Raw genomic sequence first — 138,616 nt, forward strand, 5'->3', positions numbered from 1 at the left:
AAAGAGCTAGCCTGGAAAGCTGTTGCTCAGCCTCATCTGCCCATGGCACTGCTCGCACAGAGGCACAGAGACTGGGGCTGCTTGCTTGTCTTGCCCCCTCAAATTTCAAACGTAGCTGAGGAGGTCCTTGCAGGAGGCCTCCGGCAGCCCTGCTCCGAAAATGCGAACGTCTGCAGATAGGTCGCAGCCAGAAAGAGCTAGCCTGGAAAGCTGGTTCTCAGCCTCATCTGCCCATGGCACTGCTCGCACAGAGGCACAGAGACTGGGGCTGCTTGCTTGTCTTGCCCCCTCAAACTTCAAACGTAGCTTTGGGGTTCCGTGCAGGGGGCCCCCAACAATCCTGTTCCCAAAATGTGAACGTCTGCAGATAGCTCGCAGGCAGAAAGAGCTAGCCTGGAAAGCTGTTGCTCAGCCTCATCTGCCCATGGCACTGCTCGCACAGAGGCACAGAGACTGGGGCTGCTTGCTTGTCTTGCCCCCTCAAACTTCAAACGTAGCTTAGGTGGTCCGTGCCGGGCGTCTCCGTCAGTCCTGCTCTAAAAATGCGAACGTCTACAGATAGCTCGCAGCCGGAAAGAGCTAGCCGGGAAAGATGTTGTTCAGCGTCATCTACGCATGGCACTGCTCGCACAGAGGCACAGAGACTGGGGCTGCTTGCTTGTCTTGCCCCCTCAAACTTCAAACGTAGATTAGGGGGTCTGTGCCGAGCGCCTACAGCAGCTTTGCTCCCAAAATGCGAACGTCTGCAGGTAGCTCGAAGCCAGAAAGAGCTAGGCTGGAAAGCTGTTGCTCAGCCTCATCTGCCCATGGCACTGCTCGCACAGAGGCACAGAGACTGGGGCTGCTTGCTTGTCTTGCCCCCTCAAACTTCAAACGTAGCTTTGGGGTTCCGTGCATCGGGCCTCCTGCAGAGCTTCTCCGAAAATGCGAACGTCTGCAGATAGCTCGCAGGCAGAAAGAGCTAGGCTGGAAAGCTGTTGCTCAGCCTCATCTGCCCATGGCACTGCTTGCACAGAGGCACAGAGACTGGGGCTGCTTGCTTGTCTTGCCCCCTCAAACTTCAAACGTAGCTTTGGGGTTCCGTGCATCGGGCCTCCTGCAGAGCTTCTCCGAAAATGCGAACGTCTGCAGATAGCTCGCAGGCAGAAAGAGCTAGGCTGGAAAGCTGTTGCTCAGCCTCATCTGCCCATGCACTGCTTGCACAGAGGCACAGAGACTGGGGCTGCTTGCTTTTCTTGCCCCTTCAAACTTCAAACGTATCTTTTGGGTTCAGTGGCGGGCATCTCCGGCAGCCCTGCTCTGAAAATGGGAACGTTTGCAGATAGCTCGCAGGCAGAAGGAGCTAGGCTGGAAAGCTGTTGCTCAGCCTCATCTGCCCATGGCACTGCTCGCACAGAGGCACAGAGACTGGGGCTGCTTGCTTGTCTTGCCCCCTCAAACTTCAAATGTATCTTAGGTGGTCCGTGCCGGGCGCCTCCTTCAGCCCTGCTTTCAGAATGCGAACGTTTGCAGATAGGTGGCAGCCAGAAGGGACAAGCCTGGAAAGCTGGTTCTCAGCTTCATCTGCCCATGGCACTGCTCGCACAGAGGCACAGAGACTGGGGCTGCTTGCTTGTCTTGCCCCCTGAAACTTCAAAAGTAGCTTTGGGGTTCCGTGCAGGGGGCCTCCAGCAGCCCAGCTCTGAAAATGCGAACGTCTGCAGATAGCTCGCAGCCAGAAAGAGCTAGCCTGGAAAGCTGTTGCTCAGCCTCATCTGCCCATGGCACTGCTCGCACAGAGGCACAGAGACTGGGGCTGCTTGCTTGTCTTGCCCCCTCAAATTTCAAACGTAGCTGAGGAGGTCCTTGCAGGAGGCCTCCGGCAGCCCTGCTCCGAAAATGCGAACGTCTGCAGATAGGTCGCAGCCAGAAAGAGCTAGCCTGGAAAGCTGTTGCTCAGCCTCATCTGCCCATGGCACTGCTCGCACAGAGGCACAGAGACTGGGGCTGCTTGCTTGTCTTGCCCCCTCAAACTTCAAACGTAGATTAGGGGGTCTGTACCGAGCGCCTACAGCAGCTTTGCTCCCAAAATGTGAACGTCTGCAGGTAGCTCGAAGCCAGAAAGAGCTAGCCTGGAAAGCTGTTGCTCAGCCTCATCTGCACATGGCACTGCTCGCACAGAGGCACAGAGACTGGGGCTGCTTGCTTGTCTTGCCTCCTCAAACTTCAAACGTATCTTTGGGGTTCCGTGCATCGGGCCTCCTGCAGAGCTTCTCCGAAAATGCGAACGTCTGCAGATAGCTCGCAGGCAGAAAGAGCTAGGCTGGAAAGCTGTTGCTCAGCCTCATCTGCCCATGGCACTGCTTGCACAGAGGCACACAGACTGGGGCTGCTTGCTTGTCTTGCCACCTCAAACTTCAAACGTATCTGAGGGGGTCCGTGCCGGGCGGCTCCAGCAGCCCTGCTCCGAAACTGCGAACGTCTGCAGGTAGCTCGCAGCCAGAAAGAGCTAGCCTGGAAAGCTGTTGCTCAGCCTCATCTGCCCATGGCACTGCTCGCACAGAGGCACAGAGACTGGGGCTGCTTGCTTGTGTTGCCACCTCAAACTTCAAATGTATCTTAGGTGGTCCGTGCAGTGCGCCTCCTTCAGCCCTGCTTTCAAAATGCGAACGTCTGCAGATAGCTCGCAGGCAGAAAGAGCTAGCCTGGAAAGCTGTTGCTCAGCCTCATCTGCCCATGGCACTGCTTGCACAGAGGCACAGAGACTGGGGCTGCTTGCTTGTCTTGCCCCCTCAAACTTCAAACGTAGCTGAGGGGGTCCGTGCAGGGGGCCTCCAACAGCCCTGCTCCGAAAATGCGAACGTCTGCAGATAGCTCGCAGGCAGAAAGAGCTAGCCTGGAAAGCTGTTGCTCAGCCTCATCTGCCCATGGCACTGCTCGCACAGCGGCACAGAGACTGGGGCTGCTTGCTTGTCTTGCCACCACAAATTTCAAACGTTGCTGTGGGTGTCCGTGCAGGGGGGCTCCAGTAGCTCTGCTCTGAAAATGGGAACGTTTGCAGATAGCTCGCAGCCAGAAAGAGCTAGCCTGGAAAGCTGTTGCTCAGCCTCATCTGCCCATGGCACTGCTCGCACAGAGGCAGAGAGACTGGGGCTGCTTGCTTGTCTTGCCACCTGAAACTTCAAACGTATCTTTGGGGGTCCCTGCCGGGCGACTCCAGCTGCCTTGCTCCGAAAATGTGAACATCTGCAGATAGCTCGCAGGCAGAAAGAGCTAGCCTGGAAAGCTGTTGCTCAGTCTCATCTACCCATGGCACTGCTTGCAGAGAGGCACAGAGACTGGGGCTGCTTGCTTGTCTTGCCCCCTGAAACTTCAAACTTATCTTTTGGGTTCAGTGGCGGGCGGGTCCGGCAGACCTGCTCCCAATATGCGAACGTCTGCAGATAGGTCGCAGCCAGAAAGAGCTAGCCTGGAAAGCTGTTGCTCAGTCTCATCTGCCCATGGCACTGCTCGCACAGAGGCACAGAGACTGGGGCTGCTTGCTTGTCTTGCCCCCTCAAACTTCAAACGTAGCTTAGGTGGTCTGTGACGGGTGCCTCCGGCAGCCCTGCTTTTAAAATACGAACTTCTACAGATAGCTCGCAGCCAGAAAGAGCTAGCCTGGAATGCTGTTGCTCAGCCTCATCTGCCCATGGCACTGCTCGCAGAGAGGCACAGAGACTGAGGCTGCTTTCTTGTGTTGCTCCCTCAAACTTCCAACGTAGCTTAGGTGGTCCGTGCCGGGCGTATCCCGCAGCCCTGCTCTGGAAATGCGAACGTCTGCAGATAGCTCGCAGGCAGAAAGAGCTAGCATGGAAAGCTGTTGCTCAGCCTCATCTGCCCATGGCACTGCTCACAGAGAGGAACAGAGAGTGGGGCTGCTTGCTTGTCTTGCTCCCTCAAACCTCAAACGTATCTTTGCGGGACCGTGCACGGGGCCTCCAACAGCCCTGCTCCGAAAATGTGAACGTCTACAGATAGATCGCAGGCAGAAAGAGCTAGCCTGGAAAGCTGTTGCTCAGCCTCATCTGCCCATGGCACTGCTCGCACAGAGGCACAGAGACTGGGGCTGCTTGCTTGTCTTGCCCCCTCAAACTTCAAATGTATCTTTGGGGGTCCGTGCCGGGCGCCTCCGGCAGCCCTGCTCCGAAAATGCGAACGTCTGCAGATAGCTCGCAGGCAGAAAGAGCTAGGCTGGAAAGCTGTTGCTCAGCCTCATCTGCCCATGGCACTGCTCGCACAGAGGCACAGAGACTGGGGCTGCTTGCTTGTCTTGCCCCCTCAAACTTCAAACGTAGCTTAGGTGGTCTGTGACAGGCGCCTCCATCAGCCCTGCTCTGGAAATGCGAACGTCTGCAGATAGCTCGCAGGCAGAAAGAGCTAGCCTGGAAAGCTGTTGCTCAGCCTCATCTGCCCATGGCACTGCTCGCACAGAGGCACAGAGACTGGGGCTGCTTGCTTGTCTTGCCACCTCAAACTTCAAACGTATCATAGGTGGTCCGTGCATCGGGCCTCCGGCAGCCCTGCTCCAAAAATGTGAACGTCTGCAGATAGCTCGCAGGCAGAAAGAGCTAGCCTGGAAAGCTGTTGCTCAGCCTCATCTGCCCATGGCACTGCTCGCACAGAGGCACAGAGACTGGGGCTGCTTGCTTGTCTTGCCACCTGAAACTTCAAACGTAGCATTCGGGGTCCGTGCATTGGGACTCCTGCAGCGCTTTTCTGAAAATGCGAACGTCTGCAGATCGCTCGCAGTCAGAAAGAGCTAGCCTGGAAAGCTGGTGCTCAGCCTCATCTGCCCATGGCACTGCTCGCACAGAGGCACAGAGACTGGGGCTGCTTGCTTGTTTTGCCCCCTCAAACTTCAAACGTAGCTTAGGTGGTCTTTGACGGGCGCCTCCGGCAGCCCTGCTTTCAAAATTCAAACTTCTGCAGATAGCTCGCAGGCAGAAAGAGCTAGCCTGGAAAGCTGTTGCTCAGCCTCATCTGCCCATGGCACTGCTCGCACAGAGGCACAGAGACTGAGGCTGCTTGCTTGTGTTGCTCCCTCAAACTTCAAACGTAGCTTAGGTGGTCCGTGCCGGGCGTATCCCGCAGCCCTGCTCTGGAAATGCGAACGTCTGCAGATAGCTCGCAGGCAGAATGAGCTAGCCTGGAAAGCTGGTGCTCAGCCTCATCTGCCCATGGCACTGCTCGCAGAGAGGAACAGAGACTGGGGCTGCTTGCTTGTCTTGCTCCCTCAAACCTCAAACGTATCTTTGCGGGACCGTGCACGGGGCCTCCAACAGCCCTGCTCCGAAAATGTGAACGTCTACAGATAGCTCGCAGGCAGAAAGAGCTAGCCTAGAAAGCTGTTGCTCAGCCTCATCTGCCCATGGCACTGCTCGCACAGAGGCACAGAGACTGGGGCTGCTTGCTTGTGTTGCCCCCTCAAACTTCAAACGTATCTTTGGGGGTCCGTGCCGTGCACCTCCGTCAGTCCTGCTCCGAAAATGCGAACGTCTGCAGATAGCTCGCAGCCAGAAAGAGCTAGCCTCGAAAGCTGTTGCTCAGCCTCATCTGCCCATGGCACTGCTCGCACAGAGGCACAGAGACTGGGGCTGCTTGCTTGTCTTGCCCCCTCAAACTTCAAACGTAGCTTTTGGTTTCCGTGGCGGGCGCCTCCTGCAGCGCTTCTCTGAAAACGTGAACATCTGCAGACAGCTCGCAGGCAGAAAGAGCTAGCCTGGAAAGCTGTTGCTCAGCCTCATCTGCCCATGGCAGTACTCGCACAGAAGCACAGAGACTGGGGCTGCTTGCTTGTCTTGCCCCCTCAAACTTCAAGCGTAGCTTAGGTGGTCTGTGACAGGCGCCTCCAACAGCCCTGCTCTGGAAATGCGAACGTCTGCAGATAGCTCGCAGGCAGAAAGAGCTAGCCTGGAAAGCTGTTGCTCAGCCTCATCTGCCCATGGCACTGCTCGCACAGAGGCACAGAGACTGGGGCTGCTTGCTTGTCTTGCCACCTCAAACTTCAAACGTATCATAGGTGGTCCGTGCATCGGGCGTCCGGCAGCCCTGCTCCAAAAATGTGAACGTCTGCAGATAGCTCGCAGGCAGAAAGAGCTAGCCTGGAAAGCTGTTGCTCAGCCTCATCTGCCCATGGCACTGCTCGCACAGAGGCACAGAGACTGGGGCTGCTTGCTTGTCTTGCCACCTGAAACTTCAAACGTAGCATTCGGGGTCCGTGCATCGGGACTCCTGCAGCGCTTTTCTGAAAATGCGAACGTCTGCAGATAGCTCGCAGCCAGAAAGAGCTAGCCTGGAAAGCTGGTGCTCAGCCTCATCTGCCCATGGCACTGCTCGCACAGAGGCACAGAGACTGGGGCTGCTTGCTTGTCTTGCCCCCTCAAACATCAAACGTAGCTTAGGTGGTCCTTGACGGGCGCCTCCGGCAGCCCTGCTTTCAAAATTCAAACTTCTGCAGATAGCACGCAGGCAGAAAGAGCTAGCCTGGAAAGCTGTTGCTCAGCCTCATCTGCCCATGGCACTGCTCGCACACAGGCACAGAGACTGAGGCTGCTTGCTTGTGTTGCTCCCTCAAACTTCAAATGTAGCTTAGGTGGTCCGTGCCGGGCGTATCCCGCAGCCCTGCTCTGGAAATGCGAACGTCTGCAGATAGCTCGCAGGCAGAATGAGCTAGCCTGGAAAGCTGGTGCTCAGCCTCATCTGCCCATGACACTGCTCGCAGAGAGGAACAGAGACTGGGGCTGCTTGCTTGTCTTGCTCCCTCAAACCTCAAACGTATCTTTGCGGGACCGTGCACGGGGCCTCCAACAGCCCTGCTCCGAAAATGTGAACGTCTACAGATAGCTCGCAGGCAGAAAGAGCTAGCCTAGAAAGCTGTTGCTCAGCCTCATCTGCCCATGGCACTGCTCGCAGAGAGGCACAGAGACTGGGGCTGCTTGCTTGTGTTGCCCCCTCAAACTTCAAACGTATCTTTGGGGGTCCGTGCCGTGCACCTCCGTCAGACCTGCTCCGAAAATGCGAACGTCTGCAGATAGCTCGCAGCCAGAAAGAGCTAGCCTGGAAAGCTGTTGCTCAGCCTCATCTGCCCATGGCACTGCTCGCAGAGAGGCACAGAGACTGGGGCTGCTTGCTTGTCTTGCCCCTTCAAACTTCAAACGTAGCTTAGGTGGTCCGTGCAGGGCGCCTCCAGCAGCCCTGCTCTGGAAATGCGAACGTCTGCAGATAGCTCGCAGCCAGAAAGAGCTAGCCTGGAAAGCTGGTGCTCAGCCTCATCTGCCCATGGCACTGCTCGCAGAGAGGAACAGAGACTGGGGCTGCTTGCTTGTCTTGCTCCCTCAAACCTCAAACGTATGTTTGCGGGACCGTGCACGGGGCCTCCAACAGCCCTGCTCCGAAAATGTGAACGTCTACAGATAGCTCGCAGGCAGAAAGAGCTAGCCTGGAAAGCTGTTGCTCAGCCTCATCTGCCCATGGCACTGCTCGCACAGAGGCACAGAGACTGGGGCTGCTTGCTTGTGTTGCCCCCTCAAACTTCAAACGTATCTTTGGGGGTCCGTGCCGTGCACCTCCGTCAGTCCTGCTCGCAAAATGCGAACGTCTGCAGATAGCTCGCAGGCAGAAAGAGGTAGCCTGGAAAGCTGTTGCTCAGCCTCATCTGCCCATGGCACTGCTCGCACAGAGGCACAGAGACTGGGGCTGCTTGCTTGTCTTGCTCCCTCAAACCTCAAACGTATCTTTGCGGACCGTGCAGGGGGCCTCCAACAGCCCTGCTCCAAAAATGTGAACGTCTACAGATAGCTCGCAGGCAGAAAGAGCTAGCCTGGAAAGCTGTTGCTCAGCCTCATCTGCCCATGGCACTGCTCGCAGAGAGGTACAGAGACTGGGGCTGCTTGCTTGTCTTGCCACCTCAAACTTCAAACGTATCATAGGTGGTCCGTGCATCGGGACTCCGGCAGCCCTGCTCCAAAAATGTGAACGTCTACAGATAGCTCGCAGGCAGAAAGAGCTAGCCTGGAAAGCTGTTGCTCAGCCTCATCTGCCCATGGCACTGCTCGCACAGAGGCACAGAGACTGGGGCTGCTTGCTTGTCTTGCCACCTGAAACTTCAAACGTAGCATTCAAGGTCCGTGCATCGGGACTCCTGCAGCGCTTTTCTGAAAATGCGAACGTCTGCAGATAGCTCGCAGCCAGAAAGAGCTAGCCTGGAAAGCTGGTGCTCAGCCTCATCTGCCCATGGCACTGCTCGCACAGAGGCACAGAGACTGGGGCTGCTTGCTTGTCTTACCCCCTCAATCTTCAAACGTATCTTAGGTGGTCTTTGACGGGCGCCTCCGGCAGCCCTGCTTTCAAAATGCGAACGTCTGCAGATAGCTCGCAGGCAGAAAGAGCTAGCCTGGAAAGCTGTTGCTCAGCCTCATCTGCCCATGGCACTGCTCACAGAGAGGCACAGAGACTGAGGCTGCTTGCTTGTGTTGCTCCCTCAAACGTCAAACGTATCTTAGGTGGTCCGTGCCGGGCGTATCCCACAGCCCTGCTCTGGAAATGCGAACGTCTGCAGATAGCTCGCAGGGAGAAAGAGCTAGCATGGAAAGCTGTTGCTCAGCCTCATCTGCCCATGGCACTGCTCGCAGAGAGGAACAGAGACTGGGGCTGCTTGCTTGTCTTGCTCCCTCAAACCTCAAACGTATCTTTGCGGGACCGTGCACGGGGCCTCCAACAGCCCTGCTCCGAAAATGTGAACGTCTACAGATAGCTCGCAGCCAGAAAGAGCTAGCCTGGAAAGCTGTTGCTCAGCCTCATCTGCCCATGGCACTGCTCGCACAGAGGCACAGAGACTGGGGCTGCTTGCTTGTCTTGCCCCCTCAAACTTCAAACGTATCTTTGGGGGTCCGTGCCGGGCGCCTCCGGCAGCCCTGCTCCGAAAATGCGAACGTCTGCAGATAGCTCGCAGGCAGAAAGAGCTAGCCTGGAAAGCTGTTGCTCAGCCTCATCTGCCCATGGCACTGCTCGCACAGAGGCACAGAGACTGGGGCTGCTTGCTTGTCTTGCCGCCTCAAACTTCAAACGTAGCTTAGGTGGTCCGTGCAGGGCGCCTCCAGAAGCCCTGCTCTGGAAATGCGAACGTCTGCAGATAGCTCGCAGCCAGAAAGAGCTAGCCTGGAAAGCTGGTGCTCAGCCTCATCTGCCCATGGCACTGCTCGCAGAGAGGAAGAGAGACTGGGGCTGCTTGCTTGTCTTGCTCCCTCAAACCTCAAACGTATCTTTGCGGGACCGTGCACGGGGCCTCCAACAGCCCTGCTCCGAAAATGTGAACGTCTACAGATAGCTCGCAGGCAGAAAGAGCTAGCCTGGAAAGCTGTTGCTCAGCCTCATCTGCCCATGGCACTGCTCGCACAGAGGCACAGAGACTGGGGCTGCTTGCTTGTGTTGCCCCCTCAAACTTCAAACGTATCTTTGGGGGTCCGTGCCGTGCACGTCCGTCAGTCCTGCTCCGAAAATGCAAACGTCTGCAGATAGCTCGCAGGCAGAAAGAGGTAGCCTGGAAAGCTGTTGCTCAGCCTCATCTGCCCATGGCACTGCTCGCACAGAGGCACAAAGACTGGGGCTGCTTGCTTGTCTTGCTCCCTCAAACCTCAAACGTATCTTTGCGGGACCGTGCACGGGGCCTCCAACAGCCCTGCTCCGAAAATGTGAACGTCTACAGATAGCTCGCAGGCAGAAAGAGCTAGCCTGGAAAGCTGTTGCTCAGCCTCATCTGCCCATGGCACTGCTCGCAGAGAGGTACAGAGACTGGGGCTGCTTGCTTGTCTTGCCACCTCAAACTTCAAACGTATCATAGGTGGTCCGTGCATCGGGCATCCGGCAGCCCTGCTCCAAAAATGTGAACGTGTACAGATAGCTCGCAGGCAGAAAGAGCTAGCCTGGAAAGCTGTTGCTCAGCCTCATCTGCCCATGGCACTGCTCGCACAGAGGCACAGAGACTGGGGCTGCTTGCTTGTCTTGCCACCTGAAACTTCAAACGTAGCATTCGGGGTCCGTGCATCGGGACTCCTGCAGCGCTTTTCTGAAAATGCGAACGTCTGCAGATAGCTCGCAGCCAGAAAGAGCTAGCCTGGAAAGCTGGTGCTCAGCCTCATCTGCCCATGGCACTGCTCACAGAGAGGCACAGAGACTGAGGCTGCTTGCTTGTGTTGCTCCCTCAAACTTCAAACGTATCTTAGGTGGTCCGTGCCGGGCGTATCCAGCAGCCCTGCTCTGGAAATGCGAACGTCTGCAGATAGCTCGCAGGGAGAAAGAGCTAGCCTGGAAAGCTGTTGCTCAGCCTCATCTGCCCATGGCACTGCTCGCAGAGAGGAACAGAGACTGGGGCTGCTTGCTTGTCTTACTCCCTCAAACCTCAAACGTATCTTTGCGGGACCGTGCACGGGGCCTCCAACAGCCCTGCTCCGAAAATGTGAACGTCTGCAGATAGGTGGCAGCCAGAAAGAGCTAGCCTGGAAAGCTGTTGCTCAGCCTCATCTGCCCATGGCACTGCTCGCACAGAGGCACAGAGACTGGGGCTGCTTGCTTGTCTTGCCCCCTCAAACTTCAAACGTATATTTGGGAGTCCGTGCCGGGCGCCTCCGGCAGCCCTGCTCCGAAAATGCGAACGTCTGCAGATAGCTCGCAGGCAGAAAGAGCTAGCCTGGAAAGCTGTTGCTCACCCTCATCTGCCCATGGCACTGCTCGCACAGAGGCACAGAGACTGGGGCTGCTTGCTTGTCTTGCCGCCTCAAACTTCAAACGTAGCTTAGGTGGTCCGTGCAGGGCGCCTCCAACAGCCCTGCTCCGAAAATGTGAACGTCTACAGATAGCTCGCAGGCAGAAAGAGCTAGCCTGGAAAGCTGTTGCTCAGCCTCATCTGCCCATGGCACTGCTCGCACAGAGGCACAGAGACTGGGGCTGCTTGCTTGTGTTGCCCTCTCAAACTTCCAACGTATCTTAGGTGGTCCGTGCCAGGCGCCTCCGGCAGCCCTGCTTTCAAAATGCGAACGTCTGCAGATAGCTCGCAGGCAGAAAGAGCTAGCCTGGAAAGCTGTTGCTCAGCCTCATCTGCCCATGGCACTGCTCGCAGAGAGGTACAGAGACTGGGGCTGCTTGCTTGTCTTGCCACCTCAAACTTCAAACGTATCATAGGTGGTCCGTGCATCAGGCCTTCGGCAGCCCTGCTCCAAAAATGTGAACGTCTGCAGATAGCTCGCAGGCAGAAAGAGCTAGCATGGAAAGCTGTTGCTCAGCCTCATCTGCCCATGGCACTGCTCGCAGAGAGGCACAGAGACTGGGGCTGCTTGCTTGTCTTGCCACCTGCAACTTCAAACGTAGCATTCGGGGTCCGTGCAGGGCGCCTCCAGCAGCCCTGCTCTGGAAATGCGAACGTCTGCAGATAGCTCGCAGGCAGAAAGAGCTAGCCTGGAAAGCTGTTGCTCAGCCTCATCTGCCCATGGCACTGCTCGCAGAGAGGCACAGAGACTGGGGCTGCTTGCTTGTCTTGGCCTCTCAAACCTCAAATGTATCTTTGCGGGACCGTGCACGGGGCCTCCAACAGCCCTGCTCCGAAAATGTGAACGTCTACAGATAGCTCGCAGGCAGAAAGAGCTAGCCTGGAAAGCTGTTGCTCAGCCTCATCTGCCCATGGCACTGCTCGCACAGAGGCACAGAGACTGGGGCTGCTTGCTTGTGTTGCCCTCTCAAACTTCAAACGTATCTTTGGGGTTCCGTGCCGGGCGCCTCCGGCAGCCCTGCTCCGAAAATGCGAACGTCTGCAGATAGCTCGCAGGCAGAAAGAGGTAGCCTGGAAAGCTGTTGCTCAGCCTCATCTGCCCATGGCACTGCTCGCACAGAGGCACAGAGACTGGGGCTGCTTGCTTGTCTTGCCCCCTCAAACTTCAAACGTAGCTTTTGGTTTCCGTGGCGGGCGCCTCCTGCAGCGCTTCTCTGAAAATGTGAACATCTGCAGACAGCTCGCAGGCAGAAAGAGCTAGCCTGGAAAGCTGTTGCTCAGCCTCATCTGCCCATGGCACTGCTCGCACAGAGGCACAGAGACTGGGGCTGCTTGCTTGTCTTGCCACCTTAAACTTCAAACGTAGCTATGGGGGTCCGTGCAGGGGGCCTCCGGCAGCCCTGCTCGCAAAATGCGAACGTCTGCAGATAGCTCGCAGCCAGAAGGAGCTAGCCTGGAAAGCTGTTGCTCAACCTCATCTGCCCATGGCAGTACTCGCACAGAGGCACAGAGACTGGGGCTGCTTGCTTGTCTTGCCCCCTCAAACTTCCAACGTATCTTAGGTGGTCCGTGCCAGGCGCCTCCGGCAGCCCTGCTTTCAAAATGCGAACGTCTGCAGATAGCTCGCAGGCAGAAAGAGCTAGCCTGGAAAGCTGTTGCTCAGCCTCATCTGCCCATGGCACTGCTCGCAGAGAGGTACAGAGACTGGGGCTGCTTGCTTGTCTTGCCACCTCAAACTTCAAACGTATCATAGGTGGTCCGTGCATCAGGCCTCCGGCAGCCCTGCTCCAAAAATGTGAACGTCTGCAGATAGCTCGCAGGCAGAAAGAGCTAGCCTGGAAAGCTGTTGCTCAGCCTCATCTGCCCATGGCACTGCTCGCACAGAGGCACAGAGACTGGGGCTGCTTGCTTGTCTTGCCCCCTCAAACTTCAAACGTATCTTAGGTGGTTCATGACGGGCGCCTCCGGCAGCCCTGCTTTCAAAATTCGAACTTCTGCAGATAGCTCGCAGCCAGAAAGAGCTAGGCTGGAAAGCTGTTGCTCAGCCTCATCTGCCCATGGCACTGCTCGCAGAGAGGCACAGAGACTGAGGCTGCTTTCTTGTCTTGCCACCTCAAACTTCAAACGTAGCTTGGGTGGTCCGTGCCGGGCGTATCCCGCAGCCCTGCTCTGGAAATGCGAACGTCTGCAGATAGCTCGCAGCCAGAAAGAGCTAGCCTGGAAAGCTGGTGCTCAGCCTCATCTGCCCATGGCACTGCTCGCAGAGAGGAACAGAGACTGGGGCTGCTTGCTTGTCTTGCTCCCTCAAACCTCAAACGTATCTTTGCGGGACCGTGCACGGGGCCTCCAACAGCCCTGCTCCGAAAATGTGAACGTCTACAGATAGCTGGCAGCCAGAAAGAGCTAGCCTGGAAAGCTGTTGCTCAGCCTCATCTGTCCATGGCACTGCTCGCACAGAGGCACAGAGACTGGGGCTGCTTGCTTGTCTTGCCCCCTCAAACTTCAAATGTATCTTTGGGGGTCCGTGCCGGGCGCCTCCGGCAGCCCTGCTCCGAAAATGAAAACCTCTGCAGATAGCTCGCAGGCAGAAAGAGGTAGCCTGGAAAGCTGTTGCTCAGCCTCATCTGCCCATGGCACTGCTCGCACAGAGGCACAGAGACTGGGGCTGCTTGCTTGTCTTGCCCCCTCAAACTTCAAACGTATCTTTTGGTTTCCGTGGCGGGCGCCTCCTGCAGCGCTTCTCTGAAAATGTGAACATCTGCAGACAGCTCGCAGGCAGAAAGAGCTAGCCTGGAAAGCTGTTGCTCAGCCTCATCTGCCCATGGCACTGCTCGCACAGAGGCACAGAGACTGGGGCTGCTTGCTTGTCTTGCCCCCTCAAACTTCAAACGTAGCTATGGGGGTCCGTGCAGGGGGCCTCCGGCAGCCCTGCTCGCAAAATGCGAACGTCTGCAGATAGCTCGCAGCCAGAAGGAGCTAGCCTGGAAAGCTGTTGCTCAACCTCATCTGCCCATGGCAGTACTCGCACAGAGGCACAGAGACTGGGGCTGCTTGCTTGTCTTGCCCCCTCAAACTTCCAACGTATCTTAGGTGGTCCGTGCCAGGCGCCTCCGGCAGCCCTGCTTTCAAAATGCGAACGTCTGCAGATAGCTCGCAGGCAGAAAGAGCTAGCCTGGAAAGCTGTTGCTCAGCCTCATCTGCCCATGGCACTGCTCGCAGAGAGGTACAGAGACTGGGGCTGCTTGCTTGTCTTGCCACCTCAAACTTCAAACGTATCATAGGTGGTCCGTGCATCAGGCCTCCGGCAGCCCTGCTCCAAAAATGTGAATGTCTGCACATAGCTCGCAGCCAGAAAGAGCTAGCCTGGAAAGCTGTTGCTCAGCCTCATCTGCCCATGGCACTGCTCGCACAGAGGCACAGAGACTGGGGCTGCTTGCTTGTCTTGCCACCTCAAACTTCCAACGTAGCATTCAGGGTCCGTGCATCGGGACTCCTGCAGCGCTTTTCTGAAAATGCGAACGTCTGCAGATAGCTCGCAGGCAGAAAGAGCTAGCCTGGAAAGCTGTTGCTCAGCCTCATCTGCCCATGGCACTGCTCGCACAGAGGCACAGAGACTGGGGCTGCTTGCTTGTCTTGCCCCCTCAAACTTCAAACGTATCTTAGGTGGTCCATGACGGGCGCCTCCGGCAGCCCTGCTTTCAAAATTCGAACTTCTGCAGATAGCTCTCAGGCAGAAAGAGCTAGCCTGGAAAGCTGTTGCTCAGCCTCATCTGCCCATGGCACTGCTCGCAGAGAGGCACAGAGACTGAGGCTGCTTGCTTGTGTTGCTCCCTCAAACTTCAAAAGTATCTGTGGTGGTCCGTGCCGGGCGTATCCCGCAGCCCTGCTCTGGAAATGCGAACGTCTGCAGATAGCTCGCAGCCAGAAAGAGCTAGCCTGGAAAGCTGGTGCTCAGCCTCATCTGCCCATGGCACTGCTCGCAGAGAGGAACAGAGACTGGGGCTGCTTGCTTGTCTTGCTCCCTCAAACCTCAAACGTATCTTTGCGGGACCGTGCACGGGGCCTCCAACAGCCCTGCTCCGAAAATGTGAACGTCTACAGATAGCTGGCAGCCAGAAAGAGCTAGCCTGGAAAGCTGTTGCTCAGCCTCATCTGCCCATGGCACTGCTCGCACAGAGGCACAGAGACTGGGGCTGCTTGCTTGTCTTGCCCCCTAAAACTTCAAATGTATCTTTGGGGGTCCGTGCCGGGCGCCTCCGGCAGCCCTGCTCCGAAAATGCAAACCTCTGCAGATAGCTCGCAGGCAGAAAGAGCTAGCCTGGAAAGCTGTTGCTCAGCCTCATCTGCCCATGGCACTGCTCGCACAGAGGCACAGAGACTGGGGCTGCTTGCTTGTCTTGACCCTCAAACTTGAAACGTATCTTAGGTGGTCCATGACGGGCGCCTCCGGCAGCCCTGCTTTCAAAATTCGAACTTCTGCAGATAGCTCGCAGCCAGAAAGAGCTAGCCTGGAAAGCTGTTGCTCAGCCTCATCTGCCCATGGCACTGCTCGCAGAGAGGCACAGAGACTGGGGCTGCTTGCTTGTGTTGCTCCCTCAAACTTCAAACGTATCTGTGGTGGTCCGTGCCGGGCGTATCCCTCAGCCCTGCACTGGAAATGCGAACGTCTGCAGATAGCTCGCAGCCAGAAAGAGCGAGCCTGGAAAGCTGTTGCTCAGCCTCATCTGCCCATGGCACTGCTCGCAGAGAGGTACAGAGACTGGGGCTGCTTGCTTGTCTTGCCACCTCAAACTTCAAACGTATCATAGGTGGTCCGTGCATCGGGCCTCCGGCAGCCCTGCTCCAAAAATGTGAACGTCTACAGATAGCTCGCAGGCAGAAAGAGCTAGCCTGGAAAGCTGTTGCTCAGCCTCATCTGCCCATGGCACTGCTCGCACAGAGGCACAGAGACTGGGGCTGCTTGCTTGTCTTGCCACCTGAAACTTCAAACGTAGCATTCGGGGTCCGTGCATCGGGACTCCTGCAGCGCTTTTCTGAAAATGCGAACGTCTGCAGATAGCTCGCAGCCAGAAAGAGCTAGCCTGGAAAGCTGGTGCTCAGCCTCATCTGCCCATGGCACTGCTCGCACAGAGGCACAGAGACTGGGGCTGCTTGCTTGTCTTACCCCCTCAAACTTCAAACGTACCTTAGGTGGTCTTTGACGGGCGCCTCCGGCAGCCCTGCTTTCAAAATGCGAACATCTGCAGATAGCTCGCAGGCAGAAAGAGCTAGCCTGGAAAGCTGTTGCTCAGCCTCATCTGCCCATGGCACTGCTCACAGAGAGGCACAGAGACTGAGGCTGCTTGCTTGTGTTGCCCCCTCAAACTTCAAACGTATCTTTGGGAGTCCGTGCCGGGCGCCTCCGGCAGCCCTGCTCCGAAAATGCGAACGTCTGCAGATAGCTCGCAGGCAGAAAGAGGTAGCCTGGAAAGCTGTTGCTCAGCCTCATCTGCCCATGGCACTGCTCGCACAGAGGCACAGAGACTGGGGCTGCTTGCTTGTCTTGCCCCCTCAAACTTCAAACGTAGCTTAGGTGGTCCGTGCAGGGCGCCTCCAGCAGCCCTGCTCTGGAAATGCGAACGTCTGCAGATAGCTCGCAGCCAGAAAGAGCTAGCCTGGAAAGCTGGTGCTCAGCCTCATCTGCCCATGGCACTGCTCGCAGAGAGGAACAGAGACTGGGGCTGCTTGCTTGTCTTGCTCCCTCAAACCTCAAACGTATCTTTGCGGGACCGTGCACGGGGCCTCCAGCAGCCCTGCTCCGAAAATGTGAACGTCTACAGATAGCTCGCAGGCAGAAAGAGCTAGCCTGGAAAGCTGTTGCTCAGCCTCATCTGCCCATGGCACTGCTCGCACAGAGGCACAGAGACTGGGGCTGCTTGCTTGTGTTGCCCCCTCAAACTTCCAACGTATCTTTGGGGGTCCGTGCCGTGCACGTCCGTCAGTCCTGCTGCGAAAATGCGAACGTCTGCAGATAGCTCGCAGGCAGAAAGAGCTAGCCTGGAAAGCTGTTGCTCAGCCTCATCTGCCCATGGCACTGCTCGCAGAGAGGCACATAGACTGGGGCTGCTTGCTTGTCTTGCCACCTCAAACTTCAAACGTATCATAGGTGGTCCGTGCATCGGGCATCCGGCAGCCCTGCTCCAAAAATGTGAACGTCTGCAGATAGCTCGCAGGCAGAAAGAGCTAGCCTGGAAAGCTGTTGCTCAGCCTCATCTGCCCATGGCACTGCTCGCACAGAGGCACAGAGACTGGGGCTGCTTGCTTGTCTTGCCACCTCAAACTTCCAACGTAGCATTCGGGGTCCGTGCATCGGGACTCCTGCAGCGCTTTTCTGAAAATGCGAACGTCTGCAGATAGCTCGCAGCCAGAAAGAGCTAGCCTGGAAAGCTGGTGCTCAGCCTCATCTGCCCATGGCACTGCTCGCAGAGAGGCACAGAGACTGGGGCTGCTTGCTTGTCTTACCCCCTCAAACTTCAAACGTACCTTAGGTGGTCTTTGACGGGCGCCTCCGGCAGCCCTGCTTTCAAAATGCGAACGTCTGCAGATAGCTCGCAGGCAGAAAGAGCTAGCCTGGAAAGCTGTTGCTCAGCCTCATCTGCCCATGGCACTGCTCGCACAGAGGCACAGAGACTGGGGCTGCTTGCTTGTCTTGCCGCCTCAAACTTCAAACGTAGCTTAGGTGGTCCGTGCAGGGCGCCTGCAGCAGCCCTGCTCTGGAAATGCGAACGTCTGCAGATAGCTCGCAGGCAGAAACAGCTAGCATGGAAAGCTGTTGCTCAGCCTCATCTGCCCATGGCACTGCTCGCACAGAGGCACAGAGACTGGGGCTGCTTGCTTGTCTTGGCCTCTCAAACCTCAAACGTATCTTTGCGGGACCGTGCACGGGGCCTCCAACAGCCCTGCTCCGAAATTGTGAACGTCTACAGATAGCTCGCAGGCAGAAAGAGCTAGCCTCGAAAGCTGTTGCTCAGCCTCATCTGCCCATGGCACTGCTCGCACAGAGGCACAGAGACTGGGGCTGCTTGCTTGTGTTGCCCTCTCAAACTTCCAACGTATCTTAGGTGGTCCGTGCCAGGCGCCTCCGGCAGCCCTGCTTTCAAAATGCGAACGTCTGCAGATAGCTCGCAGGCAGAAAGAGCTAGCCTGGAAAGCTGTTGCTCAGCCTCATCTGCCCATGGCACTGCTCGCAGAGAGGCACAGAGACTGGGGCTGCTTGCTTGTCTTGCCACCTCAAACTTCCAACGTAGCATTCGGGGTCCGTGCATCGGGACTCCTGCAGCGCTTTTCTGAAAATGCGAACGTCTGCAGATAGCTCGCAGGCAGAAAGAGCTAGCCTGGAAAGCTGTTGCTCAGCCTCATCTGCCCATGGCACTGCTCGCAGAGAGGCACAGAGACTGAGGCTGCTTGCTTGTCTTGCCCCCTCAAACTTGAAACGTATCTTAGGTGGTCCGTGCCGGGCGTATCCCGCAGCCCTGCTCTGGAAATGCGAACGTCTGCAGATAGCTCGCAGCCAGAAAGAGGTAGCCTGGAAAGCTGTTGCTCAGCCTCATCTGCCCATGGCACTGCTCGCACAGAGGCACAGAGACTGGGGCTGCTTGCTTGTCTTGCCCCCTCAAACTTCAAACGTATCTTTGGGAGTCCGTGCCGGGCGCCTCCGGCAGCCCTGCTTCGAAAATGCGAACGTCTGCAGATAGCTCGCAGGCAGAAAGAGCTAGCCTGGAAAGCTGTTGCTCAGCCTCATCTGCCCATGGCACTGCTCGCACAGAGGCACAGAGACTGGGGCTGCTTGCTTGTGTTGCCCCCTCAAACTTCAAACGTATCTTTGGGAGTCCGTGCCGGGCGCCTCCGGCAGCCCTGCTCTGGAAATGCGAACGTCTGCAGATAGCTCACAGGCAGAAAGAGCTAGCATGGAAAGCTGTTGCTCAGCCTCATCTGCCCATGGCACTGCTCGCAGAGAGGCACAGAGACTGGGGCTGCTTGCTTGTCTTGCCACCTCAAACTTCCAACGTAGCTTAGGTGGTCCGTGCAGGGCGCCTCCAGCAGCCCTGCTCTGGAAATGCGAACGTCTGCAGATAGCTCGCAGGCAGAAAGAGCTAGCCTGGAAAGCTGTTGCTCAGCCTCATCTGCCCATGGCACTGCTCGCAGAGAGGCACAGAGACTGGGGCTGCTTGCTTGTCTTGGCCTCTCAAACCTCAAACGTATCTTTGCGGGACCGTGCACGGGGCCTCCAACAGCCCTGCTCCGAAAATGTGAACGTCTACAGATAGCTCGCAGGCAGAAAGAGCTAGCCTGGAAAGCTGTTGCTCAGCCTCATCTGCCCATGGCACTGCTCGCACAGAGGCACAGAGACTGGGGCTGCTTGCTTGTGTTGCCCTCTCAAACTTCAAACGTATCTTTGGGGTTCCGTGCCGGGCGCCTCCGGCAGCCCTGCTCCGAAAATGCGAACGTCTGCAGATAGCTCGCAGGCAGAAAGAGGTAGCCTGGAAAGCTGTTGCTCAGCCTCATCTGCCCATGGCACTGCTCGCACAGAGGCACAGAGACTGGGGCTGCTTGTTTGTCTTGCCCCCTCAAACTTCAAACGTAGCTTTTGGTTTCCGTGGCGGGCGCCTCCTGCAGCGCTTCTCTGAAAATGTGAACATCTGCAGACAGCTCGCAGGCAGAAAGAGCTAGCCTGGAAAGCTGTTGCTCAGCCTCATCTGCCCATGGCACTGCTCGCACAGAGGCACAGAGACTGGGGCTGCTTGCTTGTCTTGCCACCTTAAACTTCAAACGTAGCTATGGGGGTCCGTGCAGGGGGCCTCCGGCAGCCCTGCTCGCAAAATGCGAACGTCTGCAGATAGCTCGCAGCCAGAAGGAGCTAGCCTGGAAAGCTGTTGCTCAACCTCATCTGCCCATGGCAGTACTCGCACAGAGGCACAGAGACTGGGGCTGCTTGCTTGTCTTGCCCCCTCAAACTTCCAACGTATCTTAGGTGGTCCGTGCCAGGCGCCTCCGGCAGCCCTGCTTTCAAAATGCGAACGTCTGCAGATAGCTCGCAGGCAGAAAGAGCTAGCCTGGAAAGCTGTTGCTCAGCCTCATCTGCCCATGGCACTGCTCGCAGAGAGGTACAGAGACTGGGGCTGCTTGCTTGTCTTGCCACCTCAAACTTCAAACGTATCATAGGTGGTCCGTGCATCAGGCCTCCGGCAGCCCTGCTCCAAAAATGTGAACGTCTGCAGATAGCTCGCAGGCAGAAAGAGCTAGCCTGGAAAGCTGTTGCTCAGCCTCATCTGCCCATGGCACTGCTCGCACAGAGGCACAGAGACTGGGGCTGCTTGCTTGTCTTGCCCCCTCAAACTTCAAACGTATCTTAGGTGGTCCATGACGGGCGCCTCCGGCAGCCCTGCTTTCAAAATTCGAACTTCTGCAGATAGCTCGCAGCCAGAAAGAGCTAGGCTGGAAAGCTGTTGCTCAGCCTCATCTGCCCATGGCACTGCTCGCAGAGAGGCACAGAGACTGAGGCTGCTTTCTTGTCTTGCCACCTCAAACTTCAAACGTAGCTTGGGTGGTCCGTGCCGGGCGTATCCCGCAGCCCTGCTCTGGAAATGCGAACGTCTGCAGATAGCTCGCAGGCAGAAAGAGCTAGCCTGGAAAGCTGTTGCTCAGCCTCATCTGCCCATGGCACTGCTCGCAGAGAGGCACAGAGACTGGGGCTGCTTGCTTGTCTTGGCCTCTCAAACCTCAAACGTATCTTTGCGGGACCGTGCACGGGGCCTCCAACAGCCCTGCTCCGAAAATGTGAACGTCTACAGATAGCTCGCAGGCAGAAAGAGCTAGCCTGGAAAGCTGTTGCTCAGCCTCATCTGCCCATGGCACTGCTCGCACAGAGGCACAGAGACTGGGGCTGCTTGCTTGTGTTGCCCTCTCAAACTTCAAACGTATCTTTGGGGTTCCGTGCCGGGCGCCTCCGGCAGCCCTGCTCCGAAAATGCGAACGTCTGCAGATAGCTCGCAGGCAGAAAGAGGTAGCCTGGAAAGCTGTTGCTCAGCCTCATCTGCCCATGGCACTGCTCGCACAGAGGCACAGAGACTGGGGCTGCTTGCTTGTCTTGCCCCCTCAAACTTCAAACGTAGCTTTTGGTTTCCGTGGCGGGCGCCTCCTGCAGCGCTTCTCTGAAAATGTGAACATCTGCAGACAGCTCGCAGGCAGAAAGAGCTAGCCTGGAAAGCTGTTGCTCAGCCTCATCTGCCCATGGCACTGCTCGCACAGAGGCACAGAGACTGGGGCTGCTTGCTTGTCTTGCCCCCTCAAACTTCAAACGTAGCTATGGGGGTCCGTGCAGGGGGCCTCCGGCAGCCCTGCTCGCAAAATGCGAACGTCTGCAGATAGCTCGCAGCCAGAAGGAGCTAGCCTGGAAAGCTGTTGCTCAACCTCATCTGCCCATGGCAGTACTCGCACAGAGGCACAGAGACTGGGGCTGCTTGCTTGTCTTGCCCCCTCAAACTTCCAACGTATCTTAGGTGGTCCGTGCCAGGCGCCTCCGGCAGCCCTGCTTTCAAAATGCGAACGTCTGCAGATAGCTCGCAGGCAGAAAGAGCTAGCCTGGAAAGCTGTTGCTCAGCCTCATCTGCCCATGGCACTGCTCGCAGAGAGGTACAGAGACTGGGGCTGCTTGCTTGTCTTGCCACCTCAAACTTCAAACGTATCATAGGTGGTCCGTGCATCAGGCCTCCGGCAGCCCTGCTCCAAAAATGTGAACGTCTGCAGATAGCTCGCAGGCAGAAAGAGCTAGCCTGGAAAGCTGTTGCTCAGCCTCATCTGCCCATGGCACTGCTCGCACAGAGGCACAGAGACTGGGGCTGCTTGCTTGTCTTGCCCCCTCAAACTTCAAACGTATCTTAGGTGGTCCATGACGGGCGCCTCCGGCAGCCCTGCTTTCAAAATTCGAACTTCTGCAGATAGCTCGCAGCCAGAAAGAGCTAGGCTGGAAAGCTGTTGCTCAGCCTCATCTGCCCATGGCACTGCTCGCAGAGAGGCACAGAGACTGAGGCTGCTTTCTTGTCTTGCCACCTCAAACTTCAAACGTAGCTTGGGTGGTCCGTGCCGGGCGTATCCCGCAGCCCTGCTCTGGAAATGCGAACGTCTGCAGATAGCTCGCAGCCAGAAAGAGCTAGCCTGGAAAGCTGTTGCTCAGCCTCATCTGCCCATGGCACTGCTCGCAGAGAGGAACAGAGACTGGGGCTGCTTGCTTGTCTTGCTCCCTCAAACCTCAAACGTATCTTTGCGGGACCGTGCACGGGGCCTCCAACAGCCCTGCTCCGAAAATGTGAACGTCTACAGATAGCTGGCAGCCAGAAAGAGCTAGCCTGGAAAGCTGTTGCTCAGCCTCATCTGCCCATGGCACTGCTCGCACAGAGGCACAGAGACTGGGGCTGCTTGCATGTGTTGCCCTCTCAAACTTCAAACGTATCTTTGGGGTTCCGTGCCGGGCGCCTCCGGCAGCCCTGCTCCGAAAATGCGAACGTCTGCAGATAGCTCGCAGGCAGAAAGAGGTAGCCTGGAAAGCTGTTGCTCAGCCTCATCTGCCCATGGCACTGCTCGCACAGAGGCACAGAGACTGGGGCTGCTTGCTTGTCTTGCCCCCTCAAACTTCAAACGTAGCTTTTGGTTTCCGTGGCGGGCGCCTCCTGCAGCGCTTCTCTGAAAATGTGAACATCTGCAGACAGCTCGCAGGCAGAAAGAGCTAGCCTGGAAAGCTGTTGCTCAGCCTCATCTGCCCATGGCACTGCTCGCACAGAGGCACAGAGACTGGGGCTGCTTGCTTGTCTTGCCACCTTAAACTTCAAACGTAGCTATGGGGGTCCGTGCAGGGGGCCTCCGGCAGCCCTGCTCGCAAAATGCGAACGTCTGCAGATAGCTCGCAGCCAGAAGGAGCTAGCCTGGAAAGCTGTTGCTCAACCTCATCTGCCCATGGCAGTACTCGCGCAGAGGCACAGAGACTGGGGCTGCTTGCTTGTCTTGCCCCCTCAAACTTCCAACGTATCTTAGGTGGTCCGTGCCAGGCGCCTCCGGCAGCCCTGCTTTCAAAATGCGAACGTCTGCAGATAGCTCGCAGGCAGAAAGAGCTAGCCTGGAAAGCTGTTGCTCAGCCTCATCTGCCCATGGCACTGCTCGCAGAGAGGTACAGAGACTGGGGCTGCTTGCTTGTCTTGCCACCTCAAACTTCAAACGTATCATAGGTGGTCCGTGCATCAGGCCTCCGGCAGCCCTGCTCCAAAAATGTGAACGTCTGCAGATAGCTCGCAGGCAGAAAGAGCTAGCCTGGAAAGCTGTTGCTCAGCCTCATCTGCCCATGGCACTGCTCGCACAGAGGCACAGAGACTGGGGCTGCTTGCTTGTCTTGCCCCCTCAAACTTCAAACGTATCTTAGGTGGTCCATGACGGGCGCCTCCGGCAGCCCTGCTTTCAAAATTCGAACTTCTGCAGATAGCTCGCAGCCAGAAAGAGCTAGGCTGGAAAGCTGTTGCTCAGCCTCATCTGCCCATGGCACTGCTCGCAGAGAGGCACAGAGACTGAGGCTGCTTTCTTGTCTTGCCACCTCAAACTTCAAACGTAGCTTGGGTGGTCCGTGCCGGGCGTATCCCGCAGCCCTGCTCTGGAAATGCGAACGTCTGCAGATAGCTCGCAGCCAGAAAGAGCTAGCCTGGAAAGCTGTTGCTCAGCCTCATCTGCCCATGGCACTGCTCGCAGAGAGGAACAGAGACTGGGGCTGCTTGCTTGTCTTGCTCCCTCAAACCTCAAACGTATCTTTGCGGGACCGTGCACGGGGCCTCCAACAGCCCTGCTCCGAAAATGTGAACGTCTACAGATAGCTGGCAGCCAGAAAGAGCTAGCCTGGAAAGCTGTTGCTCAGCCTCATCTGTCCATGGCACTGCTCGCACAGAGGCACAGAGACTGGGGCTGCTTGCTTGTCTTGCCCCCTCAAACTTCAAATGTATCTTTGGGGGTCCGTGCCGGGCGCCTCCGGCAGCCCTGCTCCGAAAATGCAAACCTCTGCAGATAGCTCGCAGGCAGAAAGAGGTAGCCTGGAAAGCTGTTGCTCAGCCTCATCTGCCCATGGCACTGCTCGCACAGAGGCACAGAGACTGGGGCTGCTTGCTTGTCTTGCCACCTTAAACTTCAAACGTAGCTATGGGGGTCCGTGCAGGGGGCCTCCGGCAGCCCTGCTCGCAAAATGCGAACGTCTGCAGATAGCTCGCAGCCAGAAGGAGCTAGCCTGGAAAGCTGTTGCTCAACCTCATCTGCCCATGGCAGTACTCGCACAGAGGCACAGAGACTGGGGCTGCTTGCTTGTCTTGCCCCCTCAAACTTCCAACGTATCTTAGGTGGTCCGTGCCAGGCGCCTCCGGCAGCCCTGCTTTCAAAATGCGAACGTCTGCAGATAGCTCGCAGGCAGAAAGAGCTAGCCTGGAAAGCTGTTGCTCAGCCTCATCTGCCCATGGCACTGCTCGCAGAGAGGTACAGAGACTGGGGCTGCTTGCTTGTCTTGCCACCTCAAACTTCAAACGTATCATAGGTGGTCCGTGCATCAGGCCTCCGGCAGCCCTGCTCCAAAAATGTGAACGTCTGCAGATAGCTCGCAGGCAGAAAGAGCTAGCCTGGAAAGCTGTTGCTCAGCCTCATCTGCCCATGGCACTGCTTGCACAGAGGCACAGAGACTGGGGCTGCTTGCTTGTCTTGCCCCCTCAAACTTCAAACGTATCTTAGGTGGTCCATGACGGGCGCCTCCGGCAGCCCTGCTTTCAAAATTCGAACTTCTGCAGATAGCTCGCAGCCAGAAAGAGCTAGGCTGGAAAGCTGTTGCTCAGCCTCATCTGCCCATGGCACTGCTCGCAGAGAGGCACAGAGACTGAGGCTGCTTTCTTGTCTTGCCACCTCAAACTTCAAACGTAGCTTGGGTGGTCCGTGCCGGGCGTATCCCGCAGCCCTGCTCTGGAAATGCGAACGTCTGCAGATAGCTCGCAGCCAGAAAGAGCTAGCCTGGAAAGCTGTTGCTCAGCCTCATCTGCCCATGGCACTGCTCGCAGAGAGGAACAGAGACTGGGGCTGCTTGCTTGTCTTGCTCCCTCAAACCTCAAACGTATCTTTGCGGGACCGTGCACGGGGCCTCCAACAGCCCTGCTCCGAAAATGTGAACGTCTACAGATAGCTGGCAGCCAGAAAGAGCTAGCCTGGAAAGCTGTTGCTCAGCCTCATCTGCCCATGGCACTGCTCGCACAGAGGCACAGAGACTGGGGCTGCTTGCATGTGTTGCCCTCTCAAACTTCAAACGTATCTTTGGGGTTCCGTGCCGGGCGCCTCCGGCAGCCCTGCTCCGAAAATGCGAACGTCTGCAGATAGCTCGCAGGCAGAAAGAGGTAGCCTGGAAAGCTGTTGCTCAGCCTCATCTGCCCATGGCACTGCTCGCACAGAGGCACAGAGACTGGGGCTGCTTGCTTGTCTTGCCCCCTCAAACTTCAAACGTAGCTTTTGGTTTCCGTGGCGGGCGCCTCCTGCAGCGCTTCTCTGAAAATGTGAACATCTGCAGACAGCTCGCAGGCAGAAAGAGCTAGCCTGGAAAGCTGTTGCTCAGCCTCATCTGCCCATGGCACTGCTCGCACAGAGGCACAGAGACTGGGGCTGCTTGCTTGTCTTGCCACCTTAAACTTCAAACGTAGCTATGGGGGTCCGTGCAGGGGGCCTCCGGCAGCCCTGCTCGCAAAATGCGAACGTCTGCAGATAGCTCGCAGCCAGAAGGAGCTAGCCTGGAAAGCTGTTGCTCAACCTCATCTGCCCATGGCAGTACTCGCGCAGAGGCACAGAGACTGGGGCTGCTTGCTTGTCTTGCCCCCTCAAACTTCCAACGTATCTTAGGTGGTCCGTGCCAGGCGCCTCCGGCAGCCCTGCTTTCAAAATGCGAACGTCTGCAGATAGCTCGCAGGCAGAAAGAGCTAGCCTGGAAAGCTGTTGCTCAGCCTCATCTGCCCATGGCACTGCTCGCAGAGAGGTACAGAGACTGGGGCTGCTTGCTTGTCTTGCCACCTCAAACTTCAAACGTATCATAGGTGGTCCGTGCATCAGGCCTCCGGCAGCCCTGCTCCAAAAATGTGAACGTCTGCAGATAGCTCGCAGGCAGAAAGAGCTAGCCTGGAAAGCTGTTGCTCAGCCTCATCTGCCCATGGCACTGCTCGCACAGAGGCACAGAGACTGGGGCTGCTTGCTTGTCTTGCCCCCTCAAACTTCAAACGTATCTTAGGTGGTCCATGACGGGCGCCTCCGGCAGCCGTGCTTTCAAAATTCGAACTTCTGCAGATAGCTCGCAGCCAGAAAGAGCTAGGCTGGAAAGCTGTTGCTCAGCCTCATCTGCCCATGGCACTGCTCGCAGAGAGGCACAGAGACTGAGGCTGCTTTCTTGTCTTGCCACCTCAAACTTCAAACGTAGCTTGGGTGGTCCGTGCCGGGCGTATCCCGCAGCCCTGCTCTGGAAATGCGAACGTCTGCAGATAGCTCGCAGCCAGAAAGAGCTAGCCTGGAAAGCTGTTGCTCAGCCTCATCTGCCCATGGCACTGCTCGCAGAGAGGAACAGAGACTGGGGCTGCTTGCTTGTCTTGCTCCCTCAAACCTCAAACGTATCTTTGCGGGACCGTGCACGGGGCCTCCAACAGCCCTGCTCCGAAAATGTGAACGTCTACAGATAGCTGGCAGCCAGAAAGAGCTAGCCTGGAAAGCTGTTGCTCAGCCTCATCTGTCCATGGCACTGCTCGCACAGAGGCACAGAGACTGGGGCTGCTTGCTTGTCTTGCCCCCTCAAACTTCAAATGTATCTTTGGGGGTCCGTGCCGGGCGCCTCCGGCAGCCCTGCTCCGAAAATGCAAACCTCTGCAGATAGCTCGCAGGCAGAAAGAGGTAGCCTGGAAAGCTGTTGCTCAGCCTCATCTGCCCATGGCACTGCTCGCACAGAGGCACAGAGACTGGGGCTGCTTGCTTGTCTTGCCACCTCAAACTTCAAACGTAGCTTTTGATTTCCGTGGCGGGCGCCTCCTGCAGCGCTTCTCTGAAAATGTGAACATCTGCAGACAGCTCGCAGGCAGAAAGAGCTAGCCTGGAAAGCTGTTGCTCAGCCTCATCTGCCCATGGCAGTGCTCGCACAGAGGCACAGAGACTGGGGCTGCTTGCTTGTCTTGCCACCTTAAACTTCAAACGTAGCTATGGGGGTCCGTGCAGGGGGCCTCCGGCAGCCCTGCTCGCAAAATGCGAACGTCTGCAGATAGCTCGCAGCCAGAAGGAGCTAGCCTGGAAAGCTGTTGCTCAACCTCATCTGCCCATGGCAGTACTCGCACAGAGGCACAGAGACTGGGGCTGCTTGCTTGTCTTGCCACCTCAAACTTCAAACGTATCATAGGTGGTCCGTGCATCAGGCCTCCGGCAGCCCTGCTCCAAAAATGTGAACGTCTGCAGATAGCTCGCAGGCAGAAAGAGCTAGCCTGGAAAGCTGTTGCTCAGCCTCATCTGCCCATGGCACTGCTCGCACAGAGGCACAGAGAGTGGGGCTGCTTGCTTGTCTTGCCACCTCAAACTTCCAACGTAGCATTCGGGGTCCGTGCATCGGGACTCCTGCAGCGCTTTTCTGAAAATGCGAACGTCTGTAGATAGCTCGCAGGCAGAAAGAGCTAGCCTGGAAAGCTGTTGCTCAGCCTCATCTGCCCATGGCACTGCTCGCACAGAGGCACAGAGACTGGGGCTGCTTGCTTGTCTTGCCCCCTCAAACTTCAAACGTATCTTAGGTGGTCCATGACGGGCGCCTCCGGCAGCCCTGCTTTCAAAATTCGAACTTCTGCAGATAGCTCGCAGCCAGAAAGAGCTAGGCTGGAAAGCTGTTGCTCAGCCTCATCTGCCCATGGCACTGCTCGCAGAGAGGCACAGAGACTGAGGCTGCTTGCTTGTGTTGCTCCCTCAAACTTCAAAAGTATCTGTGGTGGTCCGTGCCGGGCGTATCCCGCAGCCCTGCTCTGGAAATGCGAACGTCTGCAGATAGCTCGCAGGCAGAAAGAGCTAGCCTGGAAAGCTGTTGCTCAGCCTCATCTGCCCATGGCACTGCTTGCACAGAGGGACAGAGACTGGGGCTGCTTGCTTGTGTTGCCCTCTCAAACTTCAAACGTATCTTTGGGGTTCCGTGCCGGGCGCCTCCGGCAGCCCTGCTCCGAAAATGCGAACGTCTGCAGATAGCTCGCAGGCAATAAGAGGTAGCCTAGAAAGCTGTTGCTCAGCCTCATCTGCCCATGGCACTGCTCGCACAGAGGCACAGAGACTGGGGCTGCTTGCTTGTCTTGCCCCCTCAAACTTCAAACGTAGCTTTTGGTTTCCGTGGCGGGCGCCTCCTGCAGCGCTTCTCTGAAAATGTGAACATCTGCAGACAGCTCGCAGGCAGAAAGAGCTAGCCTGGAAAGCTGTTGCTCAGCCTCATCTGCCCATGGCACTGCTCGCACAGAGGCACAGAGACTGGGGCTGCTTGCTTGTCTTGCCACCTTAAACTTCAAACGTAGCTATGGGGGTCCGTGCAGGGGGCCTCCGGCAGCCCTGCTCGCAAAATGCGAACGTCTGCAGATAGCTCGCAGCCAGAAGGAGCTAGCCTGGAAAGCTGTTGCTCAACCTCATCTGCCCATGGCAGTACTCGCACAGAGGCACAGAGACTGGGGCTGCTTGCTTGTCTTGCCCCCTCAAACTTCAAACATAGCTTAGGTGGTCCGTGCCAGGCGCCTCCGGCAGCCCTGCTTTCAAAATGCTAACGTCTGCAGATAGCTGGCAGTCAGAAAGAGCTAGCCTGGAAAGCTGTTGCTCAGCCTCATCTGCCCATGGCACTGCTCGCAGAGAGGTACAGAGACTGGGGCTGCTTGCTTGTCTTGCCACCTCAAACTTCAAACGTAGCTTAGGTGGTCCGTGCATCGGGCCTCCGGCAGCCCTGCTCCAAAAATGTGAACGTCTGCAGATAGCTCGCAGGCAGAAAGAGCTAGCCTGGAAAGCTGTTGCTCAGCCTCATCTGCCCATGGCACTGCTCGCACAGAGGCACAGAGACTGGGGCTGCTTGCTTGTCTTGCCACCTCAAACTTCCAACGTAGCATTCGGGGTCCGTGCATCGGGACTCCTGCAGCGCTTTTCTGAAAATGCGAACGTCTGCAGATAGCTCGTAGCCAGAAAGAGCTAGCCTGGAAAGCTGTTGCTCAGCCTCATCTGCCCATGGCACTGCTCGCAGAGAGGCACAGAGACTGAGGCTGCTTGCTTGTCTTGCCCCCTCAAACTTGAAACGTATCTTAGGTGGTCCGTGCCGGGCGTATCCCGCAGCCCTGCTCTGGAAATGCGAACATCTGCAGATAGCTCGCAGCCAGAAAGAGGTAGCCTGGAAAGCTGTTGCTCAGCCTCGTCTGCCCATGGCACTGCTCGCACAGAGGCACAGAGACTGGGGCTGCTTGCTTGTCTTGCCCCCTCAAACTTCAAACGTATCTTTGGGAGTCCGTGCCGGGCGCCTCCGGCAGCCCTGCTTCGAAAATGTGAACGTCTGCAGATAGCTCGCAGGCAGAAAGAGCTAGCCTGGAAAGCTGTTGCTCAGCCTCATCTGCCCATGGCACTGCTCGCACAGAGGCACAGAGACTGGGGCTGCTTGCTTGTCTTGCCCCCTCAAAGTTCAAACGTATCTTTGGGGGTCCGTGCCGGGCGCCTCCGGCAGCCCTGCTCCGAAAATGCGAACGTCTGCAGATAGCTCGCAGGCAGAAAGAGCTAGCATGGAAAGCTGTTGCTCAGGCTCATCTGCCCATGGCACTGCTCGCAGAGAGGCACAGAGACTGGGGCTGCTTGCTTGTCTTGCCACCTCAAACTTCAAACGTAGCTTAGGTGGTCCGTGCAGGGCGCCTCCAGCAGCCCTGCTCTGGAAATGCGAACGTCTGCAGATAGCTCGCAGGCAGAAAGAGCTAGCCTGGAAAGCTGTTGCTCAGCCTCATCTGCCCATGGCACTGCTCGCAGAGAGGCACAGAGACTGGGGCTGCTTGCTTGTCTTGGCCTCTCAAACCTCAAACGTATCTTTGCGGGACCGTGCACGTGGCCTCCAACAGCCCTGCTCCGAAAATGTGAACGTCTACAGATAGCTCGCAGGCAGAAAGAGCTAGCCTGGAAAGCTGTTGCTCAGCCTCATCTGCCCATGGCACTGCTCGCAGAGAGGCACAGAGACTGGGGCTGCTTGCTTGTCTTGGCCTCTCAAACCTCAAACGTATCTTTGCGGGACCGTGCACGGGGCCTCCAACAGCCCTGCTCCGAAAATGTGAACGTCTACAGATAGCTCGCAGGCAGAAAGAGCTAGCCTGGAAAGCTGTTGCTCAGCCTCATCTGCCCATGGCACTGCTCGCACAGAGGCACAGAGACTGGGGCTGCTTGCTTGTGTTGCCCTCTCAAACTTCAAACGTATCTTTGGGGGTCCGTGCCGGGCGCCTCCGGCAGCCCTGCTCCGAAAATGCGAACGTCTGCAGATAGCTCGCAGGCAGAAAGAGGTAGCCTGGAAAGCTGTTGCTCAGCCTCATCTGCCCATGGCACTGCTCGCACAGAGGCACAGAGACTGGGGCTGCTTGCTTGTCTTGCCCCCTCAAACTTCAAACGTAGCTTTTGGTTTCCGTGGCGGGCGCCTCCTGCAGCGCTTCTCTGAAAATGTGAACATCTGCAGACAGCTCGCAGGCAGAAAGAGCTAGCCTGGAAAGCTGTTGCTCAGCCTCATCTGCCCATGGCACTGCTCGCACAGAGGCACAGAGACTGGGGCTGCTTGCTTGTCTTGCCACCTTAAACTTCAAACGTAGCTATGGGGGTCCGTGCAGGGGGCCTCCGGCAGCCCTGCTCGCAAAATATGAACGTCTGCAGATAGCTCGCAGGCAGAAAGAGCTAGCCTGGAAAGCTCTTGCTCAACCTCATCTGCCCATGGCAGTACTCGCACAGAGGCACAGAGACTGGGGCTGCTTGCTTGTCTTGCCCCCTCAAACTTCCAACGTATCTTAGGTGGTCCGTGCCAGGCGCCTCCGGCAGCCCTGCTTTCAAAATGCGAACGTCTGCAGATAGCTCTCAGGCAGAAAGAGCTAGCCTGGAAAGCTGTTGCTCAGCCTCATCTGCCCATGGCACTGCTCGCAGAGAGGTACAGAGACTGGGGCTGCTTGCTTGTCTTGCCACCTCAAACTTCAAACGTATCATAGGTGGTCCGTGCATCGGGACTCCTGCAGCGCTTTTCTGAAAATGCGAACGTCTGCAGATAGCTCGCAGGCAGAAAGAGCTAGCCTGGAAAGCTGTTGCTCAGCCTCATCTGCCCATGGCACTGCTCGCACAGAGGCACAGAGACTGGGGCTGCTTGCTTGTCTTGCCCCCTCAAACTTCAAACGTAGCTTAGGTGGTCCATGACGGGCGCCTCCGGCAGCCCTGCTTTCAAAATTCGAACTTCTGCAGATAGCTCGCAGCCAGAAAGAGCTAGGCTGGAAAGCTGTTGCTCAGCCTCATCTGCCCATGGCACTGCTCGCAGAGAGGCACAGAGACTGAGGCTGCTTGCTTGTGTTGCTCCCTCAAACTTCAAAAGTATCTGTGGTGGTCCGTGCCGGGCGTATCCCGCAGCCCTGCTCTGGAAATGCGAACGTCTGCAGATAGCTCGCAGCCAGAAAGAGCTAGCCTGGAAAGCTGGTGCACAGCCTCATCTGCCCATGGCACTGCTCGCAGAGAGGAACAGAGACTGGGGCTGCTTGCTTGTCTTGCCCCCTCAAACTTCAAACGTAGCTTAGGTGGTCCGTGCAGGGCGCCTCCAGCAGCCCTGCTCTGGAAATGCGAACGTCTGCAGATAGCTCGCAGGCAGAAAGAGCTAGCCTGGAAAGCTGTTGCTCAGCCTCATCTGCCCATGGCACTGCTCGCACAGAGGCACAGAGACTGGGGCTGCTTGCTTGTCTTGGCCTCTCAAACCTCAAACGTATCTTTGCGGGACCGTGCACGGGGCCTCCAACAGCCCTGCTCCGAAAATGTGAACGTCTACAGATAGCTCGCAGGCAGAAAGAGCTAGCCTGGAAAGCTGTTGCTCAGCCTCATCTGCCCATGGCACTGCTTGCACAGAGGGACAGAGACTGGGGCTGCTTGCTTGTGTTGCCCTCTCAAACTTCAAACGTATCTTTGGGGTTCCGTGCCGGGCGCCTCCGGCAGCCCTGCTCCGAAAATGCGAACGTCTGCAGATAGCTCGCAGGCAATAAGAGGTAGCCTAGAAAGCTGTTGCTCAGCCTCATCTGCCCATGGCACTGCTCGCACAGAGGCACAGAGACTGGGGCTGCTTGCTTGTCTTGCCCCCTCAAACTTCAAACGTAGCTTTTGGTTTCCGTGGCGGGCGCCTCCTGCAGCGCTTCTCTGAAAATGTGAACATCTGCAGACAGCTCGCAGGCAGAAAGAGCTAGCCTGGAAAGCTGTTGCTCAGCCTCATCTGCCCATGGCAGTGCTCGCACAGAGGCACAGAGACTGGGGCTGCTTGCTTGTCTTGCCACCTTAAACTTCAAACGTAGCTATGGGGGTCCGTGCAGGGGGCCTCCGGCAGCCCTGCTCGCAAAATGCGAACGTCTGCAGATAGCTCGCAGCCAGAAGGAGCTAGCCTGGAAAGCTGTTGCTCAACCTCATCTGCCCATGGCAGTACTCGCACAGAGGCACAGAGACTGGGGCTGCTTGCTTGTCTTGCCCCCTCAAACTTCAAACATAGCTTAGGTGGTCCGTGCCAGGCGCCTCCGGCAGCCCTGCTTTCAAAATGCTAACGTCTGCAGATAGCTGGCAGCCAGAAAGAGCTAGCCTGGAAAGCTGTTGCTCAGCCTCATCTGCCCATGGCACTGCTCGCAGAGAGGTACAGAGACTGGGGCTGCTTGCTTGTCTTGCCACCTCAAACTTCAAACGTAGCTTAGGTGGTCCGTGCATCGGGCCTCCGGCAGCCCTGCTCCAAAAATGTGAACGTCTGCAGATAGCTCGCAGGCAGAAAGAGCTAGCCTGGAAAGCTGTTGCTCAGCCTCATCTGCCCATGGCACTGCTCGCACAGAGGCACAGAGACTGGGGCTGCTTGCTTGTCTTGACACCTCAAACTTCCAACGTACCATTCGGGGTCCGTGCATCGGGACTCCTGCAGCGCTTTTCTGAAAATGCGAACGTCTGCAGATAGCTCGCAGGCAGAAAGAGCTAGCCTGGAAAGCTGTTGCTCAGCCTCATCTGCCCATGGCACTGCTCGCAGAGAGGCACAGAGACTGAGGCTGCTTGCTTGTCTTGCCCCCTCAAACTTGAAACGTATCTTAGGTGGTCCGTGCCGGGCGTATCCCGCAGCCCTGCTCTGGAAATGCGAACGTCTGCAGATAGCTCGCAGCCAGAAAGAGGTAGCCTGGAAAGCTGTTGCTCAGCCTCATCTGCCCATGGCACTGCTCGCACAGAGGCACAGAGACTGGGGCTGCTTGCTTGTCTTGCCCCCTCAAACTTCAAACGTATCTTTGGGAGTCCGTGCCGGGCGCCTCCGGCAGCCCTGCTTCGAAAATGCGAACGTCTGCAGATAGCTCGCAGGCAGAAAGAGCTAGCCTGGAAAGCTGTTGCTCAGCCTCATCTGCCCATGGCACTGCTCGCACAGAGGCACAGAGACTGGGGCTGCTTGCTTGTCTTGCCCCCTCAAAGTTCAAACGTATCTTTGGGGGTCCGTGCCGGGCGCCTCCGGCAGCCCTGCTCCGAAAATGCGAACGTCTGCAGATAGCTCGCAGGCAGAAAGAGCTAGCATGGAAAGCTGTTGCTCAGCCTCATCTGCCCATGGCACTGCTCGCAGAGAGGCACAGAGACTGGGGCTGCTTGCTTGTCTTGCCACCTCAAACTTCAAACGTAGCTTAGGTGGTCCGTGCAGGGGGCCTCCAGCAGCCCTGCTCTGGAAATGCGAACGTCTGCAGATAGCTCGCAGGCAGAAAGAGCTAGCCTGGAAAGCTGTTGCTCAGCCTCATCTGCCCATGGCACTGCTCGCAGAGAGGCACAGAGACTGGGGCTGCTTGCTTGTCTTGGCCTCTCAAACCTCAAACGTATCTTTGCGGGACCGTGCACGTGGCCTCCAACAGCCCTGCTCCGAAAATGTGAACGTCTACAGATAGCTCGCAGGCAGAAAGAGCTAGCCTGGAAAGCTGTTGCTCAGCCTCATCTGCCCATGGCACTGCTCGCAGAGAGGCACAGAGACTGGGGCTGCTTGCTTGTCTTGGCCTCTCAAACCTCAAACGTATCTTTGCGGGACCGTGCACGGGGCCTCCAACAGCCCTGCTCCGAAAATGTGAACGTCTACAGATAGCTCGCAGGCAGAAAGAGCTAGCCTGGAAAGCTGTTGCTCAGCCTCATCTGCCCATGGCACTGCTCGCACAGAGGCACAGAGACTGGGGCTGCTTGCTTGTCTTGCCACCTTAAACTTCAAACGTAGCTATGGGGGTCCGTGCAGGGGGCCTCCGGCAGCCCTGCTCGCAAAATGCGAACGTCTGCAGATAGCTCGCAGCCAGAAGGAGCTAGCCTGGAAAGCTGTTGCTCAACCTCATCTGCCCATGGCAGTACTCGCACAGAGGCACAGAGACTGGGGCTGCTTGCTTGTCTTGCCCCCTCAAACTTCAAACATAGCTTAGGTGGTCCGTGCCAGGCGCCTCCGGCAGCCCTGCTTTCAAAATGCTAACGTCTGCAGATAGCTGGCAGCCAGAAAGAGCTAGCCTGGAAAGCTGTTGCTCAGCCTCATCTGCCCATGGCACTGCTCGCAGAGAGGTACAGAGACTGGGGCTGCTTGCTTGTCTTGCCACCTCAAACTTCAAACGTAGCTTAGGTGGTCCGTGCATCGGGCCTCCGGCAGCCCTGCTCCAAAAATGTGAACGTCTGCAGATAGCTCGCAGGCAGAAAGAGCTAGCCTGGAAAGCTGTTGCTCAGCCTCATCTGCCCATGGCACTGCTCGCACAGAGGCACAGAGACTGGGGCTGCTTGCTGGTCTTGCCACCTCAAACTTCCAACGTAGCATTCGGGGTCCGTGCATCGGGACTCCTGCAGCGCTTTTCTGAAAATGCGAACGTCTGCAGATAGCTCGCAGGCAGAAAGAGCTAGCCTGGAAAGCTGTTGCTCAGCCTCATCTGCCCATGGCACTGCTCGCAGAGAGGCACAGAGACTGAGGCTGCTTGCTTGTCTTGCCCCCTCAAACTTGAAACGTATCTTAGGTGGTCCGTGCCGGGCGTATCCCGCAGCCCTGCTCTGGAAATGCGAACGTCTGCAGATAGCTCGCAGCCAGAAAGAGGTAGCCTGGAAAGCTGTTGCTCAGCCTCATCTGCCCATGGCACTGCTCGCACAGAGGCACAGAGACTGGGGCTGCTTGCTTGTCTTGCCCCCTCAAACTTCAAACGTATCTTTGGGAGTCCGTGCCGGGCGCCTCCGGCAGCCCTGCTTCGAAAATGCGAACGTCTGCAGATAGCTCGCAGGCAGAAAGAGCTAGCCTGGAAAGCTGTTGCTCAGCCTCATCTGCCCATGGCACTGCTCGCACAGAGGCACAGAGACTGGGGCTGCTTGCTTGTCTTGCCCCCTCAAAGTTCAAACGTATCTTTGGGGGTCCGTGCCGGGCGCCTCCGGCAGCCCTGCTCCGAAAATGCGAACGTCTGCAGATAGCTCGCAGGCAGAAAGAGCTAGCATGGAAAGCTGTTGCTCAGCCTCATCTGCCCATGGCACTGCTCGCAGAGAGGCACAGAGACTGGGGCTGCTTGCTTGTCTTGCCACCTCAAACTTCAAACGTAGCTTAGGTGGTCCGTGCAGGGCGCCTCCAGCAGCCCTGCTCTGGAAATGCGAACGTCTGCAGATAGCTCGCAGGCAGAAAGAGCTAGCCTGGAAAGCTGTTGCTCAGCCTCATCTGCCCATGGCACTGCTCGCAGAGAGGCACAGAGACTGGGGCTGCTTGCTTGTCTTGGCCTCTCAAACCTCAAACGTATCTTTGCGGGACCGTGCACGTGGCCTCCAACAGCCCTGCTCCGAAAATGTGAACGTCTACAGATAGCTCGCAGGCAGAAAGAGCTAGCCTGGAAAGCTGTTGCTCAGCCTCATCTGCCCATGGCACTGCTCGCAGAGAGGCACAGAGACTGGGGCTGCTTGCTTGTCTTGGCCTCTCAAACCTCAAACGTATCTTTGCGGAACCGTGCACGGGGCCTCCAACAGCCCTGCTCCGAAAATGTGAACGTCTACAGATAGCTCGCAGGCAGAAAGAGCTAGCCTGGAAAGCTGTTGCTCAGCCTCATCTGCCCATGGCACTGCTCGCACAGAGGCACAGAGACTGGGGCTGCTTGCTTGTCTTGCCCTCTCAAACTTCAAACGTATCTTTGGGGGTCCGTGCCGGGCGCCTCCGGCAGCCCTGCTCCGAAAATGCGAACGTCTGCAGATAGCTCGCAGGCAGAAAGAGGTAGCCTGGAAAGCTGTTGCTCAGCCTCATCTGCCCATGGCACTGCTCGCACAGAGGCACAGAGACTGGGGCTGCTTGCTTGTCTTGCCCCCTCAAACTTCAAACGTAGCTTTTGGTTTCCGTGGCGGGCGCCTCCTGCAGCGCTTCTCTGAAAATGTGAACATCTGCAGACAGCTCGCAGGCAGAAAGAGCTAGCCTGGAAAGCTGTTGCTCAGCCTCATCTGCCCATGGCACTGCTCGCACAGAGGCACAGAGACTGGGGCTGCTTGCTTGTCTTGCCACCTTAAACTTCAAACGTAGCTATGGGGGTCCGTGCAGGGGGCCTCCGGCAGCCCTGCTCGCAAAATACGAACGTCTGCAGATAGCTCGCAGCCAGAAGGAGCTAGCCTGGAAAGCTGTTGCTCAACCTCATCTGCCCATGGCAGTACTCGCACAGAGGCACAGAGACTGGGGCTGCTTGCTTGTCTTGCCCCCTCAAACTTCCAACGTATCTTAGGTGGTCCGTGCCAGGCGCCTCCGGCAGCCCTGCTTTCAAAATGCGAACGTCTGCAGATAGCTCGCAGGCAGAAAGAGCTAGCCTGGAAAGCTGTTGCTCAGCCTCATCTGCCCATGGCACTGCTCGCAGAGAGGTACAGAGACTGGGGCTGCTTGCTTGTCTTGCCACCTCAAACTTCAAACGTATCATAGGTGGTCCGTGCATCAGGCCTCCGGCAGCCCTGCTCCAAAAATGTGAACGTCTGCAGATAGCTCGCAGGCAGAAAGAGCTAGCCTGGAAAGCTGTTGCTCAGCCTCATCTGCCCATGGCACTGCTCGCACAGAGGCACAGAGACTGGGGCTGCTTGCTTGTCTTGACACCTCAAACTTCCAACGTAGCATTCGGGGTCCGTGCATCGGGACTCCTGCAGCGCTTTTCTGAAAATGCGAACGTCTGCAGATAGCTCGCAGGCAGAAAGAGCTAGCCTGGAAAGCTGTTGCTCAGCCTCATCTGCCCATGGCACTGCTTGCACAGAGGCACAGAGACTGGGGCTGCTTGCTTGTCTTGCCCCCTCAAACTTCAAACGTATCTTAGGTGGTCCATGACGGGCGCCTCCGGCAGCCCTGCTCCAAAAATGTGAACGTCTGCAGGTAGCTCGCAGCCAGAAAGAGCTAGGCTGGAAAGCTGTTGCTCAGCCTCATCTGCCCATGGCACTGCTCGCAGAGAGGCACAGAGACTGAGGCTGCTTACTTGTGTTGCTCCCTCAAACTTCAAATTATCTGTGGTGGTCCGTGCCGGGCGTATCCCGCAGCCCTGCTCTGGAAATGCGAACGTCTGCAGATAGCTCGCAGCCAGAAAGAGCTAGCCTGGAAAGCTGGTGCTCAGCCTCATCTGCCCATGGCACTGCTCGCAGAGAGGAACAGAGACTGGGGCTGCTTGCTTGTCTTGCTCCCTCAAACCTCAAACGTATCTTTGCGGGACCGTGCACGGGGCCTCCAACAGCCCTGCTCCGAAAATGTGAACGTCTACAGATAGCTGGCAGCCAGAAAGAGCTAGCCTGGAAAGCTGTTGCTCAGCCTCATCTGTCCATGGCACTGCTCGCACAGAGGCACAGAGACTGGGGCTGCTTGCTTGTCTTGCCCCCTCAAACTTCAAACGTATCTTTGGGGGTCCGTGCCGGGCGCCTCCGGCAGCCCTGCTCCGAAAATGCAAACCTCTGCAGATAGCTCGCAGGCAGAAAGAGGTAGCCTGGAAAGCTGTTGCTCAGCCTCATCTGCCCATGGCACTGCTCGCACAGAGGCACAGAGACTGGGGCTGCTTGCTTGTCTTGCCCCCTCAAACTTGAAACGTATCTTAGGTGGTCCATGCCGGGCGCCTCCGGCAGCCCTGCTTTCAAAATTCGAACTTCTGCAGATAGCTCGCAGCCAGAAAGAGCTAGCCTGGAAAGCTGTTGCTCAGCCTCATCTGCCCATGGCACTGCTCGCAGAGAGGCACAGAGACTGAGGCTGCTTGCTTGTGTTGCTCCCTCAAACTTCAAACGTATCTGTGGTGGTCCGTGCCGGGCGTATCCCGCAGCCCTGCTCTGGAAATGCGAACGTCTGCAGATAGCTCGCAGGCAGAAAGAGCTAGCCTGGAAAGCTGTTGCTCAGCCTCATCTGCCCATGGCACTGCTCGCAGAGAGGCACAGAGACTGGGGCTGCTTGCTTGTCTTGCCCCCTCAAACTTCAAACGTATCTTTGGGAGTCCGTGCCGGGCGCCTCCGGCAGCCCTGCTCCGAAAATGCGAACGTCTGCAGATAGCTCGCAGGCAGAAAGAGCTAGCCTGGAAAGCTGTTGCTCAGCCTCATCTGCCCATGGCACTGCTCGCACAGAGGCACAGAGACTGGGGCTGCTTGCTTGTCTTGACACCTCAAACTTCCAACGTAGCATTCGGGGTCCGTGCATCGGGACTCCTGCAGCGCTTTTCTGAAAATGCGAACGTCTGCAGATAGCTCGCAGGCAGAAAGAGCTAGCCTGGAAAGCTGTTGCTCAGCCTCATCTGCCCATGGCACTGCTCGCACAGAGGCACAGAGACTGGGGCTGCTTGCTTGTCTTGCCCCCTCAAACTTCAAACGTATCTTAGGTGGTCCATGACGGGCGCCTCCGGCAGCCCTGCTCCAAAAATGTGAACGTCTGCAGGTAGCTCGCAGGCAGAAAGAGCTAGCCTGGAAAGCTGTTGCTCAGCCTCATCTGCCCATGGCACTGCTCGCAGAGAGGCACAGAGACTGAGGCTGCTTACTTGTGTTGCTCCCTCAAACTTCAAATTATCTGTGGTGGTCCGTGCCGGGCGTATCCCGCAGCCCTGCTCTGGAAATGCGAACGTCTGCAGATAGCTCGCAGCCAGAAAGAGCTAGCCTGGAAAGCTGGTGCTCAGCCTCATCTGCCCATGGCACTGCTCGCAGAGAGGAACAGAGACTGGGGCTGCTTGCTTGTCTTGCTCCCTCAAACCTCAAACGTATCTTTGCGGGACCGTGCACGGGGCCTCCAACAGCCCTGCTCCGAAAATGTGAACGTCTACAGATAGCTGGCAGCCAGAAAGAGCTAGCCTGGAAAGCTGTTGCTCAGCCTCATCTGTCCATGGCACTGCTCGCACAGAGGCACAGAGACTGGGGCTGCTTGCTTGTCTTGCCCCCTCAAACTTCAAATGTATCTTTGGGGGTCCGTGCCGGGCGCCTCCGGCAGCCCTGCTCCGAAAATGCAAACCTCTGCAGATAGCTCGCAGGCAGAAAGAGGTAGCCTGGAAAGCTGTTGCTCAGCCTCATCTGCCCATGGCACTGCTCGCACAGAGGCACAGAGACTGGGGCTGCTTGCTTGTCTTGCCCCCTCAAACTTGAAACGTATCTTAGGTGGTCCATGCCGGGCGCCTCCGGCAGCCCTGCTTTCAAAATTCGAACTTCTGCAGATAGCTCGCAGCCAGAAAGAGCTAGCCTGGAAAGCTGTTGCTCAGCCTCATCTGCCCATGGCACTGCTCGCAGAGAGGCACAGAGACTGAGGCTGCTTGCTTGTGTTGCTCCCTCAAACTTCAAACGTATCTGTGGTGGTCCGTGCCGGGCGTATCCCGCAGCCCTGCTCTGGAAATGCGAACGTCTGCAGATAGCTCGCAGGCAGAAAGAGCTAGCCTGGAAAGCTGTTGCTCAGCCTCATCTGCCCATGGCACTGCTCGCAGAGAGGCACAGAGACTGGGGCTGCTTGCTTGTCTTGCCCCCTCAAACTTCAAACGTATCTTTGGGAGTCCGTGCCGGGCGCCTCCGGCAGCCCTGCTCCGAAAATGCGAACGTCTGCAGATAGCTCGCAGGCAGAAAGAGCTAGCCTGGAAAGCTGTTGCTCAGCCTCATCTGCCCATGGCACTGCTCGCACAGAGGCACAGAGACTGGGGCTGCTTGCTTGTCTTGCCCCCTCAAACTTCAAACGTATCTTTGGGAGTCCGTGCCGGGCGCCTCCGGCAGCCCTGCTCCGAAAATGCGAACGTCTGCAGATAGCTCGCAGGCAGAAAGAGCTAGCATGGAAAGCTGTTGCTCAGCCTCATCTGCCCATGGCACTGCTCGCACAGAGGCACAGAGACTGGGGCTGCTTGCTTGTCTTGCCCCCTCAAACTTCAAACGTAGCTTAGGTGGTCCGTGCAGGGCGCCTCCAGCAGCCCTGCTCTGGAAATGCGAACGTCTGCAGATAGCTCGCAGCCAGAAAGAGCTAGCCTGGAAAGCTGTTGCTCAGCCTCATCTGCCCATGGCACTGCTCGCAGAGAGGCACAGAGACTGGGGCTGCTTGCTTGTCTTGGCCTCTCAAACCTCAAACGTATCTTTGCGGGACCGTGCACGGGGCCTCCAACAGCCCTGCTCCGAAAATGTGAACGTCTACAGATAGCTCGCAGGCAGAAAGAGCTAGCCTGGAAAGCTGTTGCTCAGCCTCATCTGCCCATGGCACTGCTTGCACAGAGGCACAGAGACTGGGGCTGCTTGCTTGTGTTGCCCTCTCAAACTTCAAACGTATGTTTGGGGTTCCGTGCCGGGCGCCTCCGGCAGCCCTGCTGCGAAAATGCGAACGTCTGCAGATAGCTCGCAGGCAGAAAGAGCTAGCCTAGAAAGCTGTTGCTCAGCCTCATCTGCCCATGGCACTGCTCGCACAGAGGCACAGAGACTGGGGCTGCTTGCTTGTCTTGCCCCCTCAAACTTCAAACGTAGCTTTTGGTTTCCGTGGCGGGCGCCTCCTGCAGCGCTTTTCTGAAAATGCGAACGTCTGCAGATAGCTCGCAGGCAGAAAGAGCTAGGCTGGAAAGCTGTTGCTCAGCCTCATCTGCCCATGGCACTGCTCGCACAGAGGCACAGAGACTGGGGCTGCTTGCTTGTCTTGCCCCCTCAAACTTCAAACGTATCTTAGGTGGTCCATTACGGGCGCCTCCGGCAGCCCTGCTTTCAAAATTCGAACTTCTGCAGATAGCTCGCAGCCAGAAAGAGCTAGACTGGAAAGCTGTTGCTCAGCCTCATCTGCCCATGGCACTGCTCGCAGAGAGGCACAGAGACTGAGGCTGCTTGCTTGTGTTGCTCCCTCAAACTTCAAAAGTATCTGTGGTGGTCCGTGCCGGGCGTATCCCGCAGCCCTGCTCTGGAAATGCGAACGTCTGCAGATAGCTCGCAGCGAGAAAGAGCTAGCCTGGAAAGCTGGTGCTCAGCCTCATCTGCCCATGGCACTGCTCGCAGAGAGGAACAGAGACTGGGGCTGCTTGCTTGTCTTGCTCCCTCAAACCTCAAACGTATCTTTGCGCGACCGTGCACGGGGCCTCCAACAGCCCTGCTCCGAAAATGTGAACGTCTACAGATAGCTGGCAGCCAGAAAGAGCTAGCCTGGAAAGCTGTTGCTCAGCCTCATCTGCCCATGGCACTGCTCGCACAGAGGCACAGAGACTGGGGCTGCTTGCTTGTCTTGCCCCCTCAAACTTCAAACGTATCTTTGGGGGTCCGTGCCGGGCGCCTCCGGCAGCCCTGCTCCGAAAATGCAAACGTCTGCAGATAGCTCGCAGGCAGAAAGAGGTAGCCTGGAAAGCTGTTGCTCAGCCTCATCTGCCCATGGCACTGCTCGCACAGAGGCACAGAGACTGGGGCTGCTTGCTTGTCTTGCCGCCTCAAACTTCAAACGTAGCTTAGGTGGTCCGTGCAGGGCGCCTCCAGCAGCCCTGCTCTGGAAATGCGAACGTCTGCAGATAGCTCGCAGGCAGAAAGAGCTAGCCTGGAAAGCTGTTGCTCAGCCTCATCTGCCCATGGCACTGCTCGCAGAGAGGCACAGAGACTGGGGCTGCTTGCTTGTCTTGCTCCCTCAAACCTCAAACGTATCTTTGCGGGACCGTGCACGGGGCCTCCAACAGCCCTGCTCCGAAAATGTGAACGTCTACAGATAGCTCGCAGGCAGAAAGAGCTAGCCTGGAAAGCTGTTGCTCAGCCTCATCTGCCCATGGCACTGCTCACAGAGAGGCACAGAGACTGGGGCTGCTTGCTTGTCTTGCCATCTCAAACTTCAAACGTATCATATGTGGTCCGTGCATCGGGCCTCCGGCAGCCCTGCTCCAAAAATGTGAACGTCTGCAGATAGCTCGCAGGCAGAAAGAGCTAGCCTGGAAAGCTGTTGCTCAGCCTCATCTGCCCATGGCACTGCTCGCACAGAGGCACAGAGACTGGGGCTGCTTGCTTGTCTTGCCCCCTCAAACTTCAAACGTAGCATTCGGAGTTCGTGCATCGGGACTCCTGCAGCGCTTTTCTGAAAATGCGAACGTCTGCAGATAGCTCACAGCCAGAAAGAGCTAGGCCTGGAAAGCTGGTGCTCAGCCTCATCTGCCCATGGCACTGCTCGCACAGAGGCACAGAGACTGGGGCTGCTTGCTTGTCTTGCCCCCTCAAACTTCAAACGTATCTTAGGTGGTCTTTGACGGGCGCCTCCGGCAGCCTTGGTTTCAAAATTCGAACTTCTGCAGATAGCTCGCAGGCAGAAAGAGCTAGCCTGGAAAGCTGTTGCTCAGCCTCATCTGCCCATGGCACTGCTCGCAGAGAGGCACAGAGACTGAGGCTACTTGCTTGTGTTGCTCCCTCAAACTTCAAAAGTATCTTAGGTGGTCCGTGCCGGGCGTATCCCGCAGCCCTGCTCTGAAAATGCAAACGTCTGCAGATAGCTCGCAGGGAGAAAGAGCTAGCATGGAAAGCTGTTGCTCAGCCTCATCTGCCCATGGCACTGCTCGCAGAGAGGAACAGAGACTGGGGCTGCTTGCTTGTCTTGCTCCCTCAAACCTCAAACATATCTTTGCGGGACCGTGCACGGGGCCTCCAACAGCCCTGCTCCCAAAATGCGAACGTCTGCAGATAGCTCGCAGCCAGAAAGAGCTAGCCTGGAAAGCTGTTGCTCAGCCTCATCTGCCCATGGCACTGCTCGCACAGAGACACAGAGACTGGGGCTGCTTGCTTGTGTTGCCCCCTCAAACTTCAAACGTATCTTTGGGGGTCCGTGCCGGGCGCCTCCGGCAGCCCTGCTCCAAATATGTGAACGTCTGCAGATAGCTCGCAGGCAGAAAGAGCTAGCCTGGAAAGCTGTTGCTCAGCCTCATCTGCCCATGGCACTGCTCGCACAGAGGCACAGAGACTGGGGCTGCTTGCTTGTTTTGCCCCCTCAAACTTCAAACGTAGCTTAGGTGGTCCTTGCAGGGCGCCTCCAGCAGCCCTGCTCCGAAAATGCGAACGTCTGCAGATAGCTCGCAGGCAGAAAGAGCTAGCCTGGAAAGCTGTTGCTCAGCCTCATCTGCCCATGCACTGCTCGCACAGAGGCACAGAGACTGGGGCTGCTTGCTTGTCTTGCTCCCCCAAACCTGAAACGTATCTTTGCGGGACCGTGCACGGGGCCTCCAACAGCCCTGCTCCGAAAATGTGAACGTCTACAGATAGCTCGCAGGCAGAAAGAGCTAGCCTGGAAAGCTGTTGCTTAGCCTCATCTGCCCATGGCACTGCTCGCACAGAGGCACAGAGACTGGGGCTGCTTGCTTGTGTTGCCCTCTCAAACTTCAAACGTATCTTTGGGGGTCCGTGCCGGGCGCCTCCGGCAGCCCTGCTCTGGAAATGCGAACGTCTGCAGATAGCTCGCAGGCAGAAAGAGCTAGCCTGGAAAGCTGTTGCTCAGCCTCATCTGCCCATGGCACTGCTCGCACAGAGGCACAGAGACTGGGGCTGCTTGCTTGTCTTGCCCCCTCAAACTTCAAACGTAGCTTTTGGTTTCCGTGGCGGGCGCCTCCTGCAGCGCTTCTCTGAAAATGTGAACATCTGCAGACAGCTCGCAGGCAGAAAGAGCTAGCCTGGAAAGCTGTTGCTCAGCCTCATCTGCCCATGGCACTGCTCGCACAGAGGCACAGAAACTGGGGCTGCTTGCTTGTCTTGCCACCTTAAACTTCAAACGTAGCTATGGGGGTCCGTGCAGGGGGCCTCCGGCAGCCCTGCTCGCAAAATGCGAAAGTCTGCAGATAGCTCGCAGGCAGAAAGAGCTAGCCTGGAAAGCTGTTGCTCAGCCTCATCTGCCCATGGCACTGCTCGCACAGAGGCACAGAGACTGGGGCTGCTTGCTTGTCTTGCCCCCTCAAAGTTCAAACGTATCTTTGGGGGTCCGTGCCGGGCGCCTCCGGCAGCCCTGCTCCGAAAATGCGAACGTCTGCAGATAGCTCGCAGGCAGAAAGAGCTAGCATGGAAAGCTGTTGCTCAGCCTCATCTGCCCATGGCACTGCTCGCAGAGAGGCACAGAGACTGGGGCTGCTTGCTTGTCTTGCCCCCTCAAACTTCAAACGTAGCTTAGGTGGTCCGTGCAGGGCGCCTCCAGCAGCCCTGCTCTGGAAATGCGAACGTCTGCAGATAGCTCGCAGGCAGAAAGAGCTAGCCTGGAAAGCTGTTGCTCAGCCTCATCTGCCCATGGCACTGCTCGCAGAGAGGCACAGAGACTGGGGCTGCTTGCTTGTCTTGGCCTCTCAAACCTCAAACGTATCTTTGCGGGACCGTGCACGGGGCCTCCAACAGCCCTGCTCCGAAAATGTGAACGTCTACAGATAGCTCGCAGGCAGAAAGAGCTAGCCTGGAAAGCTGTTGCTCAGCCTCATCTGCCCATGGCACTGCTCGCACAGAGGCACAGAGACTGGGGCTGCTTGCTTGTGTTGCCCTCTCAAACTTCAAACGTATCTTTGGGGGTCCGTGCCGGGCGCCTCCGGCAGTCCTGCTCCGAAAATGCGAACGTCTGCAGATAGCTCGCAGGCAGAAAGAGGTAGCCTGGAAAGCTGTTGCTCAGCCTCATCTGCCCATGGCACTGCTCGCACAGAGGCACAGAGACTGGGGCTGCTTGCTTGTGTTGCCCCCTCAAACTTCAAACGTAGCTTTTGGTTTCCGTGACGGGCGCCTCCTGCAGCGCTTCTCTGAAAATGTGAACATCTGCAGACAGCTCGCAGCCAGAAAGAGCTAGCCTGGAAAGCTGGTGCTCAGCCTCATCTGCCCATGGCACTGCTCGCAGAGAGGCACAGAGACTGAGGCTGCTTGCTTGTGTTGCTCCCTCAAACTTCAAACGTATCTGTGGTGGTCCGTGCCGGGCGTATCCCGCAGCCCTGCTCTGGAAATGCGAACGTCTGCAGATAGCTCGCAGGCAGAAAGAGCTAGCCTGGAAAGCTGTTGCTCAGCCTCATCTGCCCATGGCACTGCTCGCAGAGAGGCACAGAGACTGGGGCTGCTTGCTTGTCTTGCCCCCTCAAACTTCAAACGTATCTTTGGGAGTCCGTGCCGGGCGCCTCCGGCAGCCCTGCTCCGAAAATGCGAACGTCTGCAGATAGCTCGCAGGCAGAAAGAGCTAGGCTGGAAAGCTGTTGCTCAGCCTCATCTGCCCATGGCACTGCTCGCACAGAGGCACAGAGACTGGGGCTGCTTGCTTGTCTTGCCCCCTCAAACTTCAAACGTATCTTTGCGAGTCCGTGCCGGGCGCCTCCGGCAGCCCTGCTCCGAAAATGCGAACGTCTGCAGATAGCTCGCAGGCAGAAAGAGCTAGCATGGAAAGCTGTTGCTCAGCCTCATCTGCCCATGGCACTGCTCGCACAGAGGCACAGAGACTGGGGCTGCTTGCTTGTCTTGCCCCCTCAAACTTCAAACGTAGCTTAGGTGGTCCGTGCAGGGCGCCTCCAGCAGCCCTGCTCTGGAAATGCGAACGTCTGCAGATAGCTCGCAGGCAGAAAGAGCTAGCCTGGAAAGCTGTTGCTCAGCCTCATCTGCCCATGGCACTGCTCGCAGAGAGGCACAGAGACTGGGGCTGCTTGCTTGTCTTGGCCTCTCAAACCTCAAACGTATCTTTGCGGGACCGTGCACGGGGCCTCCAACAGCCCTGCTCCGAAAATGTGAACGTCTACAGATAGCTCGCAGGCAGAAAGAGCTAGCCTGGAAAGCTGTTGCTCAGCCTCATCTGCCCATGGCACTGCTTGCACAGAGGCACAGAGACTGGGGCTGCTTGCTTGTGTTGCCCTCTCAAACTTCAAACGTATGTTTGGGGTTCCGTGCCGGGCGCCTCCGGCAGCCCTGCTGCGAAAATGCGAACGTCTGCAGATAGCTCGCAGGCAGAAAGAGGTAGCCTAGAAAGCTGTTGCTCAGCCTCATCTGCCCATGGCACTGCTCGCACAGAGGCACAGAGACTGGGGCTGCTTGCTTGTCTTGCCCCCTCAAACTTCAAACGTAGCTTTTGGTTTCCGTGGCGGGCGCCTCCTGCAGCGCTTCTCTGAAAATGTGAACATCTGCAGACAGCTCGCAGGCAGAAAGAGCTAGCCTGGAAAGCTGTTGCTCAGCCTCATCTGCCCATGGCAGTGCTCGCACAGAGGCACAGAGACTGGGGCTGCTTGCTTGTCTTGCCACCTTAAACTTCAAACGTAGCTATGGGGGTCCGTGCAGGGGGCCTCCGGCAGCCCTGCTCGCAAAATGCGAACGTCTGCAGATAGCTCGCAGCCAGAAGGAGCTAGCCTGGAAAGCTGTTGCTCAACCTCATCTGCCCATGGCAGTACTCGCACAGAGGCACAGAGACTGGGGCTGCTTGCTTGTCTTGCCCCCTCAAACTTCAAACGTAGCTTAGGTGGTCCGTGCCAGGCGCCTCCGGCAGCCCTGCTTTCAAAATGCGAACGTCTGCAGATAGCTGGCAGCCAGAAAGAGCTAGCCTGGAAAGCTGTTGCTCAGCCTCATCTGCCCATGGCACTGCTCGCAGAGAGGTACAGAGACTGGGGCTGCTTGCTTGTCTTGCCACCTCAAACTTCAAACGTAGCTTAGGTGGTCCGTGCATCGGGCCTCCGGCAGCCCTGCTCCAAAAATGTGAACGTCTGCAGATAGCTCGCAGGCAGAAAGAGCTAGCCTGGAAAGCTGTTGCTCAGCCTCATCTGCCCATGGCACTGCTCGCACAGAGGCACAGAGACTGGGGCTGCTTGCTTGTCTTGCCACCTCAAACTTCCAACGTAGCATTCGGGGTCCGTGCATCGGGACTCCTGCAGCGCTTTTCTGAAAATGCGAACGTCTGCAGATAGCTCGCAGGCAGAAAGAGCTAGGCTGGAAAGCTGTTGCTCAGCCTCATCTGCCCATGGCACTGCTCGCACAGAGGCACAGAGACTGGGGCTGCTTGCTTGTCTTGCCCCCTCAAACTTCAAACGTATCTTAGGTGGTCCATTACGGGCGCCTCCGGCAGCCCTGCTTTCAAAATTCGAACTTCTGCAGATAGCTCGCAGCCAGAAAGAGCTAGACTGGAAAGCTGTTGCTCAGCCTCATCTGCCCATGGCACTGCTCGCAGAGAGGCACAGAGACTGAGGCTGCTTGCTTGTGTTGCTCCCTCAAACTTCAAAAGTATCTGTGGTGGTCCGTGCCGGGCGTATCCCGCAGCCCTGCTCTGGAAATGCGAACGTCTGCAGATAGCTCGCAGCGAGAAAGAGCTAGCCTGGAAAGCTGGTGCTCAGCCTCATCTGCCCATGGCACTGCTCGCAGAGAGGAACAGAGACTGGGGCTGCTTGCTTGTCTTGCTCCCTCAAACCTCAAACGTATCTTTGCGCGACCGTGCACGGGGCCTCCAACAGCCCTGCTCCGAAAATGTGAACGTCTACAGATAGCTGGCAGCCAGAAAGAGCTAGCCTGGAAAGCTGTTGCTCAGCCTCATCTGCCCATGGCACTGCTCGCACAGAGGCACAGAGACTGGGGCTGCTTGCTTGTCTTGCCCCCTCAAACTTCAAACGTATCTTTGGGGGTCCGTGCCGGGCGCCTCCGGCAGCCCTGCTCCGAAAATGCAAACGTCTGCAGATAGCTCGCAGGCAGAAAGAGGTAGCCTGGAAAGCTGTTGCTCAGCCTCATCTGCCCATGGCACTGCTCGCACAGAGGCACAGAGACTGGGGCTGCTTGCTTGTCTTGCCGCCTCAAACTTCAAACGTAGCTTAGGTGGTCCGTGCAGGGCGCCTCCAGCAGCCCTGCTCTGGAAATGCGAACGTCTGCAGATAGCTCGCAGGCAGAAAGAGCTAGCCTGGAAAGCTGTTGCTCAGCCTCATCTGCCCATGGCACTGCTCGCAGAGAGGCACAGAGACTGGGGCTGCTTGCTTGTCTTGCTCCCTCAAACCTCAAACGTATCTTTGCGGGACCGTGCACGGGGCCTCCAACAGCCCTGCTCCGAAAATGTGAACGTCTACAGATAGCTCGCAGGCAGAAAGAGCTAGCCTGGAAAGCTGTTGCTCAGCCTCATCTGCCCATGGCACTGCTCACAGAGAGGCACAGAGACTGGGGCTGCTTGCTTGTCTTGCCATCTCAAACTTCAAACGTATCATATGTGGTCCGTGCATCGGGCCTCCGGCAGCCCTGCTCCAAAAATGTGAACGTCTGCAGATAGCTCGCAGGCAGAAAGAGCTAGCCTGGAAAGCTGTTGCTCAGCCTCATCTGCCCATGGCACTGCTCGCACAGAGGCACAGAGACTGGGGCTGCTTGCTTGTCTTGCCCCCTCAAACTTCAAACGTAGCATTCGGAGTTCGTGCATCGGGACTCCTGCAGCGCTTTTCTGAAAATGCGAACGTCTGCAGATAGCTCACAGCCAGAAAGAGCTAGGCCTGGAAAGCTGGTGCTCAGCCTCATCTGCCCATGACACTGCTCGCACAGAGGCACAGAGACTGGGGCTGCTTGCTTGTCTTGCCCCCTCAAACTTCAAACGTATCTTAGGTGGTCTTTGACGGGCGCCTCCGGCAGCCTTGCTTTCAAAATTCGAACTTCTGCAGATAGCTCGCAGGCAGAAAGAGCTAGCCTGGAAAGCTGTTGCTCAGCCTCATCTGCCCATGGCACTGCTCGCAGAGAGGCACAGAGACTGAGGCTGCTTGCTTGTGTTGCTCCCTCAAACTTCAAAAGTATCTTAGGTGGTCCGTGCCGGGCGTATCCCGCAGCCCTGCTCTGAAAATGCAAACGTCTGCAGATAGCTCGCAGGGAGAAAGAGCTAGCATGGAAAGCTGTTGCTCAGCCTCATCTGCCCATGGCACTGCTCGCAGAGAGGAACAGAGACTGGGGCTGCTTGCTTGTCTTGCTCCCTCAAACCTCAAACATATCTTTGCGGGACCGTGCACGGGGCCTCCAACAGCCCTGCTCCCAAAATGCGAACGTCTGCAGATAGCTCGCAGCCAGAAAGAGCTAGCCTGGAAAGCTGTTGCTCAGCCTCATCTGCCCATGGCACTGCTCGCACAGAGGCACAGAGACTGGGGCTGCTTGCTTGTGTTGCCCCCTCAAACTTCAAACGTATCTTTGGGGGTCCGTGCCGGGCGCCTCCGGCAGCCCTGCTCCAAATATGTGAACGTCTGCAGATAGCTCGCAGGCAGAAAGAGCTAGCCTGGAAAGCTGTTGCTCAGCCTCATCTGCCCATGGCACTGCTCGCACAGAGGCACAGAGACTGGGTCTGCTTGCTTGTTTTGCCCCCTCAAACTTCAAACGTAGCTTAGGTGGTCCGTGCAGGGCGCCTCCAGCAGCCCTGCTCCGAAAATGCGAACGTCTGCAGATAGCTCGCAGGCAGAAAGAGCTAGCCTGGAAAGCTGTTGCTCAGCCTCATCTGCCCATGCACTGCTCGCACAGAGGCACAGAGACTGGGGCTGCTTGCTTGTCTTGCTCCCTCAAACCTGAAACGTATCTTTGCGGGACCGTGCACGGGGCCTCCAACAGCCCTGCTCCGAAAATGTGAACGTCTACAGATAGCTCGCAGGCAGAAAGAGCTAGCCTGGAAAGCTGTTGCTTAGCCTCATCTGCCCATGGCACTGCTCGCACAGAGGCACAGAGACTGGGGCTGCTTGCTTGTGTTGCCCTCTCAAACTTCAAACGTATCTTTGGGGGTCCGTGCCGGGCGCCTCCGGCAGCCCTGCTCTGGAAATGCGAACGTCTGCAGATAGCTCGCAGGCAGAAAGAGCTAGCCTGGAAAGCTGTTGCTCAGCCTCATCTGCCCATGGCACTGCTCGCACAGAGGCACAGAGACTGGGGCTGCTTGCTTGTCTTGCCCCCTCAAACTTCAAACGTAGCTTTTGGTTTCCGTGGCGGGCGCCTCCTGCAGCGCTTCTCTGAAAATGTGAACATCTGCAGACAGCTCGCAGGCAGAAAGAGCTAGCCTGGAAAGCTGTTGCTCAGCCTCATCTGCCCATGGCACTGCTCGCACAGAGGCACAGAAACTGGGGCTGCTTGCTTGTCTTGCCACCTTAAACTTCAAACGTAGCTATGGGGGTCCGTGCAGGGGGCCTCCGGCAGCCCTGCTCGCAAAATGCGAAAGTCTGCAGATAGCTCGCAGGCAGAAAGAGCTAGCCTGGAAAGCTGGTGCTCAGCCTCATCTGCCCATGGCACTGCTCGCACAGAGGCACAGAGACTGGGGCTGCTTGCTTGTCTTGCCCCCTCAAAGTTCAAACGTATCTTTGGGGGTCCGTGCCGGGCGCCTCCGGCAGCCCTGCTCCGAAAATGCGAACGTCTGCAGATAGCTCGCAGGCAGAAAGAGCTAGCATGGAAAGCTGTTGCTCAGCCTCATCTGCCCATGGCACTGCTCGCAGAGAGGCACAGAGACTGGGGCTGCTTGCTTGTCTTGCCCCCTCAAACTTCAAACGTAGCTTAGGTGGTCCGTGCAGGGCGCCTCCAGCAGCCCTGCTCTGGAAATGCGAACGTCTGCAGATAGCTCGCAGCCAGAAAGAGCTAGCCTGGAAAGCTGTTGCTCAGCCTCATCTGCCCATGGCACTGCTCGCAGAGAGGCACAGAGACTGGGGCTGCTTGCTTGTCTTGGCCTCTCAAACCTCAAACGTATCTTTGCGGGACCGTGCACGGGGCCTCCAACAGCCCTGCTCCGAAAATGTGAACGTCTACAGATAGCTCGCAGGCAGAAAGAGCTAGCCTGGAAAGCTGTTGCTCAGCCTCATCTGCCCATGGCACTGCTCGCACAGAGGCACAGAGACTGGGGCTGCTTGCTTGTGTTGCCCTCTCAAACTTCAAACGTATCTTTGGGGGTCCGTGCCGGGCGCCTCCGGCAGCCCTGCTCCGAAAATGCGAACGTCTGCAGATAGCTCGCAGGCAGAAAGAGGTAGCCTGGAAAGCTGTTGCTCAGCCTCATCTGCCCATGGCACTGCTCGCACAGAGGCACAGAGACTGGGGCTGCTTGCTTGTGTTGCCCCCTCAAACTTCAAACGTAGCTTTTGGTTTCCGTGACGGGCGCCTCCTGCAGCGCTTCTCTGAAAATGTGAACATCTGCAGACAGCTCGCAGGCAGAAAGAGCTAGCCTGGAAAGCTGTTGCTCAGCCTCATCTGCCCATGGCAGTGCTCGCACAGAGGCACAGAGACTGGGGCTGCTTGCTTGTCTTGCCACCTTAAACTTCAAACGTAGCTATGGGGGTCCGTGCAGGGGGCCTCCGGCAGCCCTGCTCGCAAAATGCGAACGTCTGCAGATAGCTCGCAGCCCGAAGGAGCTAGCCTGGAAAGCTGTTGCTCAACCTCATCTGCCCATGGCAGTACTCGCACAGAGGCACAGAGACTGGGGCTGCTTGCTTGTCTTGCCCCCTCAAACTTCCAACGTATCTTAGGTGGTCCGTGTCAGGCGCCTCCGGCAGCCCTGCTTTCAAAATGCGAACGTCTGCAGATAGCTCGCAGGCAGAAAGAGCTAGCCTGGAAAGCTGTTGCTCAGCCTCATCTGCCCATGGCACTGCTCGCAGAGAGGTACAGAGACTGGGGCTGCTTCCTTGTTTTGCTCCCTCAAACTTCAAACGTATCATAGGTGGTCCGTGCATCAGGCCTCCGGCAGCCCTGCTCCAAAAATGTGAACGTCTGCAGATAGCTCGCAGGCAGAAAGAGCTAGCCTGGAAAGCTGTTGCTCAGCCTCATCTGCCCATGGCACTGCTCGCACAGAGGCACAGAGACTGGGGCTGCTTGCTTGTCTTGCCACCTCAAACTTCCAACGTAGCATTCGGGGTCCGTGCATCGGGACTCCTGCAGCGCTTTTCTGAAAATGCGAACGTCTCCAGATAGCTCGCAGGCAGAAAGAGCTAGCCTGGAAAGCTGTTGCTCAGCCTCATCTGCCCATGGCACTGCTCGCACAGAGGCACAGAGACTGGGGCTGCTTGCTTGTCTTGCCCCCTCAAACTTCAAACGTATCTTAGGTGGTCCATTACGGGCGCCTCCGGCAGCCCTGCTTTCAAAATTCGAACTTCTGCAGATAGCTCGCAGCCAGAAAGAGCTAGACTGGAAAGCTGTTGCTCAGCCTCATCTGCCCATGGCACTGCTCGCAGAGAGGCACAGAGACTGAGGCTGCTTGCTTGTGTTGCTCCCTCAAACTTCAAAAGTATCTGTGGTGGTCCGTGCCGGGCGTATCCCGCAGCCCTGCTCTGGAAATGCGAACGTCTGCAGATAGCTCGCAGCGAGAAAGAGCTAGCCTGGAAAGCTGGTGGTCAGCCTCATCTGCCCATGGCACTGCTCACAGAGAGGAACAGAGACTGGGGCTGCTTGCTTGTCTTGCTCCCTCAAACCTCAAACGTATCTTTGCGCGACCGTGCACGGGGCCTCCAACAGCCCTGCTCCGAAAATGTGAACGTCTACAGATAGCTGGCAGCCAGAAAGAGCTAGCCTGGAAAGCTGTTGCTCAGCCTCATCTGCCCATGGCACTGCTCGCACAGAGGCACAGAGACTGGGGCTGCTTGCTTGTCTTGCCCCCTCAAACTTCAAACGTATCTTTGGGGGTCCGTGCCGGGCGCCTCCGGCAGCCCAGCTCCGAAAATGCAAACGTCTGCAGATAGCTCGCAGGCAGAAAGAGGTAGCCTGGAAAGCTGTTGCTCAGCCTCATCTGCCCATGGCACTGCTCGCAGAGAGGCACAGAGACTGGGGCTGCTTGCTTGTCTTGCCGCCTCAAACTTCAAACGTAGCTTAGGTGGTCCGTGCAGGGCGCCTCCAGCAGCCCTGCTCTGGAAATGCGAACGTCTGCAGATAGCTCGCAGGCAGAAAGAGCTAGCCTGGAAAGCTGTTGCTCAGCCTCATCTGCCCATGGCACTGCTCGCAGAGAGGCACAGAGACTGGGGCTGCTTGCTTGTCTTGCTCCCTCAAACCTCAAACGTATCTTTGCGGGACCGTGCACGGGGCCTCCAACAGCCCTGCTCCGAAAATGTGAACGTCTACAGATAGCTCGCAGGCAGAAAGAGCTAGCCTGGAAAGCTGTTGCTCAGCCTCATCTGCCCATGGCACTGCTCACAGAGAGGCACAGAGACTGGGGCTGCTTGCTTGTCTTGCCATCTCAAACTTCAAACGTATCATATGTGGTCCGTGCATCGGGCCTCCGGCAGCCCTGCTCCAAAAATGTGAACGTCTGCAGATAGCTCGCAGGCAGAAAGAGCTAGCCTGGAAAGCTGTTGCTCAGCCTCATCTGCCCATGGCACTGCTCGCACAGAGGCACAGAGACTGGGGCTGCTTGCTTGTCTTGCCCCCTCAAACTTCAAACGTAGCATTCGGAGTTCGTGCATCGGGACTCCTGCAGCGCTTTTCTGAAAATGCGAACGTCTGCAGATAGCTCACAGCCAGAAAGAGCTAGGCCTGGAAAGCTGGTGCTCAGCCTCATCTGCCCATGGCACTGCTCGCACAGAGGCACAGAGACTGGGGCTGCTTGCTTGTCTTGCCCCCTCAAACTTCAAACGTATCTTAGATGGTCTTTGACGGGCGCCTCCGGCAGCCTTGCTTTCAAAATTCGAACTTCTGCAGATAGCTCGCAGGCAGAAAGAGGTAGCCTGGAAAGCTGTTGCTCAGCCTCATCTGCCCATGGCACTGCTCGCAGAGAGGCACAGAGACTGAGGCTGCTTGCTTGTGTTGCTCCCTCAAACTTCAAAAGTATCTTAGGTGGTCCGTGCCGGGCGTATCCCGCAGCCCTGCTCTGAAAATGCAAACGTCTGCAGATAGCTCGCAGGGAGAAAGAGCTAGCATGGAAAGCTGTTGCTCAGCCTCATCTGCCCATGGCACTGCTCGCAGAGAGGAACAGAGACTGGGGCTGCTTGCTTGTCTTGCTCCCTCAAACCTCAAACGTATCTTTGCGGGACCGTGCACGGGGCCTCCAACAGCCCTGCTCCCAAAATGCGAACGTCTGCAGATAGCTCGCAGCCAGAAAGAGCTAGCCTGGAAAGCTGTTGCTCAGCCTCATCTGCCCATGGCACTGCTCGCACAGAGGCACAGAGACTGGGGCTGCTTGCTTGTCTTGCCCCCTCAAACTTCAAACGTATCTTTGGGGGTCCGTGCCGGGCGCCTCCGGCAGCCCTGCTCCAAATATGTGAACGTCTGCAGATAGCTCGCAGGCAGAAAGAGCTAGCCTGGAAAGCTGTTGCTCAGCCTCATCTGCCCATGGCACTGCTCGCACAGAGGCACAGAGACTGGGGCTGCTTGCTTGTTTTGCCCCCTCAAACTTCAAACGTAGCTTAGGTGGTCCGTGCAGGGCGCCTCCAGCAGCCCTGCTCCGAAAATGCGAACGTCTGCAGATAGCTCGCAGGCAGAAAGAGCTAGCCTGGAAAGCTGTTGCTCAGCCTCATCTGCCCATGCACTGCTCGCACAGAGGCACAGAGACTGGGGCTGCTTGCTTGTCTTGCTCCCTCAAACCTGAAACGTATCTTTGCGGGACCGTGCACGGGGCCTCCAACAGCCCTGCTCCGAAAATGTGAACGTCTACAGATAGCTCGCAGGCAGAAAGAGCTAGCCTGGAAAGCTGTTGCTTAGCCTCATCTGCCCATGGCACTGCTCGCACAGAGGCACAGAGACTGGGGCTGCTTGCTTGTGTTGCCCTCTCAAACTTCAAACGTATCTTTGGGGGTCCGTGCCGGGCGCCTCCGGCAGCCCTGCTCTGGAAATGCGAACGTCTGCAGATAGCTCGCAGGCAGAAAGAGCTAGCCTGGAAAGCTGTTGCTCAGCCTCATCTGCCCATGGCACTGCTCGCACAGAGGCACAGAGACTGGGGCTGCTTGCTTGTCTTGCCCCCTCAAACTTCAAACGTAGCTTTTGGTTTCCGTGGCGGGCGCCTCCTGCAGCGCTTCTCTGAAAATGTGAACATCTGCAGACAGCTCGCAGGCAGAAAGAGCTAGCCTGGAAAGCTGTTGCTCAGCCTCATCTTCCCATGGCACTGCTCGCACAGAGGCACAGAAACTGGGGCTGCTTGCTTGTCTTGCCACCTTAAACTTCAAACGTAGCTATGGGGGTCCGTGCAGGGGGCCTCCGGCAGCCCTGCTCCCAAAATGCGAAAGTCTGCAGATAGCTCGCAGGCAGAAAGAGCTAGCCTGGAAAGCTGTTGCTCAGCCTCATCTGCCCATGGCACTGCTCGCACAGAGGCACAGAGACTGGGGCTGCTTGCTTGTCTTGCCCCCTCAAACTTCAAACGTATCTTTGGGGGTCCGTGCCGGGCGCCTCCGGCAGCCCTGCTCCGAAAATGCGAACGTCTGCAGATAGCTCGCAGGCAGAAAGAGCTAGCATGGAAAGCTGTTGCTCAGCCTCATCTGCCCATGGCACTGCTCGCAGAGAGGCACAGAGACTGGGGCTGCTTGCTTGTCTTGCCCCCTCAAACTTCAAACGTAGCTTAGGTGGTCCGTGCAGGGCGCCTCCAGCAGCCCTGCTCTGGAAATGCGAACGTCTGCAGATAGCTCGCAGGCAGAAAGAGCTAGCCTGGAAAGCTGTTGCTCAGCCTCATCTGCCCATGGCACTGCTCGCAGAGAGGCACAGAGACTGGGGCTGCTTGCTTGTCTTGGCCTCTCAAACCTCAAACGTATCTTTGCGGGACCGTGCACGGGGCCTCCAACAGCCCTGCTCCGAAAATGTGAACGTCTACAGATAGCTCGCAGGCAGAAAGAGCTAGCCTGGAAAGCTGTTGCTCAGCCTCATCTGCCCATGGCACTGCTCGCACAGAGGCACAGAGACTGGGGCTGCTTGCTTGTGTTGCCCTCTCAAACTTCAAACGTATCTTTGGGGGTCCGTGCCGGGCGCCTCCGGCAGCCCTGCTCCGAAAATGCGAACGTCTGCAGATAGCTCGCAGGCAGAAAGAGGTAGCCTGGAAAGCTGTTGCTCAGCCTCATCTGCCCATGGCACTGCTCGCACAGAGGCACAGAGACTGGGGCTGCTTGCTTGTCTTGCCCCCTCAAACTTCAAACGTAGCTTTTGGTTTCCGTGACGGGCGCCTCCTGCAGCGCTTCTCTGAAAATGTGAACATCTGCAGACAGCTCGCAGGCAGAAAGAGCTAGCCTGGAAAGCTGTTGCTCAGCCTCATCTGCCCATGGCACTGCTCGCACAGAGGCACAGAGACTGGGGCTGCTTGCTTGTCTTGCCACCTTAAACTTCAAACGTAGCTATGGGGGTCCGTGCAGGGGGCCTCCGGCAGCCCTGCTCGCAAAATGCGAACGTCTGCAGATAGCTCGCAGCCAGAAGGAGCTAGCCTGGAAAGCTGTTGCTCAACCTCATCTGCCCATGGCAGTACTCGCACAGAGGCACAGAGACTGGGGCTGCTTGCTTGTCTTGCCCCCTCAAACTTCCAACGTATCTTAGGTGGTCCGTGTCAGGCGCCTCCGGCAGCCCTGCTTTCAAAATGCGAACGTCTGCAGATAGCTCGCAGGCAGAAAGAGCTAGCCTGGAAAGCTGTTGCTCAGCCTCATCTGCCCATGGCACTGCTCGCAGAGAGGTACAGAGACTGGGGCTGCTTGCTTGTCTTGCCACCTCAAACTTCAAACGTATCATAGGTGGTCCGTGCATCAGGCCTCCGGCAGCCCTGCTCCAAAAATGTGAACGTCTGCAGATAGCTCGCAGGCAGAAAGAGCTAGCCTGGAAAGCTGTTGCTCAGCCTCATCTGCCCATGGCACTGCTCGCACAGAGGCACAGAGACTGGGGCTGCTTGCTTGTCTTGCCACCTCAAACTTCCAACGTAGCATTCGGGGTCCGTGCATCGGGACTCCTGCAGCGCTTTTCTGAAAATGCGAACGTCTGCAGATAGCTCGCAGGCAGAAAGAGCTAGCCTGGAAAGCTGTTTCTCAGCCTCATCTGCCCATGGCACTGCTCGCACAGAGGCACAGAGACTGGGGCTGCTTGCTTGTCTTGCCCCCTCAAACTTCAAACGTATCTTAGGTGGTCCATGACGGGCGCCTCCGGCAGCCCTGCTCCAAAAATGTGAACGTCTGCAGGTAGCTCGCAGCCAGAAAGAGCTAGGCTGGAAAGCTGTTTCTCAGCCTCATCTGCCCATGGCACTGCTCGCAGAGAGGCACAGAGACTGAGGCTGCTTACTTGTGTTGCTCCCTCAAACTTCAAATTATCTGTGGTGGTCCGTGCCGGGCGTATCCCGCAGCCCTGCTCTGGAAATGCGAACGTCTGCAGATAGCTCGCAGCCAGAAAGAGCTAGCCTGGAAAGCTGGTGCTCAGCCTCATCTGCCCATGGCACTGCTCGCAGAGAGGAACAGAGACTGGGGCTGCTTGCTTGTCTTGCTCCCTCAAACCTCAAACGTATCTTTGCGGGACCGTGCACGGGGCCTCCAACAGCCCTGCTCCGAAAATGTGAACGTCTACAGATAGCTGGCAGCCAGAAAGAGCTAGCCTGGAAAGCTGTTGCTCAGCCTCATCTGTCCATGGCACTGCTCGCACAGAGGCACAGAGACTGGGGCTGCTTGCTTGTCTTGCCCCCTCAAACTTCAAATGTATCTTTGGGGGTCCGTGCCGGGCGCCTCCGGCAGCCCTGCTCCGAAAATGCAAACCTCTGCAGATAGCTCGCAGGCAGAAAGAGGTAGCCTGGAAAGCTGTTGCTCAGCCTCATCTGCCCATGGCACTGCTCGCACAGAGGCACAGAGACTGGGGCTGCTTGCTTGTCTTGCCCCCTCAAACTTGAAACGTATCTTAGGTGGTCCATGCCGGGCGCCTCCGGCAGCCCTGCTTTCAAAATTCGAACTTCTGCAGATAGCTCGCAGCCAGAAAGAGCTAGCCTGGAAAGCTGTTGCTCAGCCTCATCTGCCCATGGCACTGCTCGCAGAGAGGCACAGAGACTGAGGCTGCTTGCTTGTGTTGCTCCCTCAAACTTCAAACGTATCTGTGGTGGTCCGTGCCGGGCGTATCCCGCAGCCCTGCTCGCAAAATGCGAACGTCTGCAGATAGCTCGCAGGCAGAAAGAGGTAGCCTGGAAAGCTGTTGCTCAGCCTCATCTGCCCATGGCACTGCTCGCACAGAGGCACAGAGACTGGGGCTGCTTGCTTGTCTTGCCCCCTCAAACTTCAAACGTAGCTTTTGGTTTCCGTGACGGGCGCCTCCTGCAGCGCTTCTCTGAAAATGTGAACATCTGCAGACAGCTCGCAGGCAGAAAGAGCTAGCCTGGAAAGCTGTTGCTCAGCCTCATCTGCCCATGGCACTGCTCGCACAGAGGCACAGAGACTGGGGCTGCTTGCTTGTCTTGCCACCTTAAACTTCAAACGTAGCTATGGGGGTCCGTGCAGGGGGCCTCCAGCAGCCCTGCTCTGGAAATGCGAACGTCTGCAGATAGCTCGCAGGCAGAAAGAGCTAGCCTGGAAAGCTGTTGCTCAGCCTCATCTGCCCATGGCACTGCTCGCAGAGAGGCACAGAGACTGGGGCTGCTTGCTTGTCTTGCTCCCTCAAACCTCAAACGTATCTTTGCGGGACCGTGCACGGGGCCTCCAACAGCCCTGCTCCGAAAATGTGAACGTCTACAGATAGCTCGCAGGCAGAAAGAGCTAGCCTGGAAAGCTGTTGCTCAGCCTCATCTGCCCATGGCACTGCTCACAGAGAGGTACAGAGACTGGGGCTGCTTGCTTGTCTTGCCATCTCAAACTTCAAACGTATCATATGTGGTCCGTGCATCGGGCCTCCGGCAGCCCTGCTCCAAAAATGTGAACGTCTGCAGATAGCTCGCAGGCAGAAAGAGCTAGCCTGGAAAGCTGTTGCTCAGCCTCATCTGCCCATGGCACTGCTCGCACAGAGGCACAGAGACTGGGGCTGCTTGCTTGTCTTGCCCCCTCAAACTTCAAACGTAGCATTCGGAGTTCGTGCATCGGGACTCCTGCAGCGCTTTTCTGAAAATGCGAACGTCTGCAGATAGCTCACAGCCAGAAAGAGCTAGGCCTGGAAAGCTGGTGCTCAGCCTCATCTGCCCATGGCACTGCTCGCACAGAGGCACAGAGGCTGGGGCTGCTTGCTTGTCTTGCCCCCTCAAACTTCAAACGTATCTTAGGTGGTCTTTGACGGGCGCCTCCGGCAGCCTTGCTTTCAAAATTCGAACTTCTGCAGATAGCTCGCAGGCAGAAAGAGCTAGCCTGGAAAGCTGTTGCTCAGCCTCATCTGCCCATGGCACTGCTCGCAGAGAGGCACAGAGACTGAGGCTGCTTGCTTGTGTTGCTCCCTCAAACTTCAAAAGTATCTTAGGTGGTCCGTGCCGGGCGTATCCCGCAGCCCTGCTCTGAAAATGCAAACGTCTGCAGATAGCTCGCAGGGAGAAAGAGCTAGCCTGGAAAGCTGTTGCTCAGCCTCATCTGCCCATGGCACTGCTCGCAGAGAGGAACAGAGACTGGGGCTGCTTGCTTGTCTTGCTCCCTCAAACCTCAAACGTATCTTTGCGGGACCGTGCACGGGGCCTCCAACAGCCCTGCTCCGAAAATGCGAACGTCTGCAGATAGCTCGCAGGCAGAAAGAGCTAGCCTGGAAAGCTGTTGCTCAGCCTCATCTGCCCATGGCACTGCTCGCACAGAGGCACAGAGACTGGGGCTGCTTGCTTGTCTTGCCCCCTCAAACTTCAAACGTATCTTTGGGGGTCCGTGCCGGGCGCCTCCGGCAGCCCTGCTCCAAATATGCGAACGTCTGCAGATAGCTCGCAGGCAGAAAGAGCTAGCCTGGAAAGCTGTTGCTCAGCCTCATCTGCCCATGGCACTGCTCGCACAGAGGCACAGAGACTGGGGCTGCTTGCTTGTTTTGCCCCCTCAAACTTCAAACGTAGCTTAGGTGGTCCGTGCAGGGCGCCTCCAGCAGCCCTGCTCCGAAAATGCGAACGTCTGCAGATAGCTCGCAGGCAGAAAGAGCTAGCCTGGAAAGCTGTTGCTCAGCCTCATCTGCCCATGCACTGCTCGCACAGAGGCACAGAGACTGGGGCTGCTTGCTTGTCTTGCTCCCTCAAACCTGAAACGTATCTTTGCGGGACCGTGCACGGGGCCTCCAACAGCCCTGCTCCGAAAATGTGAACGTCTACAGATAGCTCGCAGGCAGAAAGAGCTAGCCTGGAAAGCTGTTGCTTAGCCTCATCTGCCCATGGCACTGCTCGCACAGAGGCACAGAGACTGGGGCTGCTTGCTTGTGTTGCCCTCTCAAACTTCAAACGTATCTTTGGGGGTCCGTGCCGGGCGCCTCCGGCAGCCCTGCTCTGGAAATGCGAACGTCTGCAGATAGCTCGCAGGCAGAAAGAGCTAGCCTGGAAAGCTGTTGCTCAGCCTCATCTGCCCATGGCACTGCTCGCACAGAGGCACAGAGACTGGGGCTGCTTGCTTGTCTTGCCCCCTCAAACTTCAAACGTAGCTTTTGGTTTCCGTGGCGGGCGCCTCCTGCAGCGCTTCTCTGAAAATGTGAACATCTGCAGACAGCTCGCAGGCAGAAAGAGCTAGCCTGGAAAGCTGTTGCTCAGCCTCATCTGCCCATGGCACTGCTCGCACAGAGGCACAGAAACTGGGGCTGCTTGCTTGTCTTGCCACCTTAAACTTCAAACGTAGCTATGGGGGTCCGTGCAGGGGGCCTCCGGCAGCCCTGCTCGCAAAATGCGAAAGTCTGCAGATAGCTCGCAGGCAGAAAGAGCTAGCCTGGAAAGCTGTTGCTCAGCCTCATCTGCCCATGGCACTGCTCGCACAGAGGCACAGAGACTGGGGCTGCTTGCTTGTCTTGCCCCCTCAAACCTCAAACGTATCTTACGTGGTCCATGACGGGCGCGTCCGGCAGCCGTGCTTTCAAAATTCGAACTTCTGCAGATAGCTCGCAGCCAGAAAGAGCTAGCCTGGAAAGCTGTTGCTCAGCCTCATCTGCCCATGGCACTGCTCGCAGAGAGGCACAGAGACTGAGACTGCTTGCTTGTGTTGCTCCCTCAAACTTCAAAAGTATCTGTGGTGGTCCATGCCGGGCGTATCCCGCAGCCCTGCTCTGGAAATGCGAACGTCTGCAGATAGCTCGCAGCCAGAAAGAGCTAGCCTGGAAAGCTGGTGCTCAGCCTCATCTGCCCATGGCACTGCTCGCAGAGAGGAACAGAGACTGGGGCTGCTTGCTTGTCTTGCTCACTCAAACCTCAAACGTATCTTTGCGGGACCGTGCACGGGGCCTCCAACAGCCCTGCTCCGAAAATGTGAATGTCTACAGATAGCTGGCAGCCAGAAAGAGCTAGCCTGGAAAGCTGTTGCTCAGCCTCATCTGCCCATGGCACTGCTCGCACAGAGGCACAGAGACTGGGGCTGCTTGCTTGTCTTGCCCCCTCAAAGTTCAAACGTATCTTTGGGGGTCCGTGCCGGGCGCCTCCGGCAGCCCTGCTCCGAAAATGCAAACGTCTGCAGATAGCTCGCAGGCAGAAAAAGGTAGCCTGGAAAGCTGGTGCTCAGCCTCATCTGCCCATGGCACTGCTCGCAGAGAGGAACAGAGACTGGGGCTGCTTGCTTGTCTTGCTCACTCAAACCTCAAACGTATCTTTGCGGGACCGTGCACGGGGCCTCCAACAGCCCTGCTCCGAAAATGTGAACGTCTACAGATAGCTGGCAGCCAGAAAGAGCTAGCCTGGAAAGCTGTTGCTCAGCCTCATCTGCCCATGGCACTGCTCGCACAGAGGCACAGAGACTGGGGCTGCTTGCTTGTCTTGCCCCCTCAAACTTCAAACGTAGCATTCGGAGTTCGTGCATCGGGACTCCTGCAGCGCTTTTCTGAAAATGCGAACATCTGCAGATAGCTCACAGCCAGAAAGAGCTAGGCCTGGAAAGCTGGTGCTCAGCCTCATCTGCCCATGGCACTGCTCGCACAGAGGCACAGAGACTGGGGCTGCTTGCTTGTCTTGCCCCCTCAAACTTCAAACGTATCTTAGGTGGTCTTTGACGGGCGCCTCCGGCAGCCTTGCTTTCAAAATTCGAACTTCTGCAGATAGCTCGCAGGCAGAAAGAGCTAGCCTGGAAAGCTGTTGCTCAGCCTCATCTGCCCATGGCACTGCTCGCAGAGAGGCACAGAGACTGAGGCTGCTTGCTTGTGTTGCTCCCTCAAACTTCAAAAGTATCTGTGGTGGTCCGTGCCGGGCGTATCCCGCAGCCCTGCTCTGAAAATGCAAACGTCTGCAGATAGCTCGCAGGGAGAAAGAGCTAGCCTGGAAAGCTGTTGCTCAGCCTCATCTGCCCATGGCACTGCTCGCAGAGAGGAACAGAGACTGGGGCTGCTTGCTTGTCTTGCTCCCTCAAACCTCAAACGTATCTTTGCGGGACCGTGCACGGGGCCTCCAACAGCCCTGCTCCGAAAATGCGAACGTCTGCAGATAGCTCGCAGGCAGAAAGAGCTAGCCTGGAAAGCTGTTGCTCAGCCTCATCTGCCCATGGCACTGCTCGCACAGAGGCACAGAGACTGGGGCTGCTTGCTTGTCTTGCCCCCTCAAACTTCAAACGTATCTTTGGGGGTCCGTGCCGGGCGCCTCCGGCAGCCCTGCTCCAAATATGCGAACGTCTGCAGATAGCTCGCAGGCAGAAAGAGCTAGCCTGGAAAGCTGTTGCTCAGCCTCATCTGCCCATGGCACTGCTCGCACAGAGGCACAGAGACTGGGGCTGCTTGCTTGTTTTGCCCCCTCAAACTTCAAACGTAGCTTAGGTGGTCCGTGCAGGGCGCCTCCAGCAGCCCTGCTCCGAAAATGCGAACGTCTGCAGATAGCTCGCAGGCAGAAAGAGCTAGCCTGGAAAGCTGTTGCTCAGCCTCATCTGCCCATGCACTGCTCGCACAGAGGCACAGAGACTGGGGCTGCTTGCTTGTCTTGCTCCCTCAAACCTGAAACGTATCTTTGCGGGACCGTGCACGGGGCCTCCAACAGCCCTGCTCCGAAAATGTGAACGTCTACAGATAGCTCGCAGGCAGAAAGAGCTAGCCTGGAAAGCTGTTGCTTAGCCTCATCTGCCCATGGCACTGCTCGCACAGAGGCACAGAGACTGGGGCTGCTTGCTTGTGTTGCCCTCTCAAACTTCAAACGTATCTTTGGGGGTCCGTGCCGGGCGCCTCCGGCAGCCCTGCTCTGGAAATGCGAACGTCTGCAGATAGCTCGCAGGCAGAAAGAGCTAGCCTGGAAAGCTGTTGCTCAGCCTCATCTGCCCATGGCACTGCTCGCACAGAGGCACAGAGACTGGGGCTGCTTGCTTGTCTTGCCCCCTCCAACTTCAAACGTAGCTTTTGGTTTCCGTGGCGGGCGCCTCCTGCAGCGCTTCTCTGAAAATGTGAACATCTGCAGACAGCTCGCAGGCAGAAAGAGCTAGCCTGGAAAGCTGTTGCTCAGCCTCATCTGCCCATGGCACTGCTCGCACAGAGGCACAGAAACTGGGGCTGCTTGCTTGTCTTGCCACCTTAAACTTCAAACGTAGCTATGGGGGTCCGTGCAGGGGGCCTCCGGCAGCCCTGCTCGCAAAATGCGAAAGTCTGCAGATAGCTCGCAGGCAGAAAGAGGTTGCCTGGAAAGCTGTTGCTCAGCCTCATCTGCCCATGGCACTGCTCGCACAGAGGCACAGAGACTGGGGCTGCTTGCTTGTCTTGCCCCCTCAAACCTCAAACGTATCTTACGTGGTCCATGACGGGCGCGTCCGGCAGCCCTGCTTTCAAAATTCGAACTTCTGCAGATAGCTCGCAGCCAGAAAGAGCTAGCCTGGAAAGCTGTTGCTCAGCCTCATCTGCCCATGGCACTGCTCGCAGAGAGGCACAGAGACTGAGACTGCTTGCTTGTGTTGCTCCCTCAAACTTCAAAAGTATCTGTGGTGGTCCATGCCGGGCGTATCCCGCAGCCCTGCTCTGGAAATGCGAACGTCTGCAGATAGCTCGCAGCCAGAAAGAGCTAGCCTGGAAAGCTGGTGCTCAGCCTCATCTGCCCATGGCACTGCTCGCAGAGAGGAACAGAGACTGGGGCTGCTTGCTTGTCTTGCTCACTCAAACCTCAAACGTATCTTTGCGGGACCGTGCACGGGGCCTCCAACAGCCCTGCTCCGAAAATGTGAACGTCTACAGATAGCTGGCAGCCAGAAAGAGCTAGCCTGGAAAGCTGTTGCTCAGCCTCATCTGCCCATGGCACTGCTCGCACAGAGGCACAGAGACTGGGGCTGCTTGCTTGTCTTGCCCCCTCAAAGTTCAAACGTATCTTTGGGGGTCCGTGCCGGGCGCCTCCGGCAGCCCTGCTCCAAAAATGCAAACGTCTGCAGATAGCTCGCAGGCAGAAAAAGGTAGCCTGGAAAGCTGGTGCTCAGCCTCATCTGCCCATGGCACTGCTCGCACAGAGGCACAGAGACTGGGGCTGCTTGCTTGTCTTGCTCACTCAAACCTCAAACGTATCTTTGCGGGACCGTGCACGGGGCCTCCAACAGCCCTGCTCCGAAAATGTGAACGTCTACAGATAGCTGGCAGCCAGAAAGAGCTAGCCTGGAAAGCTGTTGCTCAGCCTCATCTGCCCATGGCACTGCTCGCACAGAGGCACAGAGACTGGGGCTGCTTGCTTGTCTTGCCCCCTCAAACTTCAAACGTAGCATTCGGAGTTCGTGCATCGGGACTCCTGCAGCGCTTTTCTGAAAATGCGAACGTCTGCAGATAGCTCGCAGCCAGAAAGAGTTAGGCCTGGAAAGCTGGTGCTCAGCCTCATCTGCCCATGGCACTGCTCGCACAGAGGCACAGAGACTGGGGCTGCTTGCTTGTCTTGCCCCCTCAAACTTCAAACGTATCTTAGGTGGTCTTTGACGGGCGCCTCCGGCAGCCTTGCTTTCAAAATTCGAACTTCTGCAGATAGCTCGCAGGCAGAAAGAGCTAGCCTGGAAAGCTGTTGCTCAGCCTCATCTGCCCATGGCACTGCTCGCAGAGAGGTACAGAGACTGAGGCTGCTTGCTTGTGTTGCTCCCTCAAACTTCAAAAGTATCTTAGGTGGTCCGTGCCGGGCGTATCCCGCAGCCCTGCTCTGGAAATGCAAACGTCTGCAGATAGCTCGCAGGGAGAAAGAGCTAGCATGGAAAGCTGTTGCTCAGCCTCATCTGCCCATGGCACTGCTCGCAGAGAGGCACAGAGACTGGGGCTGCTTGCTTGTCTTGCTCCCTCAAACCTCAAACGTATCTTTGCGGGACCGTGCACGGGGCCTCCAACAGCCCTGCTCCCAAAATGCGAACGTCTGCAGATAGCTCGCAGGCAGAAAGAGGTAGCCTGGAAAGCTGTTGCTCAGCCTCATCTGCCCATGGCACTGCTCGCACAGAGGCACAGAGACTGGGGCTGCTTGCTTGTGTTGCCCCCTCAAACTTCAAACGTATCTTTGGGGGTCCGTGCCGGGCGCCTCCGGCAGCCCTGCTCCAAATATGCGAACGTCTGCAGATAGCTCGCAGGCAGAAAGAGCTAGCCTGGAAAGCTGTTGCTCAGCCTCATCTGCCCATGGCACTGCTCGCACAGAGGCACAGAGACTGGGGCTGCTTGCTTGTTTTGCCCCCTCAAACTTCAAACGTAGCTTAGGTGGTCCGTGCAGGGCGCCTCCAGCAGCCCTGCTCCGAAAATGCGAACGTCTGCAGATAGCTCGCAGGCAGAAAGAGCTAGCCTGGAAAGCTGTTGCTCAGCCTCATCTGCCCATGGCACTGCTCGCACAGAGGCACAGAGACTGGGGCTGCTTGCTTGTCTTGCTCCCTCAAACCTCAAACGTATCTTTGCGGGACCGTGCACGGGGCCTCCAACAGCCCTGCTCCGAAAATGTGAACGTCTACAGATAGCTCGCAGGCAGAAAGAGCTAGCCTGGAAAGCTGTTGCTTAGCCTCATCTGCCCATGGCACTGCTCGCACAGAGGCACAGAGACTGGGGCTGCTTCCTTGTGTTGCCCTCTCAAACTTCAAACGTATCTTTGGGGGTCCGTGCCGGGCGCCTCCGGCAGCCCTGCTCTGAAAATGTGAACGTCTGCAGATAGCTCGCAGGCAGAAAGAGCTAGCCTGGAAAGCTGTTGCTCAGCCTCATCTGCCCATGGCACTGCTCGCAGAGAGGCACAGAGACTGGGGCTGCTTGCTTGTCTTGCCCCCTCAAACTTCAAACGTAGCTTTTGGTTTCCGTGGCGGGCGCCTCCTGCAGCGCTTCTCTGAAAATGTGAACATCTGCAGACAGCTCGCAGGCAGAAAGAGCTAGCCTGGAAAGCTGTTGCTCAGCCTCATCTGCCCATGGCACTGCTCGCACAGAGGCACAGAGACTGGGGCTGCTTGCTTGTCTTGCCACTTCAAACTTCCAACGTAGCATTCGGGGTCCGTGCATCGGGACTCCTGCAGCGCTTTTCTGAAAATGCGAACGTCTGCAGATAGCTCGCAGGCAGAAAGAGCTAGCCTGGAAAGCTGTTGCTCAGCCTCATCTGCCCATGGCACTGCTCGCACAGAGGCACAGAGACTGGGGCTGCTTGCTTGTCTTGCCCCCTCAAACTTCAAACGTATCTTAGGTGGTCCATGACGGGCGCCTCCGGCAGCCCTGCTTTCAAAATTCGAACTTCTGCAGATAGCTCGCAGCCAGAAAGAGCTAGCCTGGAAAGCTGTTGCTCAGCCTCATCTGCCCATGGCACTGCTCGCAGAGAGGCACAGAGACTGAGGCTGCTTGCTTGTGTTGCTCCCTCAAACTTCAAAAGTATCTGTGGTGGTCCGTGCTGGGCGTATCCCGCAGCCCTGCTCTGGAAATGCGAACGTCTGCAGATAGCTCGCAGCCAGAAAGAGCTAGCCTGGAAAGCTGGTGCTCAGCCTCATCTGCCCATGGCACTGCTCGCAGAGAGGAACAGAGACTGGGGCTGCTTGCTTGTCTTGCTCACTCAAACCTCAAACGTATCTTTGCGGGACCGTGCACGGGGCCTCCAACAGCCCTGCTCCGAAAATGTGAACGTCTACAGATAGCTGGCAGCCAGAAAGAGCTAGCCTAGAAAGCTGTTGCTCAGCCTCATCTGCCCATGGCACTGCTCGCACAGAGGCACAGAGACTGGGGCTGCTTGCTTGTCTTGCCCCCTCAAACTTCAAACGTATCTTTGGGGGTCCGTGCCGGGCGCCTCCGGCAGCCCTGCTCCGAAAATGCAAACGTCTGCAGATAGCTCGCAGGCAGAAAGAGGTAGCCTGGAAAGCTGTTGCTCAGCCTCATCTGCCCATGGCACTGCTCGCACAGAGGCACAGAGACTGGGGCTGCTTGCTTGTCTTGCCGCCTCAAACTTCAAACGTAGCTTAGGTGGTCCGTGCAGGGCGCCTCCAGCAGCCCTGCTCTGGAAATGCGAACGTCTGCAGATAGCTCGCAGGCAGAAAGAGCTAGCCTGGAAAGCTGTTGCTCAGCCTCATCTGCCCATGGCACTGCTCGCAGAGAGGCACAGAGACTGGGGCTGCTTGCTTGTCTTGCTCCCTCAAACCTCAAACGTATCTTTGCGGGACCGTGCACGGGGCCTCCAACAGCCCTGCTCCGAAAATGTGAACGTCTACAGATAGCTCGCAGGCAGAAAGAGCTAGCCTGGAAAGCTGTTGCTCAGCCTCATCTGCCCATGGCACTGCTCACAGAGAGGTACAGAGACTGGGGCTGGTTGCTTGTCTTGCCACCTCAAACTTCAAACGTATCATATGTGGTCCGTGCATCGGGCCTCCGGCAGCCCTGCTCCAAAAATGTGAACGTCTGCAGATAGCTCGCAGGCAGAAAGAGCTAGCCTGGAAAGCTGTTGCTCAGCCTCATCTGCCCATGGCACTGCTCGCACAGAGGCACAGAGACTGGGGCTGCTTGCTTGTCTTGCCCCCTCAAACTTCAAACATAGCATTCGGAGTTCGTGCATCGGGACTCCTGCAGCGCTATTCTGAAAATGCGAACGTCTGCAGATAGCTCGCAGCCAGAAAGAGCTAGGCCTGGAAAGCTGGTGCTCAGCCTCATCTGCCCATGGCACTGCTCGCACAGAGGCACAGAGACTGGGGCTGCTTGCTTGTTTTGCCCCCTCAAACTTCAAACGTAGCTTAGGTGGTCCGTGCAGGGCGCCTCCAGCAGCCCTGCTCCGAAAATGCGAACGTCTGCAGATAGCTCGCAGGTAGAAAGAGCTAGCCTGGAAAGCTGTTGCTCAGCCTCATCTGCCCATGGCACTGCTCGCACAGAGGCACAGAGACTGGGGCTGCTTGCTTGTCTTGCCCCCTCAAACTTCAAACGTAGCTTTTGGTTTCCGTGGCGGGCGCCTCCTGCAGCGCTTCTCTGAAAATGTGAACATCTGCAGACAGCTCGCAGGCAGAAAGAGCTAGGCTGGAAAGCTGTTGCTCAGCCTCATCTGCCCATGGCACTGCTCGCACAGAGGCACAGAAACTGGGGCTGCTTGCTTGTCTTGCCACCTTAAACTTCAAACGTAGCTATGGGGGTCCGTGCAGGGGGCCTCCGGCAGCCCTGCTCGCAAAATGCGAACCTCTGCAGATAGCTCGCAGGCAGAAAGAGCTAGCCTGGAAAGCTGTTGCTCAACCTCATCTGCCCATGGCAGTACTCGCACAGAGGCACAGAGACTGGGGCTGCTTGCTTGTCTTGCCCTCTCAAACTTCAAACGTAACTTAGGTGGTCCGTGCAGCGGGTCTCCTGCAGCCCTGCTCCAAAAATGCGAACGTCTGCAGATAGCTCGCAGGCAGAAAGAGCTAGCCTGGAAAGCTATTGCTCAGCCTCATCTGCCCATGGCACTGCTCGCACAGAGGCACAGAGACTGGGGCTGCTTGCTTGTCTTACCACCTCAAACTTCAAACGTATCTTTTGGGTTCAGTGGCGGACGTGTCCGGCAGCCCTGCTCCGAAAATGCGAACGTCTGCAGATAGCTGGCAGGCAGAAAGAGCTAGCCTGGAAAGCTGGTGCTCAGTCTCATCTACCCATGGCACTGCTCGCACAGAGGCACAGAGACTGGGGCTGCTTGCTTGTCTTGCCACCTCAAACTTCCAACGTATCTTAGGTGGTCAGTGCCGGGCGCCTCCTTCAGCCCTGCTTTCAAAATGCGAACGTCTGCAGATAGCTCGCAGGGAGAAAGAGCTAGCCTGGAAAGCTGTTGCTCAGCCTCATCTGCCCATGGCACTGCTCGCACAGAGGCACAGAGACTGGGACTGCTTGCTTGTCTTGCCCCCTCAAACTTCAAACGTAGATCAGAGGGTCCGTGCAGGGGGCCTCCAACAGCCCTGCTCCCAAAATGCGAACGTCTGCAGATAGCTCGCAGGCAGAAAGAGCTAGCCTGGAAAGCTGTTTCTCAGCCTCATCTGCCCATGGCACTGCTCGCACAGAGGCACAGAGACTGGGGCTGCTTGCTTGTCTTGCCACCACAAATTTCAAACGTTGCTGTGGGCGTCCGTGCAGGGGGGCTCCAGTAGCCCTGCTCTGAAAATGGGAACGTTTGCAGATAGCTCGCAACCAGAAAGAGCTAGGCTGGAAAGCTGTTGCTCAGCCTCATCTGCCCATGGCACTGCTCGCACAGAGGCACAGAGACTGGGGCTGCTTGCTTGTCTTGCTCCCTCAAATTTCAAACGTAGCATTCGGGGTCCGTGGATCGGAACTCCTGCAGCCCTGCTCTGGAAATGCGAACGTCTGCAGATAGCTCGCAGGCAGAAAGAGCTAGCCTGGAAAGCTGTTGCTCAGCCTCATCTGCCCATGGCACTGCTCGCACAGAGGCACAGAGACTGGGGCTGCTTGCTTGTCTTGCTCCCTCAAACCTCAAACGTATCTTTGCGGGATCGTGCACGGGGCCTCCAACAGCCCTGCTCCGAAAATGTGAACGTCTACAGATAGCTCGCAGGCAGAAAGAGCTAGCCTGGAAAGCTGTTGCTCAGCCTCATCTGCCCATGGCACTGCTCGCACAGAGGCACAGAGACTGGGGCTGCTTGCTTGTCTTTCCACCTGAAACTTCAAACATAGCATTCGGGGTCCGTGCATCGGGACTCCTGCAGCGCTTTTCTGAAAATGCGAACGTCTGCAGATAGCTCGCAGGCAGAAAGAACTAGCCTGGAAAGCTGGTGCTCAGCCTCATCTGCCCATGGCACTGCTCGCACAGAGGCACAGAGACTGGGGCTGCTTGCTTGTCTTGCCCCCTCAAACTTCAAACGTATCTTAGGTGGTCTTTGACGGGCGCCTCTGGCAGCCCTGCTTTCAAAATTCGAATTTCTGCAGATAGCTCGCAGGCAGAAAGAGCTAGCCTGGAAAGCTGTTGCTCAGCCTCATCTGCCCATGGCACTGCTCGCACAGAGGCACAGAGACTGAGGCTGCTTGCTTGTGTTGCTCCCTCAAACTTCAAACGTAGCTTAGGTGGTCCGTGCCGGGCGTATCCCGCAGCCCTGCTCTGGAAATGCGAACGTCTGCAGATAGCTCGCAGGCAGAAAGAGCTAGCATGGAAAGCTGTTGCTCAGCCTCATCTGCCCATGGCACTGCTCGCAGAGAGGCACAGAGACTGGGGCTGCTTGCTTGTCTTGCTCTCTCAAACCTCAAACGTATCTTTGCGGGACCGTGCACGGGGCCTCCAACAGCCCTGCTCCGAAAATGTGAACGTCTACAGATAGCTCGCAGGCAGAAAGAGCTAGCCTGGAAAGCTGTTGCTCAGCCTCATCTGCCCATGGCACTGCTCGCACAGAGGCACAGAGACTGGGGCTGCTTGCTTGTCTTGCCCCCTCAAACTTCCAACGTATCTTAGGTGGTCCGTGCCAGGCGCCTCCGGCAGCCCTGCTTTCAAAATGCGAACGTCTGCAGATAGCTCGCAGGCAGAAAGAGCTAGCCTGGAAAGCTGTTGCTCAGCCTCATCTGCCCATGGCACTGCTCGCAGAGAGGCACAGAGACTGGGGCTGCTTGCTTGTCTTGCCACCTCAAACTTCAAATGTATCATAGGTGGTCCGTGCATCGGGCCTCCGGCAGCCCTGCTCCAAAAATGTGAACGTCTGCAGATAGCTCGCAGGCAGAAAGAGCTAGGCTGGAAAGCTGTTGCTCAGCCTCATCTGCCCATGGCACTGCTCGCACAGAGGCACAGAGACTGGGGCTGCTTGCTTGTCTTGCCCCCTCCAACTTCAAACGTAGCTTAGGTGGTCCGTGACGGGCGCCTCCGGCAGCCCTGTTTTGAAAATTCGAACTTCTGCAGATAGCTCGCAGCCAGAAAGAGCTAGCCTGGAAAGCTGTTGCTCAGCCTCATCTGCCCATGGCATTGCTCGCACAGAGGCACAGAGACTGGGGCTGCTTGCTTGTCTTGCCCCCTCAAACTTCAAATGTAGCTTAGGTGGTCCGTGCAGGGGGCCTCCAGCAGGCCTGCTCCGAAAAAGCGAACGTCTGCAGATAGCTCGCAGGGAGAAAGAGCTAGCCTGGAAAGCTGTTGCTCAGCCTCATCTGCCCATGGCACTGCTCGCACAGAGGCACAGAGACTGGGGCTGCTTGCTTGTCTTGCCCCCTCAAACTTCAAATGTAGCTTAGCTGGTCCGTGCCGGGCGCCTCCAGCAGCCCTGCTCCGAAAATGCCAACGTCTGCAGATAGCTCGCAGGCAGAAAGAGCTAGCCTGGAAAGCTGTTCCTCAGCCTCATCTGCCCATGGCACTGCTCGCACAGAGGCACAGAGACTGGGGCTGCTTGCTTGTCTTGCCCCCTCAAACTTCAAATGTAGCTTAGGTGGTCCGTGCAGGGGGCCTCCAGCAGCCCTGCTCCGAAAATGCGAACGTCTGCAGATAGCTCGCAGGCAGAAAGAGCTAGCCTGGAAAGCTGTTGCTCAGCCTCATCTGCCCATGGCACTGCTCTCACAGAGGCACAGAGACTGAGGCTGCTTGCTTGTCTTGCCCCCTCAAACTTCAAACACAGCATTGGGGGTCCATCAGGGGGCGTCCAGCAGCGCTTCTCTGAAAATGCGAACATCTGCAGATAGCTCTCAGCCAGAAAGAGCTAGCCTGGAAAGCTGTTGCTCAGCCTCATCTGCCCATGGCACTGCTCGCACAGAGGCACAGAGACTGGGGCTGCTTGCTTGTGTTGCCCTCTCAAACTTCAAACGTATCTTTGGGGGTCCGTGCCGGGCGCCTCCGGCAGCCCTGCTCTGGAAATGCGAACGTCTGCAGATAGCTCGCAGGCAGAAAGAGCTAGGCTGGTAAGCTGTTGCTCAGCCTCATCTGCCCATGGCACTGCTCGCACAGAGGCACAGAGACTGGGGCTGCTTGCTTGTCTGGCCCCCTCAAACTTCAAACGTAGCTTTTGGTTTCCGTGGCGGGCGCCTCCTGCAGCGCTTCTCTGAAAATGTGAACATCTGCAGACAGCTCGCAGGCAGAAAGAGCTAGCCTGGAAAGCTGTTGCTCAGCCTCATCTGCCCATGGCAGTGCTCGCACAGAGGCACAGAGACTGGGGCTGCTTGCTTGTCTTGCCAACTTAAACTTCAAACGTAGCTATGGCGGTCCGTGCAGGGGGCCTCCGGCAGCCCTGCTCGCAAAATGCGAACGTCTGCAGATAGCTCGCAGCCAGAAAGAGCTAGCCTGGAAAGCTGTTGCTCAACCTCATCTGCCCATGGCAGTACTCGCACAGAGGCACAGAGACTGGGGCTGCTTCCTTGCTTGTCTTGCCCCCTCAAACTTCCAACTTATCTTAGGTGGTCCGTGCCAGGCGCCTCCGGCAGCCCTGCTTTCAAAATGCGAACGTCTGCAGATAGCTCGCAGGCAGAAAGAGCTAGCCTGGAAAGCTGTTTCTCAGCCTCATCTGCCCATGGCACTGCTCGCACAGAGGCACAGAGACTGGGGCTGCTTGCTTTTCTTGCCACCTCAAACTTCAAACGTATCTTAGGTGGTCCGTGCATCGGGCCTCCGGAAGCCCTGCTCCAAAAATGTGAACGTCTGCAGATAGCTCTCAGGCAGAAAGAGCTAGCCTGGAAAGCTGTTGCTCAGCCTCATCTGCCCATGGCACTGCTCGCACAGAGGCACAGAGACTGGGGCTGCTTGCTTGTCTTGCCCCCTGAAACTTCAAACGTAGCTTTGGGTTCCGTGCAGGGGCGATCCGACAGCCCTGCTCCCAAAATGCGAACGTCTGCAGATAGCTCGCAGGCAGAAAGAGCTAGCCTGGAAAGCTGTTGCTCAGCCTCATCTGCCCATGGCACTGCTCGCACAGAGGCACAGAGACTGGGGCTGCTTGCTTGTCTTGCCCTCTCAAACTTCAAACGTAGCTTAGGTGGTCCGTGCAGGGGGCCTCCAGTAGCCCTGCTCCGAAAATGTGAACGTCTGCAGATAGCTCGCAGGCAGAAAGAGCTAGCCTGGAAAGCTGTTGCTCAGCCTCATCTGCCCATGGCACTGCTCACAGAGAGGTACAGAGACTGGGGCTGCTTGCCTTCTTGCCCTCTCAAACTTCAAACGTAGCTTATGTGGTCCGTGCAGCGGGCCTCCTGCAGCCCTGCCCCAAAAATGCGAACGTCTGCAGATAGCTCGCAGGCAGAAAGAGCTAGCCTGGAAAGCTGTTGCTCAGCCTCATCTGCCCATGGCACTGCTCGCACAGAGGCACAGAGACTGGGGCTGCTTGCTTGTCTTGCCCCCTCAAACTTCAAACGTAGATTTGGGGGTCCGTCAGGGCGCCTCCGGCAGCGCTTCTCCGAAAATGCGAACGTCTGCAGGTAGCTCGCAGCCAGAAAGAGCTAGCCTGGAAAGCTGTTGCTCAGCCTCATCTGCCCATGGCACTGCTCGCAGAGAGGCACAGAGACTGGGGCTGCTTCCTTGTTTTCTTCCCTCAAACTTCAAACGTATCTTAGGTGGTCCATGCCGGGCGACTCCGGAAGCCCTGCTCCAAATATGCGAACGTCTGCAGATAGCTCGCAGCCAGAAAGAGCTAGCCAGGAAAGCTTGTGCTCAGCCTCATCTACCCATGGCACTGCTCGCACAGAAGCACAGAGACTGGGGCTGCTTGCTTGTCTTGCCCCCTCAAACTTCAAACGTATCTTAGGTGGTCCGTGTCGGGTGCCTCCGGCAGCCCTGCTTTCAAAATGCGAACGTCTGCAGATAGCTCGCAGGCAGAAAGAGCTAGCCAGGAAAGCTGTTGCTCAGCCTCATCTGCCCATGGCACTGCTCGCACAGAGGCACAGAGACTGGGGCTGCTTGCTTGTCTTGCTCTCTCAAACTTCAAACGTAGCTTAGGTGGTCCGTGCAGGGGGCCTCCATTAGCCCTGCTCCGAAAATGTGAACGTCTGCAGATAGCTCGCAGGCAGAAAGAGCTAGCCTGGAAAGCTGTTGCTCAGCCTCATCTGCCCATGGCACTGCTCGCACAGAGGCACAGAGACTGGGGCTGCTTGCTTGTCTTGCCCCCTCAAACTTCAAACATATCTTTGAGGGTCCGTCAGGGGTCCTCCAGAAGCGCATCTCCGAAAATGCGAACATGTGCAGATAGCTCGCAGCCAGAAAGAGCTAGCCTGGAAAGCTGTTGCTCAGCCTCATCTGCCCATGGCACTGCTCGCAGAGAGGCACAGAGACTGGGGCTGCTTCCTTGTTTTCTTCCCTCAAACTTCAAACGTATCTTAGGTGGTCCATGCCGGGCGACTCCGGAAGCCCTGCTCCAAATATGCGAACGTCTGCAGATAGCTCGCAGCCAGAAAGAGCTAGCCAGGAAAGCTTGTGCTCAGCCTCATCTACCCATGGCACTGCTCGCACAGAGGCACAGAGACTGGGGCTGCTTGCTTGTCTTGCCCTGTCAAACTTCAAACGTAGCTTAGCTGGTCCGTGCAGGGGGCCTCCGGCAGCCCTGCTCCGAAAATGAGAACGTCTGCAGGTAGCTGGCAGCCAGAAAGAGCTAGCCTGGAAAGCTGTTGCTCAGCCTCATCTGCCCATGGCACTGCTCGCACAGAGGCACAGAGACTGGGGCTGCTTGCTTGTCTTGCCCCCTCAGACTTCAAACATAGCATTTAGGGTCCGTCAGGGGGCCTCCAGCAGCGCTTCTCCGAAAATGCAAACATCTGCAGATAGCTCGCAGGCAGAAAGAGCTAGCCTGGAAAGCTGTTGCTCAGCCTCATCTGCCCATGGCACTGCTCGCACAGAGGCACAGAGACTGGGGCTGCTTACTTGTCTTGCCCTCTCAAACTTCAAACGTAGATTAGGTGGTCCGTTTCGGGTGCCTCTGGCAGCCCTGCTCCGAAAATGCGAACGTCTGCAGTTAGCTCGCAGGCAGAAAAAGCTAGCCAGGAAAGCTGTTGCTCAGCCTCATCTGCCCATGGCACTGCTCGCACAGAGGCACAGAGACTGGGGCTGCTTGCTTGTCTTGCCCCCTCAAACTTCAAACATAGCATTGGGGGTCCGTCAGGGGGCCTCCAGCAGCGCTTCTCCGAAAATGCAAACATCTGCAGATAGCTCGCAGGCAGAAAGAGCTAGCCTGGAAAGCTGTTGCTCAGCCTCATCTGCCCATGGCACTGCTCGCACAGAGGCACAGAGACTGGGGCTGCTTGCTTGTCTTGCCCTGTGAAACTTCAAACGTAGCTTAGGTGGTCCGTGCAGGGAGCCTCCAGTAGCCCTGCTCTGGAAATGAGAACGTCTGCAGATAGCTCGCAGGCAGAAAGAGGTAGCCTGGAAAGCTGTTGCTCAGCCTCATCTGCCCATGGCACTGCTCGCACAGAGGCACAGAGACTGGGGCTGCTTGCTTGTCTTGCCCCCTCAAACTTCAAACGTAACTTTGGGTTCCGTGCAGGGGCGATCCGGCAGCCCTGCTCCCAAAATGCGAACGTCTGCAGATAGCTCGCAGGCAGAAAGAGCTAGCCTGGAAAGCTGTTGCTCAGCCTCATCTGCCCATGGCACTGCTCGCACAGAGGCACAGAGACTGGGGCTGCTTGCTTGTCTTGCCACCTCAAACTTCAAACGTAGCTTAGGTGGTCCGTGCAGGGGGCCTCCAGTAGCCCTGCTCCGAAAATGTGAACGTCTGCAGATAGCTCGCAGGCAGAAAGAGCTAGCCTGGAAAGCTGTTGCTCAGCCTCATCTGCCCATGGCACTGCTCGCACAGAGGCACAGAGACTGGGGCTGCTTGCTTGTCTTGCCCCCTCAAACTTCAAACATATCTTTGAGGGTCCGTCAGGGGTCCTCCAGAAGCGCATCTCCGAAAATGCGAACATGTGCACATAGCTCGCAGGCAGAAAGAGGTAGCCTGGAAAGCTGTTGCTCAGCCTCATCTGCACATGGCACTGCTCGCACAGAGGCACAGAGACTGGGGCTGCTTGCTTTTCTTGCCACCTGAAACTTCAAACGTAGATATGGGGGTCCGTGCAGGGGGCCTCCGGCAGCGCTTCTCCGAAAATGCGAACGTCTGCAGATAGCTCGCAGCCAGAAAGAGCTAGCCAGGAAAGCTGTTGCTCAGCCTCATCTGCCCATGGCACTGCTCGCACAGAGGCACAGAGACTGGGGCTGCTTGCTTGTCTTGCCCCCTCAAACTTCAAACGTAGCTTAGGTGGTGTGTGACGGGCGCCTCCGTCAGCCCTGCTCCGAAAATGCGAACGTCTGCAGATAGCTCGCAGGCAGAAAGAGCTAGCCTGGAAAGCTGTTGCTCAGCCTCATCTGCCCATGGCACTGCTCGCACAGAGGCACAGAGACTGAGGCTGCTTGCTTGTCTTGCCCCCTCAAACTTCAAACGTAGCTTAGGTGGTCCGTGCAGGGGGCCTCCAGCAGCCCTGCTCCGAAAATGCGAACGTCTGCAGATAGCTCGCAGGCAGAAAGAGCTAGCCTGGAAAGCTGTTGCTCAGCCTCATCTGCCCATGGCACTGCTCGCACAGAGGCACAGAGACTGGGGCTGCTTGCTTGTCTTGCCCTGTGAAACTTCAAACGTAGCTTAGGTGGTCCGTGCAGGGAGCCTCCAGTAGCCCTGCTCCCAAAATGCGAACGTCTGCAGATAGCTCGCAGGCAGAAAGAGGTAGCCTGGAAAGCTGTTGCTCAGCCTCATCTGCCCATGGCACTGCTCGCACAGAGGCACAGAGACTGGGGCTGCTTGCTTGTCTTGGCCCCTCAAACTTCAAACATAGCTTTGGGTGTCCGTTGGGGGTCCGTCAGGTGTCCTCCAGCAGCGGTTCTCCAAAAATGCAAACATCTGCAGATAGCTCGCAGCCAGAAAGAGCTAGCCTGGAAAGCTGTTGCTCAGCCTCATCTGCCCATGGCACTGCTCGCACAGAGGCACAGAGACTGGGGCTGCTTGCTTGTCTTGCCCCCTCAAACTTCAAATGTAGCTTAGCTGGTCCGTGCCGGGCGCCTCCAGCAGCCCTGCTCCGAAAATGCGAACGTCTGCAGATAGCTCGCAGGCAGAAAGAGCTAGCCTGGAAAGCTGTTCCTCAGCCTCATCTGCCCATGGCACTGCTCGCACAGAGGCACAGAGACTGGGGCTGCTTGCTTGTCTTGCCCCCTCAAACTTCAAATGTAGCTTAGGTGGTCCGTGCAGGGGGCCTCCAGCAGCCCTGCTCCGAAAATGCGAACGTCTGCAGATAGCTCGCAGGCAGAAAGAGCTAGCCTGGAAAGCTGTTGCTCAACCTCATCTGCCCATGGCACTGCTCGCACAGAGGCACAGAGACTGGGGCTGCTTGCTTGTCTTGCCACCTGAAACTTCAAACGTAGCATTCGGGGTCCGTGCATCAAGACTCCTGCAGCGCTTTTCTGAAAATGAGAACGTCTGCAAATAGCTCGCAGGCAGAAAGAGCTAGCCTGGAAAGCTGTTGCTCAGCCTCATCTGCCCATGGCACTGCTCGCACAGAGGCACAGAGACTGGGGCTGCTTGCTTGTCTTGCCACCTTAAACTTCAAACGTAGCTATGGGGGTCTGTGCAGGGGGCTTCCGGCAGCCCTGCTCGCAAAATGCGAACGTCTGCAGATAGCTCGCAGGCAGAAAGAGCTAGCCTGGAAAGCTGTTGCTCAACCTCATCTGCCCATGGCAGTACTCGCACAGAGGCACAGAAACTGGGGCTGCTTGCTTGTCTTGCCACCTCAAACTTCAAACGTATCTTTGCGGATCCGTGCAGGGGGCCTGCAACAGCCCTGCTCCGAAAATGCGAACGTCTGCAGGTAGCTCGCAGCCAGAAAGAGCTAGCCAGGAAAGCTGTTGCTCAGCCTCATCTGCACATGGCACTGCTCGCACAGAGGCACAGAGACTGGGACTGCTTGCTTGTGTTGCCCTCTCAAACTTCAAACGTAGCTATGGGGGTCCGTACAGGGGGCCTCCAGCAGCGCTTCTCCTAAAATGCGAACGTCTGCAGATAGCTCGCAGTCAGAAAGAGCTAGCCTGGAAAGCTGTTGCTCAGCCTCATCTGCCCATGGCAGTACTCGCACAGAGGCACAGAGACTGGGGCTGCTTGCTTGTCTTGCCCCCTCAAACTTCAAACGTAGATTTGGTGTTCCGTGCAGGGGGCCTCCAGCAGCGCTTCTGCGAAAATGCGAACGTGTGCAGGTAGCTCGCAGCCAGAAAGAGCTAGCCTGGAAAGCTGTTGCTCAGCCTCATCTGCCCATGGCACTGCTCGCACAGAGGCACAGAGACTGGGGCTGCTTCCTTGTTTTGCTCCCTCAAACTTCAAAAGTATCTTAGGTGGTCCATGCCGGGCGACTCCGGAAGTCCTGCTCCAAATATGCGAACGTCTGCAGATAGCTGGCAGGCAGAAAGAGCTAGCCTGGAAAGCTGTTGCTCAGCCTCATCTGCCCATGGCACTGCTCGCACAGAGGCACAGAGACTGGGGCTGCTTGCTTGTCTTGCCCCCTCAAACTTCAAATGTATCTTAGGTGGTCCGTGCCGGGCGCCTCCAACAGCCCTGCTCCGAAAATGCGAACGTCTGCAGATAGCTCTCAGGCAGAAAGAGCTAGCCTGGAAAGCTGTTGCTCAGCCTCATCTTCCCATGGCACTGCTCGCACAGAGGCACAGAGACTGGGGCTGCTTGCTTGTCTTGCCCCCTGAAACTTCAAACGTAGCTTTGGGTTCCGTGCAGGGGCGATCCGGCAGCCCTGCTCCGAAAATGCGAACGTCTGCAGATAGCTCGCAGGCAGAAAGAGCTAGCCTGGAAAGCTGTTGCTCAGCCTCATCTGCCCATGGCACTGCTCGCACAGAGGCACAGAGACTGGGGCTGCTTGCTTGTCTTGCCCTCTCAAACTTCAAACGTAGCTTAGGTGGTCCGTGCAGGGGGCCTCCAGTAGCCCTGCTCCGAAAATGTGAACGTCTGCAGATAGCTCGCAGGCAGAAAGAGCTAGCCTGGAAAGCTGTTGCTCAGCCTCATCTGCCCATGGCACTGCTCACAGAGAGGTACAGAGACTGGGGCTGCTTGCCTTCTTGCCCTCTCAAACTTCAAACGTAGCTTATGTGGTCCGTGCAGCGGGCCTCCTGCAGCCCTGCCCCAAAAATGCGAACGTCTGCAGATAGCTCGCAGGCAGAAAGAGCTAGCCTGGAAAGCTGTTGCTCAGCCTCATCTGCCCATGGCACTGCTCGCACAGAGGCACAGAGACTGGGGCTGCTTGCTTGTCTTGCCCCCTCAAACTTCAAACGTAGATTTGGGGGTCCATCAGGGCGCCTCCGGCAGCGCTTCTCCGAAAATGCGAACGTCTGTAGGTAGCTCGCAGCCAGAAAGAGCTAGCCTGGAAAGCTGTTGCTCAGCCTCATCTGCCCATGGCACTGCTCGCAGAGAGGCACAGAGACTGGGGCTGCTTCCTTGTTTTCTTCCCTCAAACTTCAAACGTATCTTAGGTGGTCCATGCCGGGCGACTCCGGAAGCCCTGCTCCAAATATGCGAACGTCTGCAGATAGCTCGCAGGCAGAAAAAGCTAGCCAGGAAAGCTGTTGCTCAGCCTCATCTGCCCATGGCACTGCTCGCACAGAGGCACAGAGACTGAGGCTGCTTGCTTGTCTTGCCCCCTCAAACTTCAAACGTAACTTAGGTGGTCCGTGCACGGGGCCTCCAGCAGCCCTGCTCCGAAAATGCGAACGTCTGCAGATAGCTCGCAGGCAGAAAGAGCTAGCCTGGAAAGCTGTTGCTCAGCCTCATCTGCCCATGGCACTGCTCGCACAGAGGCACAGAGACTGGGGCTGCTTGCTTGTCTTGCCCCCTCAAACTTCAAACATAGCATTGGGGGTCCGTTCAGGGGGCCTCCAGCAGCGCTTCTCCGAAAATGCAAACATCTGCAGATAGCTCGCAGGCAGAAAGAGCTAGCCTGGAAAGCTGTTGCTCAGCCTCATCTGCCCATGGCACTGCTCGCACAGAGGCACAGAGACTGGGGCTGCTTGCTTGTCTTGCCCCCTCAAACTTCAAATGTATCTTAGGTGGTCCGTGCCGGGCGCCTCCAACAGCCCTGCTCCGAAAACGCGAACGTCTGCAGATAGCTCTCAGGCAGAAAGAGCTAGCCTGGAAAGCTGTTGCTCAGCCTCATCTGCCCATGGCACTGCTCGCACAGAGGCACAGAGACTGGGGCTGCTTGCTTGTCTTGCCCCCTGAAACTTCAAACGTAGCTTTGGGTCCGTGCAGGGGCGATCCGGCAGCCCTGCTCCGAAAATGCGAACGTCTGCAGATAGCTCGCAGGCAGAAAGAGCTAGCCTGGAAAGCTGTTGCTCAGCCTCATCTGCCCATGGCACTGCTCGCACAGAGGCACAGAGACTGGGGCTGCTTGCTTGTCTTGCCCCCTCAAACTTCAAACATATCTTTGAGGGTCCGTCAGGGGTCCTCCAGAAGCGCATCTCCGAAAATGCGAACATGTGCAGATAGCTCGCAGGGAGAAAGAGGTAGCCTGGAAAGCTGTTGCTCAGCCTCATCTGCACATGGCACTGCTCGCACAGAGGCACAGAGACTGGGGCTGCTTGCTTGTCTTGCCACCTGAAACTTCAAACGTAGCTATGGGGGTCCGTGCAGGGGGCCTCCGGCAGCGCTTCTCCGAAAATGCGAACGTCTGCAGATAGCTCGCAGCCAGAAAGAGCTAGCCTGGAAAGCTGTTGCTCAGCCTCATCTGCCCATGGCACTGCTCGCACAGAGGCACAGAGACTGGGGCTGCTTCCTTGTTTTCTTCCCTCAAACTTCAAACGTATCTTAGGTGGTCCATGCCGGGCGACTCCGGAAGCCCTGCTCCAAATATGCGAACGTCTGCAGATAGCTCGCAGCCAGAAAGAGCTAGCCAGGAAAGCTTGTGCTCAGCCTCATCTACCCATGGCACTGCTCGCACAGAGGCACAGAGACTGGGGCTGCTTGCATGTCTTGCCCCCTCAAACTTCCAACGTATCTTAGGTGGTCCGTGTCGGGCGCCTCCGGCAGCCCTGCTTTCAAAATGCGAACGTCTGCAGATAGCTCGCAGGCAGAAAGAGCTAGCCAGGAAAGCTGTTGCTCAGCCTCATCTGCCCATGGCACTGCTCGCACAGAGGCACAGAGACTGGGGCTGCTTGCTTGTCTTGCCCTGTCAAACTTCAAACGTAGCTTAGCTGGTCCGTGCAGGGTTCCTCCAGCAGCCCTGCTCCGAAAATGAGAACGTCTGCAGGTAGCTCGCAGGCAGAAAGAGCTAGCCTGGAAAGCTGTTGCTCAGCCTCATCTGCCCATGGCACTGCTCGCACAGAGGCACAGAGACTGGGGCTGCTTGCTTGTCTTGCCCCCTCAAACTTCAAGCATAGCATTGGGGGTCCGTCAGGGGGCCTCCAGCAGCGCTTCTCCGAAAATGCAAACATCTGCAGATAGCTCGCAGGCAGAAAGAGCTAGCCTGGAAAGCTGTTGCTCAGCCTCATCTGCCCATGGCACTGCTCGCACAGAGGCACAGAGACTGGGGCTGCTTACTTGTCTTGCCCTCTCAAACTTCAAACGTAGATTAGGTGGTCCGTTGCGGGTGCCTCCGGCAGCCCTGCTCCGAAAATGCGAACGTCTGCAGTTAGCTCGCAGGCAGAAAAAGCTAGCCAGGAAAGCTGTTGCTCAGCCTCATCTGCCCATGGCACTGCTCGCACAGAGGCACAGAGACTGAGGCTGCTTGCTTGTCTTGCCCCCTCAAACTTCAAACATAGCTTAGGTGGTCCGTGCAGGGGGCCTCCAGCAGCCCTGCTCCGAAAATGCGAACGTCTGCAGATAGCTCGCAGGCAGAAAGAGCTAGCCTGGAAAGCTGTTGCTCAGCCTCATCTGCCCATGGCACTGCTCGCACAGAGGCACAGAGACTGGGGCTGCTTGCTTGTCTTGCCCCCTCAAACTTCCAACATAGCATTGGGGGTCCGTCAGGGGGCCTCCAGCAGCGCTTCTCCGAAAATGCAAACATCTGCAGATAGATCGCAGGCAGAAAGAGCTAGCCTGGAAAGCTGTTGCTCAGCCTCATCTGCCCATGGCACTGCTCGCACAGAGGCACAGAGACTGGGGCTGCTTGCTTGTCTTGCCCTCTCAAACTTCAAACGTAGCTTAGGTGGTCCGTGCAGGGGGCCTCCAGCAGCCCTGCTCCGAAAATGCGAACGTCTGCAGATAGCTCGCAGGCAGAAAGAGCTAGCCTGGAAAGCTGTTGCTCAGCCTCATCTGCCCATGGCACTGCTCGCACAGAGGCACAGAGACTGGGGCTGCTTGCTTGTCTTGCCCCCTCAAACTTCAAACATAGCATTGGGGGTCCGTCAGGGGGCCTCCAGCAGCGCTTCTCCGAAAATGCAAACATCTGCAGATAGCTCGCAGGCAGAAAGAGCTAGCCTGGAAAGCTGTTGCTCAGCCTCATCTGCCCATGGCACTGCTCGCACAGAGGCACAGAGACTGGGGCTGCTTGCTTGTCTTGCCCTCTCAAACTTCAAACGTAGCTTAGGTGGTCCGTGCAGGGGGCCTCCAGTAGCCCTGCTCCGAAAATGTGAACGTCTGCAGATAGCTCGCAGGCAGAAAGAGCTAGCCTGGAAAGCTGTTGCTCAGCCTCATCTGCACATGGCACTGCTCGCACAGAGGCACAGAGACTGGGGCTGCTTGCTTGTCTTGCCACCTGAAACTTCAAACGTAGCTATGGGGGTCCGTGCAGGGGGCCTCCGGCAGCGCTTCTCCGAAAATGCGAACGTCTGCAGATAGCTCGCAGGCAGAAAGAGCTAGCCTGGAAAGCTGGTGCTCAGCCTCATCTGCCCATGGCACTGCTCGCACAGAGGCACAGAGACTGGGGCTGCTTCCTTGTTTTCTTCCCTCAAACTTCAAACGTATCTTAGGTGGTCCATGCCGGGCGACTCCGGAAGCCCTGCTCCAAATATGCGAACGTCTGCAGATAGCTCGCAGCCAGAAAGAGCTAGCCAGGAAAGCTTGTGCTCAGCCTCATCTACCCATGGCACTGCTCGCACAGAGGCACAGAGACTGGGGCTGCTTGCTTGTCTTGCCCCCTCAAACTTCCAACGTATCTTAGGTGGTCCGTGTCGGGCGCCTCCGGCAGCCCTGCTTTCAAAATGCGAACGTCTGCAGATAGCTCGCAGGCAGAAAGAGCTAGCCAGGAAAGCTGTTGCTCAGCCTCATCTGCCCATGGCACTGCTCGCACAGAGGCACAGAGACTGGGGCTGCTTGCTTGTCTTGCCCCCTCAAACTTCAAACATAGCATTGGGGGTCCGTCAGGGGGCCTCCAGCAGCGCTTCTCCGAAAATGCAAACATCTGCAGATAGCTCGCAGGCAGAAAGAGCTAGCCTGGAAAGCTGTTGCTCAGCCTCATCTGCCCATGGCACTGCTCGCACAGAGGCACAGAGACTGGGGCTGCTTGCTTGTCTTGCCCTCTCAAACTTCAAACGTAGCTTAGGTGGTCCGTGCAGGGGGCCTCCAGTAGCCCTGCTCCGAAAATGTGAACGTCTGCAGATAGCTCGCAGGCAGAAAGAGCTAGCCTGGAAAGCTGTTGCTCAGCCTCATCTGCACATGGCACTGCTCGCACAGAGGCACAGAGACTGGGGCTGCTTGCTTGTCTTGCCACCTGAAACTTCAAACGTAGCTATGGGGGTCCGTGCAGGGGGCCTCCGGCAGCGCTTCTCCGAAAATGCGAACGTCTGCAGATAGCTCGCAGGCAGAAAGAGCTAGCCTGGAAAGCTGGTGCTCAGCCTCATCTGCCCATGGCACTGCTCGCACAGAGGCACAGAGACTGGGGCTGCTTCCTTGTTTTCTTCCCTCAAACTTCAAACGTATCTTAGGTGGTCCATGCCGGGCGACTCCGGAAGCCCTGCTCCAAATATGCGAACGTCTGCAGATAGCTCGCAGCCAGAAAGAGCTAGCCAGGAAAGCTTGTGCTCAGCCTCATCTACCCATGGCACTGCTCGCACAGAGGCACAGAGACTGGGGCTGCTTGCTTGTCTTGCCCCCTCAAACTTCCAACGTATCTTAGGTGGTCCGTGTCGGGCGCCTCCGGCAGCCCTGCTTTCAAAATGCGAACGTCTGCAGATAGCTCGCAGGCAGAAAGAGCTAGCCAGGAAAGCTGTTGCTCAGCCTCATCTGCCCATGGCACTGCTCGCACAGAGGCACAGAGACTGGGGCTGCTTGCTTGTCTTGCCCCCTCAAACTTCAAACATATCTTTGAGGGTCCGTCAGGGGTCCTCCAGAAGCGCATCTCCGAAAATGCGAACATGTGCAGATAGCTCGCAGGGAGAAAGAGGTAGCCTGGAAAGCTGTTGCTCAGCCTCATCTGCACATGGCACTGCTCGCACAGAGGCACAGAGACTGGGGCTGCTTGCTTGTCTTGCCACCTGAAACTTCAAACGTAACTATGGGGGTCCGTGCAGGGGGCCTCCGGCAGCGCTTCTCCGAAAATGCGAACGTCTGCAGATAGCTCGCAGCCAGAAAGAGCTAGCCTGGAAAGCTGTTGCTCAGCCTCATCTGCCCATGGCACTGCTCGCACAGAGGCACAGAGACTGGGGCTGCTTCCTTGTTTTCTTCCCTCAAACTTCAAACGTATCTTAGGTGGTCCATGCCGGGCGAATCCGGAAGCCCTGCTCCAAATATGCGAACGTCTGCAGATAGCTCGCAGCCAGAAAGAGCTAGCCAGGAAAGCTTGTGCTCAGCCTCATCTACCCATGGCACTGCTCGCACAGAGGCACAGAGACTGGGGCTGCTTGCTTGTCTTGCCCCCTCAAACTTCCAACGTATCTTAGGTGGTCCGTGCCGGGCGCCTCCGGCAGCCCTGCTTTCAAAATGCGAACGTCTGCAGATAGCTCGCAGGCAGAAAGAGCTAGCCAGGAAAGCTGTTGCTCAGCCTCATCTGCCCATGGCACTGCTCGCACAGAGGCACAGAGACTGGGGCTGCTTGCTTGTCTTGCCCCCTCAAACTTCAAACGTAGCTTAGCTGGTCCGTGCAGGGGGGCTCCAGCAGCCCTGCTCCGAAAATGAGAACGTCTGCAGGTAGCTCGCAGGCAGAAAGAGCTAGCCTGGAAAGCTGTTGCTCAGCCTCATCTGCCCATGGCACTGCTCGCACAGAGGCACAGAGACTGGGGCTGCTTACTTGTCTTGCCCTCTCAAACTTCAAACGTAGATTAGGTGGTCCGTGTCGGGTGCCTCCGGCAGCCCTGCTCCGAAAATGCGAACGTCTGCAGTTAGCTCGCAGGCAGAAAAAGCTAGCCTGGAAAGCTGTTGCTCAGCCTCATCTGCCCATGGCACTGCTCGCACAGAGGCACAGAGACTGAGGCTGCTTGCTTGTCTTGCCCCCTCAAACTTCAAACATAGCTTAGGTGGTCCGTGCAGGGGGCCTCCAGCAGCCCTGCTCCGAAAATGCGAACGTCTGCAGATAGCTCGCAGGCAGAAAGAGCTAGCCTGGAAAGCTGTTGCTCAGCCTCATCTGCCCATGGCACTGCTCGCACAGAGGCACAGAGACTGGGGCTGCTTGCTTGTCTTGCCCCCTCAAACTTCAAACATAGCATTGGGGGTCCGTCAGGGGGCCTCCAGCAGCGCTTCTCCGAAAATGCAAACATCTGCAGATAGCTCGCAGGCAGAAAGAGCTAGCCTGGAAAGCTGTTGCTCAGCCTCATCTGCCCATGGCACTGCTCGCACAGAGGCACAGAGACTGAGGCTGCTTGCTTGTCTTGCCCCCTCAAACTTCAAACATAGCTTAGGTGGTCCGTGCAGGGGGCCTCCAGCAGCCCTGCTCCGAAAATGCGAACGTCTGCAGATAGCTCGCAGGCAGAAAGAGCTAGCCTGGAAAGCTGTTGCTCAGCCTCATCTGCCCATGGCACTGCTCGCACAGAGGCACAGAGACTGGGGCTGCTTGCTTGTCTTGCCCCCTCAAACTTCAAACATAGCATTGGGGGTCCGTCAGGGGGCCTCCAGCAGCGCTTCTCCGAAAATGCAAACATCTGCAGATAGCTCGCAGGCAGAAAGAGCTAGCCTGGAAAGCTGTTGCTCAGCCTCATCTGCCCATGGCACTGCTCGCACAGAGGCACAGAGACTGGGGCTGCTTGCTTGTCTTGCCCTGTGAAACTTCAAACGTAGCTTAGGTGGTCCGTGCAGGGAGCCTCCAGTAGCCCTGCTCCCAAAATGCAAACGTCTGCAGATAGCTCGCAGGCAGAAAGAGGTAGCCTGGAAAGCTGTTGCTCAGCCTCATCTGCCCATGGCACTGCTCGCACAGAGGCACAGAGACTGGGGCTGCTTGCTTGTCTTGCCCCCTCAAACTTCAAATGTATCTTAGGTGGTCCGTGCCGGGCGCCTCCAACAGCCCTGCTTTGAAAATGCGAACGTCTGCAGATAGCTCTCAGGCAGAAAGAGCTAGCCAGGAAAGCTGTTGCTCAGCCTCATCTGCCCATGGCACTGCTCGCACAGAGGCACAGAGACTGGGGCTGCTTGCTTGTCTTGCCCCCTCAAACTTCAAACGTAGCTTTGGGTTCCGTGCAGGGGCGATCCGGCAGCCCTGCTCCCAAAATGCGAACGTCTGCAGATAGCTCGCAGGCAGAAAGAGCTAGCCTGGAAAGCTGTTGCTCAGCCTCATCTGCCCATGGCACTGCTCGCACAGAGGCACAGAGACTGGGGCTGCTTGCTTGTCTTGCCCCCTCAAACTTCAAACATAGCATTGGGGGTCCGTCAGGGGGCCTCCAGCAGCGCTTCTCCGAAAATGCGAACATCTGCAGATAGCTCGCAGGCAGAAAGAGCTAGCCTGGAAAGCTGTTGCTCAGCCTCATCTGCCCATGGCACTGCTCGCACAGAGGCACAGAGACTGGGGCTGCTTGCTTGTCTTGCCCCCTCAAACTTCAAATGTATCTTAGGTGGTCCGTGCCGTGCGCCTCCAACAGCCCTGCTCCGAAAACGCGAACGTCTGCAGATAGCTCTCAGGCAGAAAGAGCTAGCCTGGAAAGCTGTTGCTCAGCCTCATCTGCCCATGGCACTGCTCGCACAGAGGCACAGAGACTGGGGCTGCTTGCTTGTCTTGCCCCCTGAAACTTCAAACGTAGATTAGGTGGTCCGTGCAGGGCGTCTCCGGCAGCCCTGCTCCCAAAATGCGAACGTCTGCAGATAGCACGCAGGCAGAAAGAGCTAGCCTGGAAAGCTGTTGCTCAGCCTCATCTGCCCATGGCACTGCTCGCACAGAGGCACAGAGACTGGGGCTGCTTGCTTGTCTTGCCCTCTCAAACTTCAAACATAGCTTAGGTGGTCCGTGCAGGGGGCCTCCAGTAGCCCTGCTCCGAAAATGTGAACGTCTGCAGATAGCTCGCAGGCAGAAAGAGCTAGCCTGGAAAGCTGTTGCTCAGCCTCATCTGCCCATGGCACTGCTCGCACAGAGGCACAGAGACTGGGGCTGCTTGCTTGTCTTGCCCCCTCAAACTTCAAACATATCTTTGAGGGTCCGTCAGGGGTCCTCCAGAAGCGCATCTCCGAAAATGCGAACATGTGCAGATAGCTCGCAGGGAGAAAGAGGTAGCCTGGAAAGCTGTTGCTCAGCCTCATCTGCACATGGCACTGCTCGCACAGAGGCACAGAGACTGGGGCTGCTTGCTTGTCTTGCCACCTGAAACTTCAAACGTAGCTATGGGGGTCCGTGCAGGGGGCCTCCGGCAGCGCTTCTCCGAAAATGCGAACGTCTGCAGATAGCTCGCAGCCAGAAAGAGCTAGCCTGGAAAGCTGTTGCTCAGCCTCATCTGCCCATGGCACTGCTCGCACAGAGGCACAGAGACTGGGGCTGCTTCCTTGTTTTCTTCCCTCAAACTTCAAACGTATCTTAGGTGGTCCATGCCGGGCGACTCCGGAAGCCCTGCTCCAAATATGCGAACGTCTGCAGATAGCTCGCAGCCAGAAAGAGCTAGCCAGGAAAGCTTGTGCTCAGCCTCATCTACCCATGGCACTGCTCGCACAGAGGCACAGAGACTGGGGCTGCTTGCTTGTCTTGCCCCCTCAAACTTCCAACGTATCTTAGGTGGTCCGTGTCGGGCGCCTCCGGCAGCCCTGCTTTCAAAATGCGAACGTCTGCAGATAGCTCGCAGGCAGAAAGAGCTAGCCAGGAAAGCTGTTGCTCAGCCTCATCTGCTCATGGCACTGCTCACACAGAGGCACAGAGACTGGGGCTGCTTGCTTGTCTTGCCCCCTCAAACTTCAAACGTAGCTTAGCTGGTCCGTGCAGGGGGCCTCCAGCAGCCCTGCTCCGAAAATGAGAACGTCTGCAGGTAGCTCGCAGGCAGAAAGAGCTAGCCTGGAAAGCTGTTGCTCAGCCTCATCTGCCCATGGCACTGCTCGCACAGAGGCACAGAGACTGGGGCTGCTTGCTTGTCTTGCCCCCTCAAACTTCAAACATAGCATTGGGGGTCCGTCAGGGGGCCTCCAGCAGCGCTTCTCCGAAAATGCAAACATCTGCAGATAGCTCGCAGGCAGAAAGAGCTAGCCTGGAAAGCTGTTGCTCAGCCTCATCTGCCCATGGCACTGCTCGCACAGAGGCACAGAGACTGGGACTGCTTGCTTGTCTTGCCCCCTCAAACTTCAAACATAGCATTGGGGGTCCGTCAGGGGGCCTCCAGCAGCGCTTCTCCGAAAATGCAAACATCTGCAGATAGCTCGCAGGCAGAAAGAGCTAGCCTGGAAAGCTGTTGCTCAGCCTCATCTGCCCATGGCACTGCTCGCACAGAGGCACAGAGACTGGGGCTGCTTGCTTGTCTTGCCCTGTGAAACTTCAAACGTAACTTAGGTGGTCCGTGCAGGGAGCCTCCAGTAGCCCTGCTCCCAAAATGCGAACGTCTGCAGATAGCTCGCAGGCAGAAAGAGCTAGCCTGGAAAGCTGTTGCTCAGCCTCATCTGCCCATGGCTCTGCTCGCACAGAGGCACAGAGACTGGGGCTGCTTGCTTGTCTTGCCCCCTCAAACTTCAAACATATCTTTGAGGGTCCGTCAGGGGTCCTCCAGAAGCGCATCTCCGAAAATGCGAACATGTGCAGATAGCTCGCAGGCAGAAAGAGGTAGCCTGGAAAGCTGTTGCTCAGCCTCATCTGCACATGGCACTGCTCGCACAGAGGCACAGAGACTGGGGCTGCTTGCTTGTCTTGCCACCTGAAACTTCAAACGTAGCTATGGGGGTTTGTGCAGGGGGCCTCCGGCAGCGCTTCTCCGAAAATGCGAACGTCTGCAGATAGCTCGCAGCCAGAAAGAGCTAGCCTGGAAAGCTGTTGCTCAGCCTCATCTGCCCATGGCACTGCTCGCACAGAGGCACAGAGACTGGGGCTGCTTGCTTGTCTTGCCCCCTCAAACTTCAAACTTAGCTTAGGTGGTGTGTGACGGGCGCCTCCGGCAGCCCTGCTCCGAAAATGCGAACGTCTGCAGATAGCTGGCAGGTAGAAAGAGGTAGCCTGGAAAGCTGTTGCTCAGCCTCATCTGCCCATGGCACTGCTCACACAGAGGCACAGAGACTGGGGCTGCTTGCTTGTCTTGCCCCCTCAAACTTCAAACGTAGATTTGGGGGTCCGTACAGGGGGCCTCCAGCAGCGCTTCTCCAAAAATGCGAACGTGTGCAGGTAGCTCGCAGCCAGAAAGAGCTAGCCTGGAAAGCTGTTGCTCAGCCTCATCTGCCCATGGCACTGCTCGCACAGAGGCACAGAGACTGGGGCTGCTTGCTTGTCTTGCCCCCTCAAACTTCCAACGTATCTTAGGTGGTCTGTGCCGGGCGACTCCGGAAGCCCTGCTTTCAAAATGCGAACGTCTGCAGATAGCTCGCAGGCAGAAAGAGCTAGCCTGGAAAGCTGTTGCTCAGCCTCATCTGCCCATGGCACTGCTCGCAGAGAGGTACAGAGACTGGGGCTGCTTGCTTGTCTTGCCACCTCAAACTTCAAACGTAGCTTAGGTGGTCTGTGCCAGGGGTATCCGGCAGCCCTGCTCTGGAATTGCGAACGTCTGCAGATAGCTCGCAGGCAGAAAGAGCTAGCATGGAAAGCTGTTGCTCAGCCTCATCTGCCCATGGCACTGCTCGCACAGAGGCACAGAGACTGGGGCTGCTTGCTTGTCTTGCCCCCTCAAACTTCAAACATAGCTTTTGGTTTCCGTGGCGAGCGCCTCCTGCAGCTCTTCTCTGAAAATGTGAACATCTGCAGACAGCTCGCAGGCAGAAAGAGCTAGCCTGGAAAGCTGTTGCTCAGCCTCATCTACCCATGGCACTGCTCGCACAGAGGCACAGACACTGGGGCTGCTTGCTTGTCTGGCCACCTTAAACTTGAAACGTAGCTATGGGGGTCCGTGCAGGGGGCCTCCGGCAGCCCTGCTCTGAAAATGCGAACGTCTGCAGATAGCTCGCAGGCAGAAAGAGCTAGCCTGGAAAGCTGTTGCTCAGCCTCATCTGCCCATGGCAGTACTCGCACAGAGGCACAGAGACTGGGGCTGCTTGCTTGTCTTGCCCCCTCAAACTTCAAACGTAGATTTGGGGGTCCGTCAGGGGGCCTCTAGCAGCGCTTCTCCGAAAATGCGAACGTCTGCAGGTAGCTCGCAGCCAGAAAGAGCTAGCCTGGAAAGCTGTTGCTCAGCCTCATCTGCCCATGGCACTGCTCGCACAGAGGCACAGAGACTGAGGCTGCTTGCTTGTCTTGCCCCCTCAAACTTCAAACGTAGCTTAGGTGGTCCGTGCAGGGGACCTCCAGCAGCCCTGCTCCGAAAATGCGAACGTCTGCAGATAACTCGCAGGCAGAAAGAGCTAGCCTGGAAAGCTGTTGCTCAGCCTCATCTGCCCATGGCACTGCTCGCACAGAGGCACAGAGACTGGGGCTGCTTGCTTGTCTTGCCCCCTCAAACTTCAAACATAGCATTGGTGGTCCGTCAGGGGGCCTGCAGCAGCGCTTCTCCGAAAATGCAAACATCTGCAGATAGCTCGCAGCCAGAAAGAGCTAGCCTGGAAAGCTGTTGCTCAGCCTCATCTGCCCATGGCACTGCTCGCACAGAGGCACAGAGACTGGGGCTGCTTGCTTGTCTTGCCCTGTGAAACTTCAAACGTAGCTTAGCTGGTCCGTGCAGGGAGCCTCCAGTAGCCCTGCTCCCAAAATGCGAACGTCTGCAGATAGCTCGCAGGCAGAAAGAGGTAGCCTGGAAAGCTGTTGCTCAGCCTCATCTGCCCATGGCACTGCTCGCACAGAGGCACAGAGACTGGGGCTGCTTGCTTGTCTTGGCTCCTCAAACTTCAAACATAGCTTTGGGGGTCCGTCAGGGGTCCTCCAGCAGCGCTTCTCCAAAAATGCAAACATCTGTAGATAGCTCGCAGGCAGAAAGAGCTAGCCTGGAAAGCTGTTGCTCAGCCTCATCTGCCCATGGCACTGCTCGCACAGAGGCACAGAGACTGGGGCTGCTTGCTTGTCTTGCCCCCTCAAACTTCAAATGTAGCTTAGCTGGTCCGTGCCGGGCGCCTCCAGCAGCCCTGCTCCGAAAATGCGAACGTCTGCAGATAGCTCGCAGGCAGAAAGAGCTAGCCTGGAAAGCTGTTGCTCAGCCTCATCTGCCCATGGCACTGCTCGCACAGAGGCACAGAGACTGGGGCTGCTTGCTTGTCTTGCCCCCTCAAACTTCAAATGTAGCTTAGGTGGTCCGTGCAGGGGGCCTCCAGCAGCCCTGCTCCGAAAATGCGAACGTCTGCAGATAGCTCGCAGGCAGAAAGAGCTAGCCTGGAAAGCTGTTGCTCAGCCTCATCTGCCCATGGCACTGCTCGCACAGAGGCACAGAGACTGGGGCTGCTTGCTTGTCTTGCCCCCTCAAACTTCAAACATAGTATTGGGGGTCCGTCAGGGGGCCTCCAGCAGCGCTTCTCCGAAAATGCGAACATCTGCAGATAGCTCTCAGCCAGAAAGAGCTAGCCAGGAAAGCTGTTGCTCAGCCTCATCTGCCCATGGCACTGCTCGCACAGAGGCACAGAGACTGGGGCTGCTTGCTTGTCTTGCCCCTCAAACTTCCAACGTAGCTTAGGTGGTCCGTGCCGGGCGCCTCCGGCAGCCCTGCTTTCAAAATGTGAACGTCTGCAGATAGCTCGCAGGCAGAAAGAGCTAGCCTGGAAAGCTGTTGCTCAGCCTCATCTGCCCATGGCACTGCTCGCAGAGAGGTACAGAGACTGGGGCTGCTTGCTTGTCTTGCCACCTCAAACTTCAAACGTAGCTTAGGTGGTCTGTGCCAGGGGTATCCGGCAGCCCTGCTCTGGAATTGCGAACGTCTGCAGATAGCTCGCAGGCAGAAAGAGCTAGCATGGAAAGCTGTTGCTCAGCCTCATCTGCCCATGGCACTGCTCGCACAGAGGCACAGAGACTGGGGCTGCTTGCTTGTCTTGCCCTGTCAAACTTCAAACGTAGCTTTGCGGGTCCGTGCAGGGGGCCTCCGGCAGCCCTGCTCCGAAAATGCGAACGTCTGCAGATAGCTCGCAGCCAGAAAGAGCTAGCCTGGAAAGCTGTTTCTCAGCCTCATCTGCCCATGGCACTGCTCGCACAGAGGCACAGAGACTGGGGCTGCTTGCTTGTCTTGCTACCTTAAACTTCAAACGTAGCTATGGTGGTCCGTGCAGGGGGCCTCCGGCAGCCCTGCTCCGAAAATGCAAACATCTGCAGATAGCTCGCAGGCAGAAAGAGCTAGCCTGGAAAGCTGTTGCTCAGCCTCATCTGCCCATGGCACTGCTCGCACAGAGGCACAGAGACTGGGGCTGCTTGCTTGTCTTGCCCTCTCAAACTTCAAACGTAGCTTAGGTGGTCCGTTTCGGGTGCCTCCGGCAGCCCTGCTTTGAAAATGCGAACGTCTGCAGATAGCTCACAGGCAGAAAAAGCTAGCCAGGAAAGCTGTTGCTCAGCCTCATCTGCCCATGGCACTGCTCGCACAGAGGCACAGAGACTGAGGCTGCTTGCTTGTCTTGCCCCCTCAAACTTCAAACGTAGCTTAGGTGGTCCGTGCAGGGGGCCTCCAGCAGCCCTACTCCGAAAATGCGAACGTCTGCAGATAGCTCGCAGGCAGAAAGAGCTAGCCTGGAAAGCTGTTGCTCAGCCTCATCTGCCCATGGCACTGCTCGCACAGAGGCACAGAGACTGGGGCTGCTTGCTTGTCTTGCTTCCTCAAACTTCAAACATAGCATTGGGGGTCCGTCAGGGGGCCTCCAGCAGCGCTTCTCCGAAAATGCAAACATCTGCAGATAGCTCGCAGCCAGAAAGAGCTAGCCTGGAAAGCTGTTGCTCAGCCTCATCTGCCCATGGCACTGCTCGCACAGAGGCACAGAGACTGGGGCTGCTTGCTTGTCTTGCCCTGTGAAACTTCAAACCTAGCTTAGGTGGTCTGTGCAGGGAGCCTCCAGTAGCCCTGCTCCCAAAATGCGAACGTCTGCAGATAGCTCGCAGGCAGAAAGAGGTAGCCTGGAAAGCTGTTGCTCAGCCTCATCTGCCCATGGCACTGCTCGCACAGAGGCACAGAGACTGGGGCTGCTTGCTTGTCTTGGCTCCTCAAACTTCAAACATAGATTTGGGGGTCCGTCAGGGGTCCTCCAGCAGCGCTTCTCCAAAAATGCAAACATCTGGAGATAGCTCGCAGGCACAAAGAGCTAGCCAGGAAAGCTGTTGCTCAGCCTCATCTGCCCATGGCACTGCTCGCACAGAGGCACAGAGACTGGGGCTGCTTGCTTGTCTTGCCCCCTCAAACTTCAAATGTAGCTTAGCTGGTCGGTGCCGGGCGTCTCCAGCAGCCCTGCTCCGAAAATGCGAACGTCTGCAGATAGCTCGCAGGCAGAAAGAGCTAGCCTGGAAAGCTGTTGCTCAGCCTCATCTTCCCATGGCACTGCTCGCACAGAGGCACAGAGACTGGGGCTGCTTGCTTGTCTTGCCCCCTCAAACTTCAAATGTAGCTTAGGTGGTCCGTGCAGGGGGCCTCCAGCAGCCCTTCTCCCAAAATGCGAACGTCTGCAGATAGCTCGCAGGCAGAAAGAGCTAGCCTGGAAAGCTGTTGCTCAGCCTCATCTGCCCATGGCACTGCTCGCACAGAGGCACAGAGACTGGGGCTGCTTGCTTGTCTTGCCCCCTCAAACTTCAAACGTAGATTTGGGGGTCCTTCAGGGGTCCTCCAGCAGCGCTTCTCCGAAAATGAGAACGTCTGCAGATAGCTCGCAGGCAGAAAGAGCTAGCCTGGAAAGCTGTTGCTCAGCCTCATCTGCCCATGGCACTGCTCGCACAGAGGCACAGAGACTGGGGCTGCTTGCTTGTCTTGCCCCCTGAAACTTCAAACGTAGCTTTGGGTTCCGTGCAGGGGCGATCCGGCAGCCCTGCTCCCAAAATGCGAACGTCTGCAGATAGCTCGCAGGCAGAAAGAGCTAGCATGGAAAGCTGTTGCTCAGCCTCATCTGCCCATGGCACTGCTCGCACAGAGGCACAGAGACTGGGGCTGCTTGCTTGTCTTGCTTCCTCAAACTTCAAACGTATCTTAGGTCTTCCGTGCAGCAGGCCTCCAGCAGCCCTGCTCCGAAAATGCGAATGTCTGCAGATAGCTCGCAGGCAGAAAGAGGTAGCCTGGAAAGCTGTTGCTCAGCCTCATCTGCCCATGGCACTGCTCGCACAGAGGCACAGAAACTGGGGCTGCTTGCTTGTCTTGCCCCCTCAAACTTCAAAACTAGATTTGGGGGTCCGTGCAGGGGGCCTCCAGCAGCGCTTCTCCAAAAATGCGAACGTGTGCAGGTAGCTCGCAGGCAGAAAGAGCTAGCCTGGAAAGCTGTTTCTCAGCCTCATCTGCACATGGCACTGCTCGCACAGAGGCACAGAGACTGGGGCTGCTTGCTTGTCTTGCCACCTTAAACTTCAAACGTAGCTATGGGGGTCCGTGCAGGGGGCCTCCGGCAGCCCTGCTCTGAAAATGCGAACGTCTGCAGATAGCTCGCAGGCAGAAAGAGGTAGCCTGGAAAGCTGTTGCTCAGCCTCATCTGCCCATGGCAGTACTCGCACAGAGGCACAGAGACTGGGGCTGCTTGCTTGTCTTGCCCCCTCAAACTTCAAACATAGCATTGGGGGTCCGTCAGGGGGCCTCCAGCAGCGCTTCTCCGAAAATGCAAACATCTGCAGATAGCTCGCAGGCAGAAAGAGCTAGCCTGGAAAGCTGTTGCTCAGCCTCATCTGCCCATGGCACTGCTCGCACAGAGGCACAGAGACTGGGGCTGCTTGCTTGTCTTGCCCCCTCAAACTTCAAACGTAGCTTTGGGTTCCGTGCAGGGGCGATCCGGCAGCCCTGCTCCCAAAATGCGAACGTCTGCAGATAGCTCGCAGGCAGAAAGAGCTAGCCTGGAAAGCTGTTGCTCAGCCTCATCTGCCCATGGCACTGCTCGCACAGAGGCACAGAGACTGGGGCTGCTTGCTTGTCTTGCTTCCTCAAACTTCAAACGTATCTTAGGTCTTCCGTGCAGCAGGCCTCCAGCAGCCCTGCTCCGAAAATGCGAATGTCTGCAGATAGCTCGCAGGCAGAAAGAGGTAGCCTGGAAAGCTGTTGCTCAGCCTCATCTGCCCATGGCACTGCTCGCACAGAGGCACAGAAACTGGGGCTGCTTGCTTGTCTTGCTCCCTCAAACTTCAAAAATAGATTTGGGGGTCCGTGCAGGGGGCCTCCAGCAGCGCTTCTCCAAAAATGCGAACGTGTGCAGGTAGCTCGCAGCCAGAAAGAGCTAGCCTGGAAAGCTGTTTCTCAGCCTCATCTGCACATGGCACTGCTCGCACAGAGGCACAGAGACTGGGGCTGCTTGCTTGTCTTGCCACCTTAAACTTCAAACGTAGCTATGGGGGTCCGTGCAGGGGGCCTCCGGCAGCCCTGCTCTGAAAATGCGAACGTCTGCAGATAGCTCGCAGGCAGAAAGAGGTAGCCTGGAAAGCTGTTGCTCAGCCTCATCCGCCCATGGCAGTACTCGCACAGAGGCACAGAGACTGGGGCTGCTTGCTTGTCTTGCCCCCTCAAACTTCAAACATAGCATTGGGGGTCCGTCAGGGGGCCTCCAGCAGCGCTTCTCCGAAAATGCAAACATCTGCAGATAGCTCGCAGGCAGAAAGAGCTAGCCTGGAAAGCTGTTGCTCAGCCTCATCTGCCCATGGCACTGCTCGCACAGAGGCACAGAGACTGGGGCTGCTTGCTTGTCTTGCCCTGTGAAACTTCAAACGTAGCTTAGGTGGTCTGTGCAGGGAGCCTCCAGCAGCGCTTCTCCAAAAATGCAAACATCTGCAGATAGCTCGCAGGCAGAAAGAGCTAGCCTGGAAAGCTGTTGCTCAGCCTCATCTGCCCATGGCACTGCTCGCACAGAGGCACAGAGACTGGGGCTGCTTGCTTGTCTTGCCCCCTTAAACTTCAAATGTAGCTTAGCTGGTCCGTGCCGGGCGCCTCCAGCAGCCCTGCTCCGAAAATGCGAACGTCTGCAGATAGCTCGCAGGCAGAAAGAGCTAGCCTGGAAAGCTGTTGCTCAGCCTCATCTGCCCATGGCACTGCTCGCACAGAGGCACAGAGACTGGGGCTGCTTGGTTGTCTTGCCACCTGAAACTTCAAACGTAGCTATGGGGGTCCGTGCAGGGGGCCTCCGGCAGCGATTCTCCGAAGATGCGAACGTCTGCAGATAGCTCTCAGCCAGAAAGAGCTAGCCTGGAAAGCTGTTGCTCAGCCTCATCTGCCCATGGCACTGCTCGCACAGAGGCACAGAGACTGGGGCTGCTTGCTTGTCTTGCCCCCTCAAACTTCAAACGTAGCTTAGGTGGTGTGTGACGGGCGCCTCCGGCAGCCCTGCTCCGAAAATGCGAACGTCTGCAGATAGCTCGCAGGCAGAAAGAGCTAGCCTGGAAAGCTGTTGCTCAGCCTCATCTGCCCAGGGCACTGCTCGCACAGAGGTACAGAGACTGGGGCTGCTTGCTTGTCTTGCTTCCTCAAACTTCAAACGTATCTTAGGTCTTCCGTGCAGCAGGCCTCCAGCAGCCCTGCTCCGAAAATGCGAATGTCTGCAGATAGCTCGCAGGCAGAAATAGGTAGCCTGGAAAGCTGTTGCTCAGCCTCATCTGCCCATGGCACTGCTCGCACAGAGGCACAGAAACTGGGGCTGCTTGCTTGTCTTGCCACCTCAAACTTCAAACGTAGATTTGGGGGTCCGTGCAGGGGGCCTCCAGCAGCGCTTCTCCAAAAATGCGAACGTGTGCAGGTAGCTCGCAGCCAGAAAGAGCTAGCCTGGAAAGCTGTTTCTCAGCCTCATCTGCACATGGCACTGCTCGCACAGAGGCACAGAGACTGGGGCTGCTTGCTTGTCTTGCCCCCTCAAACTTCAAACGTAGATTGGGGGTCCGTCAGGGGGCCTCCAGCAGCGCTTCTCCGAAAATGCGAACGTCTGCAGGTAGCTCGCAGCCAGAAAGAGCTAGCCTGGAAAGCTGTTGCTCAGCCTCATCTGCCCATGGCACTGCTCGCACAGAGGCACAGAGACTGGGGCTGCTTGCTTGTCTTGCCCCCTCAAACTTCAAACATAGCATTGGGGGTCCGTCAGGGGGCCTCCAGCAGCGCTTCTCCGAACATGCGAACGTCTGCAGATAGCTCGCAGGCAGAAAGAGCTAGCCTGGAAAGCTGTTGCTCAGCCTCATCTGCCCATGGCACTGCTCGCACAGAGGCACAGAGACTGGGGCTGCTTGCTTGTCTTGCCCTGTGAAACTTCAAACCTAGCTTAGGTGGTCTGTGCAGGGAGCCTCCAGTAGCCCTGCTCCCAAAATGCGAACGTCTGCAGATAGCTCGCAGGCAGAAAGAGGTAGCCTGGAAAGCTGTTGCTCAGCCTCATCTGCCCATGGCACTGCTCGCACAGAGGCACAGAGACTGGGGCTGCTTGCTTGTCTTGGCTCCTCAAACTTCAAACATAGATTTGGGGGTCCGTCAGGGGTCCTCCAGCAGCGCTTCTCCAAAAATGCAAACATCTGGAGATAGCTCGCAGGCAGAAAGAGCTAGCCTGGAAAGCTGTTGCTCAGCCTCATCTGCCCATGGCACTGCTCGCACAGAGGCACAGAGACTGGGGCTGCTTGCTTGTCTTGCCCCCTCAAACTTCAAATGTAGCTTAGCTGGTCCGTGCCGGGCGCCTCCAGCAGCCCTGCTCCGAAAATGCGAACGTCTGCAGATAGCTCGCAGGCAGAAAGAGCTAGCCTGGAAAGCTGTTGCTCAGCCTCATCTTCCCATGGCACTGCTCGCACAGAGGCACAGAGACTGGGGCTGCTTGCTTGTCTTGCCCCCTCAAACTTCAAATGTAGCTTAGGTGGTCCGTGCAGGGGCGATCCGGCAGCACTGCTCCCAAAATGCGAACGTCTGCAGATAGCTCGCAGGCAGAAAGAGCTAGCCTGGAAAGCTGTTGCTCAGCCTCATCTGCCCATGGCACTGCTCGCACAGAGGCACAGAGACTGGGGCTGCTTGCTTGTCTTGCCCCCTCAAACTTCAAACATAGCTTTGAGGGTCCGTCAGGGGTCCTCCAGAAGCGCTTCTCCGAAAATGCGAACATGTGCAGATAGCTCGCAGGGAGAAAGAGGTAGCCTGGAAATCTGTTGCTCAGCCTCATCTGCCCATGGCACTGCTCGCACAGAGGCACAGAGACTGGGGCTGCTTGCTTGTCTTGCCACCTGAAACTTCAAACGTAGCTATGGGGGTCCGTGCAGGGGGCCTCCGGCAGCGATTCTCCGAAAATGCGAACGTCTGCAGATAGCTCTCAGCCAGAAAGAGCTAGCCTGGAAAGCTGTTGCTCAGCCTCATCTGCCCATGGCACTGCTCGCACAGAGGCACAGAGACTGGGGCTGCTTGCTTGTCTTGCCCTCTCAAACTTCAAACATAGCTTTGAGGGTCCGTCAGGGGTCCTCCAGAAGCGCTTCTCCGAAAATGCGAACATGTGCAGATAGCTCGCAGGGAGAAAGAGGTAGCCTGGAAATCTGTTGCTCAGCCTCATCTGCCCATGGCACTGCTCACACAGAGGCACAGAGACTGGGGCTGCTTGCTTGTCTTGCCACCTGAAACTTCAAACGTAGCTATGGGGGTCCGTGCAGGGGGCCTCCGGCAGCGATTCTCCGAAAATGCGAACGTCTGCAGATAGCTCGCAGGCAGAAAGAGCTAGCCTGGAAAGCTGTTGCTCAGCCTCATCTGCCCAGGGCACTGCTCGCACAGAGGTACAGAGACTGGGGCTGCTTGCTTGTCTTGCTTCCTCAAACTTCAAATGTATCTTAGGTCTTCCGTGCAGCAGGCCTCCAGCAGCCCTGCTCCGAAAATGCGAATGTCTGCAGATAGCTCGCAGGCAGAAATAGGTAGCCTGGAAAGCTGTTGCTCAGCCTCATCTGCCCATGGCACTGCTCGCACAGAGGCACAGAAACTGGGGCTGCTTGCTTGTCTTGCCACCTCAAACTTCAAACGTAGATTTGGGGGTCCGTGCAGGGGGCCTCCAGCAGCGCTTCTCCAAAAATGCGAACGTGTGCAGGTAGCTCGCAGCCAGAAAGAGCTAGCCTGGAAAGCTGTTTCTCAGCCTCATCTGCACATGGCACTGCTCGCACAGAGGCACAGAGACTGGGGCTGCTTGCTTGTCTTGCCCCCTCAAACTTCAAACGTAGATTGGGGGTCCGTCAGGGGGCCTCCAGCAGCGCTTCTCCGAAAATGCGAACGTCTGCAGGTAGCTCGCAGCCAGAAAGAGCTAGCCTGGAAAGCTGTTGCTCAGCCTCATCTGCCCATGGCACTGCTCGCACAGAGGCACAGAGACTGGGGCTGCTTGCTTGTCTTGCCCCCTCAAACTTCAAACATAGCATTGGGGGTCCGTCAGGGGGCCTCCAGCAGCGCTTCTCCGAACATGCGAACGTCTGCAGATAGCTCGCAGGCAGAAAGAGCTAGCCTGGAAAGCTGTTGCTCAGCCTCATCTGCCCATGGCACTGCTCGCACAGAGGCACAGAGACTGGGGCTGCTTGCTTGTCTTGCCCTGTGAAACTTCAAACCTAGCTTAGGTGGTCTGTGCAGGGAGCCTCCAGTAGCCCTGCTCCCAAAATGCGAACGTCTGCAGATAGCTCGCAGGCAGAAAGAGGTAGCCTGGAAAGCTGTTGCTCAGCCTCATCTGCCCATGGCACTGCTCGCACAGAGGCACAGAGACTGGGGCTGCTTGCTTGTCTTGGCTCCTCAAACTTCAAACATAGATTTGGGGGTCCGTCAGGGGTCCTCCAGCAGCGCTTCTCCAAAAATGCAAACATCTGGAGATAGCTCGCAGGCAGAAAGAGCTAGCCTGGAAAGCTGTTGCTCAGCCTCATCTGCCCATGGCACTGCTCGCACAGAGGCACAGAGACTGGGGCTGCTTGCTTGTCTTGCCCCCTCAAACTTCAAATGTAGCTTAGCTGGTCCGTGCCGGGCGCCTCCAGCAGCCCTGCTCCGAAAATGCGAACGTCTGCAGATAGCTCGCAGGCAGAAAGAGCTAGCCTGGAAAGCTGTTGCTCAGCCTCATCTTCCCATGGCACTGCTCGCACAGAGGCACAGAGACTGGGGCTGCTTGCTTGTCTTGCCCCCTCAAACTTCAAATGTAGCTTAGGTGGTCCGTGCAGGGGCGATCCGGCAGCACTGCTCCCAAAATGCGAACGTCTGCAGATAGCTCGCAGGCAGAAAGAGCTAGCCTGGAAAGCTGTTGCTCAGCCTCATCTGCCCATGGCACTGCTCGCACAGAGGCACAGAGACTGGGGCTGCTTGCTTGTCTTGCCCCCTCAAACTTCAAACATAGCTTTGAGGGTCCGTCAGGGGTCCTCCAGAAGCGCTTCTCCGAAAATGCGAACATGTGCAGATAGCTCGCAGGGAGAAAGAGGTAGCCTGGAAATCTGTTGCTCAGCCTCATCTGCCCATGGCACTGCTCGCACAGAGGCACAGAGACTGGGGCTGCTTGCTTGTCTTGCCACCTGAAACTTCAAACGTAGCTATGGGGGTCCGTGCAGGGGGCCTCCGGCAGCGATTCTCCGAAAATGCGAACGTCTGCAGATAGCTCTCAGCCAGAAAGAGCTAGCCTGGAAAGCTGTTGCTCAGCCTCATCTGCCCATGGCACTGCTCGCACAGAGGCACAGAGACTGGGGCTGCTTGCTTGTCTTGCCCCCTCAAACTTCAAACATAGCTTTGAGGGTCCGTCAGGGGTCCTCCAGAAGCGCTTCTCCGAAAATGCGAACATGTGCAGATAGCTCGCAGGGAGAAAGAGGTAGCCTGGAAATCTGTTGCTCAGCCTCATCTGCCCATGGCACTGCTCACACAGAGGCACAGAGACTGGGGCTGCTTGCTTGTCTTGCCACCTGAAACTTCAAACGTAGCTATGGGGGTCCGTGCAGGGGGCCTCCGGCAGCGATTCTCCGAAAATGCAAACATCTGCAGATAGCTCGCAGGCAGAAAGAGCTAGCCTGGAAAGCTGTTGCTCAGCCTCATCTGCCCATGGCACTGCTCGCACAGAGGCACAGAGACTGGGGCTGCTTGCTTGTCTTGCTTCCTCAAACTTCAAACGTATCTTAGGTCTTCCGTGCAGCAGGCCTCCAGCAGCCCTGCTCCGAAAATGCGAATGTCTGCAGATAGCTCGCAGGCAGAAATAGGTAGCCTGGAAAGCTGTTGCTCAGCCTCATCTGCCCATGGCACTGCTCGCACAGAGGCACAGAAACTGGGGCTGCTTGCTTGTCTTGCCACCTCAAACTTCAAACGTAGATTTGGGGGTCCGTGCAGGGGGCCTCCAGCAGCGCTTCTCCAAAAATGCGAACGTGTGCAGGTAGCTCGCAGCCAGAAAGAGCTAGCCTGGAAAGCTGTTTCTCAGCCTCATCTGCACATGGCACTGCTCGCACAGAGGCACAGAGACTGGGGCTGCTCTCTTGTCTTGCCACCTCAAACTTCAAACGTAGATTTGGGGGTCCGTCAGGGGGCCTCCAGCAGCGCTTCTCCGAAAATGCGAACGTCTGCAGGTAGCTCGCAGCCAGAAAGAGCTAGCCTGGAAAGCTGTTGCTCAGCCTCATCTGCCCATGGCACTGCTCGCACAGAGGCACAGAGACTGGGGCTGCTTGCTTGTCTTGCCCCCTCAAACTTCAAACATAGCATTGGGGGTCCGTCAGGGGGCCTCCAGCAGCGCTTCTCCGAACATGCGAACGTCTGCAGATAGCTCGCAGGCAGAAAGAGCTAGCCTGGAAAGCTGTTGCTCAGCCTCATCTGCCCATGGCACTGCTCGCACAGAGGCACAGAGACTGGGGCTGCTTACTTGTCTTGCCCTGTCAAACTTCAAACGTAGCTTAGGTGGTCCGTTTCGGGTGCCTCCGGCAGCCCTGCTCCGAAAATGCGAACGTCTGCAGATAGCTCGCAGGCAGAAAGAGCTAGCCTGGAAAGCTGTTGCTCAGCCTCATCTGCCCATGGCACTGCTCGCACAGAGGCACAGAGACTGAGGCTGCTTGCTTGTCTTGCCCCCTCAAACTTCAAACGTAGCTTAGGTGGTCCGTGCAGGGGGCCTCCAGCAGCCCTGCTCCGAAAATGCGAACGTCTGCAGATAGCTCGCAGGCAGAAAGAGCTAGCCTGGAAAGCTGTTGCTCAGCCTCATCTGCCCATGGCACTGCTCGCACAGAGGCACAGAGACTGGGGCTGCTTGCTTGTCTTGCCCCCTCAAACTTCAAACGTAGCTTAGGTGGTCTGTGCAGGGAGCCTCCAGCAGCGCTTCTCCAAAAATGCAAACATCTGCAGATAGCTCGCAGGCAGAAAGAGCTAGCCTGGAAAGCTGTTGCTCAGCCTCATCTGCCCATGGCACTGCTCGCACAGAGGCACAGAGACTGGGGCTGCTTGCTTGTCTTGCCCCCTCAAACTTCAAATGTAGCTTAGCTGGTCCGTGCCGGGCGCCTCCAGCAGCCCTGCTCCGAAAATGCGAACGTCTGCAGATAGCTCGCAGGCAGAAAGAGCTAGCCTGGAAAGCTGTTGCTCAGCCTCATCTGCCCATGGCACTGCTCGCAGAGAGGCACAGAGACTGGGGCTGCTTGCTTGTCTTGCCCCCTCAAACTTCAAATGTAGCTTAGGTGGTCCGTGCAGGGGACTCCAGCAGCCCTGCTCCGAAAATGCGAACGTCTGCAGATAGCTCGCAGGCAGAAAGAGCTAGCCTGGAAAGCTGTTGCTCAGCCTCATCTGCCCATGGCACCGCTCGCACAGAGGCACAGAGACTGGGGCTGCTTGCTTGTCTTGCCACCTCAAACTTCAAACATAGCTTTGAGGGTCCCTCAGGGGTCCTCCAGCAGCGCTTCTCCGAAAATGCGAACATGTGCAGATAGCTCGCAGGCAGAAAGAGCTAGCCTGGAAAGCTGTTGCTCAGCCTCATCTGCCCATGGCAGTGCTCGCACAGAGGCACAGAGACTGGGGCTGCTTGCTTGTCTTGCCCCCTCAAACTTCAAATGTATCTTAGGTGGTCCGTGCCGGGCGCCTCCAACAGCCCTGCTCCGAAAATGCGAACGTCTGCAGATAGCTCGCAGGCAGAAAGAGCTAGCCTGGAAAGCTGTTGCTCAGCCTCATCTGCCCATGGCACTGCTCGCACAGAGGCACAGAGACTGGGGCTGCTTGCTTGTCTTGCCCCCTCAAACTTCAAACGTAGCTTTGGGTTCCGTGCAGGGGCGATCCGGCAGCCCTGCTCCCAAAATGCGAACGTCTGCAGATAGCTCGCAGGCAGAAAGAGCTAGCCTGGAAAGCTGTTGCTCAGCCTCATCTGCCCATGGCACTGCTCGCACAGAGGCACAGAGACTGGGGCTGCTTGCTTGTCTTGCCCCCTCAAACTTCAAACGTAGCTTAGGTGGTCCGTGCAGGGGGCCTCCAGCAGCCCTGCTCCGAAAATGCGAACGTCTGCAGATAGCTCGCAGGCAGAAAGAGCTAGCCTGGAAAGCTGTTGCTCAGCCTCATCTGCCCATGGCACTGCTCGCACAGAGGCACAGAGACTGGGGCTGCTTGCTTGTCTTGCCCCCTCAAACTTCAAACATAGCATTGGGGGTCCGTCAGGGGGCCTCCAGCAGCGCTTCTCCGAAAATGCGAACATCTGCAGATAGCTCTCAGCCAGAAAGAGCTAGCCAGGAAAGCTGTTGCTCAGCCTCATCTGCCCATGGCACTGCTCACACAGAGGCACAGAGACTGGGGCTGCTTGCTTGTCTTGCCCTGTCAAACTTCAAACGTAGCTTAGGTGGTCCGTGCAGGAAGCCTCCAGTAGCCCTTCTCCCAAAATGCGAACGTCTGCAGATAGCTCGCAGGCAGAAAGAGCTAGCCTGGAAAGCTGTTGCTCAGCCTCATCTGCCCATGGCACTGCTCGCACAGAGGCACAGAGACTGGGGCTGCTTGCTTGTCTTGCCCCCTCAAACTTCAAATATAGCTTTGAGGGTCCGTCAGGGGTCCTCCAGCAGCGCTTCTCCGAAAATGCGAACATGTGCAGATAGCTCGCAGGCAGAAAGAGCTAGCCTGGAAAGCTGTTGCTCAGCCTCATCTGCCCATGGCAGTGCTCGCACAGAGGCACAGAGACTGGGGCTGCTTGCTTGTCTTGCCCCCTCAAACTTCAAATGTATCTTAGGTGGTCCGTGCCGGGCGCCTCCAACAGCCCTGCTCCGAAAATGCGAACGTCTGCAGATAGCTCGCAGGCAGAAAGAGCTAGCCTGGAAAGCTGTTGCTCAGCCTCATCTGCCCATGGCAGTGCTCGCACAGAGGCACAGAGACTGGGGCTGCTTGCTTGTCTTGTCCCCTGAAAATTCAAACGTAGCTTTGGGTTCCGTGCAGGGGCGATCCGGCAGCCCTGCTCCCAAAATGCGAACGTCTGCAGATAGCTGGCAGGCAGAAAGAGCTAGCCTGGAAAGCTGTTTCTCAGCCTCATCTGCCCATGGCACTGCTCGCACAGAGGCACAGAGACTGGGGCTGCTTGCTTGTCTTGCCACCTTAAACTTCAAACTTATCTTTTGGGTTCAGTGGCGGGCGGCTCCGGCAGACCTGCTCTGAAAATGCGAACGTCTGCAGATAGCTAGCAGCCAGAAAGAGCTAGCCTGGAAAGCTGTTCCTCAGTCTCATCTGCCCATGGCAGTACTCGCACAGAGGCACAGAGACTGGGGCTGCTTGCTTGTCTTGCCCCCTCAAACTTCAAACGTATATTTGGGGGTCCGTCAGGGGGCCTACAGCAGCGCTTCTCCGAAAATGCGAACGTCTGCAGATAGCTCGCAGCCAGAAAGAGCTAGCCTGGAAAGCTGTTGCTCAGCCTCATCTGCCCATGGCACTGCTCGCACAGAGGCACAGAGACTGGGGCTGCTTGCTTGTCTTGCCCCCTTAAACTTCAAACGTAGCTATGGGGGTCCGTGCAGGGGGCCTCCGGCAGCCCTGCTCGCAAAATGCGAACGTCTGCAGATAGCTCGCAGCCAGAAAGAGCTAGCCTGGAAAGCTGTTGCTCAGCCTCATCTGCCCATGGCAGTACTCGCACAGAGGCACAGAGACTGGGGCTGCTTGCTTGTCTTGCCCCCTCAAACTTCAAACGTAGATTTGGGGGTCCGTGCAGGGGGCCTCCAGCAGCGCTTCTCCAAAAATGCGAACGTGTGCGGGTAGCTCGCAGGCAGAAAGAGCTAGCCTGGAAAGCTGTTGCTCAGCCTCATCTGCCCATGGCACTGCTCGCATAGAGGCACAGAGACTGGGGCTGCTTCCTTGTTTTGCCTCCTCAAACTTCAAACGTATCTTTGGTGGTCCATGCCGGACGACTCCGGAAGCCCTGCTCTAAATATGCGAACGTCTGCAGATAGCTCGCAGCCAGAAAGAGCTAGCCTGGAAAGCTGGTGCTCAGCCTCATCTACCCATGGCACTGCTCGCACAGAGGCACAGAGACTGGGGCTGCTTGCTTGTCTTGCCCCCTCAAACTTCCAACGTAGCTTACGTGGTCCGTCCCGGGAGTCTCCAGTAGCCCTGCTCCGAAAATGCGAACGTCTGCAGATAGCCCGCAGTCAGAAAGGGCTAGCCTGGAAAGCTGTTGCTCAATCTCATCTGCCCATGGCACTGCTCGCACAGAGGCACAGAGACTGGGGCTGCTTGCTTTTCTTGCCCCCTCAAACTTCCAACGTATCTTAGGTGGTCCGTGCCAGGGGTATCCGGCAGCCCTGCTCTGGAATTGCGAACGTCTGCAGATAGCTCGCAGGCAGAAAGAGCTAGCATGGAAAGCTGTTGCTCAGCCTCATCTGCCCATGGCACTGCTCGCAGAGAGGCACAGAGACTGGGGCTGCTTGCTTGTCTTTCCACCTCAAACCTCAAACGTATCTTTGCGGGACCGTGCACGGGGCCTCCAACAGCCCTGCTCCGAAAATTTGAACGTCTACAGATAGCTCGCAGGCAGAAAGAGCTAGCCTGGAAAGCTGTTGCTCAGCCTCATCTGCCCATGGCACTGCTCGCACAGAGGCACAGAGACTGGGGCTGCTTGCTTGTCTTGCCCCCTCAAACTTCAAACGTAGCTTTTGGTTTCCGTGGCGAGCGCCTCCTGCAGCGCTTCTCTGAAAATGTGAACATCTGCAGACAGCTCGCAGGCAGAAAGAGCTAGCCTGGAAAGCTGTTGCTCAGCCTCATCTGCCCATGGCACTGCTCGCACAGGGGCACAGAGACTGGGGCTGCTTGCTTGTCTTGCCACCTTAAACTTCAAACGTAGCTATGGGGGTCCGTGCAGGGGGCCTCCGGCAGCCCTGCTCCGAAAATGCGAACGTCTGCAGGTAGCTCGCAGCCAGAAAGAGCTAGCCTGGAAAGCTGTTGCTCAGCCTCATCTGCCCATGGCACTGCTCGCACAGAGGCACAGAGACTGGGGCTGCTTGCTTGTCTTGCTCCCTCAAACTTCAAACATAGCTTTCAGGGTCCGTCAGGGGTCCTCCAGCAGCGCTTCTCCGAAAATGCGAACATGTGCAGACAGCTCGCAGGCAGAAACAGTTAGCCTGGAAAGCTGTTGCTCAGCCTCATCTGCCCATGGCACTGCTCGCACAGAGGCACAGAGACTGGGGCTGCTTGCTTGTCTTGCCACCTCAAACTTCCAACGTAGCTTAGGTGGTCCGTGCCGGGCGTTTCCAACAGCCCTGCTCCGAAAATGCGAATGTCTGCAGATAGCTCGCAGGCAGAAAGAGGTAGCCTGGAAAGCTGTTGCTCAGCCTCATCTGCCCATGGCACTGCTCGCACAGAGGCACAGAGACTGGGGCTGCTTACTTGTCTTGCCCTCTCAAACTTCAAACGTAGCTTAGGTGGTCCGTTTCGGGCGCCTCCGGCAGCCCTGCTCCCAAAATGCGAATGTCTGCAGATAGCTCGCAGGCAGAAAGAGCTAGCCTGGAAAGCTGTTGCTCAGCCTCATCTGCCCATGGCACTGCTCGCACAGAGGCACAGAGACTGGGGCTGCTCTCTTGTCTTGCCACCTCAAACTTCAAACATAGCATTGGGGGTCCGTTCAGGGGTCCTCCAGCAGCGCTTCTCCAAAAATGCAAACATCTGCAGATAGCTCGCAGGCAGAAAGAGCTAGCCTGGAAAGCTGTTGCTCAGCCTCATCTGCCCATGGCACTGCTCGCACAGAGGCACAGAGACTGGGGCTGCTTGCTTGTCTTGCCCCCTCAAACTTCAAATATAGCTTAGGTGGTCCGTGCCGGGCGCCTCCAGCAGCCCTGCTCCGAAAATGCGAACGTCTGCAGATAGCTCGCAGGCAGAAAAAGCTAGCCAGGAAAGCTGTTGCTCAGCCTCATCTGCCCATGGCACTGCTCGCACAGAGGCACAGAGACTGGGGCTGCTTGCTTGTCTTGCCCCCTCAAACTTCCAACGTATCTTAGGTGGTCCGTGCCGGGCGCCTCCGGCAGCCCTGCTTTCAAAATGCGAACGTCTGCAGATAGCTCGCAGGCAGAAAGAGCTAGCCTGGAAAGCTGTTGCTCAGCCTCATCTGCCCATGGCACTGCTCGCACAGAGGCACAGAGACTGGGGCTGCTTGCTTGTCTTGCCCCCTCAAACTTCAAACGTAGCTTTTGGTTTCCGTGGCGAGCGCCTCCTGCAGCGCTTCTCTGAAAATGTTAACATCTGCAGACAGCTCGCAGGCAGAAAGAGCTAGCCTGGAAAGCTGTTGCTCAGCCTCATCTGCCCATGGCACTGCTCGCACAGAGGCACAGACACTGGGGCTGCTTGCTTGTCTTGCCACCTTAAACTTCAAACGTAGCTATGGGGGTCCGTGCAGGGGGCCTCCGGCAGCCCTGCTCCGAAAATGCGAACGTCTGCAGGTAGCTCGCAGCCAGAAAGAGGTAGCCTGGAAAGCTGTTGCTCAGCCTCATCTGCCCATGGCACTGCTCGCACAGAGGCACAGAGACTGGGGCTGCTTCCTTGTTTTGCTCCCTCAAACTTCAAATGTATCTTCGGTGGTCCATGCCGGGCGCCTCCGGCAGCCCTGCTCCAAATATGCGAACGTCTGCAGATAGCTCGCAGCCAGAAAGAGCTAGCCTGGAAAGCTCGTGCTCAGCCTCATCTACCCATGGCACTGCTCGCACAGAGGCACAGAGACCGGGGCTGCTTGCTTGTCTTGCCCCCTCAAACTTCCAACGTATATTAGGTGGTCCGTGCCGGGCTCCTCCGGCAGCCCTGCTTTCAAAATGCGAACGTCTGCAGATAGCTCGTAGGCAGAAAGAGCTAGCCTGGAAAGTAGTTGCTCAGCGTCATCTGCCCATGGCACTGCTCGCACAGAGGCACAGAGACTGGGGCTGCTTGCTTGTCTTGCTCCCTCAAACTTCAAACATAGCTTTGAGGGTCCGTCAGGGGTCCTCCAGCAGCGCTTCTCCGAAAATGCGAACATGTGCAGACAGCACGCAGGCAGAAACAGCTAGCCTGGAAAGCTGTTGCTCAGCCTCATCTGCCCATGGCACTGCTCGCACAGAGGCACAGAGACTGGGGCTGCTTGCTTGTCTTGCCACCTCAAACTTCCAACGTAGCTTAGGTGGTCCGTGCCGGGCGTTTCCAACAGCCCTGCTCCGAAAATGCGAACGTCTGCAGATAGCTCGCAGGCAGAAAGAGCTAGCCTGGAAAGCTGTTGCTCAGCCTCATCTGCCCATGGCACTGCTCGCACAGAGGCACAGAGACTGGGGCTGCTTGCTTGTCTTGCCCTCTCAAACTTCAAACGTAGCTTACGTGGTCCGTGCAGGGGGCCTCCAGCAGCCCTGCTCCAAAAATGCGAACGTCTGCAGATAGCTCGCAGGCAGAAAGAGGTAGCCTGGAAAGCTGTTGCTCAGCCTCATCTGCCCATGGCACTGCTCGCACAGAGGCACAGAGACTGGGGCTGCTTGCTTGTCTTGCCCCCTCAAACTTCAAACGTAGCTTTTGGTTTCCGTGGCGAGCGCCTCCTGCAGCGCTTCTCTGAAAATGTGAACATCTGCAGACAGCTCGCAGGCAGAAAGAGCTAGCCTGGAAAGCTGTTGCTCAGCCTCATCTGCCCATGGCACTGCTCGCACAGAGGCACAGACACTGGGGCTGCTTGCTTGTCTTGCCACCTTAAACTTCAAACGTAGCTATGGGGGTCCGTGCAGGGGGCCTCCGGCAGCCCTGCTCCGAAAATGCGAACGTCTGCAGGTAGCTCGCAGCCAGAAAGAGGTAGCCTGGAAAGCTGTTGCTCAGCCTCATCTGCCCATGGCACTGCTCGCACAGAGGCACAGAGACTGGGGCTGCTTCCTTGTTTTGCTCCCTCAAACTTCAAATGTATCTTCGGTGGTCCATGCCGGGCGCCTCCGGCAGCCCTGCTCCAAATATGCGAACGTCTGCAGATAGCTCGCAGCCAGAAAGAGCTAGCCTGGAAAGCTCGTGCTCAGCCTCATCTACCCATGGCACTGCTCGCACAGAGGCACAGAGACCGGGGCTGCTTGCTTGTCTTGCCCCCTCAAACTTCCAACGTATATTAGGTGGTCCGTGCCGGGCTCCTCCGGCAGCCCTGCTTTCAAAATGCGAACGTCTGCAGATAGCTCGTAGGCAGAAAGAGCTAGCCTGGAAAGTAGTTGCTCAGCGTCATCTGCCCATGGCACTGCTCGCACAGAGGCACAGAGACTGGGGCTGCTTGCTTGTCTTGCTCCCTCAAACTTCAAACATAGCTTTGAGGGTCCGTCAGGGGTCCTCCAGCAGCGCTTCTCCGAAAATGCGAACATGTGCAGACAGCACGCAGGCAGAAACAGCTAGCCTGGAAAGCTGTTGCTCAGCCTCATCTGCCCATGGCACTGCTCGCACAGAGGCACAGAGACTGGGGCTGCTTGCTTGTCTTGCCACCTCAAACTTCCAACGTAGCTTAGGTGGTCCGTGCCGGGCGTTTCCAACAGCCCTGCTCCGAAAATGCGAACGTCTGCAGATAGCTCGCAGGCAGAAAGAGCTAGCCTGGAAAGCTGTTGCTCAGCCTCATCTGCCCATGGCACTGCTCGCACAGAGGCACAGAGACTGGGGCTGCTTGCTTGTCTTGCCCTCTCAAACTTCAAACGTAGCTTACGTGGTCCGTGCAGGGGGCCTCCAGCAGCCCTGCTCCAAAAATGCGAACGTCTGCAGATAGCTCGCAGGCAGAAAGAGGTAGCCTGGAAAGCTGTTGCTCAGCCTCATCTGCCCATGGCACTGCTCGCACAGAGGCACAGAGACTGGGGCTGCTTACTTGTCTTGCCCTCTCAAACTTCAAACGTAGCTTAGGTGGTCCGTTTCGGGCGCCTCCGGCAGCCCTGCTCCCAAAATGCGAATGTCTGCAGATAGCTCGCAGGCAGAAAGAGCTAGCCTGGAAAGCTGTTGCTCAGCCTCATCTGCCCATGGCACTGCTCGCACAGAGGCACAGAGACTGGGGCTGCTTGCTTGTCTTGCCACCTCAAACTTCAAACATAGCATTGGGGGTCCGTCAGGGGTCCTCCAGCAGCGCTTCTCCAAAAATGCAAACATCTGCAGATAGCTCGCAGGCAGAAAGAGCTAGCCTGGAAAGCTGTTGCTCAGCCTCATCTGCCCATGGCACTGCTCGCACAGAGGCACAGAGACTGGGGCTGCTTGCTTGTCTTGCCCCCTCAAACTTCAAATGTAGCTTAGGTGGTCCGTGCCGGGCGCCTCCAGCAGCCCTGCTCCGAAAATGCGAACGTCTGCAGATAGCTCGCAGGCAGAAAAAGCTAGCCGGGAAAGCTGTTGCTCAGCCTCATCTGCCCATGGCACTGCTCGCACAGAGGCACAGAGACTGGGGCTGCTTGCTTGTCTTGCCCCCTCAAACTTCAAACGTAGCTTAGGTGGTACGTGCAGGGGGCCTCCAGCAGCCCTGCTCCGAAAATGTGAACGTCTGCAGATAGTTCTCAGGCAGAAAGAGCTAGCCTGGAAAGCTGTTGCTCAGCCTCATCTGCCCATGGCACTGCTCGCACAGAGGCACAGAGACTGGGGCTGCTTGCTTGTCTTGCCCCCTCAAATTTCAAACATAGCATTGGGGGTCCGTCAGGGGTCCTCCAGCAGCGCTTCTCCGAAAATGAAAACATCTGCAGATAGCTCGCAGGCAGAAAGAGCTAGCCTGGAAAGCTGTTGCTCAGCCTCATCTGCCCATGGCACTGCTCGCACAGAGGCACAGAGACTGGGGCTGCTTGCTTGTGTTGCTCTCTCAAACTTCAAACGTATCTTTGTAGGTCCGTGCCGGGCGCCTCCGGCAGCCCTGCTCCGAAAATGCGAACGTCTGCAGATAGCTCGCAGGCAGAAAGAGCTAGCCTGGAAAGCTGTTGCTCAGCCTCATCTGCCCATGGCACTGCTCGCACAGAGGCACAGAGACTGGGGCTGCTTGCTTGTCTTGCCCTCTCAAACTTCAAACGTAACTTAGGTTGTCCGTGTCGGGCGCCTCCGGCAGCCCTGCTTTCAAAATGCGAACGTCTGCAGATAGCTCGCAGGCAGAAAGAGGTAGCCTGGAAAGCTGTTGCTCAGCCTCATCTGCCCATGGCACTGCTCGCACAGAGGCACAGAAACTGGGGCTGCTTGCTTGTCTTGCCCCCTCAAACTTCAAAACTAGATTTGGGGGTCCGTGCAGGGGGCCTCCAGCAGCGCTTCTCCAAAAATGCGAACGTGTGCAGGTAGCTCGCAGGCAGAAAGAACTAGCCTGGAAAGCTGTTTCTCAGCCTCATCTGCACATGGCACTGCTCGCAGAGAGGCACAGAGACTGGGGCTGCTTGCTTGTCTTGCCACCTTAAACTTCAAACGTAGCTATGGGGGTCCGTGCAGGAGGCCTCCGGCAGCCCTGCTCTGAAAATGCGAACGTCTGCAGATAGCTCGCAGGCAGAAAGAGCTAGCCTGGAAAGCTGTTGCTCAGCCTCATCTGCCCATGGCAGTACTCGCACAGAGGCACAGAGACTGGGGCTGCTTGCTTGTCTTGCCCCCTCAAACTTCAAACATAGCATTGGGGGTCCGTCAGGGGGCCTCCAGCAGCGCTTCTCCGAAAATGCAAACATCTGCAGATAGCTCGCAGGCAGAAAGAGCTAGCCTGGAAAGCTGTTGCTCAGCCTCATCTGCCCATGGCACTGCTCGCACAGAGGCACAGAGACTGGGGCTGCTTGCTTGTCTTGCCCCCTCAAACTTCAAACGTAGCTTTGGGTTCCGTGCAGGGGCGATCCGGCAGCCCTGCTCCCAAAATGCGAACGTCTGCAGATAGCTCGCAGGCAGAAAGAGCTAGCCTGGAAAGCTGTTGCTCAGCCTCATCTGCCCATGGCACTGCTCGCACAGAGGCACAGAGACTGGGGCTGCTTGCTTGTCTTGCTTCCTCAAACTTCAAACGTATCTTAGGTCTTCCGTGCAGCAGGCCTCCAGCAGCCCTGCTCCGAAAATGCGAATGTCTGCAGATAGCTCGCAGGCAGAAAGAGGTAGCCTGGAAAGCTGTTGCTCAGCCTCATCTGCCCATGGCACTGCTCGCACAGAGGCACAGAAACTGGGGCTGCTTGCTTGTCTTGCTCCCTCAAACTTCAAAAATAGATTTGGGGGTCCGTGCAGGGGGCCTCCAGCAGCGCTTCTCCAAAAATGCGAACGTGTGCAGGTAGCTCGCAGCCAGAAAGAGCTAGCCTGGAAAGCTGTTTCTCAGCCTCATCTGCACATGGCACTGCTCGCACAGAGGCACAGAGACTGGGGCTGCTTGCTTGTCTTGCCCCCTCAAACTTCCAACGTATATTAGGTGGTCCGTGCCGGGCTCCTCCGGCAGCCCTGCTTTCAAAATGCGAACGTCTGCAGATAGCTCGTAGGCAGAAAGAGCTAGCCTGGAAAGTAGTTGCTCAGCGTCATCTGCCCATGGCACTGCTCGCACAGAGGCACAGAGACTGGGGCTGCTTGCTTGTCTTGCTCCCTCAAACTTCAAACATAGCTTTGAGGGTCCGTCAGGGGTCCTCCAGCAGCGCTTCTCCGAAAATGCGAACATGTGCAGACAGCACGCAGGCAGAAACAGCTAGCCTGGAAAGCTGTTGCTCAGCCTCATCTGCCCATGGCACTGCTCGCACAGAGGCACAGAGACTGGGGCTGCTTGCTTGTCTTGCCACCTCAAACTTCCAACGTAGCTTAGGTGGTCCGTGCCGGGCGTTTCCAACAGCCCTGCTCCGAAAATGCGAACGTCTGCAGATAGCTCGCAGGCAGAAAGAGCTAGCCTGGAAAGCTGTTGCTCAGCCTCATCTGCCCATGGCACTGCTCGCACAGAGGCACAGAGACTGGGGCTGCTTGCTTGTCTTGCCCTCTCAAACTTCAAACGTAGCTTACGTGGTCCGTGCAGGGGGCCTCCAGCAGCCCTGCTCCAAAAATGCGAACGTCTGCAGATAGCTCGCAGGCAGAAAGAGGTAGCCTGGAAAGCTGTTGCTCAGCCTCATCTGCCCATGGCACTGCTCGCACAGAGGCACAGAGACTGGGGCTGCTTACTTGTCTTGCCCTCTCAAACTTCAAACGTAGCTTAGGTGGTCCGTTTCGGGCGCCTCCGGCAGCCCTGCTCCCAAAATGCGAATGTCTGCAGATAGCTCGCAGGCAGAAAGAGCTAGCCTGGAAAGCTGTTGCTCAGCCTCATCTGCCCATGGCACTGCTCGCACAGAGGCACAGAGACTGGGGCTGCTTGCTTGTCTTGCCACCTCAAACTTCAAACATAGCATTGGGGGTCCGTCAGGGGTCCTCCAGCAGCGCTTCTCCAAAAATGCAAACATCTGCAGATAGCTCGCAGGCAGAAAGAGCTAGCCTGGAAAGCTGTTGCTCAGCCTCATCTGCCCATGGCACTGCTCGCACAGAGGCACAGAGACTGGGGCTGCTTGCTTGTCTTGCCCCCTCAAACTTCAAATGTAGCTTAGGTGGTCCGTGCCGGGCGCCTCCAGCAGCCCTGCTCCGAAAATGCGAACGTCTGCAGATAGCTCGCAGGCAGAAAAAGCTAGCCGGGAAAGCTGTTGCTCAGCCTCATCTGCCCATGGCACTGCTCGCACAGAGGCACAGAGACTGGGGCTGCTTGCTTGTCTTGCCCCCTCAAACTTCAAACGTAGCTTAGGTGGTACGTGCAGGGGGCCTCCAGCAGCCCTGCTCCGAAAATGTGAACGTCTGCAGATAGTTCTCAGGCAGAAAGAGCTAGCCTGGAAAGCTGTTGCTCAGCCTCATCTGCCCATGGCACTGCTCGCACAGAGGCACAGAGACTGGGGCTGCTTGCTTGTCTTGCCCCCTCAAATTTCAAACATAGCATTGGGGGTCCGTCAGGGGTCCTCCAGCAGCGCTTCTCCGAAAATGAAAACATCTGCAGATAGCTCGCAGGCAGAAAGAGCTAGCCTGGAAAGCTGTTGCTCAGCCTCATCTGCCCATGGCACTGCTCGCACAGAGGCACAGAGACTGGGGCTGCTTGCTTGTGTTGCTCTCTCAAACTTCAAACGTATCTTTGTAGGTCCGTGCCGGGCGCCTCCGGCAGCCCTGCTCCGAAAATGCGAACGTCTGCAGATAGCTCGCAGGCAGAAAGAGCTAGCCTGGAAAGCTGTTGCTCAGCCTCATCTGCCCATGGCACTGCTCGCACAGAGGCACAGAGACTGGGGCTGCTTGCTTGTCTTGCCCTCTCAAACTTCAAACGTAACTTAGGTTGTCCGTGTCGGGCGCCTCCGGCAGCCCTGCTTTCAAAATGCGAACGTCTGCAGATAGCTCGCAGGCAGAAAGAGGTAGCCTGGAAAGCTGTTGCTCAGCCTCATCTGCCCATGGCACTGCTCGCACAGAGGCACAGAAACTGGGGCTGCTTGCTTGTCTTGCCCCCTCAAACTTCAAAACTAGATTTGGGGGTCCGTGCAGGGGGCCTCCAGCAGCGCTTCTCCAAAAATGCGAACGTGTGCAGGTAGCTCGCAGGCAGAAAGAACTAGCCTGGAAAGCTGTTTCTCAGCCTCATCTGCACATGGCACTGCTCGCAGAGAGGCACAGAGACTGGGGCTGCTTGCTTGTCTTGCCACCTTAAACTTCAAACGTAGCTATGGGGGTCCGTGCAGGAGGCCTCCGGCAGCCCTGCTCTGAAAATGCGAACGTCTGCAGATAGCTCGCAGGCAGAAAGAGCTAGCCTGGAAAGCTGTTGCTCAGCCTCATCTGCCCATGGCAGTACTCGCACAGAGGCACAGAGACTGGGGCTGCTTGCTTGTCTTGCCCCCTCAAACTTCAAACATAGCATTGGGGGTCCGTCAGGGGGCCTCCAGCAGCGCTTCTCCGAAAATGCAAACATCTGCAGATAGCTCGCAGGCAGAAAGAGCTAGCCTGGAAAGCTGTTGCTCAGCCTCATCTGCCCATGGCACTGCTCGCACAGAGGCACAGAGACTGGGGCTGCTTGCTTGTCTTGCCCCCTCAAACTTCAAACGTAGCTTTGGGTTCCGTGCAGGGGCGATCCGGCAGCCCTGCTCCCAAAATGCGAACGTCTGCAGATAGCTCGCAGGCAGAAAGAGCTAGCCTGGAAAGCTGTTGCTCAGCCTCATCTGCCCATGGCACTGCTCGCACAGAGGCACAGAGACTGGGGCTGCTTGCTTGTCTTGCTTCCTCAAACTTCAAACGTATCTTAGGTCTTCCGTGCAGCAGGCCTCCAGCAGCCCTGCTCCGAAAATGCGAATGTCTGCAGATAGCTCGCAGGCAGAAAGAGGTAGCCTGGAAAGCTGTTGCTCAGCCTCATCTGCCCATGGCACTGCTCGCACAGAGGCACAGAAACTGGGGCTGCTTGCTTGTCTTGCTCCCTCAAACTTCAAAAATAGATTTGGGGGTCCGTGCAGGGGGCCTCCAGCAGCGCTTCTCCAAAAATGCGAACGTGTGCAGGTAGCTCGCAGCCAGAAAGAGCTAGCCTGGAAAGCTGTTTCTCAGCCTCATCTGCACATGGCACTGCTCGCACAGAGGCACAGAGACTGGGGCTGCTTGCTTGTCTTGCCACCTTAAACTTCAAACGTAGCTATGGGGGTCCGTGCAGGGGGCCTCCGGCAGCCCTGCTCTGAAAATGCGAACGTCTGCAGATAGCTCGCAGGCAGAAAGAGGTAGCCTGGAAAGCTGTTGCTCAGCCTCATCCGCCCATGGCAGTACTCGCACAGAGGCACAGAGACTGGGGCTGCTTGCTTGTCTTGCCCCCTCAAACTTCAAACATAGCATTGGGGGTCCGTCAGGGGGCCTCCAGCAGCGCTTCTCCGAAAATGCAAACATCTGCAGATAGCTCGCAGGCAGAAAGAGCTAGCCTGGAAAGCTGTTGCTCAGCCTCATCTGCCCATGGCACTGCTCGCACAGAGGCACAGAGACTGGGGCTGCTTGCTTGTCTTGCCCTGTGAAACTTCAAACGTAGCTTAGGTGGTCTGTGCAGGGAGCCTCCAGCAGCGCTTCTCCAAAAATGCAAACATCTGCAGATAGCTCGCAGGCAGAAAGAGCTAGCCTGGAAAGCTGTTGCTCAGCCTCATCTGCCCATGGCACTGCTCGCACAGAGGCACAGAGACTGGGGCTGCTTGCTTGTCTTGCCCCCTTAAACTTCAAATGTAGCTTAGCTGGTCCGTGCCGGGCGCCTCCAGCAGCCCTGCTCCGAAAATGCGAACGTCTGCAGATAGCTCGCAGGCAGAAAGAGCTAGCCTGGAAAGCTGTTGCTCAGCCTCATCTGCCCATGGCACTGCTCGCACAGAGGCACAGAGACTGGGGCTGCTTGCTTGTCTTGCCCCCTCAAACTTCAAACGTAGCTTAGGTGGTGTGTGACGGGCGCCTCCGGCAGCCCTGCTCCGAAAATGCGAACGTCTGCAGATAGCTCGCAGGCAGAAAGAGCTAGCCTGGAAAGCTGTTGCTCAGCCTCATCTGCCCAGGGCACTGCTCGCACAGAGGTACAGAGACTGGGGCTGCTTGCTTGTCTTGCTTCCTCAAACTTCAAACGTATCTTAGGTCTTCCGTGCAGCAGGCCTCCAGCAGCCCTGCTCCGAAAATGCGAATGTCTGCAGATAGCTCGCAGGCAGAAATAGGTAGCCTGGAAAGCTGTTGCTCAGCCTCATCTGCCCATGGCACTGCTCGCACAGAGGCACAGAAACTGGGGCTGCTTGCTTGTCTTGCCATCTCAAACTTCAAACGTAGATTTGGGGGTCCGTGCAGGGGGCCTCCAGCAGCGCTTCTCCAAAAATGCGAACGTATGCAGGTAGCTCGCAGCCAGAAAGAGCTAGCCTGGAAAGCTGTTTCTCAGCCTCATCTGCACATGGCACTGCTCGCACAGAGGCACAGAGACTGGGGCTGCTTGCTTGTCTTGCCCCCTCAAACTTCAAACGTAGATTTGGGGGTCCGTCAGGGGGCCTCCAGCAGCGCTTCTCCGAAAATGCGAACGTCTGCAGGTAGCTCGCAGCCAGAAAGAGCTAGCCTGGAAAGCTGTTGCTCAGCCTCATCTGCCCATGGCACTGCTCGCACAGAGGCACAGAGACTGGGGCTGCTTGCTTGTCTTGCCCCCTCAAACTTCAAACATAGCATTGGGGGTCCGTCAGGGGGCCTCCAGCAGCGCTTCTCCGAACATGCGAACGTCTGCAGATAGCTCGCAGGCAGAAAGAGCTAGCCTGGAAAGCTGTTGCTCAGCCTCATCTGCCCATGGCACTGCTCGCACAGAGGCACAGAGACTGGGGCTGCTTGCTTGTCTTGCCCTGTGAAACTTCAAACCTAGCTTAGGTGGTCTGTGCAGGGAGCCTCCAGTAGCCCTGCTCCCAAAATGCGAACGTCTGCAGATAGCTCGCAGGCAGAAAGAGGTAGCCTGGAAAGCTGTTGCTCAGCCTCATCTGCCCATGGCACTGCTCGCACAGAGGCACAGAGACTGGGGCTGCTTGCTTGTCTTGGCTCCTCAAACTTCAAACATAGATTTGCGGGTCCGTCAGGGGTCCTCCAGCAGCGCTTCTCCAAAAATGCAAACATCTGGAGATAGCTCGCAGGCACAAAGAGCTAGCCTGGAAAGCTGTTGCTCAGCCTCATCTGCCCATGGCACTGCTCGCACAGAGGCACAGAGACTGGGGCTGCTTGCTTGTCTTGCCCCCTCAAACTTCAAATGTAGCTTAGCTGGTCCGTGCCGGGCGCCTCCAGCAGCCCTGCTCCGAAAATGCGAACGTCTGCAGATAGCTCGCAGGCGGAAAGAGCTAGCATGGAAAGCTGTTGCTCAGCCTCATCTTCCCATGGCACTGCTCGCACAGAGGCACAGAGACTGGGGCTGCTTGCTTGTCTTGCCCCCTCAAACTTCAAATGTAGCTTAGGTGGTCCGTGCAGGGGGCCTCCAGCAGCCCTTCTCCCAAAATGCGAACGTCTGCAGATAGCTCGCAGGCAGAAAGAGCTAGCCTGGAAAGCTGTTGCTCAGCCTCATCTGCCCATGGCACTGCTCGCACAGAGGCACAGAGACTGGGGCTGCTTGCTTGTCTTGCCCCCTCAAACTTCAAACGTATATTTGGGGGTCCTTCAGGGGTCCTCCAGCAGCGCTTCTCCGAAAATGCGAACGTCTGCAGATAGCTCGCAGGCAGAAAGAGCTAGCCTGGAAAGCTGTTGCTCAGCCTCATCTGCCCATGGCACTGCTCGCACAGAGGCACAGAGACTGGGGCTGCTTGCTTGTCTTGCCCCCTCAAACTTCAAACGTAGCTTTGGGTTCCGTGCAGGGGCGATCCGGCAGCCCTGCTCCCAAAATGCGAACGTCTGCAGATAGCTCGCAGGCAGAAAGAGCTAGCCTGGAAAGCTGTTGCTCAGCCTCATCTGCCCATGGCACTGCTCGCACAGAGGCACAGAGACTGGGGCTGCTTGCTTGTCTTGCTTCCTCAAACTTCAAACGTATCTTAGGTCTTCCGTGCAGCAGGCCTCCAGCAGCCCTGCTCCGAAAATGCGAATGTCTGCAGATAGCTCGCAGGCAGAAAGAGGTAGCCTGGAAAGCTGTTGCTCAGCCTCATCTGCCCATGGCACTGCTCGCACAGAGGCACAGAAACTGGGGCTGCTTGCTTGTCTTGCCCCCTCAAACTTCAAAACTAGATTTGGGGGTCCGTGCAGGGGGCCTCCAGCAGCGCTTCTCCAAAAATGCGAACGTGTGCAGGTAGCTCGCAGGCAGAAAGAGCTAGCCTGGAAAGCGGTTTCTCAGCCTCGTCTGCACATGGCACTGCTCGCAGAGAGGCACAGAGACTGGGGCTGCTTGCTTGTCTTGCCACCTTAAACTTCAAACGTAGCTATGGGGGTCCGTGCAGGGGGCCTCCGGCAGCCCTGCTCTGAAAATGCGAACGTCTGCAGATAGCTCGCAGGCAGAAAGAGGTAGCCTGGAAAGCTGTTGCTCAGCCTCATCTGCCCATGGCAGTACTCGCACAGAGGCACAGAGACTGGGGCTGCTTGCTTGTCTTGCCCCCTCAAACTTCAAACATAGCATTGGGGGTCCATCAGAGGGCCTCCAGCAGCGCTTCTCCGAAAATGCAAACATCTGCAGATAGCTCGCAGGCAGAAAGAGCTAGCCTGGAAAGCTGTTGCTCAGCCTCATCTGCCCATGGCACTGCTCGCACAGAGGCACAGAGACTGGGGCTGCTTGCTTGTCTTGCCCCCTCAAACTTCAAACGTAGCTATGGGGGTCCGTGCAGGGGGCCTCCGGCAGCCCTGCTCTGAAAATGCGAACGTCTGCAGATAGCTCGCAGGCAGAAAGAGGTAGCCTGGAAAGCTGTTGCTCAGCCTCATCTGCCCATGGCAGTACTCGCACAGAGGCACAGAGACTGGGGCTGCTTGCTTGTCTTGCCCCCTCAAACTTCAAACATAGCATTGGGGGTCCGTCAGGGGGCCTCCAGCAGCGCTTCTCCGAAAATGCAAACATCTGCAGATAGCTCGCAGGCAGAAAGAGCTAGCCTGGAAAGCTGTTGCTCAGCCTCATCTGCCCATGGCACTGCTCGCACAGAGGCACAGAGACTGGGGCTGCTTGCTTGTCTTGCCCCCTCAAACTTCAAACGTAGCTTTGGGTTCCGTGCAGGGGCGATCCGGCAGCCCTGCTCCCAAAATGCGAACGTCTGCAGATAGCTCGCAGGCAGAAAGAGCTAGCCTGGAAAGCTGTTGCTCAGCCTCATCTGCCCATGGCACTGCTCGCACAGAGGCACAGAGACTGGGGCTGCTTGCTTGTCTTGCTTCCTCAAACTTCAAACGTATCTTAGGTCTTCCGTGCAGCAGGCCTCCAGCAGCCCTGCTCCGAAAATGCGAATGTCTGCAGATAGCTCGCAGGCAGAAAGAGGTAGCCTGGAAAGCTGTTGCTCAGCCTCATCTGCCCATGGCACTGCTCGCACAGAGGCACAGAAACTGGGGCTGCTTGCTTGTCTTGCTCCCTCAAACTTCAAAAATAGATTTGGGGGTCCGTGCAGGGGGCCTCCAGCAGCGCTTCTCCAAAAATGCGAACGTGTGCAGGTAGCTCGCAGCCAGAAAGAGCTAGCCTGGAAAGCTGTTGCTCAGCCTCATCTGCCCATGGCACTGCTCGCACAGAGGCACAGAGACTGGGGCTGCTTGCTTGTCTTGCCACCTTAAACTTCAAACGTAGCTATGGGGGTCCGTGCAGGGGGCCTCCAGCAGCCCTGCTCTGAAAATGCGAACGTCTGCAGATAGCTCGCAGGCAGAAAGAGGTAGCCTGGAAAGCTGTTGCTCAGCCTCATCTGCCCATGGCAGTACTCGCACAGAGGCACAGAGACTGGGGCTGCTTGCTTGTCTTGCCCCCTCAAACTTCAAACATAGCATTGGGGGTCCGTCAGGGGGCCTCCAGCAGCGCTTCTCCGAAAATGCAAACATCTGCAGATAGCTCGCAGGCAGAAAGAGCTAGCCTGGAAAGCTGTTGCTCAGCCTCATCTGCCCATGGCACTGCTCGCACAGAGGCACAGAGACTGGGGCTGCTTGCTTGTCTTGCCCTGTGAAACTTCAAACGTAGCTTAGGTGGTCTGTGCAGGGAGCCTCCAGCAGCGCTTCTCCAAAAATGCAAACATCTGCAGATAGCTCGCAGGCAGAAAGAGCTAGCCTGGAAAGCTGTTGCTCAGCCTCATCTGCCCATGGCACTGCTCGCACAGAGGCACAGAGACTGGGGCTGCTTGCTTGTCTTGCCCCCTTAAACTTCAAATGTAGCTTAGCTGGTCCGTGCCGGGCGCCTCCAGCAGCCCTGCTCCGAAAATGCGAACGTCTGCAGATAGCTCGCAGGCAGAAAGAGCTAGCCTGGAAAGCTGTTGCTCAGCCTCATCTGCCCATGGCACTGCTCGCACAGAGGCACAGAGACTGGGGCTGCTTGCTTGTCTTGCCCCCTCAAACTTCAAATGTAGCTTAGGTGGTCCGTGCACGGGGCCTCCAGCAGCCCTGCTCCGAAAATGCGAACGTCTGCAGATAGCTCTCAGGCAGAAAGAGCTAGCCTGGAAAGCTGTTGCTCAGCCTCATCTGCCCATGGCACTGCTCGCACAGAGGCACAGAGACTGGGGCTGCTTGCTTGTCTTGCCCTGTCAAACTTCAAACGTAGCTTAGGTGGTCCGTGCAGGGAGCCTCCAGTAGCCCTTCTCCCAAAATGCGAACGTCTGCAGATAGCTCGCAGGCAGAAAGAGCTAGCCTGGAAAGCTGTTGCTCAGCCTCATCTGCCCATGGCACTGCTCGCACAGAGGCACAGAGACTGGGGCTGCTTGCTTGTCTTGCCCCCTCAAACGTCAAACGTAGATTTGGGGGTCCGTTAGGGGTCCTCCAGCAGCGCTTCTCCGAAAATGCGAACATGTGCAGATAGTTAGCAGGCAGAAAGAGCTAGCCTGGAAAGCTGTTGCTCAGCCTCATCTGCACATGGCAGTGCTCGCACAGAGGCACAGAGACTGGGGCTGCTTGCTTGTCTTGCCCCCTCAAACTTCAAACGTAGCTTTGGGTTCCGTGCAGGGGCGATCCGGCAGCACTGCTCCCAAAATGCGAACGTCTGCAGATAGCTCGCAGGCAGAAAGAGCTAGCCTGGAAAGCTGTTGCTCAGCCTCATCTGCCCATGGCACTGCTCGCACAGAGGCACAGAGACTGGGGCTGCTTGCTTGTCTTGCCCCCTCAAACTTCAAACATAGCTTTGAGGGTCCGTCAGGGGTCCTCCAGAAGCGCTTCTCCGAAAATGCGAACATGTGCAGATAGCTCGCAGGGAGAAAGAGGTAGCCTGGAAATCTGTTGCTCAGCCTCATCTGCCCATGGCACTGCTCGCACAGAGGCACAGAGACTGGGGCTGCTTGCTTGTCTTGCCACCTGAAACTTCAAACGTAGCTATGGGGGTCCGTGCAGGGGGCCTCCGGCAGCGATTCTCCGAAAATGCGAACGTCTGCAGATAGCTCTCAGCCAGAAAGAGCTAGCCTGGAAAGCTGTTGCTCAGCCTCATCTGCCCATGGCACTGCTCGCACAGAGGCACAGAGACTGGGGCTGCTTGCTTGTCTTGCCCCCTCAAACTTCAAACATAGCTTTGAGGGTCCGTCAGGGGTCCTCCAGAAGCGCTTCTCCGAAAATGCGAACATGTGCAGATAGCTCGCAGGGAGAAAGAGGTAGCCTGGAAATCTGTTGCTCAGCCTCATCTGCCCATGGCACTGCTCGCACAGAGGCACAGAGACTGGGGCTGCTTGCTTGTCTTGCCACCTGAAACTTCAAACGTAGCTATGGGGGTCCGTGCAGGGGGCCTCCGGCAGCGATTCTCCGAAAATGCGAACGTCTGCAGATAGCTCTCAGCCAGAAAGAGCTAGCCTGGAAAGCTGTTGCTCAGCCTCATCTGCCCATGGCACTGCTCGCACAGAGGCACAGAGACTGGGGCTGCTTGCTTGTCTTGCCCTGTGAAACTTCAAACGTAGCTTAGGTGGTCTGTGCAGGGAGCCTCCAGCAGCGCTTCTCCAAAAATGCAAACATCTGCAGATAGCTCGCAGGCAGAAAGAGCTAGCCTGGAAAGCTGTTGCTCAGCCTCATCTGCCCATGGCACTGCTCGCACAGAGGCACAGAGACTGGGGCTGCTTGCTTGTCTTGCCCCCTTAAACTTCAAATGTAGCTTAGCTGGTCCGTGCCGGGCGCCTCCAGCAGCCCTGCTCCGAAAATGCGAACGTCTGCAGATAGCTCGCAGGCAGAAAGAGCTAGCCTGGAAAGCTGTTGCTCAGCCTCATCTGCCCATGGCACTGCTCGCACAGAGGCACAGAGACTGGGGCTGCTTGCTTGTCTTGCCCCCTCAAACTTCAAATGTAGCTTAGGTGGTCCGTGCACGGGGCCTCCAGCAGCCCTGCTCCGAAAATGCGAACGTCTGCAGATAGCTCTCAGGCAGAAAGAGCTAGCCTGGAAAGCTGTTGCTCAGCCTCATCTGCCCATGGCACTGCTCGCACAGAGGCACAGAGACTGGGGCTGCTTGCTTGTCTTGCCCTGTCAAACTTCAAACGTAGCTTAGGTGGTCCGTGCAGGGAGCCTCCAGTAGCCCTTCTCCCAAAATGCGAACGTCTGCAGATAGCTCGCAGGCAGAAAGAGCTAGCCTGGAAAGCTGTTGCTCAGCCTCATCTGCCCATGGCACTGCTCGCACAGAGGCACAGAGACTGGGGCTGCTTGCTTGTCTTGCCCCCTCAAACGTCAAACGTAGATTTGGGGGTCCGTTAGGGGTCCTCCAGCAGCGCTTCTCCGAAAATGCGAACATGTGCAGATAGTTAGCAGGCAGAAAGAGCTAGCCTGGAAAGCTGTTGCTCAGCCTCATCTGCACATGGCAGTGCTCGCACAGAGGCACAGAGACTGGGGCTGCTTGCTTGTCTTGCCCCCTCAAACTTCAAACGTAGCTTTGGGTTCCGTGCAGGGGCGATCCGGCAGCACTGCTCCCAAAATGCGAACGTCTGCAGATAGCTCGCAGGCAGAAAGAGCTAGCCTGGAAAGCTGTTGCTCAGCCTCATCTGCCCATGGCACTGCTCGCACAGAGGCACAGAGACTGGGGCTGCTTGCTTGTCTTGCCCCCTCAAACTTCAAACATAGCTTTGAGGGTCCGTCAGGGGTCCTCCAGAAGCGCTTCTCCGAAAATGCGAACATGTGCAGATAGCTCGCAGGGAGAAAGAGGTAGCCTGGAAATCTGTTGCTCAGCCTCATCTGCCCATGGCACTGCTCGCACAGAGGCACAGAGACTGGGGCTGCTTGCTTGTCTTGCCACCTGAAACTTCAAACGTAGCTATGGGGGTCCGTGCAGGGGGCCTCCGGCAGCGATTCTCCGAAAATGCGAACGTCTGCAGATAGCTCTCAGCCAGAAAGAGCTAGCCTGGAAAGCTGTTGCTCAGCCTCATCTGCCCATGGCACTGCTCGCACAGAGGCACAGAGACTGGGGCTGCTTGCTTGTCTTGCCCCCTCAAACTTCAAACATAGCTTTGAGGGTCCGTCAGGGGTCCTCCAGAAGCGCTTCTCCGAAAATGCGAACATGTGCAGATAGCTCGCAGGGAGAAAGAGGTAGCCTGGAAATCTGTTGCTCAGCCTCATCTGCCCATGGCACTGCTCGCACAGAGGCACAGAGACTGGGGCTGCTTGCTTGTCTTGCCACCTGAAACTTCAAACGTAGCTATGGGGGTCCGTGCAGGGGGCCTCCGGCAGCGATTCTCCGAAAATGCGAACGTCTGCAGATAGCTCTCAGCCAGAAAGAGCTAGCCTGGAAAGCTGTTGCTCAGCCTCATCTGCCCATGGCACTGCTCGCACAGAGGCACAGAGACTGGGGCTGCTTGCTTGTCTTGCTTCCTCAAACTTCAAACGTATCTTAGGTCTTCCGTGCAGCAGGCCTCCAGCAGCCCTGCTCCGAAAATGCGAATGTCTGCAGATAGCTCGCAGGCAGAAATAGGTAGCCTGGAAAGCTGTTGCTCAGCCTCATCTGCCCATGGCACTGCTCGCACAGAGGCACAGAAACTGGGGCTGCTTGCTTGTCTTGCCACCTCAAACTTCAAACGTAGATTTGGGGGTCCGTGCAGGGGGCCTCCAGCAGCGCTTCTCCAAAAATGCGAACGTGTGCAGGTAGCTCGCAGCCAGAAAGAGCTAGCCTGGAAAGCTGTTTCTCAGCCTCATCTGCACATGGCACTGCTCGCACAGAGGCACAGAGACTGGGGCTGCTTGCTTGTCTTGCCCCCTCAAACTTCAAACGTAGATTTGGGGGTCCGTGAGGGGGCCTCCAGCAGCGCTTCTCCGAAAATGCGAACGTCTGCAGGTAGCTCGCAGCCAGAAAGAGCTAGCCAGGAAAGCTGGTGCACAGCCTCATCTGCCCATGGCACTGCTCGCACAGAGGCACAGAGACTGGGGCTGCTTGCTTGTCTTGCCCCCTCAAACTTCAAACATAGCATTGGGGGTCCGTCAGGGGGCCTCCAGCAGCGCTTCTCCGAACATGCGAACGTCTGCAGATAGCTCGCAGGCAGAAAGAGCTAGCCTGGAAAGCTGTTGCTCAGCCTCATCTGCCCATGGCACTGCTCGCACAGAGGCACAGAGACTGGGGCTGCTTACTTGTCTTGCCCTGTCAAACTTCAAACGTAGCTTAGGTGGTCCGTTTCGGGTGCCTCCGGCAGCCCTGCTCCGAAAATGCGAACGTCTGCAGATAGCTCGCAGGCAGAAAGAGCTAGCCTGGAAAGCTGTTGCTCAGCCTCATCTGCCCATGGCACTGCTCGCACAGAGGCACAGAGACTGAGGCTGCTTGCTTGTCTTGCCCCCTCAAACTTCAAACGTAGCTTAGGTGGTCCGTGCAGGGGGCCTCCAGCAGCCCTGCTCCGAAAATGCGAACGTCTGCAGATAGCTCGCAGGCAGAAAGAGCTAGCCTGGAAAGCTGTTGCTCAGCCTCATCTGCCCATGGCCCTGTTCGCACAGAGGCACAGAGACTGGGGCTGCTTGCTTGTCTTGCCCCCTCAAACTTCAAACGTAGCTTAGGTGGTCTGTGCAGGGAGCCTCCAGCAGCGCTTCTCCAAAAATGCAAACATCTGCAGATAGCTCGCAGGCAGAAAGAGCTAGCCTGGAAAGCTGTTGCTCAGCCTCATCTGCCCATGGCACTGCTCGCACAGAGGCACAGAGACTGGGGCTGCTTGCTTGTCTTGCCCCCTCAAACTTCAAATGTAGCTTAGCTGGTCCGTGCCGGGCGCCTCCAGCAGCCCTGCTCCGAAAATGCGAACGTCTGCAGATAGCTCGCAGGCAGAAAGAGCTAGCCTGGAAAGCTGTTGCTCAGCCTCATCTGCCCATGGCACTGCTCGCACAGAGGCACAGAGACTGGGGCTGCTTGCTTGTCTTGCCCCCTCAAACTTCAAATGTAGCTTAGGTGGTCCGTGCAGGGGTCCTCCAGCAGCCCTGCTCCGAAAATGCGAACGTCTGCAGATAGCTCGCAGGCAGAAAGAGCTAGCCTGGAAAGCTGTTGCTCAGCCTCATCTGCCCATGGCACCGCTCGCACAGAGGCACAGAGACTGGGGCTGCTTGCTTGTCTTGCCCCCTCAAACTTCAAACATAGCTTTGAGGGTCCCTCAGGGGTCCTCCAGCAGCGCTTCTCCGAAAATGCGAACATGTGCAGATAGCTCGCAGGCAGAAAGAGCTAGCCTGGAAAGCTGTTGCTCAGCCTCATCTGCCCATGGCAGTGCTCGCACAGAGGCACAGAGACTGGGGCTGCTTGCTTGTCTTGCCCCCTCAAACTTCAAACGTAGCTTAGGTGGTCCGTGCCGGGCGCCTCCAACAGCCCTGCTCCGAAAATGCGAACGTCTGCAGATAGCTCGCAGGCAGAAAGAGCTAGCCTGGAAAGCTGTTGCTCAGCCTCATCTGCCCATGGCACTGCTCGCACAGAGGCACAGAGACTGGGGCTGCTTGCTTGTCTTGCCCCCTCAAACTTCAAACATAGCTTTGGGTTCCGTGCAGGGGCGATCCGGCAGCCCTGCTCCCAAAATGCGAACGTCTGCAGATAGCTCGCAGGCAGAAAGAGGTAGCCTGGAAAGCTGTTGCTCAGCCTCATCTGCCCATGGCACTGCTCGCACAGAGGCACAGAGACTGGGGCTGCTTGCTTGTCTTGCCCCCTCAAACTTCAAATGTAGCTTAGGTGGTCCGTGCAGGGGACCTCCAGCAGCCCTGCTCCGAAAATGCGAACGTCTGCAGATAGCTCGCAGGCAGAAAGAGCTAGCCTGGAAAGCTGTTGCTCAGCCTCATCTGCCCATGGCACTGCTCGCACAGAGGCACAGAGACTGGGGCTGCTTGCTTGTCTTGCCCCCTCAAACTTCAAACATAGCATTGGGGGTCCGTCAGGGGGCCTCCAGCAGCGCTTCTCCGAAAATGCGAACATCTGCAGATAGCTCTCAGCCAGAAAGAGCTAGCCTGGAAAGCTGTTGCTCAGCCTCATCTGCCCATGGCACTGCTCACACAGAGGCACAGAGACTGGGGCTGCTTGCTTGTCTTGCCCTGTCAAACTTCAAACGTAGCTTAGGTGGTCCGTGCAGGAAGCCTCCAGTAGCCCTTCTCCCAAAATGCGAACGTCTGCAGATAGCTCGCAGGCAGAAAGAGCTAGCCTGGAAAGCTGTTGCTCAGCCTCATCTGCCCATGGCACTGCTCGCACAGAGGCACAGAGACTGGGGCTGCTTGCTTGTCTTGCCCCCTCAAACTTCAAATATAGCTTTGAGGGTCCGTCAGGGGTCCTCCAGCAGCGCTTCTCCGAAAATGCGAACATGTGCAGATAGCTCGCAGGCAGAAAGAGCTAGCCTGGAAAGCTGTTGCTCAGCCTCATCTGCCCATGGCAGTGCTCGCACAGAGGCACAGAGACTGGGGCTGCTTGCTTGTCTTGCCCCCTCAAACTTCAAATGTATGTTAGGTGGTCCGTGCCGGGCGCCTCCAACAGCCCTGCTCCGAAAATGCGAACGTCTGCAGATAGCTCGCAGGCAGAAAGAGCTAGCCTGGAAAGCTGTTGCTCAGCCTCATCTGCCCATGGCACTGCTCGCACAGAGGCACAGAGACTGGGGCTGCTTGCTTGTCTTGTCCCCTGAAAATTCAAACGTAGCTTTGGGTTCCGTGCAGGGGCGATCCGGCAGCCCTGCTCCCAAAATGCGAACGTCTGCAGATAGCTGGCAGGCAGAAAGAGCTAGCCTGGAAAGCTGTTTCTCAGCCTCATCTGCCCATGGCACTGCTCGCACAGAGGCACAGAGACTGGGGCTGCTTGCTTGTCTTGCCACCTTAAACTTAAAACTTATCTTTTGGGTTCAGTGGCGGGCGGCTCCGGCAGACCTGCTCTGAAAATGCGAACGTCTGCAAATAGCTCGCAGCCAGAAAGAGCTAGCCTGGAAAGCTGTTCCTCAGTCTAATCTGCCCATGGCAGTACTCGCACAGAGGCACAGAGACTGGGGCTGCTTGCTTGTCTTGCCCCCTCAAACTTCAAACGTATATTTGGGGGTCCGTCAGGGGGCCTCCAGCAGCGCTTCTCCGAAAATGCGAACGTCTGCAGATAGCTCGCAGCCAGAAAGAGCTAGCCTGGAAAGCTGTTGCTCAGCCTCATCTGCCCATGGCACTGCTCGCACAGAGGCACAGAGACTGGGGCTGCTTGCTTGTCTTGCCCCCTTAAACTTCAAACGTAGCTATGGGGGTCCGTGCAGGGGGCCTCCGGCAGCCCTGCTCGCAAAATGCGAACGTCTGCAGATAGCTCGCAGCCAGAAAGAGCTAGCCTGGAAAGCTGTTGCTCAGCCTCATCTGCCCATGGCAGTACTCGCACAGAGGCACAGAGACTGGGGCTGCTTGCTTGTCTTGCCCCCTCAAACTTCAAACGTAGATTTGGGGGTCCGTGCAGGGGGCCTCCAGCAGCGCTTCTCCAAAAATGCGAACGTGTGCGGGTAGCTCGCAGGCAGAAAGAGCTAGCCTGGAAAGCTGTTGCTCAGCCTCATCTGCCCATGGCACTGCTCGCATAGAGGCACAGAGACTGGGGCTGCTTCCTTGTTTTGCCTCCTCAAACTTCAAACGTATCTTTAGTGGTCCATACCGGACGACTCCGGAAGCCCTGCTCTAAATATGCGAACGTCTGCAGATAGCTCGCAGCCAGAAAGAGCTAGCCTGGAAAGCTGGTGCTCAGCCTCATCTACCCATGGCACTGCTCGCACAGAGGCACAGAGACTGGGGCTGCTTGCTTGTCTTGCCCCCTCAAACTTCCAACGTAGCTTACGTGGTCCGTCCCGGGAGTCTCCAGTAGCCCTGCCCCGAAAATGCGAACGTCTGCAGATAGCCCGCAGTCAGAAAGGGCTAGCATGGAAAGCTGTTGCTCAATCTCATCTGCCCATGGCACTGCTCGCACAGAGGCACAGAGACTGGGGCTGCTTGCTTTTCTTGCCCCCTCAAACTTCCAACGTATCTTAGGTGGTCCGTGCCGGGCGCCTCCGGCAGCCCTGCTTTCAAAATGCGAACGTCTGCAGATAGCTCGCAGGCAGAAAGAGCTAGCCTGGAAAGCTGTTGCTCAGCGTCATCTACGCATGGCACTGCTCGCAGAGAGGTACAGAGACTGGGGCTGCTTGCTTGTCTTGCCACCTCAAACTTCAAACGTAGCTTAGGTGGTCCGTGCCAGGGGTATCCGGCAGCCCTGCTCTGGAATTGCGAACGTCTGCAGATAGCTCGCAGGCAGAAAGAGCTAGCATGGAAAGCTGTTGCTCAGCCTCATCTGCCCATGGCACTGCTCGCAGAGAGGCACAGAGACTGGGGCTGCTTGCTTGTCTTTCCATCTCAAACCTCAAACGTATCTTTGCGGGACCGTGCACGGGGCCTCCAACAGCCCTGCTCCAAAAATTTGAACGTCTACAGATAGCTCGCAGGCAGAAAGAGCTAGCCTGGAAAGCTGTTGCTCAGCCTCATCTGCCCATGGCACTGCTCGCACAGAGGCACAGAGACTGGGGCTGCTTGCTTGTCTTGCCCCCTCAAACTTCAAACGTAGCTTTTGGTTTCCGTGGCGAGCGCCTCCTGCAGCGCTTCTCTGAAAATGTGAACATCTGCAGACAGCTCGCAGGCAGAAAGAGCTAGCCTGGAAAGCTGTTGCTCAGCCTCATCTGCCCATGGCACTGCTCGCACAGGGGCACAGACACTGGGGCTGCTTGCTTGTCTTGCCACCTTAAACTTCAAACGTATCTATGGGGGTCCGTGCAGGGGGCCTCCGGCAGCCCTGCTCCGAAAATGCGAACGTCTGCAGGTAGCTCGCAGCCAGAAAGAGCTAGCCTGGAAAGCTGTTGCTCAGCATCATCTGCCCATGGCACTGCTCGCACAGAGGCACAGAGACTGGGGCTGCTTGCTTGTCTTGCTCCCTCAAACTTCAAACATAGCTTTCAGGGTCCGTCAGGGGTCCTCCAGCAGCGCTTCTCCGAAAATGCGAACATGTGCAGACAGCTCGCAGGCAGAAACAGCTAGCCTGGAAAGCTGTTGCTCAGCCTCATCTGCCCATGGCACTGCTCGCACAGAGGCACAGAGACTGGGGCTGCTTGCTTGTCTTGCCACCTCAAACTTCCAACGTAGCTTAGGTGGTCCGTGCCGGGCGTTTCCAACAGCCCTGCTCCGAAAATGCGAATGTCTGCAGATAGCTCGCAGGCAGAAAGAGGTAGCCTGGAAAGCTGTTGCTCAGCCTCATCTGCCCATGGCACTGCTCGCACAGAGGCACAGAGACTGGGGCTGCTTACTTGTCTTGCCCTCTCAAACTTCAAACGTAGCTTAGGTGGTCCGTTTCGGGCGCCTCCGGCAGCCCTGCTCCCAAAATGCGAATGTCTGCAGATAGCTCGCAGGCAGAAAGAGCTAGCCTGGAAAGCTGTTGCTCAGCCTCATCTGCCCATGGCACTGCTCGCACAGAGGCACAGAGACTGGGGCTGCTCTCTTGTCTTGCCACCTCAAACTTCAAACATAGCATTGGGGGTCCGTCAGGGGTCCTCCAGCAGCGCTTCTCCAAAAATGAAAACATCTGCAGATAGCTCGCAGGCAGAAAGAGCTAGCCTGGAAAGCTGTTGCTCAGCCTCATCTGCCCATGGCACTGCTCGCACAGAGGCACAGAGACTGGGGCTGCTTGCTTGTCTTGCCCCCTCAAACTTCAAATATAGCTTAGGTGGTCCGTGCCGGGCGCCTCCAGCAGCCCTGCTCCGAAAATGCGAACGTCTGCAGATAGCTCGCAGGCAGAAAAAGCTAGCCAGGAAAGCTGTTGCTCAGCCTCATCTGCCCATGGCACTGCTCGCACAGAGGCACAGAGACTGGGGCTGCTTGCTTGTCTTGCCCCCTCAAACTTCCAACGTATCTTAGGTGGTCCGTGCCGGGCGCCTCCGGCAGCCCTGCTTTCATAATGCGAACGTCTGCAGATAGCTCGCAGGCAGAAAGAGCTAGCCTGGAAAGCTGTTGCTCAGCCTCATCTGCCCATGGCACTGCTCGCACAGAGGCACAGAGACTGGGGCTGCTTGCTTGTCTTGCCCCCTCAAACTTCAAACGTAGCTTTTGGTTTCCGTGGCGAGCGCCTCCTGCAGCGCTTCTCTGAAAATGTGAACATCTGCAGACAGCTCGCAGGCAGAAAGAGCTAGCCTGGAAAGCTGTTGCTCAGCCTCATCTGCCCATGGCACTGCTCGCACAGAGGCACAGACACTGGGGCTGCTTGCTTGTCTTGCCACCTTAAACTTCAAACGTAGCTATGGGGGTCCGTGCAGGGGGCCTCCGGCAGCCCTGCTCCGAAAATGCGAACGTCTGCAGGTAGCTCGCAGCCAGAAAGAGGTAGCCTAGAAAGCTGTTGCTCAGCCTCATCTGCCCATGGCACTGCTCGCACAGAGGCACAGAGACTGGGGCTGCTTCCTTGTTTTGCTCCCTCAAACTTCAAATGTATCTTAGGTGGTCCATGCCGGGCGCCTCCGGCAGCCCTGCTCCAAATATGCGAACGTCTGCAGATAGCTCGCAGCCAGAAAGGGCTAGCCTGGAAAGCTCGTGCTCAGCCTCATCTACCCATGGCACTGCTCGCACAGAGGCACAGAGACCGGGGCTGCTTGCTTGTCTTGCCCCCTCAAACTTCCAACGTATATTAGGTGGTCCGTGCCGGGCTCCTCCGGCAGCCCTGCTTTCAAAATGCGAACGTCTGCAGATAGCTCGTAGGCAGAAAGAGCTAGCCTGGAAAGCAGTTGCTCAGCGTCATCTGCCCATGGCACTGCTCGCACAGAGGCACAGAGACTGGGGCTGCTTGCTTGTCTTGCTCCCTCAAACTTCAAACATAGCTTTGAGGGTCCGTCAGGGGTCCTCCAGCAGCGCTTCTCCGAAAATGCGAACATGTGCAGACAGCACGCAGGGAGAAACAGCTAGCCTGGAAAGCTGTTGCTCAGCCTCATCTGCCCATGGCACTGCTCGCACAGAGGCACAGAGACTGGGGCTGCTTGCTTGTCTTGCCACCTCAAACTTCCAACGTAGCTTAGGTGGTCCGTGCCGGGCGTTTCCAACAGCCCTGCTCCGAAAATGCGAACGTCTGCAGATAGCTCGCAGGCAGAAAGAGGTAGCCTGGAAAGCTGTTGCTCAGCCTCATCTGCCCATGGCACTGCTCGCACAGAGGCACAGAGACTGGGGCTGCTTGCTTGTCTTGCCCTCTCAAACTTCAAACGTAGCTTACGTGGTCCGTGCAGGGGGCCTCCAGCAGCCCTGCTCCAAAAATGCGAACGTCTGCAGATAGCTCGCAGGCAGAAAGAGGTAGCCTGGAAAGCTGTTGCTCAGCCTCATCTGCCCATGGCACTGCTCGCACAGAGGCACAGAGACTGGGGCTGCTTACTTGTCTTGCCCTCTCAAACTTCAAACGTAGCTTAGGTGGTCCGTTTCGGGCGCCTCCGGCAGCCCTGCTCCCAAAATGCGAATGTCTGCAGATAGCTCGCAGGCAGAAAGAGCTAGCCTGGAAAGCTGTTGCTCAGCCTCATCTGCCCATGGCACTGCTCGCACAGAGGCACAGAGACTGGGGCTGCTTGCTTGTTCTGCCCCCTCAAACTTCAAATGTAGCTTAGGTGGTCCGTGCCGGGCGCCTCCGGCAGCCCTGCTCCGAAAATGCGAACGTCTGCAGATAGCTCGCAGGCAGAAAAAGCTAGCCGGGAAAGCTGTTGCTCAGCCTCATCTGCCCAAGGCACTGCTCGCACAGAGGCACAGAGACTGGGGCTGCTTGCTTGTCTTGCCCCCTCAAACTTCAAACGTAGCTTAGGTGGTACGTGCAGGGGGCCTCCAGCAGCCCTGCTCCGAAAATGTGAACGTCTGCAGATAGTTCTCAGGCAGAAAGAGCTAGCCTGGAAAGCTGTTGCTCAGCCTCATCTGCCCATGGCACTGCTCGCACAGAGGCACAGAGACTGGGGCTGCTTGCTTGTCTTGCCCCCTCAAATTTCAAACATAGCATTGGGGGTCCGTCAGGGGTCCTCCAGCAGCGCTTCTCCGAAAATGAAAACATCTGCAGATAGCTCGCAGGCAGAAAGAGCTAGCCTGGAAAGCTGTTGCTCAGCCTCATCTGCCCATGGCACTGCTCGCACAGAGGCACAGAGACTGGGGCTGCTTGCTTGTGTTGCTCTCTCAAACTTCAAAAGTATCTTTGTAGGTCCGTGCCGGGCGCCTCCGGCAGCCCTGCTCCGAAAATGCGAACGTCTGCAGATAGCTCGCAGGCAGAAAGAGCTAGCCTGGAAAGCTGTTGCTCAGCCTCATCTGCCCATGGCACTGCTCGCACAGAGGCACAGAGACTGGGGCTGCTTGCTTGTCTTGCCCTCTCAAACTTCAAACGTAACTTAGGTTGTCCGTGTCGGGCGCCTCCGGCAGCCCTGCTTTCAAAATGCGAACGTCTGCAGATAGCTCGCAGGCAGAAAGAGGTAGCCTGGAAAGCTGTTGCTCAGCCTCATCTGCCCATGGCACTGCTCGCACAGAGGCACAGAGACTGGGGCTGCTTGCTTGTCTTGCCCCCTCAAACTTCAAATGTAACGTTGGTGGTTCGTGCAGGGGGCCTGCAGCAGCCCTGCTCCGAAAATGCGAACGTCTGCAGATAGCTGGCAGCCAGAAAGAGATAGCCTGGAAAGCTGTTGCTCAGCCTCATTTGCCCATGGCACTGCTCGCACAGAGGCACAGAGACTGGGGCTGCTTGCTTGTCTTGCCCCCTCAAACTTTAAACGTAGCTTAGGTGGTCCGTGCCGGGCGTCTCCGTCAGTCCTGCTCTAAAAATGCGAACGTCTGCAGATAGCTCACAGCCGGAAAGAGGTAGCCGGGAAAGATGTTGTTCAGCGTCATCTACGCATGGCACTGCTCGCACAGAGGCACAGAGACTGGGGCTGCTTGCTTGTCTTGCCACATCAAACTTCAAACGTAGCTTTGGGTTCCGTGCAGGGGCACTCCGGCAGCCCTGCTCTGGAAGTGCGAACGTCTGCAGATAGCTCGCAGGCAGAAAGAGCTAGCCAGGAAAGCTGTTGCTCAGCCTCATCTGCCCATGGCACTGCTCGCACAGAGGCACAGAGACTGGGGCTGCTTGCTTGTCTTGCCCCCTCAAACTTCAAACATAGCTTTGGGTTCCGAGCAGGGGCCCTACGGCAGCCCTGCTCGCAAAATGTGAACGTCTGCAGATAGCTCGCAGGCAGAAAGAGCTTGCCAGGAAAGCTGTTGCTCAGCCTCATCTGCCCATGGCACTGCTCGCACAGAGGCACAGAGACTGGGGCTGCTTGCTTGTCTTGCCCCCTCAAACTTCAAACGTAGCTTTGGGTTCCGAGCAGGGGCCCTCCGGCAGCCCTGCTCGCAAAATGCGAACGTCTGCAGATAGCTCGCAGGCAGAAAGAGCTAGCCTGGAAAGCTGTTGCTCAGCCTCATCTGCCCATGGCACTGCTCGCACAGAGGCACAGAGACTGGGGCTGCTTGCTTGTCTTGCCCTCTCAAACTTCAAACGTAAATTAGGTGGTCCGTGTTGGGCGCCTCTGGCAGCCCTGCTCCCAAAATGAGAAAGTCTGCAGATAGCTCGCAGGCAGAAAGAGCTAGCCTGGAAAGCTGTTGCTCAGCCTCATCTGCCCATGGCACTGCTCGCACAGAGGCACAGAGACTGGGGCTGCTTGCTTGTCTTGCCCTCTCAAACTTCAAACGTAGCTTAGGTGGTCCGTGCAGGGGGCCTCCAGTAGCCCTGCTCCGAAAATGCGAACGTCTGCAGATAGCTCGCAGGTAGAAAGAGCTAGCCTGGAAAGCTGTTGCTCAGCCTCATCTGCCCATGGCACTGCTCGCACAGAGGCACAGAGACTGGGGCTGCTTGCTTGTCTTGCCCCCTCAAACTTCAAACGTAGCTTAGGTGGTCCGTGCCGGGCACCTCCGGCAGCCCTGCTCCGAAAATGCGAACGTCTGCAGAGAGCTCGCAGGCAGAAAGAGCTAGCCTGGAAAGCTGTTGCTCAGCCTCATCTGCCCATGGCACTGCTCGCACAGAGGCACAGAGACTGGGGCTGCTTACTTGTCTTGTCCCCTCAAACTTCAAACGTAGCTTAGGTGGCCCATGTCGTGCGCCTCTGGCAGCCCTGCTCTGAAAATGCGAATGTCTGCAGATAGTTCGCAGGCAGAAAGAGGTAGCCTGGAAAGATGCTGCTCAGCGTCATCTACGCATGGTACTGCTCGCACAGAGGCACAGAGACTGGGGCTGCTTGCTTGTCTTGCCACCTGAAACTTCAAACGTAGCTTAGGTGCTCCGTGTCGGGCGCCTCCTGCAGCCCTGCTCCCAAAATGCGAATGTCTGCAGATAGCTCGCAGGCAGAAAGAGCTAGCCTGGAAAGCTGTTTCTCAGCCTCATCTGCCCATGGCACTGCTCACACAGAGGCACAGAGACTGGGGCTGCTTGCTTGTCTTGCCCCCTCAAACTTCAATTGTAGCTTAGGTGGTCCGTGCCGGGCGCCTCCAACAGCCCTGCTCCGAAAATGCGAACGTCTGCAGAGAGCTCGCAGGCAGAAAGAGGTAGCCTGGAAAGCTGTTGCACAGCCTCATTTGCCCATGGCACTGCTCGCACAGAGGCACAGAGACTGGGGCTGCTTGCTTGTCTTGCCCCCTCAAACTTCCAACGTATCTTAGGTGGTCTGTGACGGTCGCCTCCGGCAGCCCTGCTTTCAAAATTCGAACTTCTGTAGATAGCTCGCAGGCAGAAAGAGGTAGCCTGGAAAGCTGTTGCTCAGCCTCATCTGCTCATGGCACTGCTCGCAGAGAGGCACAGAGACTGAGGCTGCTTGCTTGTGTTGCTCCCTCAAACTTCAAACGTAGCTTAGGTGGTCCGTGCCAGGGGTATCCGGCAGCCCTGCTCTGGAATTGCGAACGTCTGCAGATAGCTCGCAGGCAGAAAGAGCTAGCCTGGAAAGCTGTTGCTCAGCCTCATCTGCCCATGGCACTGCTCGCACAGAGGCACAGAGACTGGGGCTGCTTGCTTGTCTTGCCCCCTCAAACTTCAAACGTAGCTTTTGGTTTCCGTGGCGAGCGCCTCCTGCAGCGCTTCTCTGAAAATGTGAACATGTGCAGACAGCTCGCAGGCAGAAAGAGCTAGCCTGGAAAGCTGTTGCTCAGCCTCATCTGCCCATGGCACTGCTCGCACAGAGGCACAGAGACTGGGGCTGCTTGCTTGTCTTGCCCCCTCAAACTTCAAACGTAGATTTGGGGGTCCGTCAGGGGGCCTCCAGCAGCGCTTCTCCGAAAATGCGAACGTCTGCAGGTAGCTCGCAGGCAGAAAGAGCTAGCCTGGAAAGCTGTTGCTCAGCCTCAACTGCCCATGGCACTGCTCGCACAGAGGCACAGAGACTGGGGCTGCTTCCTTGTTTTGCTCCCTCAAACTTCAAACGTATCTTAGGTGGTCCATGCCGGGCGCCTCCGGCAGCCCTGCTCCAAATATGCGAACGTCTGCAGATAGCTCGCAGCCAGAAAGAGCTAGCCTGGAAAGCTCGTGCTCAGCCTCATCTACCCATGGCAGTGCTCGCACAGAGGCACAGAGACTGGGGCTGCTTGCTTGTCTTGCCCCCTCAAACTTCCAACGTATCTTAGGTGGTCCGTGTCGGGCGCCTCCGGCAGCCCTGCTTTCAAAATGCGAACGTCTGCAGATAGCTCGCAGGCAGAAAGAGCTAGCCTGGAAAGCTGTTGCTCAGCCTCATCTGCCCATGGCACTGCTCGCACAGAGGCACAGAGACTGGGGCTGCTTGCTTGTCTTGCCCCCTCAAACTTCAAACGTAGCTTTGGGTTCCGAGCAGGGGCCCTCCGGCAGCCCTGCTCGCAAAATGCGAACGTCTGCAGATAACTCGCAGCCAGAAAGAGCTAGCCTGGAAAGCTGTTGCTCAGCCTCATCTGCCCATGGCACTGCTCGCACAGAGGCACAGAGACTGGGGCTGCTTGCTTGTCTTGCCCTCTCAAACTTCAAACGTAACTTAGGTGGTCCGTGTTAAGCGCCTCTGGCACCCCTGCTCTGAAAATGCGAATGTCTACAGATAGCTCGCAGGCAGAAAGAGGTAGCCTGGAAAGCTGTTGCTCCGCCTCATCTGCCCATGGCA

The sequence above is a fragment of the Opisthocomus hoazin genome, chromosome 38, assembly GCF_030867145.1.
Source record: "Opisthocomus hoazin isolate bOpiHoa1 chromosome 38, bOpiHoa1.hap1, whole genome shotgun sequence".
NCBI lineage: Eukaryota > Metazoa > Chordata > Aves > Opisthocomiformes > Opisthocomidae > Opisthocomus > Opisthocomus hoazin.